The sequence below is a fragment of the Drosophila rhopaloa genome, unplaced genomic scaffold (genome assembly GCF_018152115.1).
Source record: "Drosophila rhopaloa isolate 14029-0021.01 unplaced genomic scaffold, ASM1815211v1 contig_115, whole genome shotgun sequence".
Taxonomy (NCBI): domain Eukaryota; kingdom Metazoa; phylum Arthropoda; class Insecta; order Diptera; family Drosophilidae; genus Drosophila; species Drosophila rhopaloa.
This window is the reverse complement of record NW_025334990.1, coordinates 8,263,439-8,402,311: the sequence shown is the minus strand read 5'-3', so window position 1 is coordinate 8,402,311 and position 138,873 is coordinate 8,263,439. Positions and strand designations below refer to the sequence as shown.

The window sequence follows — 138,873 nt, the reverse complement described above, 5'->3', positions numbered from 1 at the left end:
CTATAGCCAATATCAATTCCGCATTGACGCAAAGATCGCTTTTCCATTTGATTAGTTTTATTCGCGTGCGATATGTCGTGGTTGTTTTAGGGCTCTGCAGTGGGGGTTCTTTTTTTATCCAGAATATTGGAGGCCCGTTTTGATATCACTTATCGGAAAGCAATTTATTGGGGGAGTATTGCTAGGCTAATAAAAGCAATTGATAAAAAAATGTATTCTGAATAGACCAGCAGACTATAGAAATAAGCTTACTGAATTTATGAATTAATAAACTTACTTTATGGGAGAACTGAAATTGGGCTTCTGTTTCCGTTACAAAAAGGGGGTTTTTTGCATACAAAATATATCTTGTAGACATTGCATACTTTTGGGCTATGTTCTCTCTAAAGTTTATACTTTTAGGATTCTTTTTGCATTTGGATTCGGAAATATTTTATTTATTTATGGATTATAGTTTTTAAATTTGTTTAGTTTTTATTTTAACGCCTTGGATTTTTTTTGACAAAAGTACCAAAATTCAACGCAGCTTAACAATGTGTATTTATGTCGCCACCAAAAGCTTTTGAAGCTTTTATACCCTTGTAGAACACAGAGTATAGACATTTTGGACATAAGTTAGGTACTCTGTGTTGGAGAAATTTATTACTTTATGATGAAAAATATATATTTTTGATAGGCAATACCTTGTGAGTCGATAAAGCAATAAACAAGATTGTCTAGTATAATTAGTGTAGTTTATTATATTACTGCATATGTTCAGTTTATTTATATGAGTTCTGCAAAAGGTTTTTATTTTTATCAAAACCGGACGACTATTTTGTACATCTATAATAAGAAAGATGCGGTCAAATATATATATTTTGTTTTAAGGATAATTTTTTATGATTCTAGATATAGTCGATTGAATCCATTAGCTTTCAACTAGGCTAACCGACTAATTCTTTTTATTAATGGTGTAATCTAATCGTATTTCGTAAATGTAATATTTAAGGGACCCCTTCATTCTCGATTTCAAATTTTGACGATTTTCAATGGCCTGGTAAATGTGCATATATTATTTTTTAGGCTTGTAACTTTGCATTCATTTATTTGAAGTCTTAAAGAAGAAGAAACAAATTTTAGATATTTTTTTTTTGTCATTAAACAAAAGCCCTTCTTTCGGCGGCGCATGTGATTTCCGCTCCATGAAACATCTAGGATCTAGGATTATTAATTTCGCACAAAAATTAAGAAAATGGCGGACCGTTGAATTTTTTTTTTTTTAAATCGCCTTTTTTCAGCCACAAATCAAATTAAAAAGTCTCTTTAATTAATTAATCATTTTTAATTTAAGTAAAAGTTTTCAAATCACAACATTGTTTAGCTATGTACCTACATTTCTTTAAAAATGAGATAACCATAAGTGAAAGATACTTTTAACAATGTTACTATTTCTTTTCTTTAAGCAAAATTCAAAACGACACATGTCTGCATTGGTACGAAGAATATCAAGTAATCCCCACTCCTTTTCTATAAATTCCCTGTAGCGCCGTGTGGACTTTAAATTGACGTAGTCGCGAGATCAAAAATACCCGACTCCCAGCGATTAACAGGAATTAACATGTATCGCTAAAGTCGGCCAAATATTGACACCCGTCCGAAGTGAGTGACGAAGATCGGATATATCCGGTCCACGAGGATGGTGGGGAGGGGAAGGGTTAAAGTAAGGGGTGCTGGGGGCCCTGGAACTGGTTAATGTGAGTACGTATACGTATAATCGATTTCACACTACTTTTTAATCACTACAAAACATTTATTGTTTGCCCGCAGCGAGAAAAGTCAAACAAAAAGCGCGACGAGTCGGAATGGGTCGAACGCTGAACAAATTGACTCGGCCACATAATTAGGCACTTGCCCATGTCCATGGCTTGTACTATGGTACCTATAGCATTTACCAAACACATCTTATACCATCCCAACCCATCCAATCCCATGCAGTTGAAAGTATCTCACGCAGTGGGACAAAAGGTTTTTATTGTGCGTACCCGTTGACAGCTTCAATCGACGGGGTTTTGGCCTGGCTGGGTGTTTTGGACCCCGGTCCCATCGTTTGTTATATTTGTTATTTATTTTGCGGTTATAATACTTATGCACTGGGGCTGGACGGAAAAAATATTGGCATTCATTCGGCGGGACAAAACATCACGGCGTTTTTACAGTTTCGAGCCGCGATGATAAATTAGCTTTGTACGTAAATTCAAAATGGAAAATCAGTATGTGAAAATATCCGTATCCCCGTATCCACAGAATGCGAGAGACGTCTCGAGTAATTGTGTAAATATCTTGTCGCTGCATGACAATACCAGACATCCCCTCCCATTCTTCTTTGGCGGACAATGAAAGCCACATTATTATTTTGTAGTTTGTCAACCAAACCGAACCGAACCGAACCCAACCCCGAAAAAGGCGTTTGCGAGACGGGTGAAGAGAGATGAGAGCAATGCGATAATTCAATGTCGCTCGGCCAGCGCACGGATGCAGATACAATATCTTTTTATACACATGATGACCGCGCAGGCCAAAGGAATTGTAATTACGTGGCTGTCGCCTTGAACGGGCATTTGTATCTTCATTTGTATCTGCATCCCGTGTATCTGTATCTCCAACAAAGGCATCAGCATAACAAAGCATCACAATCCATTGCTGTAAGCTCCGGATCTGACTCTCTCGTTCTGTTTCGCTTAATAAGCGCATAAATAGTGTCAATGATTAATTGCTTTTGTGATTAGATGGAAATTTAATAGATTTTTTATTGTGTGGCCCGGCGAAATTGAAATTCTATCAAGGTGCTGAGGCTGGAGGCACGTCTACTCGTTATTGTCTCTGCACAGCATCATTATTACCCTCGACACAACGCTTCAGTTCAGTTATTTGTCAGCTACAGCTACCGCGCCCTCCCGAAAACAATAAAAAAAACAGCCGCATCATTGTTACCAATTTCGAATTCAAATTGAAATTCACACGCGTCACGCTGCCGACAGAAAAAGTGCAAGAAACGCTTGATCTACTTGCTGTTTTGGCCCGCCTTTCAACTTGTTAGCTTGGGTAATACAACCACCACCTCCCCCCCCACCAACCGAATTCCTCTTATATTAAATGTAATGCCACCGCAAAAGTCCACAAAGCCGGTGGAGACCACAGGCAAACGGAAATAGATACGTAGAAGTCCTTCGTCTTCCAATCTGCTCAAATCCCACACAAAGTCGCAAAGAAAGCACACATTGAAAGGGGAAATTCAAGTGGAAATTACTCAATTACAACTGCAAGTCGAGGGTACTCCGGTTATCCTGATGATGATAGTCCCAGTCAGAGAACCTTTTGGGGGCGAAACCCTACAAATCGCCGGCGATATGCGATGTACATATGCGATAATTACACTCCATAAAAGCGGGGGAGACGGAGACAATGCAACGACAATTATGTAACCCGATAAGCGGCGGACAATGTGGAAAACTCAGACAGAACTTGTGAAATTAATAACTCACCTTCGTCCGGCCGAGACTCCCCCATTCTTTGGCCAAGCATATTTATTACAAATAAAGAGACAAACACAAAAGGCAAACAAATAAAAACGGTCGAGGCGAAGAGACCTGGCCCAAAACATTCGAGGACGGTACAACAAAGCGTTTGGGGCATTTAATAGGCTTAACTAAGGCGTTCTTTGGAGGGGCGGGGCAGCGGAAGGGAGATGGCCCGAAGTCTGAAGTGTTGACATGTTGTTGCGGTGCGATTCACACATGAATTTGAGCAGAAAACTCAATTCTGTGTTTGCCCTGGCTCGCAAGATACAATTATTGCATCTCCTTCGATTGCTTTGATCAGTTCCTGGACACGTAATTGATATTTAAGCCGGCTTGGAGTGTGCTCTATAGGCATGTGGATTGATTAACACATTGCGGTTCGCTCCTCCACCTAAAAGTTACACAAATACGATTTGTAGATACAATCTATTTTATTGGATTGCTTTAATAGCTTAGGGGTCACGTAGCTCTACTGGTTTTCTTGACAAAATCGAAATCAAAACGGCTCTTAGACTAAAATATTTTGATATTAGGAATTATATTTCTTTCTAAAATAAAGATATAAGTAAGTACAACTCTAGATGTTATACTTAGATACTTAGATAACTACATATGTATATTATTATATGGTTCGAAAATTCGCAATGACAGAGATATAAAAATCAATAAAAATAGAATTTTGTTATGTGTTTGTGTTTCTTACAATTGAATAAGATCTTTATACCTAAAGGATTTAATAATTTACTTAGATGTCTTACTTTTTAGGTGCATACTTTAAAAGGTACACTTATATCGTTTTCAGATACATTTTCTGAAGTATTTGTATCTAGTATTTTGTGCACCTAAGCCACCTGAATTAAAAACCATCCATGAAATGTATTTGCTTATCTAACGGATACTCGAATCGCAAGCTTCTGATTGGCTCTGCCCAAGCAGAGCATTTTGATTAGATACTTGAGAGCCGAACAAATGGCTGACTCCGTGCGAGATGCAAATGTATCTAATATACTTGCGCATTAATTTCGCCTCCCCCTCGCCACTCCACCCACAATGTATCTGAAGCTTTCCGCCCGTTTCGTTTCGATTCCGACATTTCCATTTCCATTTCGAATTTCAATTCCAATTCCAATCCCAATTCAAATTGTGTGCGCACGCTCTCTCTGTCTGTGTGTGAGTGCCTCAATGGCCCACTCGCTCGCACTCACAGTGGGTGATGGCATCTGCTGGCCCGCTCACTCTTCGATTATTTTATCTGTCCGCAGAGGCAGCCAATCGGATGGCAGTTTCTTGGCAGGTGAGCTATCCGAAATAAAAACGCTTATAACCACACCTTAATCACACAGCGAGGGGCGCTCCGCCAGTTGGCCAATAACATATGTATATACGGAATATGGAATACGGAATACAAAATTATGCAGTATGTGAAGCGAACTCATGGCCCGTTTTATGGCCGCAACACCTGATGTGTGTTCCACCACTGGCCAACCGACCAGACCACATAAATTCGTTTTACGCTCTTTTAATTGAGTTAGCTAATTAAATGTTTCGCCTGCCCAGCCCCCTTTCCACTTTTCTGTTTGGTCAAGACCCCGGGAAGGTCCTCCCCTTTGGAGTCGCACTGTGGGAACTGCCACAGCTTTGGCGGGCATTAAAAATGTGCGCCGTAATTGTCGGTTGCATTTAATTGTGATTGGACCGAAATTGCAAGCCTGGCCTGTATTTTCAGCGCAAAGCACTGAATCTTCAATGAAAAGTCTGGCTCATAACCCACAAAATAAATCAATCTAAATGAAGTAGGGAAATACTCACTAAGATGGGCTAATAGTAAAGGCTCACTAAGTTGAATCAAAATCTATTTAAAATGTATAAAAGCCACTCAAGATTTAATTCTGATAAACCTCAAAAAACAAACGCAAATAAATAAAGCCATTACTTAAAAAGTAATAGTATTTTATTTATTTATTATAAATTATAGACTAATTTTCAAATCTAAAGCTTTAGGGTTAGGATTGTTTATTATTTTATATAGATTTTTTTGTGTTTTAAATTCAAAAACTTTGTATTTATATAAATATAAAATAAGTTAAACAAATTTCTTTGGCCCATTTTATTTTGATTGATTTTTTCTTTTAAGCCTGCTTCTTAGATTTATTAGTCGATATATTTGTATCTTTTCCCCTTTTAAAAGCAGGAACATCTAAAAAAAAAGGGAAACAAGAATATAATTAAAGATTGGTTAACTCATTGATTCAGCAGGATTACTGACAATAATTTACAGGCAAAAAGATTTGATTATAGACCTAATATTTAAAAAACAGTTTAACTTAATTAGATAATTTGATTAAAATACAGCAATAAACAATAATACTTAACTTATGGTTCTACTCATTTTCAGTTTACTTTACAAGAAACTGGTCATTTTGTTTTTAAAAAGAGTCCATATTTAAAACACTCATTATGCCTCCCCGAAATCACTGCAAATTGTGTTCGAATTGTGCAATCGCATTTTCCCAGGCCCCAGTAATTGTTGTGCACACACCTCCACCCCCAAAAACCAGCTCCACCCACCCCCTCCTCCCCTTCCCTTTCTCGGTGTGGGATAATTTCACGCAGTGCTAATTAATTGCCCAACAATCGAAGCGTTTGGAATGCGGCTTAAAGAGCGTGGGAACTGGCCGAAATGTGAATGAAAAGGGGACTCAAATCACGGGCAGAGGAAGTGAAGTTGTCGCCTCAGTTTGGACAAGCCGAAAGAGTTTTCACACCTGTTTGTCGGGCCAATTGATTTCACCTTTTCCTCTCGAATAAACTAGGAAACCCAGAGCTGAGAACCAAGATTCAAAATCCGAGCGGAGGTAGCAAATTCAATTAGTAATAAACAAGACCTTGATATATGTACGAATGGATTCCCGCGGGCCCAAACGATCGATCGATCGATCTATGTATTCCTTTAGAGAGGTGGTGATTCCGAGTTCCCGATTCGCAATCCACACACATGTGTGTGACTATAAAATTTATTAAAGCCCAGGGGCTGGGCAGCAAATCAGTTGCGTGGGCACTTCTCTCGCCCCGCTTTTCGCAGCCTCGCAGTTGCGGTTGCAGTTCAGTCGGAGCCTAATAAAGCAATTCAGGGAAATCATTTGGGAGGCCATTTGAAGTGCGCCTATTAAATGCGGCAAGAAATCACAGCCAGGGCACAACAAGCTGTAAACTTGTTGCAGATCAAAAAAAAACTCTGCAAATATTCGCACACACACAGACGGGGTAGAGGTACGTTAGCGGTCAAAAAAATATGACTACTTTTCAACATGGAAAATGTATACAATTTATTAAACAGCTTTTACAGTTTTAGTCGTTACTTAAATCCATTATCTTTGATATATTTACACAGTCAATCACTTTTTACACAGAAAACGATCACGAGAAATATACGTATTTAAATATATTAATCATTTACCATTTACATCAATGAAGTTAAATTGAAATCATTAATATTTTTAGCAATATTTCCTTTTAATTATGATTTGTTAATATTCATAAAAATATACCTGTCTTTAAAGTGGTTATAACAGAGTGTTTTATGGCGTGCATTTCCTTACATTTTAAGGATATATGCAAAAAAAGACTAGATCCTTATGAGTAACTAAAGTATAAAAAACTTAAAGCTTAAATAAGTGTATACTATATGAGTAACTAAAATTTACGAATACTTTCGTGGTAAATTTAAGGGTAAAGAAATAAATAATTATACATACGATATGACCCGATTTCTTTAAACATATGTAAGTGAAACATTTTTGTTCAATTAATAAATTTCAAAAGTGTATACTTATAATAAATACAATTATTACATTTATTTATTTATCATTCGCTATTATTCTTACCTTCGCTGTGTATAAATATTAAAAAGGGAGCGGCGATGGCAAAGGGCGAGGCACCAACGCAGCGTAAAGAGATCAAAATGAACACATTTGGAGGCCCGGAGAGGTAGAATCAGGGAGCAGAGGGCACCGACCAGGGACCCTGGAGTTTGCAGACCCCTCATCCGCGATCCTCGCACCGCGATCCTTGCCGCCAACTGCCGAGTGCCCTGTGAGTCTGTGTAAATCATTGGGGGGCGTATAACGCAGCTCTTTGCTCTTCATTTGTTGTATTTTATGCGTACATGTTCGCAGAAAACTCGTAAAATTATTAAAAATCGTTTAAGTATTTCGGCATCTTTCATCGCTGCCACAGCGGAAGCAAAATGCTCAAATCTTCCCCGTCCGACCCTCTTTTCCCGATTCTTCTCGGACGGAGAGAGAGCGGAGCCGCGACTACAACATTGTTTTCCACAATCATTTCACTGCTCCACCCAAAAATCCCCAAACCTTCGACTTTCCCCTGCCGCCTCTGCGTCTGCCAAACTGTGCGGGTGTCATGTGATCGATGTGGTGTAGAAATTCTAGACGGGTGATACGAGGGGAGTACGCACTGGAGAAGGGCCATCCTCCTGCCCTCCGGCTTGTTAAATACATGTTATTAATGCTGTTATAAATCGATTTTACCGCTGACCCACTCTGATGTGTTCTAGTTCTGCTTCCCACAGATCCATCCACTTTCCTCTGCATTATCTAATGATTCTATAAATGTGTGTTAATTGATGATATTAGGCCCTCGGCGATGAATATTGTAACAAAACGATGGAGCTTGGGACGATCTACCTAAATTATTTATTATACTTTACTGTTTGATGAAGTTTTGTTATCATCTGACAGAATATAATTAATACTTGTTGATCAGTAGTTTATTTTTGTTTACTTGTATATATTTATTTAAATATACGGTTTTTCCTTTTGAAAGTGCTTGATACAAAGGTAGGTTTTTAAAATTCAACTATTTCCAGGGACTTCAAGATTATATAAAATAACGAGTTTTATGAATTGACATGATTTTGTACTTCTAAATATCTAACAACTCAATCTGTAAACTATTGTTTTCGCCATAAAACTTCTTCATTTCAAAAGAATTTCATAAATATTTCAGTTTAGGACTGCATGCCTAAAAAATGCGAGAGAAATTCGAGCTGTTGGCAACTCTGGGACTATCAAAAGGCGATTTCTAGTCGCAAATTACCATGGAGTGAACTCTGTACCCAGTTGCTCGGTTGGTTACTTGATGGGCGAGCAGTTTTGCGGTTTTTTTGCCAGCATTTTAACCTCAGACACACTCGCACACACTCATCTACAGATGTGCGGTGTGTGGTGTATGCATAAACACGCTCGTACGTTTTAATATTTAGTGTTAATATGTTGACGGATTTCTGGCCATAAAAAATTTTGTGTGGAACGGTCCACGTCGTCATCCTTCTCCTCACTCTCTCCCTTTCCCACTCGCCCTCCGTCTCGCTCGCTTCCACCGTCGCATTACAGCCACTTGGCTATAATTTTCTTTAATGATGAAAGTTGGGCTCGAGTCGAACTCGAAGTTGGAACCGAAGTCAAAGTTACAGAGAGAAGAAAATATACATTAATTAGTTTAAAATGGCCGTTCTTATATTATACATAAAATTTAAATAAACATTGCCTGATCCACATTTATATTAATACTAAATACTTAAAACAATCTTGATTTCGTAAATTTTAGAATCTTGACCACACTTTCCGCAGGATATATGGTCACTCTGAGTCATTTGAAAGGTACAGTTGTACAAAACAATTAAACTGAAATGAGTCGCCAGCATTTGAATATGTTAAAATATCATTACAGCATGTCACACATATTCACTATTCCGATAATAAATCTTGCAATATTAAACAGCCATTTTTAAGTGTTTTTCCTTGTGTAGAACCGAAGTCGAACTCGAAGTCCGAGCCTTGGGAGTTCATTAACATAACAAACATTGTGATGTTTTGGGGCCTGACTTGGGCCGAGCTTGAGTTAAAGTTAAAGTTAAAGCAAAAGCTAAAGCTGTAGCCACAGTTGGGGAGGTGGAGCCTACGCATTATAACAATAGTACGAAACCTATTAACGACAACAATTTTAACTGCAGCTCCGGCGAATGGCGACGGCATCTGCGACTTCGACTGCGAATGAACGAATGAACGAATAACTGCGGCTGGGAGTCCGATTCGCTGCGCATCGCTGCATTTCATATTTCGCAAACGGCACGCACATGAAATGACATAAATTATGTGGCAATCAATTATCGAACTGATGATCGCGGGCAAAAGCGTTTACAGCAGCAGTTTAACTTGTGTATGGAGGGGGGTTTGAGTTTGAGTTTGTGATGGGGCGTTTGGATCTCCGGACCTATTTGCAATCGATCAGCCTCAGCCGCAAGAGCTATGGGCTGCTGTCCAACCCACCGACCAGCTTAAAACTCTCACCAACAGCAGCAGCCTGCCTTTAACTCACATCAAAACAAAAACACAAAAAATCTAAAAAAATAAACTCCGTTTTTGCTGCCTTTGTTTTTGTTACATTGTAACCTGAGCATGTGCTGGCGCATTTTTAAGCATAAAAAGGAACGTACCAACGAAAAAGCTGCAAATACATCATGCATATTCATAGCACAGTATGATTTTCCATTTGACAAAAAGTACAGCAAGCACAATCGACCATCGGAGGAATAGTGGGGCAAGCTGTAGGGAAATCTTACTTAAATAAACAGGAACATGACCCTTGGGATCTTGTATATATAAGGCTGTACTTAAAAAAAAACTGAAAAGTTTTAAACTTGAAAAAACTTGTAGCTAAAATGCTGATCAATTGATTGTTACCTATAATCTTTTAGATTGAGTTCATATACGGGTTTTCTATATATCTTTATATAGCTCGATGCAATATCTGCCACCAAAATAAGTTCGAGTTAAAGAATTGATTAACCCTGTATTAATACTTTCTGTTGCCAATAAAACTAGTTCGTCCTTTAGAGAGTTCGAGGTAGGGAAGCTATGTTACTTAAATAGTAAAAAGTAAATAAGAAACGTATCAGAAATTGGTACAATAAAGGGCTTTAATACTTTAAAACTTGGGTTAAAATAAAGACGTCATCTTGAAAAAAAACAGAAGTCATTACATTTTAAGAACTCCAGTAAACTTGTCAATGTTCTTAACCGTTGTGGCCTAACTTATCCCAGCCTATTCCTTTCGAACTTTCACAGATCATAATTTACTCGAAAAATCCTGAGTGACTGACATCCGTTAATTTGGTTGTGTTTTTTTTTTTTGGGGAAGTCATTTGGGATTTGCATTTTTGAGGATGGTTTTTGTTTTTTCGTTTAGTTGACTACACAGGTGATCCCGGTACCACGGTGCACATAATTTAGTGCATGAGTTTTTCAGCCAACCGTCTGCCTCTCTCTAGCCCCCTCTCGCTCTTAGACTAGCCCCATCTCACTTGCACCTTTGGCAGCTGAATGGATCGTATCAAGGGGTTCGATGGATGGATGTAAAAAGTTATTCGCCGTTTGTTGCTGTCTATTATTTATTGCCGTTGAAACGATGACGTTTAGTATAATTCGCATTTTGAAGTCTTTTGATTTTTGGTCTTTTTGTTGCCTCATTGTGTGTTGTTGTTGTTGTTTTTGTTGTTCTTATTGTTGTTGTTGTTGTTGTTGTTGCTGGGGCCGAAGTTGGACTAAGGCGGCCATTTTCGACTGCAACATTTTAATATGCGGTTGTAAATTTAATACGCCCTGTTGTCCATAAAGACATAAACACATATCAATAAGTGTATAGGGTGGGTTTCCACTTCGCCATTATAGTTTTTGTAATTAATTGCCTTGTACATTAATTAAGCGTCTGACTTACTGACTGAGCCATTTCAGTTGGCGACACGAAAGGTCAAAGGCCGCTAATAAGCGTTAGACAAGTTAATTTGAATATAACTCTGAGCTGATGTGCTGTGAGCAGAACCACAGCAGATGCAACAAACCAAATAAAATGGCGAAAAACAGCATTTCAAATGGATTAGGGGGCATTAAGGCTAATCGCTGCTCATTATGCAAGCTTGACAAACCGTAGATATAAATTCAAATAGCGTAAAAATAATCATGCGACTCTGCGTTGTCTACTTTTCAAATTCAAATAAATACAATAACTAAAATGTCAAGGATAAACACTCTATACTTAAAAAATAAAATACTTGTAATACCAAAATTAAAATAAATCCCTATAATCAAATATAGATATTTAGTTATTTTATTTATCTAGACGTTAAATAAAGTCGACATATTATAATAAATAAATCAAGCTGGGATTAGCAGCGCTCAAATTAATCTTGTTGGACAAAAATTAACAAAACATCGTTGATAAATATACAATAGCATTCTTTACCGCACAACTATAGAGAATCATTTTGATAAATAGAAAATTGCTTTGGCTGTTCGGCTAGAAAATAGGATTGTTGTTGTTCCATTCGGAAAATTCAAACATTATGCGATATGTAGCGATTTATAAAAGTCACCGAAATTAAATGTGGACCGGGGAACGGACAGCAGCAACTGTTGGATTGTTTGATGTTACGCTATATGGGGATTTGATTTCAGCAGTCGGCCAACGGGTCGTATGCTTTTATTCTTTATTCCGGCTGGAGAAAATGCGATGGGCTTCTTTCGGTGTGTTGTTTTGTGGGTGGGTGGAAAGTGGCGGGTGAACTTCCTGTTTCTCACACAGATAGATTGTGGAATGGATTAACGAATGGATGGATATTTGCAAAATATCTAAAGCCTTTTGTGTGGGCGCCGCAAAGTGTCAGCCGGCCATCAGATGAATTAATCAACGTGTGTCGCTGACGCTGTCGTCAATCTTGTGTTTTTGTTCCTCCTTTGCCCGATTCGAATGGATCTGCGCCTAGCTAATTTATTTATTTCGGTTTAGTTTCTATTCGACTGCTGGTCTATTCTGTTTGTTTGCCCTGCGAATGGACGTCAACAGCTGGACTTGTTCGCCGCTCTTCGCTCTGGCATTCGATTCAATTTAAAATCTGATTTCCATTCCCGTCCCCTATCGAAATAGTTTAGTTCCTCACATGACACGAATGTGCGAGGGTGTGCGTCACTCGAATCGATAGCCCAACGTGTCGTATGCGCGATGTTTGCCCACGAATCCAAATACGTGGCCACTGCACAGAAGCCTCGCAAGTGAACGGGCATTATTATTGTTATTATATTTATATTGTCATTTGTCTCCGGCCCGATAAAAGCACAAACATTAAATGTGCTTAGTGAAAGCAATGCTAAATGAACCGGCGACAATTCAATGTCATTATTGATGTCATGTGAGCAATGTGGGTGTGGTTCTATGGTTTTATAATCGCACATTTTTTTTTGGCTTCTGTTTGAATAATGAAATTATTCTTATACGTCTTTTACTATTGGCGAAGGAATAATACCTGTGTTTTTCTTTGAATATAAATTCCCTAAGCTCTTGGCAGAAACAAGTAAGTTTAAAAGTTAAATATGGGCTTCAATTTGAGATATATATATTTCATTTAGACTTAACTGCTTTCAATGAGTTTAACCACAATCATTCGATATACTTCCTAAAATACATTTTCTAATTTCAAAATATTATAATTAATTTTTAAATTAATAATACAATATATCTATATAATTCCTACAATATATTTTGCAATTTAAAAAAATTATAATTTATTTTTAAATAAATTTAAAATGCAATGGATACTTTAATATTTTCTTTTGTGGATACAGAAGAGCGTGCTTCAATGTATTAAACGCATAAAAAATTTTGTAAATATATTAAAAGTAACAAAAATGTTATTATCGCATTCTTTAAAAACCCCTTACCCAAAAATAAGTATTTTTAATGACTTTGCTCCTTAAGATTTCTCACGAATCAAAAGTCATGAATTTTGTGCAAAAATAACCAAAAAGGAACCGAAGAGGGAAAATAAAAAGAAAACAAAATCAATGCCCATAATCCAATTTGGTTTATTGTGTGCTGGTCCAAATTAACCGCGAAACATGCGCATATGTATGCCCAGACATATGTGAGAATATATATCTCTATAATTTATTGCATTTCAGCCCAGATCCGCTTCAATCAAATCTTTTATGTCAGAGATTAACGATTAAAGTCATTAGCAGTTAAGATCGAGATCAGTCAAAAGTTGATGTGTCCTACCAGTCGCTCGTACCCAGATCTGAATGCATATATATATATTTAATATATATCCATGCATATGCGAGCGGATGGTATTTGTATAGCAGACAAAAGGCAATACAGTTCATTCTTTTATCGCTTTTGGCATTTTTAATGCGATGTCTGAGGTTGCGGGCCTGAGGTGAATCTCGATGTTGGACGCCGATGTTGAATGTTGAAAGTTAAATGTTGAGTGTCGGAGGCATCGTCATCGCCTTCAGTTGGGTTTATTGTTTCCCCACTCGGGGCAGGACGAATATTAAAAGGGCAGAGTTATAAAACATTAGCGCATATTAATCATTTTTCTTTGCCCGCTCGTACAGAAATCCATTTATTTATTCCCATTTCCCGCCGCAGATCTTGATGAGTTGCAGTCACTCCAGAGCGAAATTCAATTAAAGTTTTTGATGTAACCATTGGCAGTACCGTTCTGGGAATAAATTGGGAGTTGGGGTGCCATGTCTTCACAGTGGTTCGTGTTAGGCAGCGAGAACTGTCAAAATATTGACAGCGGCATCCGTTATGCTTTTTTGCCCAAATTGATATTCTATTTTTGAACGCTCCCGCTCCCAGGCAGTCTCCTTCGACTTCATTAAAAATATTTTGCCCCCCAAAATAGGGTAAAAATATCGAAATAAATATGATGAGTATGTGGCCGAGTTAATGATGCCGGTGAGCCATAATGGAGACACTCTTCCCCTCTTGACAACGTCCTGACAGTTAGCTGCAGTTTATGAATGAATTTTGTATGTGTTTTTTTTTCCATTTTTCGCCGATTACTTCTAACTGTCTATTTGTGGATCTCCACTTCCACCAGGTCGAAGCTTTGGCCAAATTATTAATGGAACCGGACTTGCTTGCCGGCCCCCAGCCAAAAAATGCTAGACAAGATGTGTGTGAAGCCACGATCCGATCCCATCGGATCCATAATATAACTAAGTATCATCAATTATCGCCGCCGCTCGTCGGTTCATTCATATTCAGACCGCGACGATCGTTGGATGTTGATCTGGTCAATCAATTTGGCTTTACCTCCGACTCTATCTCTGCCTCTATCTCATCCTCTATCTCTGCCTCTAACTCTGTCTCTATCTCTGCCTCTATCTCTATCTCCTTTTCTAGCCCTGAGTCTGGGGTCTTCAGTCTGCGCCCAAGGGCTAGGTGAACCGACAGGTAAAGATTGTTGGTTCAACAGCAGAAAATCGCTTTCTCACACATCGATGGGCTTGTGGATTGACAAATTGCATTCCCTGGATTAATGATCGCCTAAATGGCATTTAATTAATTGATCTGCTGACCCCTCACCCTCTGTTCAAACTGTAAATTGCTGGTAAATTATATATAATTATATTCGCATTTTTTATCTGCTTGGTTAGAGGATGGGTTATGCATCTAAAACTGGATGATCTACATTCACAGCGGGAATTAATTTATGCAATCAATTAATTAGTCATTAATTGTATTTGTGTTTTTAGAAATTTAATGATTTAAATGTAACAAATGTCGAAAGGGGTTAGGAATAGCTAAAGCTAATGTGTTATTAATACATTTAATATGTAATATCAATAAACAAAATTTGTTTATGTCTGACATGTCTTACTTCACTTATTTACTTTGACATCCCAAAGGATTTACGATTCAGTAGACCTAAATTCTTGGAAAAACTAATAAATTATTTGTTTTAAGGTTCTTGGGAATCTTCTCTTTGTAAATCACACCAAATTTAAATTATTAAACACGTTACAGAGTTACAGTTTATTAACCACTATTCTCTTGTCAATATATAGTATAAGCCATTTAAAAAAAATATAATTCTCTATTTTAAATACTTAAATTCAAATATTGGCAATCAAAAAGATCGTAATTCTCAGTACATTTTTTGTGAGGTTGAATTGATTTATTCCCCAACGATTCCGGAGTTCTGTTTGTGAGCAGTCAAGTCAATATTATTATATAGTTACCCATTCCGACTATTGATCCAGCCGCAACACTTAGTCAGCGTATCGAGTTCCTTAAATATCATGGCTGGGTTTTCTGTGAAGTTCACACAAGCGCAAAGATAAAAAAAAAAGTAGGGGAACGGAGAAAATATTTATGTCAAATGTGTAATTCCCAAATCACTTAATACTCATCAACTAATGAGGCCTAAAAGCTTCGAGCGCCGACGGATGTGTTGGACAATAACAACTTCAACTAATATCCATATATCTCTCGGTTTTGTGTGTGTTTCGGCTCGTTGTGGCGGTTTCTCTATCTCATTTATTTATTTTGAAATTGTTGCGAGTACGTATTTCATATTTTGTATTCCCCCATTTCTTCCTTCTCTTCCAGCGAACGTCTTTTTTTCGGCTAAAACACAAAATGCAGGAAATGGACGTGTTGACAAATAAACGATGTTCCCCTGTCCAATATTTGCCAATATGTGTATCCATGAATTAAACACAAATTTCACTTACAGGTACGTTGTTAGAAAATCAAATAGGGCTTAGGTGAAAAATGGAAAGTTAATAATGACAAATTCGTGCAAAATGTGATATTCTCCTGGAATACAAGTAATTTTACGATGGATTCCTACATGGCTGGTAATTAAATATTTCTCTCTGAATATTCGTAATAAATGCATTTGACGTTTTTAGCCCAACTCCCCTTTGGATCGTAACCACCCCACCACTCCCCCCGCCCAACCATTTTGCCCCACGAATTTGACATCGTCTCATTAGTCACATTTAAAATTGTATTTAATTACTTTCTCACTTCATCATCAGTCAAGTCGGTGGGTCGGACGACGCCTCGTCATTGGCGTTTCTCTTCTGGGCGGCTGCCAGGGGGTGTACTTGGTAGGGTAGCCTCCCCTACAGATACCAGATACAGATACAGATACAGATACATACACACATACAGATACATTTGAAGATACATGCCACAGCGTTCGCCGCTTGTTTGTTTCACAGACAAGTCGGGGAAAATTGATATACTCTGATGCACAGAGAAAAACAGTAGAACCTAAATTCGACTTGCCATTTAATTACTTTCCCAAATAAAACGAATAAAAATCACTAATGTGTCCTAAAATGAGTCAATAACTATTTAGCAAGACTTTTTTATCACTTTATGGCTTGTAATAATCTTAAAAATTGCATACATTTTAAGAATAATCACAAAATCGATTTAAATATTGATAAATAAGACCTAAAATGTAAGAGCTATGCTCATTTTTTAGGCCATTGTTACTATAACTTTGAGGTTTTTCTCTAAGTGTAGCTTTTAATAAGAAAAAGACACCAAACTAATCTGACTAAATGTGGGTTATACACGTTGTTTAAAACTTTTTTTAAAAATTTGTTATAACAAATTTAATTTGTAAATACTTATTTATTTGGATATACCTTACTTTAATAATGGGAATTAAATTATTAAAATAACTGAAAACGACTTGAAATATCAAAAAACTTATTAGTTTGACTTAATGCTTTAAAAATTTCTTATTTGAATGATGTTCTTTAGATTTTCTAAATACAGCAATGTATTTATACAATTTTGATAGTAATCCTTGCTATTTTGAGTACTCTGAGAACTCCTCAGTAATTGACAAACATTTTTTACTGTGTTTGGATCGACTTCCGTTGCTTTTTCTTCCACTTCTGCCGATGCCGACGTCGCTGCCTTTCATCAATTTCAAATTAGTGAAAATCGAGAAACGGAAATTATTTACTATCTGGATGGGTGGGTGGATGTCTGTTGGATGGATAGCAGAAACAATCTATCCATCCATCTATCTACCGCCTTGGCCATTACAAGTGCAATTTATCTCGCAAATCATTAATCAACCTACCGTTTGCTTTTCCCTCCCACTCCCCAACCCTCGCCCCCCTCCTCTGCTCACACCCACTATTTGGCAATTGTTTTCCGCCTGCGTTTATGTACATTATTATCAGCGAAAGATTTGGCAAGCCATGAAATAAATTTGGCCCCTCCCATTCGATTGGTGAAGTCAACAGAAATTGCACACGACAATTCGACAAATGAAAAGGGCGTCGCTCTTCAATTGAACCGCGTATAAAACATGATTGAAATATACGCGAATGAGCCAATACAAGCGTACACAACTTAGCACTAAGCTACACAATATTTATTATGTACAGTGTTTACAGGAAATTATATGTTAATCGTACATAAATACAATTTTAACTTTGATCTCACAGTGTACAGTATTATATTGTCATTGATCATCAAAACGTATTTTAAAATTTGCGATTGATTAAACGATGTTACAAAATACATTTTTATTAGTATTTTTAATAAAGTGTTTCAATGAATATTGAATGCATATTGCAAGCGTTTTATAAATATATTTTTACAGAAATTAATTAAGTTTGAATCATATTATTATTATAAGATAACTTTTCCAAATAAAAACTCGTGTAATGCTAAACAGTTTAACTTAGAAATATATGTTTTGAAATGATTTCATCCTGATAAGTGATTTTAATTTGGTATTAACCCATAGTTAACAACCTTGTAAAACAGTGTACCCACGCTCTCCGCGTTTTGCGGATACACGACACACCTTTGGCACACGTGTGTGTGTGTGTATCGAAGCGAGCGAATGGGCAGTCGGCGTATTGTGGACACTCTCACACACACATGAATCGGGCATTGCATAGATTGCGATTACAATTTTAATTTAATTGACCACCTCCCCGCCACCACTATTCCAATTGGGAATCGGTGGAACGGCAATCTGATTGGCTGATGGCAGTGAGATTGAGAGAGAGAGCGAACGAGTTTGGGGAACATGTGGAACATTCGAAACATACCGCATAGCCACCCCATATTTCCATCGTTCCGCGAGAGTTATCGAGTGAGGAAGGAAGAGACCGTGTTCCATTCCCAATTGGACGGCTCTCAGCAGAGGTTGGCAGAGCTGCGGCAGAGCACATGAAGTATATAGTTTCTTGTTCGCGATTCAGATCGATTTTGGACTTCGGAGTGGACGAGACGAGACTCTATGCCCAATTGGAGTTCCGTGAGCGTCGGTCGTGCGGTCGGATAACGGCTTTTCAAATGGACACATCATTTTTAATTAAGTAACATCGACCAGTGGATTAATAACAATCGTATTCTGTGTGTGTGTGTGAACGTGATAAACAAAAACAAAGAACAAAAACGCTTGGTTAAAGATTAAAGTGAGAAGCATAAAAACCATCCGATTAAACAACCGCAAATAATTTGCATATTTGCAGCTAAATAAACAGAGCGTCATAAAATCCCAGTGAACGGTTCTTAATCGCAATCTCCTTTTTTGCTTTGCCTACAAGAATAAAGTGTGGAGATTAACGACGATCATAACGGTTCCCGCATTCGATTTGAGAAACCAAATGCTGGGCACAAAAGTAATGCCGAATAGATGCTAAAAACATAACAAAAGAGTGCTGTGCCAACTAACTAACTCACTGAGGAATAATATCACCGGTGATCATCGATCGCTTATCAACCGGAATATTCTTAATATTCGTGACAGTCTAGAAGACCGAACCACTCCGCTTCAATGCAACTGCGAGTGCACCCTACTATGGACTGTAGCGGTCGTTCAACCAGCAATATTGAACGCGATTCCGATCTGGGAGACGATTTGGTAAGATTAACAGTCGATTTTATATATTAGATCTTTCGATTATAGACAAATGTTAGTTATAGAATTGAATGCACAGCCAAATTTTAAATTATTAAAACCAGCAAATTTGATTTGTGCTAGCCTAAGCGAGTAATATTAATTCCTATAAAATTAATTAACCTTTTAATTGATGATATATTTATGCCTTCTAGCTATCACTATGCATCCCAAGTTTTTCTCTATCAAAGTTCAATTGACTTAAACATGTTTATTAAGAGAATATATGCAAATTGAACATACATTTAAGTCATAAAGTTAATTGGCATAATTGTGTTCAATAAAATTTTAATCATCGACAAGACAAGTTTTCCAGAGATCCTTGGACTACGCAAAGGGAAAACATATGAACAATTTATTATCAATAATTATTTTAACATTTACTTTTAAATTGTAAAATACGAACATGAAAAATATAAATAAACTACTTTCAATTTGTATTTATGATAATTAAAAAGTGCCCCCTAAAAGTGCCACTTAATTGAAATTTTTCCTCTGCATTCCACTGTGTTTACAACAATTCCGTTCCAAGACAAAAACATTCATTTCAAAATAATAAATTTTCCTATCAATATTTTTAAACATATTTTCCAAGGTGTGAATTTCACCAAATGATATTTGTCAAGCGTACAAATTAATAATGTATTCAACCTTTCATCTATCCATTATATATAGAATTTGATTTGTTTTCTACTTGCCATGTGGTAATTTGAGTAACTAATGCATCAATATCCATTTGCCACGCGAAAAATATTATTTAATCTTGAGAATGGAAAACAAGTGACAAATAATAGGGGTGGGGGTGTCTAGCCTAGGAAAAGATCTTCTAACAGGTGCGTCGAATGGATCTATAAGAAATACTGATTTGCCGACGGAACGCGGTAGAAATATTTGCACCCATCAATATCGTTTTATGCCATCATGATCTCTTGTTTGGTTAGCAACTTATACTTGAGTTTTTGTTTTCCTTTTTGTGCCCGAAACCAAAACCAATTCCTGCAATTCGACTCACATTGTTTGCAGATGATTCAAAACGTAATTATAATGTTAAAAAAATACGTTGATTCAATCGAGGATGGGAATACGAAATGGGGGAGGTGATTTTTTGGCGTTTCTGTTTGCCGGAGAGCCGTTAAAAGGTGACATGCTAAATGGTCGCATACAAGACGGTTATTATACAGAAACAGATATAGATACAGATACAGATACAGACACAGGCACACTCACCGGCATACTCACACGTTGATCGAGCTAAGTGCATAACATACTCATAAATACAAATAGATTCATCTGTTTCGGGGACCGAGATCCCATCCCAAAACCAAAGTGGTGGGATCGGATCTCGTTCACAATTTCCATCGATTGAAAGATCTCTTTCAATTCAAGCTCTTTGATGGCGTTCATATGTAAATAAATTGTTCAAATATTTGCATTATTTGTTAGTACCTTAAATGAATATTAAATGGGTTTTATTGCCTTTCAGGCCTTTCGGCCATTCGCTTTCAGGTATGCAGGTTTCAGCTTCATCTTCGGCATAGCATCTTCTTCAATTCAATAAAACTCTTGTTAGTTTTTGTTTTTGTCTGCCTCTCTGTTTTTCTTTCATTTTTATTATTGTTAATAGACATTGCCGGCTTGATCAACAATGAGCCAGACTTTATACACTCACTGCCGGCCGGCTATTTACATAATTTTTAATAGCCTCGCTTTTGGCCGGGCCAAGAAGACGGGGCTGTGCAAACAGACGTCTGAATCTCGGATCCATTCGTCATCTCGGACATTAAACATCGATGTATTCCCTTCTTGACTGGTGGTGTTAATTGAAGGGTTCCTCGCATAGGGCATTTCACAATTGAATGTCCACATGTGGGTGCTGTTTAATAAACCCCAGTGCGAACCACAAAACCATCGCATCGCAGCAACATGCTGGTGTCATTCGCACATCCGATCCGTGTTTCTATTTAAATCAAATCCTGCGGCCACTCGTTCCGATTTTCGACTCGAAAGTCACGATTAAACAATAATGTGGGCTGTCAAAAAGTCATAAATTCTCAAATGAAACCAAGTCCGAGAAACCAAGTCGTGCCCAATGGTTCATGACCGATGCCTAATGCCCAATTCCCAATTTCGAATTCCGAATTCCCAATGCCCAGCATCGTCATCCGAGCAGCGCTTTAATTACATGGGTTAAACGCAGAGTTTAAAATTATTGCCGAATTTCTGTCTGTAATTTTTGAATCGTTTTTAAATTAAATCAAGCCAGCGAACATGACTTTCAGCAATTGAAAATCACTCCGCTGGCTTTTGATTCTTCGGATTCTGGGGATTCTGACCACTGCACGTGCTCCGGGCAGAGTTCCCACATTAAATCACATGAGTGTGGGTTGGGGAAACCCCCCGAAATCTCAGTGGTTGTTAACGGCTTGACTGTGGTGGTGGTGTTTGCACTGATTCACACTTTGGCCTGATTCGGGCAGCGTTTTCCATATTTATTTATGACCATTTGTATGTGGTAGCCTAAATGTTGGGAAAATCTTTAAATCTTTCATTTGGGTCTTTGAAGAAATATAATTTAATGGAGCTCATTGAGTGTGAAAGTCTTGTAAAACATTCACCTAGATAATTTTTTTTATTATTTATAATCTTTAAAATAAATGGGTTTGTATATAAAACGCTTTGTCTGTAATAACTAATACAATTAAAGGAATAACGTTGGTCTTAAAAAGAAAAGAAAGTTTCCATTACACCAGATTTTCTATTACAAAATCATTATTAATATCCAAATATTTGTATTAGTGTTATAATTTAATCTACTGAAATTTTTATATAACACTGATTTAAAAAAAATGAAAAATACTCTTTTTAATAAAACCCATTGATATAATATAATACTAATAGTAATAAATGAATAAACACTAAATATTAGAGAAATCTAAAATATTTAGAACTTATATCATTTTAAAACTTTGTAACTCATAATAATTAGTTCGTACTTAAAATGTTGAGTTCCAAAATCGTTTACCTGGTGCCGAAATCGGTAACCAGTTTCACACTTGGTCGATTGGGAAACGAGGCAGATTGGGCCATTTACACTCCCTTCTGGCCCCTTTCCCTCCATGACTACCAAAGAAATCATTTGGGTCGGACGGGCAGCGGCACCTGTTATAATTTGTTTGGCTTCTTGTACGCTGACAGGCAACGATTTTTATTAAATTCTTTCTGGGGGCTCTTCGGTTTTCCTCTTCTTGTTTTGTTCTTCTTCTTGCATAACCATATAGCAGGGGAAATATTTGATTAAGTATCTAGTGGGGGCCTTTGGGGGATGACATGTCCCTGACTCTTTCCCCTTCCATTTTTTATTTTTCTGGTGGCGCTTTCAACCGCAATGACAAACGAAATTTGTTTTGCTTTTAGTTTCTTCTCGGGGCGCGAACTTGAAACTGCCCCAAAAGGGGGGAGGATATGTCACGTCATTCGGATATATATATTTATAACAAAAAACATATATATGTATATTAATTTTTCAACGAATGCAGTTTACGGCACACAAAACTGCATGGCGACAAATGTCAAAAGCAGAAAAAGAAAAACAAGAAAAACCAAAGGCGCTATAAACAGCAGAAAGAGGTCGTAAAAAATATGATTATTATTGGCACTATTACAGTTTGCGCATTTCGTATTGTTTTTAATGAATTTATGAATTATTTTGCCAACCATAGCTAATAAAACTGTTAATTGGATTTTTCCAGTACAGCTGCCGATTGTGAAAAAAGCGGCAAGAAAAACGAATTGCGAATCGCAAAACAAAACGTGAATATGCGAGGGCACGAACTGCCGAGGGGAGGGGTGTGGGGGGATGTGTGTGGTGGAGTGGATAAAAAGTGTATTTATCATCGAGCTAATAAAAAGTCTGCCTTCTCATTTACTCTATATATCGCTCTCCCTTTTGCCAAATACAAACAGAAATGGGCGTGCCAAATGGCCAAGGAGAAAATCGCGTGAGCATCAACAAATTGAATAATCAAACTGGCAAACAAAAATTTCATTTTCGTGCAAAAAACATCCTTGTTTAATGTTTGGCTGTTTTCCTCACTTCACACCTGAACACCCCTGGAATTTCTGTATAATGAAGCCAAACAAATTCCAACTGAAATCAATACGTAATTATTATCGATTCATAAACGAAGTCGTTTTTGTGAAATACAAATTGGCGATTTTAAAAACCAAAAGAGAAGGCAATTAACATTCTGATCAGTACAAATTTAAACTTATATTTTCTTCTCGAGCCACATAACTAAAAATGTTTATACTACTATATAATATATTATTACATTTGCTGTTGATGGTTCTGAGAAATATTTGTTTTGCATACGAATTTTTGTACAATTAATCAATTTAAAATATTAAAACTAATATAAAGTGAAAATACAGATTTATTTTTGTTAATCATTAAAAAGGGTTAGAATCAACTAGCATTAAAAATTTGTTTACTCCGGAACCCCTTTCACAAATGACAGTGAATATAAAATCTCAAAAAGAAAATCATGCGAAAATTTCTTATTCTTAAAACCAAAAAGTATGCTAGTCAAAGTTTAAAAACTCTTGCAGCTATAACAAAAATATTTTATTCTTTAAAAAAAACTATATATCTCGAGTTAAGTGCTTCAAACCAACAATGTTATATCAAAACGACAAAGTTATATTGATTTTTCTAAAATCGAAAAAAAAAATCAATCTTGGAAATAAGTTACAATTTAAAAAAAAATATTTTCTTTAGTTCGGAAAGACGGACAAACAACCGGACATGTCTAGATCGAACCAACTGGTCATGGTAATAAAAAAAGAAAAAAAAATTTAGTCATCTTTAAGAAAGAGTTTTTAGGAAGTATCAATAAATTGTCTAAATTGTGGGCCCATCATCACGAGCATACAACTGTGTTTAGCAACATTCCCTGATTAACAATGGTGCAAAGTGTGGCCTTAGAAAACTTTCTTTATGTGGCGACACCCAGTCATAAAATAGAGATATATTTCGGGCAGGCGACTGTAACAAGCCTCGGTGCCCCCGCCAAACCCTCCCTTCGCGTTGGGATCCAATAAAGTGAGGTCTTTGGAGTCCATCCAGGCAGTCAGTCAAAAGACAAAAAGACCAAAAGACCAAGACAAAAAAAAAGAAACAAAAGACAGGCGGACTGGCGGGCTGGCCAAGGCAATAAAATAATGCAGTTTTTAATTATTGCCGCCTGCAATCGAAGCTAGACGCAGTGAATCCACCCCGGAGACCCAAGCTCCAGACTTGGGGATAAGTGCGACTTGGTCCTAGTAAAAACCGAAACTCCAGACCCAGACGTAGACGTAGAACCCAGCCCAACTATTGCCGTTTAACCGTTGCGTTTCTCCTTTGCGCCCTATCGTTTTTTTCTCTTTTTTTTTTTTGTTTTATTTTAACCGGTTTTGTTTTTTGTATTTTTTATTGTTTACGCGAAATTTTTCGTCTGCCCGCCGCGCTCAGTTTACATGGGCGTGCGTGCCAAAAGGGTTAAGGGGGGTGTCGTGACCAAGGGGGTGGTGGTGGTGGTGTAGTGCGGGAGGGGGAGGGGGTTGGGACAGCCAGCCAGCGCCATTATGTTTTGCCAGTGTGTGTGTTATTATGTGTGTGTGCTTGTTGGCCCGTTTTTGTTGTTTCCATTTTTATATTTTATTCGCTTTATTTTTTCCGCTTCGACGCTTGGCGAGCGAATGAAATCGCGTTTGTACGCACACACATACAGACACACAACCAAACACATGCCCGAGTATGTGTGTGAGTGCGCGCCGGCATATGTATCTTTCAGATACGTTTTGCATTTTAATTTTATTTCCAAGCTCTCGTTGCGTTGCCCGAAGACCACGTTGCACATGTTTTTGTCCCTTTTTTCAACATTTTTATTTTCTCTCGTTTTCATCATCTCTTCAGTTTTTAGCCGCTGGCTTTGAGTTCTTTTTTCCTTCGAAGTATCTGCATCCAGTTGCATCGCACTGAAATACATAATTCGCCACGGGGTGCATGCGTAAATGGGCAATTTTTATTTATATATTTATTCAGCTTATTTATCCAACCACATGTGCCAGCAAAACTGAAAAAGAATGAAAAAGAGCTTAAGGGGTTGATTGGTATATAAAAAAAATATTTCTTTGATGGCTTGTTAACGGTTTTCGTTTTAAATAAATAATGACTTAGAATATTTAATCTTGGCTGTAGTCCAATTAGTAGTTTTGTCTATTATTAATTCCGTGTAGAAAGGTTTCTGAGATCATATTGAATGTCTCGAAGACTTAAGACCCCAGGGGCAGAAAGAATTCATCTCTTAAGGGGATCGTGTCATCCTAAGATTATGTTTTTGACAGATATGAAGATGTGACATCTGAATGTTTACGAGACTATTTTTATAGATGCGACATTTGTCAGCACACTTATGTAATCTTATATTAATTTTATAGGCTTACAATGTTACTTTAAATATTACATTTATATCAAAGTTTTAATAATTAGTTATAACTCTGTTATGATTAACTAATAACTATAAAAAATCTACATCTTCGTAAAGAACGTAGATACCTAAACTCTTTTTTAAATCCATTTAATGTTGATTTTGATTGGCTAAATACATAAAACACAATTCCTCTCGTTTGCTATCTCTATATTTCGAACAATGTGAGTAATTTCTCAGACCTACGATTTGAATAAGACAAACCTAATAAACTTAAGACGCCAGTACGCCCCGTACTGATCCTCAAATGAGAGCCCAAGCGAACCCACTTGAGTCATAAGGACATTAGGTCTTAGTTTGTCAAGATAGTTCGGGCTAAAAAAAAAGGAAGAAAGAACAACAAAAAAACAAGGAAATTCAGTTGTAAAACCGGCGACTCGAGCCACAAACACAGATGCGGATACACATGCTCGCCGGCTCGTAATCTTAATCCTTCACACAATAAACGCCCCTTGGATGGGCTGCTGTATATATGATTCTCTCCTGGTAGCAATATCCTGATCCTGTTTGCCGGCAGCGCCCTTCACAGCTTCGCTTCAGGATTGTCGCATTATGGGTTTTCGAGCGGTCGCAGCGGTTCGTCCTTTTGTTTTAAATTAGCACGGCATGTTGCACATACGGCCTCCGTCCTGCTGTCCGTATGTCCGTCCGTTTGTCCGCTTGTCCGTTTGTCCGTCTGCGAAACCCTCAAAAACGTCGAGCAATTTCCTACAAATTTGTCATTGGCAAACCATATTCGATTGTCGTACAACGAATGGAAATTAGGTAAATTGCATTTGTGGTCGCCAATGCCAATGCAATGATAATAAATTTAGATAAATTATTTCCAGCTACTTCTATCGAAAAAGTAATGTCAACACTAATTAGCGATAAAACTGGAGGAGAAGGGCGCCGGGGGTGAAAACGGTCTGGGGCAAATAAATTAAATATTTTACCTATACAGGCCACTCAGATACAGATAGTTGCCTCTGTCTGCGGTGCATTGAAAGCTATTAAAGTAAATTGCACAGTTGCCTGCCCCCATCCACCCTCAAACCCCCCGCACCCATATCCATTTGTTTTGTTTGAGTTGAGTTTTGGAGTAGTATCTCTACATTGGACATGTGTACGGCCGCGTTTTCCTCATTGTCTGTGGGTCTAATTGCGATTTAATGTCTTGCCTCGGCAGTCGGAGACTTCGGTTTTAGCCGGCGATAACAGTAGCGTTTTATCAACGCAGAAATTAATGGAACTAGCGTGTCCCCCCACCAGGTGGTTTTTTCAATATAGACCCATCTGTATATGGCCGATACTACCGGGCGGTACACCTCCATTAGTCGACTTTCCTGAGTGTGCGGGTGTTTTTCCCGCCTTCCATTGGATGTGACTTAATGCCTTCCAAGTGGAACACCTTATCGCTTCATGGTGATTTATGCGACGCCTATTACGACTATATATTCCGCGGAAGCTCTCCCGATATTCCAATGAATTCCGTATCTGAAATGGGGATCGTTGCGGTGATTTTGATGAATTTCTTCCTTGGTTTTTTCCTTAATTAAAGTCAATGAGCCTCGAAATGTAGCCATTTTGTGTAGTTTTTTAACATTTTTAATATTTAAGATATTGTTAGTCTTTAATAAGTTTTTTGGCCTCTAATTAGAAAAATTATCTGCAGGAAACTTGTTTAATAATGTTGAAAAAAAAACATTTTAATACATTTTTTTTTACTACAGTTTTTATGAATATTTTTAATTAGGTTGGGCAAATAAATAAAAAAAATTATTGTATACTTTGGTATATGGAAATCGCCTTTAAACATTTTTCCATTAATGCTACCTAATAATTGTTTTTATTATTAAAACCTGCTTAGAGGCTTAAAGTTGTTCAGAAAATAATGGTATCGCTTTATTATTTTTCTCATAATTCGCAAAGCCTACTTTGTTAACTTTTTAATGAATATTTTAAATAAATTACATGTGTGCGCTCTTTGGACAGCCACTTCCATCTGCCGATCCATTGCACTTGCAACAGCAACGGCAACGGCAACATTAAAGCGGCACAAATTCGTTGTGCATTAATTAGACATTTTATAGGTGCAAGTTGGCATGGCCTGCATGCCGTTTTCCGTTGGCTGTTGCCTCTTGGCCGTTGGATGTTGGCCATTGGCGGAGCCCAGACCACAATTTTGTTTGGGCCTGGTCAACAGCAGACCGACCGCAACTAAAAAGACGAGGTCCAGAGGAGCAATATGGCAATATGTGTGCATCTGCATGTATTTCGCATGGCTTCGATAAGTTACATTAATTTGATATACACACACTCGCAAACATGGGCCAAGTAACCGCCAAGATGAGTTGGCTAACCAACCAAGCCGGGTTAAGTTGAGTTCGGTTACCAACAGCGGCATCCAATGCGAGGGGTGCCCAACGATCTTCGAACGAATCGCTCTTGTTTTTCTGGATGGAGGTGGTTGGCAAATCTTTGAGATAGTTGCTATAACTAAGACTTAAATAATGGTAACACATTTTAAAAATAACGCACTTTAGATTAAAATGTAATTTAAATATATTAAAAAAACAGAAGTATTTTTTTGAACAATGTGTATAAGTTAAGCCTTTTCTTTACAAAAAAGGACATATTTAAAGGTGCTGCAGAGCAGACAATAATAATAAAGGAGTTTTCTTATTCCAATCACCAAATAAATGTAGTTAAAACTATTTTTAAGGAGGTACTGATGATAATCAATTTATTAAATAATGTATAAGTTAAAAATAGTTGATTCTTCATAATCAAGTGTACTTTAAAGATTACAAAATTTAATAAAAGTGCTTAAATCCGTATTCAGAACGGCATTTAAAGTTTGAAAAAATATTTTTATACAGACATGACAACATCACCATAATTATTTTGACCGCAACTGTGTGTGGAAATGCATATGCAACATTTTCGCCATAGAAGCGGTATGCATTTGCGCCAACTTCAAAGAATTCCGGGAACTTCGTTTCTCTATGGTCGAGGCATTGTCTATGCCTTGGTTTTGGTTGCATTTATGATTATGCCTAAGCGACACCAGCAGTACCAGTACTATAGTACCACTGCATTACCAACGACCAAGGCGATAAATGTTGAACACACTCACAGAGCCAGCAAACATCCATATGCACATCCACATGCAGATCCACATCCACATGCACTTGCGCATATGAGACCGACTTGAGTTGGCCTGGCTTACTTTGTTGGGTCCCGCTCCCTGCTCCTCCGATGGCTGTGTTTAAATTGAAAATTCCCGATTTGCACACAGTCACAGATGCGCTTAATTTGCACCTCTCCAAATGCATAAAAACCAAGAAGCCGTGATGGAGTTGCAAGGAGCTCTATGCGAATGTGGATGTGGATGTGGATGTGGCTGGAGCTGAGGCTAAAGATGCAGTCGCAGTTGGTGACTTTGGCACTCTCGGCCATGCGTGGCGGACTTCTTGGCAAAGAGTCACGGCTGGCAGTGGTTCTGAGACCAAAAGACCATATCTACCAGGCCAGACCAGGCCAGACCAGACCAAACCAGGAGCGGAGCGGAGCGGAGTGGAGTGGAGCGGTCGACGACAACCGGCCCTGGAGTGCCAACAGCTCTGGGCTGATTGCCGTTTTGTGGGTCTACCACTGCCATTGTTAATTTATTAAGTGGTTACCTTTGTTGTCACCCCGCCGGAGGAAGTTGCTTTCAGTTAAGGCCATAGTTGCTTTCAATTGAAATTGGTCGGCGTGGCTTGGTTAATGTGGCTCTTGGCACATGCCATAAACCAGAATCGAGAATCGAGAGGCCTGACTCGCAATTCACAGCCCCATAGCAAATAGCCATCTGTATCAATGACCACCACTGCCCACGCAGAGTGATCCCAGCCAGATCCGAGTGACTTAATATCGATTCTGATTCTGATTTAGCCGCTTGACAAAGTGTCCGTATTAAGCTAGCCCAGCATGCCGCTTGTTGACATAAGCGCCGCCATTAATTCCCCATCAACTCTAAGGGGTTTCTTTGTCTTCCCATCTGGGTGCACTGAGAACAATGATATAGGATGACCTTTAATCCTTAGATTATTCTTTTCACTTTAAAAGAAAAAATACAAGTAGGCATGCTAATACTCTAACTTTAACTAACTCTAAAGACAGACCGAAACTCAGAATTATTTCCGGAGAAAGAAACTCACTTTGAAGTTGTTGCTCTTTTCTGTGATTAATTTCTGATGGTGACTTACACAGCGAAATTAAATAACAACATTAAAAAAATACTATTTTTAATTTGGCAAAAAAAACAAATCATTAATCGTTGATTGTAATGTTAAATTATTTGTGGTTTTAATAACGTAGCATTTCCCAAATTTTCCTTTCCTAATTTTTTACTATTTTAAAAATATAAGTAATTACAATAAAATTGTATGCTTTTAAAATTATAACTGTATTAAACCTTTTTAAAAGTACCTAATGGTTTATAGCAAAAGGAAATTATTTATTGATAGGTATTCAATTTAGATAACCAAATGTTGTAGTCCTAGTAAAACTTTTAATGTAAAATCTTTAATTCTCTATTGTTCTGTGTTTTTTCCTGTGTAGTCACATGGTGATCGAACGGACGACGAGATGCGCGACTGCGACTCCGTGGACGGGGAGCACCATCAGCTGAGCGCCAAGGCGGCGATTGCGGCCCGCTTGAGTCACACAGTTTCCGGCGGAGGAGGAGGCAACTTCGCCAGTCCCGAGCCACAGACCGAGTTGCCCCTGAGGTGAGTGACTGCTCCTGATTAATGTCCTGGATGCGGAGGTGCAATAATCCCCATTTTCTCACAGCCATCACCATCAACTGCCGCCAAATCACCCGCTCAACGCTCTGGGCAGCTTCATGGGCATCGGTGGTCTACACAGCATTCCAAATCTGCAGCACAGCGACGTGCTCGAGAAGCTCAAGATGCAGGTGCGCGACATGAAGGTGGGCCTGATGGTGAGTGCTAAGACAACCAATAAAATCACAAATTTAATGATTGATTTGAAACTATTAAGTTCTTGCTGCGAGCAAAATTAAAACGCAATTTTCAGGATTGATAGACAATACTTTATTGCACTATAAATTAATTGCCATTTTTATGGATTTGATTTTTCTTGGATTTTAATTGATAAAATGATTTATGTGAAATGAAAGATCAAATGATTATTGGCGGGTTTTCTGTGTTTGACCTCTTTAGAAACCATCAAATATATTTATTGGATCTTATTGTTATAATGATAAACTAGCTCTGTTAATGTAAGACCGCAAACGTATAACATTAAGGAATATATTTACTTTTAGAGCAAGCTTACAATTATATTTTCGTATCATAGTTACTTTTTTTGTCTTTTTAGTGACATTATATTCTTGTTTACATTTTTTTGCATGGTTTTTAGGATCAGCCTTTTTAAAAGTAGTTAACAAAATAATTCTAATAATGTTATTAATTGATACTTGATCAAATTTAATACTTTTAGACTGAAAAGTTAGAGAGAGTATTGAGGGTTTAACTTTAAAAACTTAACAGTTACCTAGTTCTGTAAATGAAAGTTGTGTTTTAAGACTTTCTTAACTTAACTATAACATATGTTTGCTCCGCAGGAACAGGATTACGCGGCCGCAGCTCATGCCGCTGCTTTTGGGGCCAATATGCTGCCCACGACGATCAGCTCGGGATTCCCGCTGCCCCACAATTCGGTGGCTGCGGCGGCGGCAGCTGCCTCCTTTGGCCACGTGACCTCGACACCGAGTGGTGGGAATGGGGGCAGCTACAACGGTGGCACCAACACAACGCCCAGCTCCAACAGCAATGCGGCCACCAATGGGGGTGGTAATAGTGGACCCGGCGGAACCGGAGGATCCGGCGGGGGAGGAGGTGGAGGAGTTGGTAGCCACCAGTTCTCGTTTGCATCCCCCACAGCAGCGCCGAGCGGCAAAGAAGGTTGGTATCTAATCTATCGCGTGGCAGCCGGCGATCCATTTGTTGTTTAACTGTTGCACTCAGCCCGCCACTTTGCAGCCAATTCCGCATCCAACTCGTCGACGTCCAGCGAGGCCTCCAATTCATCCCAGCAGAATAATGGATGGAGCTTTGAAGAGCAGTTCAAACAAGTCAGACAGGTTAGTAGTAGTGGTGGTAGTGGTAGTAGTAGAGGGTCCAGTCCAGTCAATTGAAATCGACAAAACTGTGTGTAAACAAGATGCAGGCAAGCTATCAATTAACGACTAATAGCTAGTCCATTGGGAGAGTATCAGCATGGGCATCATCTTAGCCATCCCACCTGGCCAAAGGGGCTCGAAACCAGTTGCAAGATGCTGCACTCCAGTCCAGTTGAGTCGATTCGAGTCCAGTCCACTTTTGTGATCTCGTTTCGGATCGCCTCGTTTCGCCTCGACTCGGTTAATGTTATAGTGCCGCCTTGAGGCGTTCCAGGGGATACGATAGTTCCGGTTTGCAATTGAGCAATTAATGTGGCCCCTTTTCGGGCGTTAATTTGGTGAGAAAATAGCTGAGTAGCTAAGTAGATGAGTAGCATCCCCCGGCATGTGAGGTCCAGATGCTGACCAAGAGACCAAGAGCAATTAGGACGGGGCGATTGTAGGCCCAACCGAAATCCCCTCGTTTATCTTCACTTCGACGGGCAGTGCACAATATTTTGGTCATTAAATGTGGTTGCCAAAATCGAGTAACAGATACACGGATACACTGTGTGAACCTCGACAGCTTTTAACTCGATTCAGTTCGGTTTGGTTTGGTTTCGTTGCGTTTTTGGCTTGGTTCGGTTTGACTCGTCTCGCTTGGGCCATAAAAACCGAATTTCGATTAACTTTAAATGCACACACTCGAACTCCCTTTCGGCCATTTGCGAGGGCAGAGAGCTATCCATCAAACGGAGCCCGCATTCTCTATGCACTATAAAAACTTTGACCCTCGCAATGCAATGCAAAAGATATTATGTATCTGCAGCTTTTTTTACCCCTCAAATGTATCTGTAACTTCACGCTTAACACCTTCGCTTACACCGTGTGCGGCTCTTGAATGATGATGATGTGCTTGCAGAAACCGGCTGGCCAGATATATATATATATAGATATACTCGTATTATGTCTTCTTTTGGACCCTCTGTAGGTGTTGGATATGCCCCTCGCAGCACATTCAAAATGGCTGTTTCGCTCTTTCATTAATTGTGGAAACGAGACGAAACGTTAATTATGTTAATTGAAGCGATAGCTGCGACTACGAAAGCCATTTTGAAAGAGTATCGCACAGATACGTTCATTCATTCGCTCGCCATTTGCCATTTGCCTTTCCCTAAATTCACAGTGCGCTCTGATTTTAGTTCTCAGTCTTGGCCATCAGTCAGCCAGCCAGTCAGCCATCCATCCATCCATCCATCTATCTATCTATCTATCTATCTATCTTTCTATCCATCCATCCGCAGACGAAGACAACAAGTAAAACAAAAATATTATTTTTGGTACATTTCGCTGCTCATTTCTTGTATTATATAGTTTCTTTGGTGCGGCTACGACTGCTCTGCTCTGTTCTGCTCTCATTAATCAATGTCAATTATCTGTACGTACTGAATAATTATGTTTAATTATAGACCCCAAAGCATTTTCCAATAATATTCTATATTTTATTTTATTTCTTTGTACTTAATTCTGAAACCAAAAACTATATGTGGACTTCTTGAGGAATTCAATTGTGGGGATTGTGCAATTTCCTTTCAATCCAAAGCTTTTGTTGGCGCGTGTTTTGCCTTCTGTAATTAGTTGATCGGGAGTTCACTTAGTCATCGTTGAGTTAACGATCTAAATTTGTTTCAATGGTTAAAGGAAAATATAAATAAAAAAGACTAAGATAATCTACATATTATTATGTTAATATAGTTACATATGTTACTTTACCAAAAACCTGAAAATATAGTTTTTCAAAAGGTGACTATTGAAAGTTGTTTTGTTGTGAATGTTTCACAAACAAACATATTTTTATAAATATAAACCTTCATAAATAAACGATCTTTTATTTTGATGGGTTTTAAAAAATCAAATTCTTAATATTTTAATCACTAAAAGCCATTAAAATTAAAGATTCTTTATTTATGAAGATTTCCACCCTATGTAAAAATGTATTTTGTAAAATATCACGAAAAGAAACGTTGACAATATTTAATTAAGTGAAAGATCTAGAATGATGATATAATTTTAATTGGCTATTACTTTGAGCGCTGTAAACTCGGATTCTTCATATGCAGAAGCATTCCCCAGAAAATATAAAGAGCCAACAAATGAAATAAAATATATAGCCCAACAGTACGGAAAGTCTGTTCAACACATTTCGAATAATGAGTGTGAAATTCTTGAATAAATATGAAGGCAACCTGCAGATGTATCTGTATCTTTAGCTGCTTCTGCATTCGGTTCGAGGCGGTCAAATTATGCCCTGGATACTGCAGGATAGCACTTAGGAACCAAAGCCGTGCAACGGGATCTCTGTCCATATAAATTTTAATGTCCATTGGAAACCTTTTTGCATCCATATGCTATGGCATCTGTATCTGTATCTGATAGTTATAAATTACACCCACGCACAAGCACAGAAAACAGGGGCAGGCAAAAGGAATTGATCTGGCGAAAATGCAGCCGAAGGATTCCCAGAATCAAGGATTCAAATTTCAAGCACCCAGGCAGCGGATTTGTTAGGTACTAAGTCTAGGCGACAAATAAGTGAGATTATTTTTATAACCCGAACCCGAACAACATGTGTGCGCTCGTTCAGGCTGCAGCAGCGGCCACCTCGATAGTTATAAAAACGATTATGATTGGTCTACAAAAATCCCTGTTAGGGGATAAAATTCTTGTTTCCCGATTTTATAGTTTTATTGCCACGGATTTGGTAGAGATATTGGTAGCGCTTAACGGTTTTTGTGGCTGCCGTGATGCAAGTTAGGGATCGAAAATCAGGAGAGAGATATATCGGAAAATGAGGCACAGGCAGGTTTGCAACCCTTGTGTGAAAGCGGGACTTCATTTTATGATTATTAATACAAAATACCCCAGACAGGCAGGCAGTACACCGCACATAGATACAGCATATGTGTGATTGTGTGTGTGTGTGTGTGGATATTCAAATGTGTGTGCATGTGAGTGCAGCAACAGCGACGCCGGCAGCATTTCGATCCAGACTCCTGCCACATATTTAGTTGATAAACGACCTTTGATGGCGTTGCATCGTCGCGTTGATCAATGAAATAAAACCAACGAAATTGGGTTTTTAGCTGTGAAACCAGAAAACAAGTGATAAATAGTTTCAGATATTTAAGATCGAGCTCAACAAGTGTTTAACCAAAATGCTTATCTCCGAAGATCAAATACAGGAGGTACATATATACATATATGATATATAAAATACAGTGTAATCAGTGAAAAAGAAGGAAACCTCCAAGGAACCAATCCAGTTGAATTTCAATTAATTTATTTTGTGTTTGGCTCAACCCAGAGCAGTATAAAGCCATGTGTATAAAAAGGTTTTGTGTTTGCAATGCTCCTATAGCTCTTGTGGGCGTCGAGCATCATAAAAAATATCCCCAGCCAGTTTGGAAAGAAGTTGGCAGGAGGAGTCCAAAGTGCCTGGCCAAAGTCGGGGCTCCGAGTCTGACTTGGTTTTAAATCATTTATGCGAGGAGGTGGAGGGGCGAAAGGAGAAGGAGGCAGTTCATCATTCGCATTGACTTAGAATGTGCACCACGGATGGGTTTGGAATAAGCGACTTGCCTGGGTTACCAACTCAAGCTGCAACTCCGACTCCAACTCCTTTTCGTTTCTTTCTTTTTGCAGTAGGCGGAAAGTATGATGAATTCCGAATTTGATGAGTTCACTCCGATGTTGTCATTAATTCTGAACATACTCGTACTCAAGTTGTGACTAGGGTTTTTCCCTCAAGAGTTGGTTCCTGGTGGCAAAGGTCAAAGCATGAGCCGCAGGAAAACCACAGCAGATAGTGATGATAAATAATAATCTGTGAACGGCAGATACATATGTATCTATCTATGTATCTCCATGCCGTGTATAACTCTAGCCTTATCTTTATCACCTAATTATCCATTGTACGATTCACGCTCATTGAGTGCTTCACACTTTAACAAACGTTAGGGGAATGTTTCTCTATCAACCCCCAGCAAACAATGGAAATCGTTGGAGGGAGGGATCAAGAGCGAGATGGAAAGACCCAACACGCGCCCCTGTCATCATGAGCGTCTATTGTTGGCCCAACAAAAGGCCAGGAGTGGGCCAAAACTCCATTTTGTGCCAAACCATTGGCCAAAGGAGTCAAGTTGTTGGGTCTTTTGTTAGATTGTTTTGTTATTATTGCGGCTTAATAGGCTTATAATGACTCCATTTGTATGTTTTTCCACTCGGAAACCAGATAAGACTATTTGTAAACATATATTTATGTCTGTATACAATCAAGTAATTTTTAAATGACATAGTTATTTTCGTGATTTTTATTAATATCATTAAAAGTTACTTTTTCTTGGCGCCCTCGGGTGGACGCAATGTTTGTTTAAACAGATGCGACTGCTTCCAAAAAAATATATTTGGGGAAATATATTATCTTTATTTTTAAGGAACTCTGTAAAATCTAGAAATATAAAACTAATTATCTCCGCTTCTATTTACAGCTCTATGAAATCAATGACGACCCTAAGCGCAAAGAGTTCCTGGACGATTTGTTCTCGTTTATGCAAAAGCGCGGTAAGTTGCATCTTGCATTGAAGTGTTTTCAAGGGGTGAAATGAGGGGTTATTGGGGGCTATTGCTCGAATCTCACATTTGCATAGCCCTGGCCCAGATGACGGATTGCTGACTCAGCCAGCCAAGTGTTTTTGGGCTCACTCAAATTATGTTAATTGAATAAATTTCTCGGCACTTTGACGTTTGATTTTGAAGAGCGCGAGGGGGAGGTGGGGGCCAAAGGGGGGCCATTAAAATATGCAGAAATTCTGGTGAAAAGGAAACCGAGAGAAGTAGAGAAATCATTTTGGTGGCTGACTTTTTGTCATTTTGTCACTTCAAATTACTGTCACACTCACACAAACGCAATGGGGGTACCATATGCATATTGGTACTTAAATTTTAAAGACGACTTGCAACGGCAATCGGAGCAAATGCCTATTTATACATGCGCGTACGCTTTCCTGCACTTTTGTCATTAATTATGGGCATTACCAAATGCGAGGGAAATCGGTGGCATGCACCCAAAACTATTGCATGCCGTGACTGTACTTTTTCAATAAATTACACTTCCTGTTGGCCCACTGCAATCCTTGAGCGTCCTTTAAATAATGGTCGTTTGAGTGTGTTTGCCGCGATTGCCTGACTGGCAACTTGAGAGCGCATTAAATTTGTTTGTATTTGCATAAGTCATATCCCAGGGAACCAGTATGGGGGTATAGTGTTGCCCCAAGACAAACCTTCATAACGACAGTAATGGAAGGGAAATTAAAAACAAAATTATTGGTTTATCCACATTTTTATAAATATTTGAATACTTCATATCAATGCGAATTTATACAGTAGTCATTCATCGTAGAGTTGTAATTTATTTGATATGACAATTATAAGCAATAATGGAGAAACCATAAATATTCGGTCATGTGGGGTAAAAGGATTAAATTTTGGATTTTAGGTTAATAATACATTATAGACTTAAACAAATAAAATATTTCTTATTAACTAACTACCTTATTTCTCCGAAATTATTATTTAAAGGGCTCTTTAAGGTGTGTCACTTTCAAAAATATATATTTGTTTATGAATTTCGCGCACAAATATGAATAAATTCGGGGTAGGCAGAATAATTTGCTGCACTCAAGACTTATTTGTTTTGTGCATTATTTATTTATTTCATGTAATTTAGTATGCGTTCCATACAAAGTATATAAAAATCTATGCTTTGAATAAACATACTTACACATCTATATGCGTAAAGCATCTCTGCGGCTTGACAACTTAATGGATTTTAATCTGTCACATGCGTTCAAGTTTTGACATATGCATGCCCAACCGACGCGGTCACTGCAAAGGGGGCGTGGCGGGGCAGGGGCGGTGGTGCAGGGAGGGGTAGCAATGGGGGATGAGGGGGTAGACTGTCTAAAGTGTCGTCCGCCATGAGAAGGAAGCGCCGAAAAATGCGACTCGGGCCAAAAGTATTCCGTGTCCATGTGTCTATAACCGAATGATATTGTACAATTGTACAACTAACTAACGGAAATTATGCTGAAGCTCATCAGCAAGCGGCGGGACTATATAAAATGAATGTGGATCGCTTGCCGTGAGATGTTTGTGCAGCGAAGAGCGGCGCAATTCTTAATTAAAAGACGTCAATCACTTATCAACGCGGACGCTATTTTCGTAGATATTTCCCAGTGCTCAACGCCCGGTAGCTGGCACATCCCATCATCCAACATTCAACATCTGAGATTTGAGATTTGAGATCTGAGATCTGGGTGCCCGGACCCCTGACTAAATCAGTTGTCGGGACAGGAGATGCGACTCCCTCCGGTGCTGGTGGCGTTATGATTTCAGACTCGATCAAGTTTCTTTTAATTTCCATTAAAAACGCCTGACATCTAGGAAAACAAATGCAGCCGAATAAGTAAATAAATAGATGTGCCCCGAAAAGAGTTCAAGCTGAAAGCCACAGAAAAAATAAAAATAAAATGTAAAAAGCTGCCAAGAAAAATAATAATAATAAGTCGTTGGTCGTTGGTCGGCACATGTGCGTGTCAGGAGTAGCGCAATCGGGATCGGTCCAGGAATTCAGATCAGGATCGGATCGAACCCCTTGGGCCAGCGATCCTATGCGACGGAGAGTTTAATGATCGAATCGAGTGACTGACGGGCAACCAGAGTTGATCATTAAATTGCCTTTGATTATGTGCGTCCTACCCGAGTTTTTTTTTTTTTTGGTATTTGTGGCTCGTGCAGCGATCGATTGCGATCCAAAACTTTTTGCTCTCGCACATTGTATTAAGACCGGCAGTTGTTGTTCATTTATTTTGTGTTATTCCTTTTTGATACGAACATCACCTCGCCACTCAATTTGTTTATATGCATAAAAAACAAACGTATTTTCATTCAATCAACACGTCCATCAAAGAGTTTGATTGATTCCTTTCGGGCTCATAAAACAGAACGAAAAAGAAACCGAAAGTCGATCGATCGACGATCAATCCATGGGGCAGCAACAGGCGGCCAACAGTGCCCCACGCTGCAAATGCGGCATATGCGGCATTCGGTGATATGGTATTTGGATCGTAAAAAGGAAAGGAGGCCGGGCAGCATTATACAAATTCGAATTACTCACGTTCAGAGCCAGCAATTATGCAGGTTGATTTGTTTTTTATTCCTTTTCTTTGGGCCCTACAAAAAAAGGCGTTGGGTGTTTTAAGTGCTAAATGCTACAGATGCTGGGGCGGAGATTTTGGTCGAAGGAAGACATATCATTAGAGAAAATTGGACTAAAATATATGAAATATAGCCTTTATTAAATGAAAAGTTCTAAAGTCTTTGCACGTTATTTTGAACCAGTAATTTATGATTTATCAATTTAAATGGATGTCTAATTAAATTTTAATTTTTATTACTATGAAAAGTTCTGAAGTCTGAATGTTATTTGGCACCAGTAATTTCATTTTTTTTATATATATTTATCATTCAATTTGCTTTATACCATGAAGTATAAAACTAACCAAATTAAATTTGTAATAATCATGCATTAAATTTTAATCCCAAAACTAGTTTTAAATTTCTTTCGGTGTGCAATAAAAAGAGATCAACCGGAGAGTTGGAAAATCTTTCAGGCGCACGTGAAAATTTGAATAATACAATTTCAATAGCAAATAGAGGCGAATGCCAATGTATATGATGATGATTAGCCGCCATAAACAGATCAACATATGTACAAACATGTGTATATATGTGTGTGTATTTGGAATCGGGCAACAATTAGGATTTATTTCAGTTTTTATCGGCTTCGGTCTGCACTTTTCAGCTGCTACCGGGGCTACAAGTGTTAATTGCTTCGTGATCGATGAGTGGGAGTGCGACTGCTGCGGGGGCATCGCTGCACTCTTTGGGAAAGATAAATCTGTTTTATGGATCTTTAAATCGTGTTTTGCTTGTTGCTGCATTTAACGAGCTGGATGGAAAACATCGCCAAGTGCAAGAACAAGTTTCATTGCGCAAACAACAGAGTTCGAATGTGAATCTGAATACGAATACCGAATATCGAGTGTGTAGTAAAACCCTTACCCATTGTTTTATTCCTTTCTATTGCAGGTACGCCGATCAATCGACTGCCGATTATGGCCAAATCAGTGCTAGATTTGTATGAGCTGTACAATTTGGTGATAGCCCGCGGCGGTTTGGTGGATGTTATCAACAAGAAGCTGTGGCAGGAGATCATCAAGGGGCTGCATCTGCCGTCGAGCATCACCAGTGCCGCCTTCACCCTGCGCACCCAGTAAGTGGATATCCCCCTCCTCCTCAATCCCTTCGATTCCTGCCCGGTTACCTGCCACGTTGAGCCATGTCCAAGACAAATACAAACACCATCAGCATTCCCGAGTTGGAGATGCGATGCGGGGCAAACAGAAACGGACAATCAAACATTGCAGCGATCAAGCAACAATCGATCAGCGATCTTCGCTCTTTCTCTGTGGGATCGTGATTTGTTTGCCTGTCGCTTTCGTATTTACACGATAATTCAACTTAAACAGGACATCGACGTGAAGTTTCCCCCCGGTCCCGGTCCCTGTCCCTTGCCCTGCCCCTTTTAGTTTGCAGCATGTTTGCCGTGCTTATTAATAATTTTATGCATCTTGCAGATACATGAAGTATCTGTACCCGTACGAGTGCGAGAAGAAGAATCTGAGCACGCCGGCGGAGCTGCAGGCGGCCATCGATGGGAATCGCCGGGAAGGACGTCGCTCCAGCTATGGGCAATACGAGGCCATGCACAACCAGATGCCGATGGTGGGTATTTAATAGAGTTCGGGGAATACCTGGTATTCATATTCATTCGTTTGCCCCCAAATAGACGCCCATTTCGCGACCATCTCTGCCTGGTGGCATGCAGCAAATGTCGCCTCTGGCTCTGGTCACCCATGCCGCGGTGGCCAACAATCAGCAGGCTCAGGCTGCGGCCGCTGCTGCTGCAGCTCATCATCGGCTGATGGGAGCTCCTGCCTTTGGCCAGATGCCCAATCTGGTGAAGCAGGAGATCGAGAGCCGGATGATGGAGTATCTGCAGCTGATCCAGGCCAAGAAGGAGCAGGGAATGCCGCCCGTCCTGGGCGCCACTCATCCACACCAGCAGCAGCATTCACAGCAGCAACAGCAGCAGCAGCAACAGTCGCAGCAGCAACATCAACAGCATCAGCAACAGCAGCAACATCACCTGCAGCAGCAACGCCAGCGATCCCAGAGTCCGGATTTGAGCAAGCACGAGGCACTCAGCGCTCAGGTGGCACTGTGGCACATGTACCACAACAACAACAGCCCACCGGGATCGGCACACACCTCGCCGCAGCAACGGTAAGCGCAACAAGTCATTAAAATTTGATTTAAATCGGTGAAGATACCCAAATTACGATTGCCAAATGTTTTAAGTAATAGCAGGCAGTATGATTGAACCGTCTCTAACTGGTTTTTAATTTGGTTTTCGTCTCAGGAGATTAAATATTAGTTATGGATTTTTTTTTATATTTTGGTTTAATTTTAAAGTGTGCAAATTATCTTCACCAAATTTAAGAACCTAAATGAAAATTTAATTAATATAACGGATTATTTCTTGCTAAAGTTAAAATAATAAAAAATATTCAAAGAGGTAGAAACGAATATTTTGTCCATTTATATTGCCTTAAACTATTTTGAAATTTTACTGAGAAACTTACTTAATAGATTTATAAAAATTAATAAAAATTGTTACGTAATAGCTAAGCATAGTTAACCAATTTTTCCAGTTAAGGAGTAGGATTCCCTTAACTAGTTAAACAATTTATAAATAATAGTTTAAAAAAATTTAAATATTATTACTATTATACATAGGAATAATAATAAAATGCTTTTTATTTAAAATAAATTAATACCTATTAAAAATACGATAAACAAAAACGGCAATATAGACAGATAGCGCCATCTAGCTTACAAGCTTGTCATGAAAAATAGCGCCCTCTGTGCTTAAACTACTACGAGCGTTGCCAGATCGTGTTTTTGAGTTCAAAGTAGTCGTTACAACCAATAGCTAACCATTTTCGTTTCCATTTCTCCTTACTTACCACTCCCGACTGCAGCGAAGCACTGAACCTGTCCGACTCGCCGCCAAATCTCACCAATATCAAGCGGGAACGCGAACGGGAACCGACGCCAGAGCCCGTGGATCAGGACGACCAGCCCCACCAGCCGCCTCCAGCGAAACGCGTGGGCAGTGGCCTCCTGCCGCCGGGCTTTCCCGCCAACTTCTACCTGAATCCCCACAACATGGCCGCAGTGGCAGCGGCAGCCGGGTTCCATCATCCATCCATGGGCCATCAGCAGGATGCCGCATCCGAGGGCGAACCGGAGGACGACTACGCCCACAACGAGCACAATACCACGGGCAACTCCTCCTCCATGCACGACGACAGTGAGCCGCAGCAGATGAACGGACACCACCACCACCACCATCACCATCAGAGCCACCAGCTGGACAAGTCCGATGACTCGGCCATCGAGAACTCGCCCACCACCTCGACCACCACCGGTGGTGGTGGTTCAGTGGGTCACCGCCACAGTTCGCCCGTTTCCACCAAGAAGAAGGGCGGTGGCAAGACCCCCAACAGCGGAAAGGATCTGCCGGCCGAGGACAAGGAAGCCTCCACTGGCAAGCTCAATCCCCTCGAGACGCTGAGCCTGCTCTCCGGCATGCAGTTTCAAGTGGCACGGAATGGTGAGTTGAATGACATCACTAGTCTACTCGAATTATACCACAACTCAAACCGAATTTAAGAGAATTGCAAACCACTTAAAGTTTGGAGCACACATGTGCATTTCTTTTAAATATCTACATATATATGGAGTTTCTCATATCAATTTGCCCCAGAAATATGTATGAATAATGTTTAATATATTACCGAAATCATTTATTACTTTTACTAGTATCTCTAATTTGAAAAGGTTTATTTGTTTTACTTTACCAGATTGAAATTTTTGATTTTCATTGTTTTATATTGAAAAAGGGTTTCGGTTTATAATTATACACCTCTTAAAGGGATTAAATTATAATAATACAAAATCGGTATATTAAATCTTAATTTATAAAGTTCAATTGAAAATTGTTTTAAATATAAAATTTAAAAAAGCTCAATAATCGGTGAGATATTTTTACCTTTTGTTTAATACGTTTTATTTTTCAACCACTGTTTTAAAATATGATAGAAAATTATACACAGTTTAAGTTATAGATATTCGATTACAAACGCTAAAACATGTAGAAATGCATCTAAAACAAACCCTATCTTTTACAGGAACTGGCGATAACGGCGAACCGCAGCTGATTGTTAATCTTGAACTTAATGGCATCAAGTACTCGGGTGTGCTGGTGGCCAATGTGCCGCCATCCCAAGGCGAGACAAGGACGAGCTCCCCCTGCCAGGCCAAAGCACCAATAAGCGAGGAGGAGCACGACGAGGAGGAGGAGCCGAAAGCCGCCGAGGAGGAGAACCATCGATCGCCGGTCAAGCAGGAGAGCGAGGAGGCCGACCAGGACATGGAGGCCAGCGAGGTCCTCGTGAACGGAGGCGGTGCGGCGGTGGGCGGCGGTGGTGCTGCAGGCGTGGGTATACCCCTGCTCAAGGATGCCGTGGTCAGCTAGAGAGGATAACGAGGACCGGCAAGGAAGAGGAATACCAAAGTCATATTTTTCAGAAAAATACAAAAGCAGTTAAACTCACACAAGCACACAGATGCCGAACATTAATGTACATACACACGCATGAGGCAGGAGCACAGGAGCACGAAGGACGTGGATGTGGATGTGGATGAGGATGTGGATGAGGATGTCGATGTGGCTATTGTTGAGGCCAGGACAAGAAAAGCGCATTAGACGCATCCCAGCATTCGATGCTTTCATGCAGCACCGTCACCCCGCCTGATACCTACCTAAATGTTAACCGTCGCCAGTAGAGGATCATACAAACATATATATATATATATATTATCGGAAAGTATATAGGATACATGTGTGCTCTATTTCCACATTTGCATAAAAGACAAGCCAGCGAGCGTGTAGTTATCGATAGCCATTACTTACATAAGCGAGTGCATCACTTCGGATACACGCAACCAATACCCGTATATATATGATATATGAATTAGGTTACGATTCCCAGAAATCAATTTGTTTTTAGCTTGAAATCTGTTTTATCCTCTTAAAAACTTCTCCTATTTTTGTGTTAGGCTGCAAAGCTTCTGTACATATCAATCAATACTTAGCTCGTAGACCATATATATGGTATATATACATATACATATATATATATATATATTATCTAAACGTAGTTGTAAGAACACATTCACACATCAGTGCACACACCGCTAACACACATGCATATCCATTATGACCGCATCGTAGACATATTTTAGACATAAAGCCAACACAAGTAATAAGCATAAATGTATCTGTCGTAAAATTAAATTGCGCTTTTGGCACCCCCACACGATTTTCCCGCAATTTCTAACTACTACAAAGCCAAGCGGAAAGTGGCAAGCCACAACAAAATTGATGAGCATATTCTAAGCATAACCGTTCAATTTATTGAATAATAAATCTATTTAATTTTAGTTCAATACGCATTCGAATCTATCATGGCCATAAAACACTGCCCATGGCTAATTAACGAAAGACTAGTGGTTGGGGGGAAATATAATATAAAATTCTGTGGGGTCTGAGAATAAGTGCCTGGGCAAACAACATAAAAAGCACTCAAACCCCCGAAATATAATGTTTGGCTTTCTCTTCCTGTTATAAAACAAAAACATATTCGCCCTCCTTTTGGTTTTTGCCACTGTTTCAAGACCCCGATTTTGACATGGCCAAAAAAGTCATAAACACACAGAAGGGGCCGTAGATTATCATCATCGTTTCATTGAAGGCAGTCCCCGCAAGATGCACACCAAACAAAGTGATGAAAAGCAAATGTTGTTGGAAACAATGCTTGCGTGAAACTGTTCGCACCCAGAGGGCCAGAACAGATCAGCTCACCTTTTTCCACTCTCCCCCCTCCCACTCACCTTTCCCCTCCCCTCCAGTTCGAGTGCTAACTACATTAATGCATAATGTTGTGGCGGGCATTGAAGGTTGGGTCTTCAGCTTCCGAGGGGAAAAGGAGGGAGGGAGGACCATCACCCTAATGACTTGCGTACATCGGACGCAGCCTGGCCAAAGGACCTTGATAAGTGGCAAGTGCGTTTAGGACCTTGGCCATAAACCGTTGGAGCTGCCAGGCATTGCTGAAAGGCTGTGTAAATGTTGACACGGCTTAAAATTATCTTACTACTCCTTAATTCCGACCAAAGCTTTTTCTTTTAAGCGGATATCCTGCAGGCCGTGGGCTTAAATACTACTTACTCAGAAAACAAATCTTAGTTTTAAGTTGTAAAAAATAATTTAATTTAGTATTTACAAAAAGTTCTCTATATCGTTTGTCTTTGCTCTCAGTTTAACTACTTTTAAAGCAAAAAGAATGGAATGGATTTACTTAATAAGATGCTGTTGAAAAGAGAAACAATATTCAAATCTATTATCTTAAACATTTATGTTTTCTATTTCCATTTTTTATTGATTATCTACCCTGTTTACACTGCCTACACTGGCAGTCTGCAAACTTAAAAGTATAATATTAAACACTCAATATACTCTCGTTTAAAGCCTAATCCCTAACTAAATACCTGCACTGGCTAAGATGATTGCTCTGATTCCATTTATAGAGCAACAACGTAAACATCCTTGATACCATTGCAGCAGTATTTCATTTATATTAACATAAATTGAGTCTATTTGATTTGGAATTTCAATAACTTGATTAAGCCTGCATTCAGGTTGCATTCAGAATTGTTATTCCGATTGGGTGGCATATTTGTGGCATACTTTGGACATACCTGGTCAAGCTTAATTGGTTTTGCAGTTGAAAACTAATTAGGGTAAATAAGAAAAACAAGGCATGGTTTTAACCCTTTGCTGACGAGGTACAATAAATTACGAAAAAATCAAAAATGAATTATTCAAAGGAAACCGGTCACGTGTTGAATGTGCCCAAATTAGCCAACTAATCAGGTCCAAGGTCCAGCCTCCTGCTCATAAATCGTTGGTATTCTGGCCCGGGGCATTTTTTATTTGCTGCCTCACAAAGGAAATAATGAAAAACATTACAGAAATTAGCTGAAAAGAATGGAAGGAAGTCGTCGCTGACGCCATGGGAAATATATGTGTTGGCGGACGAGAATATTTGCTGTTCAAGCTCAAATTAAAGGCCAATAATACAGTAATAAAGTCGGCAGCCAATCGACCTATGGACCACCTAAGCCAAGCCAAATCGAATCACCCAGACACACGCACAAACGCACAAACGCACCTTGACAGGCCGCGCTTAAAAGTATTTATAAATTTTATATAATGTGCTCCCAGCGAGCTGTATCTCGTCATCCCCTGCGTGAAGTACAGATGCGGTCAAAATATTAGTCCCGATGACCAAACTCTGATGTAATAAGTGAAGAGCACTTTGGTATTTTACTGGCCCAATCACTATAAAATTTTTTCCTTTACATACTCATATTTATGGCCCAACTTCTTATTTAAAAACTAAATATACCATTATTTTTGAAAAAGGTTTTAAAAAACTTGAGATTCTTAACTAAGAGAAGGCAGTTTGAAAACGACAACTAAATATTTCAGTTCTATAGATCCTTTACGATTGATATATGTAAAATTTGGATTAAACCATATGATAACCCTTATTTTAAAATTATTTTATTATTTATTAATACCATTTAATTCAATAAATTATTTCCCAGGACCTTTTAAAAAAAACTGAAAATTGGGTTGATTTTTTCGAGAATTTGTTCATAAACAAAACTTTTAAAGAGTTGTTTTTTCTAACTTAACCAATAAAGAGACGCACATCAGAAATAATGACTATTTTGTGCTAATGATGACCTAAACTATTTTTTATAAGGTTTTTTTGATGAAGTTATCAAATATAAAACTAGACTTGATCCCTATAACCCTTCTCTACTGACAATAAAATGACGAACACAATGGAAAGCGGTGCTATTATCTTGGCCGCAAATGTAAATATGAGGCATGTACTATACATAAAGTACGACGGCTTGCCCTTTTTGGCGTCGAGCGGGAAGTAACCTCTATTATTTACCAATACAAACTAAGCTTTAAAAGAAATGTAAAATTACCCGAGCGCCAGCTGGTTTGGGGGTGAGATACCATCGCCGAGGGGAGGGGAGGGGGGAAGGGGGTCTCCTTAGCCCCAGACAAACATGTGTATAATGTGTTTAATACAACAATTGTGTGGCTTTTTAGTACGCCGAGCTGTTCGTGTGTGTGTTTCTGTGTGGCACACGCAACAGTTGTTTTTAGCGGGATGTTGCCGAGCATAAAAGCTGCCTCGCAGCAGCGACGCTTGCGCCCTGCCGCGATTTGTTGCCTACTTTTCCGGGCAGGCCAGGTGATGCCCATTCATCCCCCTGGATACTCAGATTCCGATTCATGCCACCCTTATCGGTGAGCTTTTCGCTTTTTGTATCTCAACATTTGGCGGGCATGCAACAAGCGTTCTGGCCTGTGTATCTGTATTCGTATCTGTATCTGCGCCCCTATCCGTGTATCCGTGTATCTGTATCCGCATCTGTATCTGTATCTGTGCGCAACATATTTGCTCAGCCTCAGCTGCGACTCCTGCTCAACATAAGCGCTCGGCTGTTTACGAGGATGCGAGGCGAAGCGAACGCCACTCGACTTATGTACCATTTCGCACACTTGAGAGTTTTTAGTTCGGTTTTGGCAGAATTGATAGATACACGCAGCTCGCACCGCGCACACTGCTGAAGCAATAGCTGAAGCTAAAGCTATAGATACAGATATACACACACACCAGCCAGCCAGCCAGCCCGCCGATTTCTGGCCAAATCAACCAACCGACCGACCGACTGACTGGCCCTCCTGGCTTTCTACGTTGGCTTTGGCCCACATCGTGTCTATCTAGTGCCATCGGCCATCGGTTAAAGCCAGAAGCTGAACCACAATCGCTGGCATCGGCAGCAGCACGCTTCCAGTGGGAAAACATTTCGGCAGTGAATGCACGTTGATTTTTTTTTATCGGTCCGCAATTGTGATTTACACCACGGCACAGAAAATTAACCACCGAACTGGAGTGAACTGAAACGGAAGCGAGAGGCAAATTGCACTGTTTTCCCGGAGATTTGCCGCAACTTAAGGCTTTGGGAGGCAGGTAAACCAATACCCCACATCCTCACAAGTCCTAGAAAATAGCAGTGTTTATTCCCAAGCCTCTTTGTTTGAAATACCCCTACAAAGATATACAAAAAAAAATAGTGCTTCCCATGGAGTTGTATCACTAACCAGGTAATCCCAATGAAAACCGGAGTTAATGCCGACGGTCTGTGATATATTGGCGCCCAACTGGTTCTGGCTTCTGTTTTCTGGTTCCTGGCTAATTGCTAGTGGGGAATGGCAAATGGCAAATGGCGAATGGCGACTGGAACTAGGCGATAGAGGCACTTGGCCATGTCAAACACAAGACGATAGCAAATGCAATTACAATTACCCCGAAGAACAAAAAAGGAAGCAAAAATCCCATTGCTCATATAAGCTCATCAAGAAGTGCTCATGTGTACGTGCGTGTGTAATTGTGTGTGTGTGTGAGTGTGTGTTGTGTTTGCGTTGTGTGTGCCGTGTGTATTTGTGTGTGCCGAGGGCTCAATGAAGCTGGATTGCGTGCAGACTCCATCTGGAGTATAAGCATTTGCCTGGGGCCTGGCGAAAGCCGTTAATGGAATAGCCATTGCCCCACGAAGGATCCCTGCTCCTCCCAATTTGCTTTGGACCCCAAGCATTTTGGCTGGAAAATCCCACCTTCAATATACCATATTTGGGTACTTTTAAAGCGCAGAGTGACTCACGGTCTGGCTATTTATTTAGGTCAGCTTATCTTATGATGCTATAAATGATTCATTGGCTTCCGTTTTTATTTTAGTCCAGCCACTCGTAATCTGCAATGTTCTGTGAACAATTGTTTGGGGACTAATTTGCTTTAATGATGCTGTAATTTCACTCATTAAAAGAAAAGGAATCGCGGAATGTTGCTAACTAGTTTACAGCCATATTAATTGAAATGACAACTTGGCAGGGAAATTTTAATACAAAACAAATAAAATAACAATAACTAAACAAACATTTTTTTCTAAATACTAATTAAAAATTCATTTTATAAGATTTCTTTTATTATTTGCAAGATTTTTCTCTTTTATAGTCAACTCAGTTTTTTCTTTTAGTTTAAAAACATAAAAAATACTTAATTGAAATGAAATAAATTTCTTTTAACTTAAAAACTACAAAAAAAATATAAATAACCAAAAATATTTTATTTTTGTACAAAAGTCTCTGTAATTAAATATCAGGTTACACTATGATAAGAGTTTTGCACGTTACGTTACGTATACTATCGTATACTATGTGCCTCGGTGCGCTCTCCAGAAAGTATCTTTGAAGTAGATCTATCGCTTGTCACGCGATCAGCTCCAGCGGAGAGAGTGCCCCTCTCTCCATTTGACTCTCTCGCCGCTTTGATTTCTTTTCTTGGGGCCCGCTCTTCGCTCTCTGGCGCTCTCGGTGGCTCTCCCCGATTCTGTAGCTGCCTACTTCTGATTCTTTCGGAACGTACTGCTGCCTGTCCGGCTGCCAAGTTCAGATACAGATACTTGCACTCGTACTTCTCCTCGACTGTCGCTTGTCGCTCGTTCGCCTCGCATTCGCACGAATTTGTATCTGAGAGATTGTTTTAGTTTTAGTTTTTCTTCCACTCGATTCTTCTGTGTGTTCGCGTTCTTCTGGCCTGCCATTGCCATTGTTTCGGTTGCGGTTTCTGTTTCTGTTTCTGTTGAATTTCGTATTGTATCGTACCGTATCTTATTGTACCGCTGGGCGCTGAGCGAGAAATCAGTTTGACGTTTTGCTTTGACAGGCAACCGTCGTCGATCGGGGATCGTGGATCGTTGATCGCGGATCGCGGCTGAATCTCGTGAATCTTGGGCGTTCTTTTCTCGCCGGCCGTTGGAAAGAGAATTTTCACTGGCCGTAAGCGATATGGCGATAAAGCCCCATCCCCCCCACACCAGCCACCCAAGTTGCACCACCCGCTGACCAGCGGCGCACCCGAAAATTTAGTTATCTCCGTGGCCGCAATAATCGACAATCATATTCCCCGATTTGTGATCAATATGTGTGTATATCGGGTTGGGTCGGGGGTGCGTGTGTGTATTGTTCAGATTGAGTGTTGGCAGCAGCAGCGGCGGCCGTAAATGTGAGCCAATTGTATCTCTCAGATACGTTGGCGGTGTGTTATCGCCGCTACTGCTCCTACTGTCGTGCCCGCGCTATTGTTATTATATTTAATGCACTAGAATTTGAGTTTTGCTGTTTAAAATTCAGTGTATATAATCGGTTACATTGGGGCGGAGCAGGTCGGATCGGGTCGGATTGGGTCGGACGTACATATTTTGCAATATCTTGTGCGTCAACAACAGCAACAACATCCGTTCTATGAACGTGACCCCCGCGCATTAAAATAAATTCTAATTTGTGAAAGAAAGAGCAGCGAAAATGTTTTGTTATTGTTATTGCTATTGCGAAGAAGTGCTGCTCGCACAGTGTGTGTGCTTGTGTTGTGTGGGGCAATATTTATTATGAGTGCGTGTGTCTACCCATTGTGTTCATGTGTATTTGTTTAATTTATATCTAGAGTCTGATATAAATATTAAAATAAAAAGAAATACGTATACATACCTACGTACATATGTGCATAAAATATCACAAGCAACAGGCAGCAAAAGCAACAACTACCAGCTAAACGACAAAATTTTTGGTACGTCAACAGATAATGTATTGTATATGTACTTAAGTTGGACATTTTTGGGGTACGATTCTGTGTTCGTTATTCGCTTAATTTGCGGCCATTCTCTGCCTATACACGCTTACACAGATACAAATCAGCGGGTGATGGGTGGTGGCTTCAACCATATTCCATTCCATACATATATCCTTACAACATCCAAACCACCACCTCCGCCCTCCCAAAATCCGACATTTCCAAGCATTATATTATACAGACCACCTTGGAAGTGTCAACGTCTGGTCTGTGCCCTCCAAAAAGATCATAAAATTAAATGAAACGAAATAACAAAAAAATCAAATTGAAAATTTTCATGCAACTGGCGTCGCAAAAAACATTTTGCAGTTTTTAATTTAACTGAAACTCACCTGACTTCTTATAGGCGCGACGGAGGCACATAAAAATCGCTTAAAATGTTGTGGGGGGCTGCAGGTGAGCAATGATGCCCATACTGGCCATAAACAATGTGAAAAATATCATTCCGTACTTATAAACAAGCGGCGATAAGTTTGCAAATTGCGTTCGCATTTCGCTTTTCGTATTTCGTGTGTTTCGTGTCTCGCATTTTGCATTTTGCATTTCACTGCTGCCAAACTTACTATTTTTTGTTTTATTTGTCATAGTTTTTATTTCGGCCATATCCCGCGTGGACTGACCCATTTCGTTGATTATCTAATGGCTGTTTACTATATATGCTGTACGCTTACGTATGGGTGCGTAGATTTCTTTTCGTTTTCACTATCTATGCGATAGGCAGTCGCCCAATCAGTTGGCTGGCTTAATTAATTCTCGATTTTAACTGTTTATTAAAATGGATTGTTGGCCGGTGGCGGAGGTGCCTGCTATTGTTAACAGCAAATAAATCCGAGTCGCTCGCGTGCATACTGATTGGGAGTTTCCAGGGCGGTGAAAATGCGAAGGGGGAGGGAGGAAGGGGGTGCTGGAGGTTCACTCGAAATGTTTATTATGACTACAGTACGGTTATGCAACCCAAGCAATAACACCACCCACTCTCCCCGAAACACTCGTAACCCCGGAGTGTCGTAGTGTCTGCAGTTCGTCTAACTTTATGCTCGGTTCGCAATGTGCCATTTGATTGTATAGTCAACTGGGGCAATCAGCTATCCCTCTCTCTCTCTTTCGTTTACCAGCATGCCGTCTTTTTCTAATCTTCCAGGTTGCGACACTTTTTCCCTGCCCTCCCATACCTCCATTTTGTTATATCTCACTTGAGATCGGCATTTGAAATGCAAATTTTCAACTGGCAAACTCTTTGAAACAGCCGGAAAAGTCTCTATAGATATTGTAAGCAGCTTATAGTCGTATATGTATATATATATATATATCCGCTAGTAGAGTATGTACATGTTCGAGTGTTCTTTCATGTTCGTTATTAATTAGACTGGGTTTAACCTTCCGGCTGTAAGCGATTAGTAGCTGTTCCATTGTGAAGCCTCAAGGCCCGCGATCGAAAGCGAATCTCGAGGATGCTATAGCTGACACTATAGTGACGCACATTCTGAACATAAAAATCTTTAAGAGACCTCCGCCAAGGTTGTCCATGGTTGGAGGACACATACGAGATATTAATGGGCCATTAAGTTCTATATGGGGCTACTTCCATAATTGCAACACAATTTCATTATTGCCACAGTCTTATTGTACATTTTTTGGTAGATTTTCAAAATAATTTCTCTTGAAATTAAATTTTTAAATATTTTCCAATGCCATTGTTAATACAAATCTAGAGTAAAATGTTTTATATTATTAACATTGTTTAATGATATTGTTGTCTTCTAAATCTAGAATAATTTATTTTATTAAAAATATTATTTAAGTGATTAAATTTCTAAGCACTTAGTTTTCGCTTTAATCACCAACTACAAAAAAATTTAATTACTTTCTGTCATACATTTTAATTGAATTTTAATTGGAAACAATTTGTAAGAATAACTTTTTTGTTTAATAGATTATTAATTATTAAGTGATTAAAGATCGCAAATTTGTGTATGTTTTTATTAATTTGTTATTATTTAATCAATCTATCACTCAAACAACTAATTAACAAGCCGAAAGTGTATTTTTTAATTAACTTCTAACTGTTTTTCTCGTAGTTAATTTGGGAAAATCTTGAATTATAGCTGGCCGTAAACTTAAATACTTCATTTCAACACCTGACTTCAAGTCAAATTAGGCATTTGTAATGGATCTCCGTAGACTACACACATCAAGTGTTCGTCCGATACATTATTCGGTATATAGACGATCGGATTCCGATCTGTTTGTGCATGTAAAGTAAACAGAAAACCGAAGCCGAGTGATCGGCAGCTGCAAAACATCAGCGGGGCAAAAACTATTAGATACTAAATTGCTCGAATGCGCTCCGCCATGTTCCATGTTCATCTTTTTTTGGTCTCGGCCAGGTTTCCTATATGGCCCGGCTTCGGCTTTCGGCTGCCAGCCAAATACCTTCATTCTCGAGTACATATTGGTAAGGAATTCTATTAGGGGCTCCCGCACAAACACACTGCCACACACCACACACAGGCATCCTGATGATGCTATTATACGAATATCCACAAGCACCTGCATACTAATAGCTTCGGGCCAAGCATCCGTGACTGGCTGCATCTAATGAGTTGACGTTGACGTTGGGGACCGCTAATAGAATTTGGCACACTCCTTGGCACTTTGGAGCCTTTAGTTGCATACCAAGAGGCGCCGCACAGGAACTCGAGGCCCCCGATTATACTTGTATACATCTATGGGTATAGGTACAGCATAGCCTGGCAACAGGGCGGCTGAGCAATTGCAACCGCCTCGTCCCCGGGCAGCGGTAAACAAATTATGTTACGTCCACAACGTTCGTTATTTATTTGAAAACTTAAATAAGGCTGAGTGTACGGCGAAAGGCATTACTTGTTCATTTTAATATGGTCGGGCTAAAAATAATTTGTTTAAATCAACAAACACACCATAGACTGATGTGTACGCGAAGCTGATTCTCGACATCTCTATTGTAGTTTTTTCATTGCTGGGAATGTGGATGAGTTTGCTTGGAGCTGAATCTGATTCTGCACGGAGAAAAAATGTTAATCGTATGAGGAGGCATACTATATTTAAAAAGTGTGATCTTAGCTCAAAAAATAATTTGGACTTTATTTTACCAGCAAGGTCACACTACACTTGATTTAATGCGCGTGAAGCAAATAATTTATAAACTTATAAATTTATAAACATTAGGAAATATTTGGATTGAATCTTCTTGAAGTGGGAATTCAATTTGTATTATTACCTACTTTAATATTAGCAAAGGTCACAAAAAAGGGACTAATAAAAAATTCCTAATGGATGACCAATCCTAATGATATATTTCTCTGTGTACTTATGCTGCCGTTTCTGGCCTTCCTCCTCTCGCCTGTTTGTGTCTTCTGTTGTGACGCCTTTTGTTTTTGGCCCCAACAATGCAAACGGATTCAGACAGTGGGACGACAACAAGTGTCCTTATGGATGTGGATGTGTTTATGTGCGAATGCAGATGAAAGACAGCCCTTCCTTTTAGCAAGTCAATCAACGTCGCCGGGGATAAGGACTATCTTTTCCGCCGCACCCCCTGGAAATGTTATTCCACCCCCAGAGAAAAGACAGAAGACATTTCACTCGCAGACATGATCTACCGAGGCGAAGGAGACGGAGCCGAGCTCCAATTGCCACTTGAAATGGGTACGACTTTCGGTGACTAATCTGAAGAGTTCGTCGGTCTCCACCGTACCCCATTCCGCTCCATATCAGTTGATTTGCTTCTTTCGCTTTCGTTCGAGTTTTATCTAAATATTTAAAATTGGTTAGCAAGACACGAGCCAGCGACAGAGGGTTTTTCTATTTGCCTGCCCCAAGATAAAGCCGACTGACAGCCGGAATGAGAACAACAGGGCGACATCGCATCGACATCGCCGTCACAGATATGCGAGGTACCCAAAGCTGTATTATATATGACACCCCCAAATCCCCACAAGTCAATTGTTTGATACGTGCCACCGAGTGCTCAGACTATCAAGTTTCACCAACTTTCGGGATTCGAACTTAATATGGCAGACAGGAGTCGCTGGCAAACGAAAAACGCAAATTTAACTTCGACTGGGCATTATTCATATGCAGCGAGTTGGTCACGTTCAAGGGCCCTGTTTTATTTTGATTTTTTTGTCGCCTTGGCTCCAATAATCATTGCCAATATTTGGGCTTTTATGAATTTATAACAATCGCCAAGAGTTTTTGACAATTGTGCGGGTGCTCTGTCCATATTCGATGAGAGTTTCAATGGAACGCCGCTTGAATGGGGGACTCCAACTGCCTTTCGTAATCGAGTTAAAATACCAGTAATGCACTTCAACTCGTCATTTATCACTCTGGCTTATCAATGTCAATTAAACTAGTTTAACTAATTAAGCTGGGAAGTACAAAAAAAAAGAACGGGAAGGCACAAAGTTAATGTAGGTCAGTGCCTAAATTATTGAACAAAAACGTTGGGCTTGGCTTAATCAAATTTATTCAAATCAAAAAAGTTTTGTTGAGAATTATATTAAGGACTTAAAGGATATGCAAACTTAAAGGTTAACTTACAGTTCATGAGAGTTAAATAGAATTTTCAAAAAGTCTATGATACTTTTAAATAAAATTTAAAAAATTGTGATAAACAAATTGGGTAAAGGGACTGCCAATAGTTACTTTCCATTTTAAAGTATACTTTTATTACTTTCAGTAAATTAAGCTTCTAATATTTTTACAAACAAAAAACTTCGACTGTGAAAACCAGTTGTTAGTAAAACAATTTGAATTTGTTTACTCTTAAATGAGTTTTTTGACTTTTTAATCAGTTGAAGAGTCTTTGGGGGCTTACAAAAGCAATGCAATTTGAGCTGCCAAACGATGAAAAACCACTTGGAAATTTTTTGTGTCGGACAAACTCATTGCATTTGCCTGGTATTTCAATTAACTGAGAATCCACTTTCCATTTCGATTTTTGCAGTTTTGTGGATCATGTGACCAGTATCTCCACTGGCCATCAGTCAATCAATCAGCAGACCGCAGCCCAAAAATGTTTCAATTATGTTATCGCCAGCAACAACGACATCGTCCAGAATCGAAACCATCGAACCAGAGCAGCAGCAACCGCAAAAACCAAGAGGCAGCAGCACTGCCAAGGCCAAAAGCATTGGTGGAGCGAGCGTAAGCCGTGCAAGAGCCATACCCGGGATCTCAGGAGTAGGATACCGAGGAATCCCAGGAATCCGTAGACCAAAGTCACAACCGGAAACGAAACTAAAACCAAAATCACAAGGCAACCAAGAGCAATTTAGCATAGCAACCGCAACGGAATCAGAAGCAGGACTTCGCCATGGGCTGTTCGCCGAGCACTCTGCCCGCCCCCTCCGCCACCGCCGGCCAGTCGGACGGCCAGGGATCCCTCCCACTGGACGCCACTGAAAAGGATGGCAGCCGGCTGTTCTGCATCAAATTGAGGCGCAGTCGCCTGCGACGCTGCAGCTGCGGGGGCGTGACCTTGCAGCCACCCAGCGACGGCAACGGGAGTTCGGCGGGCGACAACCTGTGCGGCCAGGTGCTCCTCAATCCGCTGCAGACCAAAAGCGAGGCCGACTACGAAAAGGTAACCAAAACCGCAGATGTCTCCCCTCCCCCTTCTCCTTAGAAACTCGTGGTCTTATTTCTTGTCTTCCAAAAGCTGAGCACCGGCAAAAAGGACTCGATTGTGACGGTAGCCGCGTTGGGCAACTTCACACACAGCGTGGTTCGACGGGCCACTGGAAGTAAGTATTAATCTTCCTCAAAACTTTACCTTTAAGCCTATGTACACATAAAAAATAGGGATAACATCCATTGATTCCTCGAAAAATTATATAAAACAATTCACGATACAGTAAACCTCTTTGCCAGAATTTGTTTGGTTTACATTGCAATTCGTTTGCATTACAATTGTATATATAAAGTAAAATAATTTAACAATTGTTATTCTTAAACATTGGCTTTCTCGGAAACTTTTTTTTTTAAACTGAAATCTGATTAGGTTTTAAGAACTAAACTGTATATTCTCACTTGTTTATAAAAACCGTAATCTGATCAAGTTTTAGGCCCTCAACTGTACATTCCAAATTCTTTATAAATGATTCGTATGTCATAGAAATGAACCATAACATATAACATTTTTATAAGTTATTTCTTTCGGTGTTTCATCGAAACATGATCCCTTTGGTAGCATCATTTACCTAATACCCCTTAATATGAGGCAAAGTTTCTGCTTTTGTCACCTTTAACACTCAATATTGGTTAACAATAGTGATAGATAAGGCCTGCTATTGAGGAACTCTGCTTCTGCTTCTTCTAATCTGAAGTGACGCTACTCCACCATCAAGAACTTCCGCAATGCTACCTGATAGTACTCATAATAGCACTTATTAATGGGAATCTCAGAATCGGTTGCACATTTCCTTTTCCTCTGATTTCCTGAAGATTTACAATGCTCCAAATTCGAACCAATCAACTCAAGTGGCTAGATAAAACGGGATTAAGATTGATTAGTGAGTTATAGGGTATATTAGCAGATTATATTTTTGATTCTGAACGACAAAAATGGTTAACATAATCATAACAACATAATTTTATAATAAAAATATTATAACTAAACATTTATGCCTTAAAATGTGCGAACAATTTAAATGGAAATATACCCTAATTTAGATTTCTTGTATCAAAGATAAAGACATAATCTCTAGAAGTCCAATTTATTCATTCATATAAACCTTAAATTCGTGTGGCTTGTGATTAAGACCTTTAGAGTTCAGGACATAATATGGTTCAAAATTAAAATTGGGTTAGAAAACTATGTTCTTCGGATAGTATTAATGTATGTAGGGTATCTGAGGTGCCTTATAATCCAAGCGATTGTCCAGGTAACTTGATCCCAGACTCGGAAGAGTCAGCTGGCGCTTGTCGGGGATCCAAAGCGCAGCTGTTTTGTGTCGCCGTCCAATTAACAGTTCCCCGCTCTCTGCCCCACTCTCTCTCGCTCTCTTTCTCTCGTTTCAATGGAGCTCTGATAGGAGAGTGAGTGAGCATCGGTGAAACTTGATCGCGCTCAGCAAACGGATCGGATTGGGAGAGCTGGCGGGGAGTGGGAGGTGGGGAACTGGGCCGGGAGAGCGGTGGAGCAGTGGAGCGAGCTTCGTCTTCGTTTATCGCCAAAGCTCTCTCTCCCAGCGTTGCGGCAACAGCTGCTCGCCATTTATGGTTGTCAGTTGTTGTAGATTCTTTCGCCGCGTCGGTCGCTCAGTCGCCGCCGCAGTCGACGTCGCTGCAACATATATGAATCCCAGTGTATGTGCCATATTACCATAGAATCGGGATCGAAATCGGATTCGTTAACTCACTGCAAAAGTACCGCGCTCCATGCAAATCCCAAAAAAAAGAAAAGAAATCATTGCCAGCTGCTGCAAACTGGTCGCCACAATTTGCCACCTAATGCAGTGGCTTGAATTTGGCCAAGTCGTGCCTATAACACGCTATATCGCATATAACATATAACCCAGGGCCAACCAGTCGTCGATCCAAAGCGATTGCAATTAAAAAACGCATAGAGCCAACTGGAAATCATGTACGCGCTGAAATTCGATGGCTGCATTCGCTTGAGGTGGAAAAAAACAGCTTAGCGTGCTCTAAAATACAACAAAAGTGTACATACCCGCGCACGAAAAGCAAAAAAAAAAAACCAAAAAAAAAAAAAGTGTTAAAAATCAAAACAAACTTCACAACTAAGTGTGCCAACAACCGCAGCAGAAACAACAAGTGTAACGAGTAGCAATCTCCGGCTAGATTTTGTTTTCGTGTATCTGTTTTCCATATCCGATAGATATGGATACAGATACGCGCAGATACTCAGAGCCCAATTCTGTTGCGTACTGCCCAATAATAGGTATAACTTACGGTGAACCTCTGTGAAAAAATTTCAATTAATATGCAAAAATTCACATGACAATATCTGGTTTTGTGCCAGTCACACACAGCAGCCGTATAAGAACAGAAGGGGAGCGAGATACGAAAATATAATATTACGAGCTCGCACTCTGAATCTTTTCCCCATTTAATTCAGCTCGATCGGAGCCGATCGGCAGTCTCTCACGAGCAGAGTGGAGCCCCGGTAAACAATGGAACGCCCACGGTATGGCGCCAAAACATCAATCAAAGCCAAAGAAAACAAACTGAACGATCACTCGAATCGACTCGACGCTACTCGATTCATTATAGGCGGCTAATCCCACGCGTCAAAGTTCTGCAGTTTATCAGTATTCCCGTAAATTGGGAAATTGAGCGATGACGGCTGTGTAGTCACCACAAACTTTTGCTTGGGCTCGCATTATAGTGCGATTCGCGGCGGTCTTACACAAATTACGTTCAGTTTAGCCACGTGAAGCTCTCTAGAAATATGCGCAGATTAGATTACCGCTGAATGAATACTCCCTGCTGCCTATACATATTGATAGGCCCCCCCTCCCTTCTCCACCTATTGGCCATATGTCCAGCGGTCGGCTATCAACGGCGAGTATCGCTGAGCCAAGAAGATCGGGTTAGATAGAGCTGGCCCAGGGCCACTCACCACCCACTCCAGCCCCACAGATGTAGATTGTGCACGCGTTCGCCCCGCACCCCTCCTCCTCGCACCTGTATCTGTATCTCTACCCCGGCTGTATCTGCATCTGGCCGAGTGTACCTGTATCCCAACCTGTGCCCACAGTCTGTATCTCCCCCACAACGCACACAGCCTAAACATCTGAATACTATGAGCAAACTTGCCTGATATTATCTTATCACAAATTAATTGGTCGCCATGACAACGGCCAAAGGCGCAAAAGGCCCCAAAACCAAAAAAAAAAAAATAAATAAAGATCGGCCAGTGGGACTGGCCAAAAGCCCCTGCTGCTCCCTAATCCGCTCTTTGTCATTAACTTTAAATTCAGTACTGGCAGCGTGCGGTATTTAAGGGAAATGCACCTGCCTTCGCGGTAGCTAAGCGCCTTATATACGCCCCAAAAAGTATCTCACGGATTGCGATTGCCGTTGCGTTTGGCGACAGCCCAGCAGACCGTTAGTTTGTGCCGCAGCGCACACGGACTTCGCAGTCGCAGTCTCGGTCGCAGTCGCTTCCACCGCCGCTGGCAGTTTGAAAATCCGTGCGAGAATTATCATCTGGCAAACAGTTCTTCATACCGGATTAGAACGGACGTTTTCCCCAGTCCGGCTCGCGTTTTATTTCGCATTTTGTGCCAATTTGGTTTTCCGTTTGGCTTTAATCCCCCGTTTATCTTCCGCAATTTGGCCAATAGATCAATTCGCAGGTTTTGAGTGAAAAGTAGACCCGAAATTCATATTTGATGAGACCGCGTTTGCCGCCATCGTGTGTGACTTTGTACTATGAGCAGCAGTGTAAGGCCAGGCAGTAAGTAAAATCATATCCCAAGTTTGGCCATCGAAATAGTTCCACCCAGTTTTAAGGGACCTCGAGTATTACGAAGTACGAAGAGCCTGTTGCTGCGACGTCAGCGGCTGCTGGCCGCTTTTTATCTAAACAATTTATCGATTTTCGTTTAGATTACAACGCGTGTGTACCCCTGCCTCCTTTTCCATACTCCACTTCACTTTACTCCCGGGCAGCTCCGAAAAAAAAAAAAAAAAAAATAATAATAATAATACACAAACGATAAGATACACCCGACCCATTTGAATAAGCGCAAATATACTGTCCCCAGTGGCGGGACCATGTACATGGATCTCGTACCGCCTGCTCAGTACATAGGCCCACTCGACGGGTACTTTCCCTGGCTAGTTTTTGTTTATGCCCCACTCGGGCTATTTATATTAAGTGTGCACACATGCTGCCGTATCTTGTGCGCTATACGTTCCATATTCGTACACTTATATGCATGTGGGGCAGTTTATCATTACGCACTAATTGTGTGAAATCAATGCCGCAGCCAGATAAACAAACTATTGCACATAAATGACAATTAACATAATGCCCCGAAAATAATACAAATTTGTGTGACTTCATTTGCAAAATACCCGTAAAGCATAAGAACAAAAAAAAAAAAAAGAAAAGCAAAAAAAAGCGGGGAATAAATAAAGAAAAGCGAAAAAAAAAACACAAACAATGATAATTTCCAGCCAGCCGAATTTGGTTGGATCGGTGACGACGACGTCGACGACGACGACCACTAGTGCCCACATGAGCGAAGAAAGTGTGCCCAGCACTTGCAATTGTGGGGCAGTGGGCGTGAGCGTTGGCGTGGGCGTGGGCGGGGCTCTGGGGGCCAGACAATCCCCACCAGCCGTGGAGCCAACAACAACAGCCACACCGAAAACACCAACGTCTACGGCACCAGGCAGAGATTCATTAACGCGTCCGGCCTCCGAGTCCGAGCTAAATGTGGGTAAGGTTACTCCTCCTCCTCCTACGTCTTCGCTTTTCCAACCCCCCCCCCCAACTCATATGGGGTTAAAGTTGAGTTTGATGAGGCGGTTAACATGCGTGTCCACAGGGGAGTGGTTGGCCAAAATTATGCGTTGCCAAGTGGGTTCCTGGCAATTAAAAATCATTCCGAAAGTTATCTTCATTCCCTTACTTTTCTAATAAATGTTGGCAGCTAGTTGAATTTCCACCTGCTTAGCTGCCTACATCAATTTACAAGTTGGAGAAAGCCATTTAACATTCTAGTGGCACAAAATGAAAAATTGTAAAAATAACTGAACATAAATGAAACCATCGGAAAATGAGAAAATTATGATACAGATTCCATAGAACAAAATTAAACTAAGTGCATATTAAATATCAGAGTTTCCAGAGAATATAATTCTGTTGGACTAAAACAAAACAATATTAAAATTCCATGAAAACTTCGTCCTTAGAATACAATTAAATTGAATGAATGTTACATAGATGGTGGCTTAAATTAGGAATAATCAAGGCCATTTTCAAAAGATAAAAATTAGTTGAATTAAAAACCACATTGACCAAGCAGAATTTAATTAGTGTTATAAAATAATAATAAGTTGTTTGAAACTAAATGTTTTCTTATAGATTATAATAAAGCTAATCAAATGAAACGGGGTAATATAACAATTGCTTAATTTGAAAAAAATTACGTATACGTATCAAATCAGCTAACAATAAGCTTTTTTATTAGGTAGGAGCCAACAAGCCATATGGATATTCCTTATCAATTTTAAAAAGCCCCAGAACAAAACCTAAAATTACTTGTTGAGAACTTTAATTTGCTTGCAGGGAATCCGCACAAAAGCCTCGAACAAATTTCGTTACACAGAAAGTTTGTTTGGTCAATCATTTGGGGTCTTAAAAATTGTTTGGGCCTGAGCATACATAACTTGCGAGAAGCCACAGAATTTTAATTTCCCCTAAACTTTGCCAAGGAATTTAACTTTGAGAATGCCTGAGAAGGTATGGCCAACTCCCATATGGATTGAAATATTCTACTTAAATATGTGCAATGTAAACATAAGGAAAATAAGTCTGGATTCAGGATACTTCAATGGATGGATGAATATTAAAGGTTCAACTGTTAGAGTTATTTGTTTAGCCTGCAATTTGAAGTACTATTATTTTTTTTCTGTAGAGCTTGTAACCATGGCACTCCGCACAGCTTTTTATGAAGGGATTTTTGTTTTAGTTGGCTTGCCGCAGCATAAAATAAAGTGGGATGTTGTTGTAGTCCCGACCTGTTTCTCATTAAGTGAAATACAATTTGTGCGGCTTAGTTCCTGGGGGTCTCTGCTCAGTGGGTCGGAGTGCCTTCGTTGACAGATAGGAAACCGGGTCCGCCCCCAAGGACCTTTGTACCCTTTCGCAGGCACACGTGTGTATGTGTGTGGGTGTTTGGATGCGAGTGTGCGTGTGTGCGTGTACGGGCTTCCCGTTTATAAAGTGTTTCTGAAATGCCAACGTTTATAATTAAATAAAACGTGCAACAAGAGGAATTAATGTGCGTGCGTGTCCCTGCCCGAGTGTGTGTGTGTGTGTGTGTGTATGGTGACCATTCATTTTGATTGTGGGCGTGCGAGCATTTGGCCCTCGCCCCCAAGTATGCAACGCCTTTCGAGCCGTTGAAACGCCCAGAAATGTAGCATACTTTTCCGAGAATTTTCCTCGTCTCTAAACGATTTTCCCCCTTTTTTTTCGTATTTTTCTTGGCTGCACAGGCACAGGCACATCGGGCACCAGTTCATCCGGCGGCGGGAACAGCCGTCCAGGTCACCGCAAGTCATCGCTCGCCCTCGCCCTCACCCCGGAAGATGAGCCGATGGACGTCTACCAGGTGAGTCTGCCATCACAATACACCACCCCCATCCTCATCCACTATTACTATTCGAGGGGGAACTGAACCACATGGGTGTTACGTCTTTTGATAAGGTATCTTATCACAGACCCGCGTTTTTTATATGGCAGCGGGTTGAGCGGAGAGCGTTGCGCTTTTCGGTTTACATTCCGCTTTAAATAGCCGCTCACCAACACATTGGATGGGGGCCAAGTGTGTGTGTTTTGCCTATAAACAATACGCTACCAGAGAAATCAAATCAATTAACATTGAAGGTGGGAAATCAAAAGGCAAAGAAAGAGATTATACCCCGATCGACGCGACTCAGTTCGTTTCGTTTCAGTTCAATGTTTGAGCGTAGCCGCGTAGTCGCTTAGTTTCGACCACAAAACCTGTGAATTATTTAGAACTGATTGCGAAGATACCGAACGAGATACAGACAGATACAGATCGAGACCGAGATCGAGATTGTCCCATTAGTCGGCGGCGTGGAAAAGTTGGAAATGCCACTAGCGCCGCATTGCTGTTCGTCTGTGTTGGAGCTTATGCAAACAACTTGTTATTGATCTAAGACATTGGACCTCAAGTGCCGAGTGTAATTGCCGCTGTCATTGTTATTGCGATACGGATTGTGTCGCTTCACTCTCTCCCGAGTGGCTGAGTGTTGTTTTATAATTAGCAGAATGCGCAATTGCTTGCCAAAATTCAGTAAAGTCTTTCGCCGCAAGTCCTCCGCGAAGTCATCCGCGTCGGCCGGCCGAGAAAATCCATCAAACGACCCGGACTCCGATACGGAACCGTATGGCATTGCGGCCGCACCAGCGTTTATATCTACATCCCATCAGTGTGGCGATAACCGTAATGAAAGACCGCTCGCAGATGACGATAGCGGCCGCAGTCGCTTGATAAGCGCCGCTCATTTGGATTTGGATTTGGATTCGGATTCGAAGTCACCGACGACCATGACGACCAATGGTGGCATTCGACCGAAGAGCGAGGGTTCCCGTCCGGAAATGAAAGTGGAAACGATTTCGGCAGCAGCAGCAGCTCCGACTCCGGGACCAGTGGCCATTTCCCTGCCATTTGTGGGACGCAATTCGAGTAAAACGCCCGAGGAAATGGAGCTGGAATACGAGGCGAATGTGGAGGCCGAAAGTCGTGACATAATGACCCCCCTGCGCCGCAACACAAGGCCCCTGAGCGTGGCCTTCGCCGGCGGACGGAATGCGCTGCAGCCGGAAATAGTCGAGGCCATACGCAGCCTCGACGTCCCGGCCCTGTTGCTCAACAACCTGAGCCTCGAAGGCGTCAGAGATTTGGGGGGTGACAGTGGGGGCTGTACGGTGGCAGAGATCTCACCCGGACACCAGGACCTTGAAGACTCGGTGGTACTTCGGCGCAAGGCCAACTGCCTGGAGCGAAGGGCACACAGTCTGTACGAGCGACGACTGCCCAAGGTGCCGAAACTCCATCTCCTGGTCGCTGGTGGTGGTGGTGGTGGTGGCAAGAAGCCAACGGAGGAGGAGGAGGAGCTCAGGACTTTCCAGGTAGCTTTTACACGACCAACTTTTACGCTTGGCCCATCAATCTGCCGCCTTAGCTGCGTCTTATGCCGTGTTGTGTGGAAAATGCTGTGATACATTTCCGATTACATTTTCATTCCCCTGATTGACACTGAGCCCCAACCCACCTTCGGCGGATTTAATGTTCTCGTATTATAAATCTGCAGCACACGAGCGTGCCACACATAAGTCAGAATCAGCGGCGAGCAATTTTATTTTAATTTATCATCATTTAAGCGACACGAACGACACACACGCATTGTGTATCCGCGTATCTGGCGGATAGGGGACACCCATATATACACCCAGGGATACACCCACAAACATTCGCAATGCGAAGCCGGGTTAAGCCCTCTTATTTTGATGGCAAAGCCAGAGGAGACGCAGATTTATATTAAATTTTACACGTTGTCTCACCTGCTCTGACATCGCCTCCTTTCTTCCTTTCCATTTCATTTTATTTCCTGATGCAGCGAAATCTCATGGACTTGAAGTATCCAACCGTGCTACCACCGAATCCTCCACTTAAGGTAAGCCCTCTTCCGACCACTTTGAACTGGGGCAATTCAATCAGTGCAATGGCTTTGACCCATCCCATTTTAAATCATCCGTAGGCCCTCTTGGTTTTCCACAAATCGGACAGCATCTGCGAGGCGATCACCGCGGCCTGCCAGCGCCACCAGCTGGACGTCACGCTGGTCAAGTCGAAGGAGGAGGCTCTGGACACCCTGCAGAAGTCGTATGCCACCGCCCAGTGCTACCACCTAATCATAATTGATGCGCGTTCTACGAAGAACCTGGATGCGGAGCACATTGCGAGGTGGGTAGTGGTAATGGGTTTGCCAGTTGTGAAATGGGTTTCGGGTTGAGTTTCAAGTTTCGGGTCGGTCAAACTTCTCAAAACTTTTCCATTTTCATAAACTTTTCACTTTGCAATAAAACTTGCTGTCTCCGCACTTCGTTACCGTCCCCACAGAACCATACGTCACACACACGGCCACCATTTAACGACAATAATTGCAGTCTGCAAGAAGAGGTGAGTAGTTACGGCGGGTTTGCCACTTCTACTTTCCACTAACGACTTACGACCGACGACTTTTGCAGTTTCTTCGAAAAGGATGATGTGCTAATTGCTCTATTGGACGCTGGCGTTAATAGAGTAAGTTTCCGTTAATTGCCCCATCGGAGGAAAAGGGAGCAAGGGAATCAGAAACAGATGCTACATCTTGTGTGTATTCCACAGTGCGTAGCGGAGACGACCAACCTGGCCATGTGCAGTGTGGAACTGAAGCAGATACTGCACTCCATCATCCGGCCGCACAATGTCATGTCCACTCAACAGGTAATCGAGTTAATGTCCCCACAGCCCTCGGCGCCAGCACGCAATGTCACTGTCCCACTCACTTCTTCAAATTAATTCAATTAAACGGAAGCGCTGCACTGCAGGGCAATGAAATTGTAAGCCCGCTCAGTAAACCCCCCATTTTGCCATTGCCCAACCCATTCCCGCAGGCCCTCTACACGGCTCTGCACCGGCTAAAGGAGGTGGTGCTCATCACGGACGACTTGCTGCGGATTCAGTACGCGAATCGTGCCACCGAGAGGCTGCTCAACATGCGGCTGGTAAGTGGATCGGGGGGCGGATTGTTTGCGATTGCGGCATTAATGAGATTTCCACGTTGGACAACAGGACGAGATCATTAGCAAGCAGCTGGAGGACATATTCGTGTCGGACCTGTCCACCATCAGTGAGCAGTGCAAGAACATCAAGGAGTTCGACGGCATCCTCACGGTGCGCCGTAAGAGTCAGGAGGGCATACCGATGCACGTGCGCGTGGTGCCGGTTGCCTGCATCGGCAGGTGAGTGTTAGAGCTCCACCCCCTCCCCCCTACCATCTCGTTTAATTGGCATTTTTTGTACAACAGCGCACCCACGCACCTGATTTTCAACTTTGATGTGCCCGGCGGACAGATGGATTTCATAGCCACACTGCCGCAGCCCAAAGAGGCACCCAGGGGCTCACTGCACTCGGTGCGGCGCTGCAGCTTTGATGTGCGCTCCATCGCCTCGGACGGATTGCGAAGGACCAGTTTGGCCAAGCTGACGTCGCTGCCGCTGGAGGCCCCCATCACTAAAGTATGAATCCGCCTCACATTTGGTTTGTGGCTGCAGCACGTTGCAACATTGGGAGGGCTTTTGGGAATGCCTAATTGCTAAATTGTCGTCCGTGCCTGTGTCCGTGTGCCGTGTGCCCTGTCTGTGTGTGTGTGTGTGTGTCCTGGTGTCCTGTCATGCCCCGTAGCATATGCAGCAATAGCAAAAGCAGCAGCAGCAGCAGCAGCAACTGCAGCAGCGACAGCAATAACATTAGCAACAATATTTGCACAAGCACCTGCACACAGACCATACCCACACACGCACACCACGACACAGGCACCGACACACTGTGAAAGCCGAGAGCAAATGCATTTTCCGGATTGGAGTAGTGCTAACATTGACTATCTGTGGTCGGAGATGTAAAGGCCACGGGATGACAGCAGTCACTCTGCTTTTAATTATCAAATTAATTACTCAAATTTTGGTAATCTGGTTAAAGGGATCTAGGACGTGGCCATGGCATTCGCCCCTGCACAATATGTGTTAACTGGCGCCCTAGCAGGGACCTTTCACTGGTCATCACTATTGCTAATTAAAGATTTGCCCTAAAAAAAATGTAACTACATACCACACTCCACTCTGGCGTTTAATGTATTTGATTAAAACGGCTGACAATGGGTTAATTTGTACCTACATTGCCCCACTGTACACCCATTTGAGCTCCTAATTTGTCATAAATTTAACGCCTACTAATCCCAAAATCAACAGTAACCGCTCATCTAAGCCAACATGTTCTTACATTTATTCTCTTTTTATCTCTTAATTGTTATGTTCTCTTTTTTACTTTTATGTTTTGTGTACTCGAACAATGAACCAACTCATAAAAAAAATATTACAAAATAATGTACCAAACTGTTCGTTCGCACGTTCGCTCGCTCGCTCGATTTTGCTCGCTGTGCGTCGCTAACCAAAAATAAAATAATGTACAAAACTCAAAAACCAACAAACACAATCAAAAATCAAAAAACCAAAAAAAAAAAAAAAACAAAACCAATAATAATAAAACAAACGCAACCACTGCGCACTCGCACATTAGATAATCAATTTACTATCACAAGTACAGGAGAATTGTTCGGCCGATGAGGCGCGTCTCATAGACAAGGTCTTGGAGTTCCTGAAGCGCGAGGGACTCTACAGTCCGCAAATGAAGGAGATACGAACGGACGATCCCATAGCCACCGATCTGATTGGTGCTCTGCTAACGGTAACTGAATAATCCTGACTTAAAACAAATTTTTAAATATAACTGAGATGTATTTCCCATTTTCAGGGACCCAGCGTGTACTCATCGCGCCGCAGCTCGAATGACTCCATCATACGCACTGGCAGCTCCACAAGAACTGCCACGATTGTGCCCGCCAAAATGAAGGTTTGTACTCAGATCAATTACCCAATTACAACATTGTATTTATACTATCAATTGCAGTCCAATCCCATCATCATGGAACTACTTGACGAATCTCTCAGCTGGGACTTTGATATTTTCAAATTGGAGGAGATCACCGACTACCACCCGCTGCTCTATTTGGGCATGGAGATGTTCCGCCGCTTCGACGTCTTTGCCACACTGAACATCGATGAGAACGTTTGCAAGGCCTGGTTGGCCGTGATTGAAGCCCACTACCGCAAGAGCAACACATATCACAACAGCACCCATGCCGCGGATGTCATGCAGGTGGATCTCTTCTTGGACTGTCATTTAATTTCTGGAATAATTTATTAATATAATTATTTTTTCCCTACTTAAAGGCCACTGGCGCTTTCATCACCCAACTGACCAACAAGGACATGCTGGTGATGGATCGCATGGAGGAGGCAACTGCTTTGATCGCGGCCGCCGCCCACGATGTGGATCATCCGGGTCGTTCATCCGCCTTTCTGTGCAACTCAAACGATGCCCTGGCCGTGTTGTACAATGATCTTACAGTGCTGGAGAACCATCATGCGGCCATTACCTTCAAACTAACCCTGGGTAAGTAAGCTTTTTGTTTTATTATGGAATTAATCGTATGTGAACTAGTTGAAACAAATTAAACCTTGATTATGTGCTAAGTGGCGTCCTAGTATGGACCTCTTGGGGTTTGAGATATTACTTGCTTTAACTTAACTCTCCTTTAATTTCAAGAAAATTTATATTATTTACATTCAAGCTCCTATCCCATATTTAGATCTAATCGATTTATTGGTGTTTATATTCGTTTCGTACAATCAGGTGACGATAAGATAAACATATTCAAGAACCTGGACAAGGAGACGTACAAGTCAGCCCGCAGCACCATCATCGACATGATCCTGGCCACCGAGATGACCCGGCACTTTGAGCACCTGGCCAAGTTCGTGAGCGTTTTTGGCGGCGAGGAGCCTCGTGAGGTATTGTCTTATAGATAGCACTATGTTCTTAGTAGAATTATTTTTAATGTTTGCAATTCCGTTAGCACAACTGCCAGACGGATGAGGAGACGTCGATACTCATGCGCCGCATGCTGATCAAGGTGGCCGATGTGAGCAATCCCGCCCGTCCGATGCAGTTCTGCATCGAGTGGGCCCGTCGCATTGCCGAGGAGTACTTCATGCAGACGGACGAGGAGAAGCAGCGTCACCTGCCGATCGTGATGCCGATGTTCGATCGGGCCACCTGCAGCATACCAAAGAGCCAGATCGGCTTCATCGAATACATCATACAGGACATGATGCACGCCTGGGAGAGTGAGTTGAATGGCTGCAGATGACATCCCCCCCCTCGATACTTCTCTAATTGGAATGCATTCTTTGCAGGCTTCATCGACATGCCGCAGCTGATCACCTATATGCAGATCAACTACTCGCAGTGGAAGAAGTACGACGAGCAGGGCGTGAACACCTTGGCGGAGATCATGGCCAAGCAGCCGCCGGTGGGAAAGATGGCCAACTCCAAATAGCATACGGCCTTCCGGAGATTGTTCTCGGGTCTATTGAAGCCACTGCCGGCTCAGGCGCCGGGCACCTCCACGATTGGCGAGAACGAGATGGAGGATGTGCTCTAGTGACGGCGTCGAAGGTCCTGCGACGTCTGACTCCGGACCCGCAGTCTCTCGGCCTGATCCTCTCTCATTGAAGTCGAAGCTCATCCATCCCGGCTTAAGGGCCACCATCACCGCTCCCGCTCCCCGGACTGCCCCCCACACACACACATATCTCTCAACGGACCAACGGCCGGGGGGTGGGGGGTGGGCGGTACGGATAGTGGGGCGGCTCACGAAAAGGTGCCAAGCGGTGTCACAAATGCGGTATCATACAAAGCAAACTAACTAAGGCAAACAAGTAAACAATTATTGGGCTGGACTCAAAATTAAATGTTTAAGATGCATCACAAGAAGCGAACTTTCTATTTCTATATAAATATACCATGTGAGTCTGTGTGTGCGTGAGTGTGTATGTCCCCTCCACCTCCCCCCATATAAATGTGTATGTGTTTAGGCTAACAAAAGCAGACTAGCGGGCTAGCAAACTAGCAAACTAGCAAGCTAGCAAGAAATCCCACAGCATATTGACCAGAATATATGGCGTGCGCTCAACTGTACCTGGCAACGGTATAATGTATAACAGTATAACGGTTTTGGTAACGGTATCGCGGCATTACCAAACCAAGTGTTACAAGCATGAAGTTCTATCCCATCATGAAGACAATCTCTGTTGAATACTGTAAAAGCCAAGAAAAATATAGTTTAATTGCTGTCCAAGTCAGAATCGTTAGTCGTGAATGGAATTGAAATCGGATTCGGATTCGGATTATGAACGAGTACAAGGCCATAGCTGGACGAAGACTATATACATACACATGCATGCGATATCGTGGCAAGCACTTTATAATACATACTATCACTATCGACTAGCTAACAACTACAAGTAAAACTGAAACAAACTAATTCGAATCCACTCTTGAGACATATGAAATCCTATGGGGCCCCTTTTACTACCTAATTAACTAGTTACCTATTTTCCTAACTGAAGAAAAACGAGAAATGATGAGCTATCCTAACTAATACTATTAATGTTGTTTAGCTTTCTAAGCATACGGTATGAGAAATCAAACTAAAGGCAAATGTTTAACAATTAAGTGAAATCCTTTTTGAAATCTTTTTATCTAATTGACTGAACAAATTACATATACATATATAAACCAGATCTATTAATACGAATTGATAATATGTTCTTGTTATAACTAAAAAAAAAAAAAGAAAAAATGAAATTGAAAAGCAAAATAATATATACAATATACATATATACAATTTATACAACTTTTACGAAGCATATTATATATTTATATATGTCATACGATATCGGCATTCATTCACAGAGTTACAGTAATTTGTATGTGTTACCAAGGTGTTAAATCCCGTGCTTCAAAATGTTTTGATAGAAATTATATACACGTATACAAGTCCCTCGATCGACCTCCTGAACTGTGTAGCAAAGTCCCTTGGTCTAGAAAGTCCCCATATCCTATAAGGTCGTTAATCGACCCATTTAACCCGCTCAATCCGACCAAAAACAACCACACAGTACACCCACCAATCCACAAATCCACACTTTCCGTTCCCACACTTCGTATCACTACTGATCCCATTTAAACTGAACACAAAACTAAAACAGACATCATACTGAGCGATAGGAGAATATAAATGTATATGCATATTCAATGTTGTTAATATGTGTGTGTTTCAATTGTATGTATTGGATTAAATCGCGTAAATTACAAACAAGCAGAAATGGAATAATGAAAAAAACAAAAATCGCAAATAATGCGGGAAATAGTCGCATAGACATGATTAAGTAAAATGCAAAAACAATTTACATGTTATGATGAATATATGTATACATAAAATATATATAGATACGGTACTACTATATGTTTCTGAACACAAAAATGATAAATCTTTACATACGACTATGTATATTTGTTACTACATCTGTTTGCTCCTTGCAGGTTAAGGATTATAAATGTTAAGATTTAGTCAAATTTATTGTAAAAAAAAAACCAAACACAACAAAAACAAAAAAACAACACAAACAAGAAACAAAACAAAATGCAAATAATACAAATAAAAATCCAACAAAATGGAAATTATCTACAAAAACCAAAGCAGAAAGAAAGTGAAATGTGGGGGATTCGGGTCAAGGTTAAAATAAGTTGGCCAATCCTATCCCAACGAAATGGTTGGCTAACTGAATTTCAGAATCGATCTTTGATCGTAAGCCATATTAATATTTCACTCACCCACTTTGATCGATTAAATTAAATATTCTATTAGCTTGTCCCCAACCCTGTATGAATTTTAACAACCTGTTTGTTCAACTAAAGGCTGGCATTCTTCCAACTTAACGACTGCCCAAATCTGTGGGCTTAATTTCACCTGGCCGCCTCAATCAAAAGGTAAACAAAACGTTTCCAGCCCAAAAACTTTCTTTCGCCCGTTCCAACAAAGAAAGTCAGTCTTTCAGTCTTACAGCACGATCGATTCATGCAGTCAAAATCGTGTCGCATATGGACAAAAACGAGTCCGGTTACGCGTTAATTGCATAATGTTGGGCTGCTTGGTGATTTGGAGATGGCTCCGTGATTGTTTGTTCAAAACTCTCATTTAGTGCATTAAAGCAAAGCATATTATGTTCCAATTATCATATATTACTGAAAGATCTTTAGCTCTCTGGACGATCGTGTCACGATTCCATCTCCAAGTTGAGGAAAGAGCCGAGATTCTGCTGCCGATTGCTGGGTGTTGTTCAAGCTGCGTTTAATGCGGTTTCAACTGCCGAACCGATCAGTTCAATCGATCGTTTCCACACTCGAGTTGAAGTCACCCGAAGATCATCCCACAAAGATGCCCCAGTCAAGCTTCTTTGCCAAGAGCGTGCCCTTCGAGCAGATCGACAAGTTGGCCATCAGTGGCGGCTACTCCTCGATCTTTGCCAGCAGTGAGCCTGGAGTTCCGGTGGTCGGAAATTGGGAGCAGCGATTCTGTCGCCTGGCGGACACCTTCCAACCGGTCCTGGATCGGGTGTACGACTTCGAGGTTCGTGAGGATGATGTGTGGATTGTCACCCTGCCGAAATGCGGCACCACCTGGATGCAGGAACTGGCCTGGTTGGTGGTTAATGAGTGCGACTTTGAGACGGCAAAGAACGTGGATCTTACGCTGAGATCACCTTTCCTGGAGTACGTTTTAAATAAGTGACTAACTGCTGGTCAGTGGGAAAATAATCTCTAATCTTCTCCAGATTCAATGGAGTGGTGCCCAATGTTCCACATGACACCATCGAAGCTGCCAATGCTCTGCCCTCGCCACGTCTCATCAAGTCCCATCTGCCCGCCTGGATGTTGCCCAAACAGATCTGGAGCAAGAGGCCCAAGATCATCTATGTGTACCGCAATCCCAAGGATGCAGCCATCTCGTACTTCCACCACTGGCGTGGAATGGTGGGCTACCAGGGCACCAAGTCCGACTTCATGCACTCCTTCATCGATGGCTATGTGAACTTCACGCCCTGCTGGCCGCATGTCCTGGATTTCTGGCAGCTGCGCCATGAGCCGAACATATTCTTCACCAGCTATGAGAGGATGAAGGGGCAGTTGGGTGAGGTCATCGCAGAGGTGGCTCAGTTCCTGAATAAGAAGGTTAGCCTGGAGCAGATCGAGCAAATGAAACGACATTTATCCTTTGAGAGCATGCGCGACAATCCATCCTGCAATCATGTCAAGGAGTTCGAGAGCATGAAGGCAGCTGCTGGAAGGGAAGTGGAGGAGTTCAGGTAAGTCCTAAGATCAATTGAGGAGACACAAGACTCTCCAGGAGCTGGCTAATCAGCACATCGCCACACAGGTTCGTTCGCCGCGGAGTTGTGGGAAGTCACAAGGATGAGCTCACCGCCGACATCATCCGAGAATTTGATCTCTGGTCTGACATTAATCTGAGGGATTACAAATTGAACATGGATGACTTTGCCAATTACAAAAAGTTTGCTTCCGCGTAATTCACAACACTCCAAGTTGTTTTGGTATAATATATCTTGTGTAATCTTTGTTAATAGTCTGTAAGCTGTGGTGATATACGTTTAATAAATAATTGCTTCCCCCTATACTACATGTAATTTAATCGTTTTCATTGTTTACTTTCTTTTGGTTGTCACTCAGTTATCAGCGTATTCAGTGGTTTATATTTTCGCTATCAGCTGCTACTCCAATTAATGTGTAACATTAAAAATAGCTATATCAACAATTGTCTCTTTCTTCAGACATAGGATAGGCTTTTTCTTCTACGAAAATTTAATTTCATTCATAAAGATTGCAAATACTTTGGGCCAAAACAAAAAAATTCCCTCCAAGCCAACAAAACATGTTGATGTTTAAACAAAAACAATAAAAGTAAGAAATCCCGGTCAAGTTTTCAAATGTTTTGATTTACTGGGTAAGATACTGACACCTATATCTTTCGCTCAGCTTGTTTACATTTCCATTATCAACAGATAGAGTGTGCCATTAAAAACAAATCATAAGAAACCGCACAGCTACTACAATGGAATCTTATCAACAAAATGCAAAAGAGAGAATTAAGAGAAGAGGCATATCTCTTAAATACTCAATTAAACCAACTGCAGTGGCTATAATTAAACTACATTCCATTCTATGAAGTCAGTAAGCTATCGCCATGGAACGAGTTCAGGTCACGCCACGGAGTTATCCCACAAACCTCATCGACAAAGACTGGTCGAACCGAAAACTTTTCTTTAGAAAAAATTCCGATGATTTTCTTAATTTGGTGCATGATATGAAACTCAGAGATGATGATGTATGGATAGTAACTTTGCCAAAATGTGGAACCACTTGGATGCAGGAGTTATTGTGGTTGCTTCTTAATAATCTCGATTTTGACGAAGCGTTGGCCAAAGATCAGGAGATTCGTAGTCCATTTTTGGAGTAGGTATAATGTGATGAAAATATATTTAAAGATAATGGATATTCCATTTAAGGTTCGACATTCTTGTTAATGAGGATTTGGAACGGTCATTAAGGCCTGTTGAGGAATTAAAATCTCCTCGTCTGATAAAATCGCACCTTTCACTTGCTCTATTGCCCTCACAACTTTGGCAGCGAAAGAACAAAGTGATTTATGTCTTCCGGAATCCTTTGGATTCCATTGTCTCTCGATATTATCACGGGGTGTCATTTGGTATTCACTATGGCAAATCGCTACATCAGTATTTCGATGAAATCCTGGCCAATGAGGATTTTGCTGCCGAGATCATTGAACACGCTTATGAATTCTACCAACTGAGAAACGAACCCTGGGTCTACTATACTAGTTTTGAAAGAATGAAGAAAGATCTGAGGGGAGTAATCAATGATGTCTCCATCTTTCTCGACAAACCCATCAACGAAGAGCCAATAATGGAGCGTCTACTAAAGCATTTGTCTTTCGAAGAAATGAAAAGTAAGCTAAATACAATAAAAAAGGCATGTAATAAAGTTCTGATTACAGAAAATCCAACAACGAATCATCTGTGGGAACGAGCTCAAATAAAACACAAAAATGCTGGAAAGGAAATACACCCGTAAGAGAAATCTTGTCGTTTTGTAAAAGACCAGTTAAATTTAATTGGAGTATCTTTCAGATTCGTGCGACGTGGTGAGGTCAATGGATACAAAGACGAACTTAAACCCGAGCAAATTGAGAAGGCCAACGCTTGTATAAAAAAGATTCTGGACAACAACTCTGTGACTATGGAAGAACTACTGCTCCTAAATAATCCCTAGATTATAAGCTACAGTTGTAATGATATTACAAATACGGTTACACAAACCAATCTTTCTGATTAAATTCTCAAAATAAGATAATAAAAGTGTTTGCTTATACTGATAATTATTATTAGTTGACATAGTCTATAAAGGTGCAATTGCTTAGACAGATTATAAAAAACGAGTAAAATAGCAGTATAAAAGAAAGCAAAATTAATGAAAGGGGAACCGAAGCAAATTAAAATAAATATTTATTTTTGATCAGCATCAGAAGCTAAGGTAAGGATTGAATAAAAGAGTTCTTGAAACTATAAAAGCTAAATTAAGTTTTATTTGTATTCTACATTTTTCTTCCGATTGGAAAATATTATAAAATCTCTAAACAAATTAAAGTGTTGTATATGGAATTTGGTTTATAAACCAACTAAGTCACAGAGATCTTAAAAGCTTTTAAAATATTACTAGTTTGCAAAATGAAATCGACAATATAGTCCTGAAATGAAGTTTTAGTTTTCCGGTGAAGTTGGAATCTCTGATTCAGAAAACTAAATGCCATTTACTAAATCAGCAAGTTAAGCTTTCCACCAAACTTTCATCTCTGCTTGAATTTCACCATTCATTTCCCCTTACCTACATACATTTCAGTTATCAACAGAAGTAAGAGCAATAAAAAAAGAATGCAAAAATAAAGAGATTTCTTATCACCGAGAAACCGCGTTTTTGCAATACTCAACTGCAGTCAGTGAGCTACAGCAATGGAACGCGTACCGGTCACGCCACGGAGTTATCCCACCAGTCTAATTGACAAAGACTGGTCGAGTCGAAAACATTTCCATAGGAAAGACATGAATGGTTTTTTTAATTTAGTGCATGACATGGAAGTTCGAGACGATGATGTGTGGGTAGTAACCCCACCAAAATGTGGAACTACTTGGATGCAGGAATTGGTGTAGCTACTGCTCAACAATTGCGATTTCGAGGCGGCGTTGGCCAAAGATCAAGAGCTACGTAGCCCGTTTTTGGAGTGGGTATTGCAAATTCATAATAAAAGGAATCTAAAACATCAAATCATATTCCTTTCTAGGTACGATTTTATTCAACACAGAAATTTGGAAAAATCATTAAGAGCTGTAGAGGAATGCAAATCACCACGACTTATAAAAACACATCTTCCCCTTGCCTTATTGCCCAAAAAACTTTGGGAGCGAAAAATCAAAGTGATCTTTGTGTTCCGAAATTGCTTAGATGCCTGGATATCTAGATATCATCACGGCCTTACCTATGGTGCTTTCACTGGAAAAACACTGCAGCAATATTTCGATGACCTCTTGTCGAACGACAACTACACCCATGAAACCATAGAACATGCCTGTGAATTCTACCAGCTGCGAAATGAACCCTGGATTTATTACACTAGTTTTGAAAGAATGAAAAAAAATCTAGGTGGAGTGATTAACGATGTCTCCAGTTTCCTGAATAAGTCAGTCACCGAACTGCAAATGGAGAGACTTCTTAAGCATTTGTCTTTCGAAGAAATGAAAAGTTAGTTTAATAGTATTGAAATTGAACACAATTATTCCTTTCTTTATCACAGAAAATCCAACGACAAATCATCAGTGGGAGAGAGCCCAAGCAGGCCTCGATAATACCGGCAAACTGGGCTTCAAGTAAGGGCATAAGTTAAGGTTTCTTAGAAATAATTACACACCCAATCTTTCAGATTCATGCGAAGTGGAAAAGTTAATGGCTACAAGCACGAACTTTCACCTGAGCAAATTAAGAAAGCCAACATCTTAATACAACAAAATTTAGATAGGAACTCTGTTACTATGGAAGAACTTTTACTAATAAATAATCCTTAGAAGATAAAAAAATGGATAAACATTAAATGGCAAAACAATGGCTGGAACTATAAAAAGCGCTTCAAGATAATGTGAAATGAATTTCTGGTTAAAAAACTATAATTTAGATAATTAAAAAGTTTGCTTTTACTGATAATGATGATTGTAGCTTGGTACTTAGGCTACTTTTTTGTTCATAAACGAGCAATGAAAAAAAATGAATAAAGATTGCAAAACTTTTTTAAAAGTTTGTTTAATTTTCTATGCTTATATAAAATTAAAATGATTTTCCTAACTTAATCACTTGATCCATAAAAGTTTTGATTCCATTCTGATCGTATCAATAAACCAACATTTGTAAATATTTATCTTTAGTTTCGTTTTAATTGATATAAAATATGTAAAAATCCAATATATAAGGCACACGTAGACATAAACTAACTAACACTGAAAGCAGCACACATTAAATAAAAAAATCAGCCTTAGCCCGTGGAGGTCTCCACCTTCTTGGCATTGTCCTCCTTGGAAGATGGTCCAGTCTGTGTGATCTGGATGAGGCGTTCAGTCGATGGAGGTGGCAGTGCCTTCATGGGCGCTTTGATGGTCAACAGGCCGTCGGAGGAAAGGGAAGATGTTACCGAATCGGGATTGACATCATCTGTAAGAAGAGTTTTTGATTAAAATCAAACATTTTCAATAATAATTTTCCATATTTAAAATATCCAAATATCTCAAATAATTTGATATCTTAATTAAACTTACTTGGCAGCTGGTAGCGTCTGGAAAACTGCCGAGAGACATATCCATGCTCGTCCTGCTTCTCCTCGTGCTTTCCCTCCACGATGACGAACCTGTCCGCAATCTTGACGGTGATCTCGGATGGTGAGAACTGCTGGACATCCAGGATCACCTCGAATTTCTCGCTATCGATGTTGAGGGTGGAGCCGGACTCCTGCTTCTGCAGGCTGTTCTTCTGCCAGGGGCGCAGATATCCCGATCGCAGCACAGTGGGGCGGGAGTTCCACACCGAGGACATGAGGTCATCCCTCCTCAGCCCTTGGCCAAAATGCTGATCCAAGAGGCGCGAGGTGCGCATTGGAAAGTCGAGCTCATCCCACCAGTCACGGAACATCAGGGGCACTACGGACATCTAATTTGGTCAAGAAACGAGACGATAGTGAGCCAATCACTTCACTAATTATTGCACTTATTGTCCTTTTTTTATAAGTATTTTGTTCTATAGCTGGATATTTCCTTTTTCGTACCTTTCTAGATTTAATTCACTTTGACTCGCGTGTCTTTTCCGTTTCGCGGTTGTTGCGATTTTGATGAAGCTCTGCCAGCATTCACACGGTTTTATACCCTCGACCAAGTGTTTACATCTTCCACCATGGGCTAAAAATATGAAAATTTATTTGCCATCTAAATTTAAACGAGCGTCATACATTCATTCTCTATAGAGAACATACAGAATTTATATACATGTATGCCAAAACACATATATTTGGTGCGAATCTGCGAAAGATTTCAGCTTGTTTTGTTTGGCTTCCGTGGGAGTCGATGATTTGGAGACTCAGACGCCGGCTATCATGCTGACCCAAAAGAAAATTCTATATATGCAATCTTAGTCACTACAGACAAGCCTTTTTCGGAGCTGAATTAGTAGTGTTTCTGTTTGTTTGCTTCCAGAACAAACTTGTGCAATGTATACGCCAGATACTAAACATCTACCCCACACAAATACCAGTAATTTGCATTTAAAAGGTATTTTGTATACATTTTAAAATGCCTGCAAATACTTTCCAGAAAATTCAAAGCGCAAAATAAATTTTTGAAAAATACCAGAACGAATTTGAAATTTGTACGCCCCCAAACTTGGCAAGATATGAAGGAATTTTCATAATTTTCTACCTGTTGAAACTGTTAATTTGACGTGGCCAATATGAAAATACTTTGCCCACCAAATGACTTTATAAACTATTTTAAGCATCTGCCACTTTTGCTTATTCTTTGTTTTTCCTCTGCTGAGTCATGTCGCGTGCGTTTTCAATCAGACGAATGAGATGACGTCGCCAAAATTACTGACAGACTAAACAAAAGAATTTTCTAATTTCATTTGTGAATTTATAGCAACAATTTTGTTGAGTAAGTATCGCATAAATCATTAATTATGATAAAACCAAGTATAATAAAGATTGTCTTAGTCAATTTCTTACAAAACTATTTTTGGAAATTGTTAAGTATTTCATTGTGCTTTTTAAATATTATTATTATAATTTTTTTTTAATTTTAATTTTGTTTGTAGGCGACCTTTGATGTATGTTTGAATTTTTTGAGTTTTTCCGGCTCGAGGTCAACGATTGAAAAATGTTATAAATAAAAGTTTTTAATTTTTATTTTTTATTATTTCCAATATATTTCGGTTGCACTTCGGCAACCGTCTTCAGGGCAACTATAATCAACATAAAAACATAAAATAACATAAATTTAGACAATAAAAAACACAGCTTTAAAAATTATTACACCTACATAATTTTACACGTCTGCACCGTCGGACGTGGAGATTAATACTAGTTGTTATTAAGTAAGTGTCTGTAAATGTGAGCGCAATTTTCAACGTCTGTTTTGTAGTTCAGTCTTATGCTTGTGGGTGTGTTTGTTATTTTTGTAATGTTGTTCTTGTTCCAAAATAGTCGTTGCTTCAAAATTTGGTGAGTGACAGCTGGTTTTACAGTGGGCCATAAGTGCTGTTTTTTGTATATTAGCTTGGTGTCTTAATTTGAAGTCTGATCTGTGTTGTGATATTCGAGTTTTTAGTTTGGATTTAGTTGTTCCTACATATATATTGTATGTATTTTATATACCACATTGTTTTTGTCAAACATTTGTATTTTGGACTTGGTCTTGTTGAATATTGGTCGTAGGGTATTGTTGGGCTTGTGTGCTATTGTTATTTTTTGTTTATTGCAAAATTCTGACTTTTTAAGGCGTTCTGATAGTCTTGGTATATATGTTACGGACATGTATTGTGTAGGTTCTCTACATTTTGTTTTTTGTTCCATGTTTTGGTGTCTTTTAATTAAAGTTCTAATTAGATGGTTTGGGAAGTCGTTGTCCTTTAAAATTTGTCTTATTTCATTTTTGGTTTCTTCATGAAAAATGTTGTCCGAAATGGCTAGCATCCGTTGTATATAACCTACCGCTGTACTGATTATCATTGTTTTAGGGTGTTTTGAGTTAAAGTTTATGATTCGTCCTGATGCTGTTGGTTTTTTATACCACTTTAGTTTTAGAATGTTCCCCTGTCTGTGAACCATTGAGTCCAAATATGCTAGTCCTCCATCTTCTTCCTGTTCCAGTGTGAATTTTATATTTTTATTGAAAGAGTTTAAAGCGTCAAGTGTGTTTTGTATTTCGTCTTCTTTTACTATTGCGAATAAATCATCCACATACTTCGTCAAAAGTCTTGGTTTGTGTCCTAGTTTTTTCAAAGTGTTGTCTAATAGCTCTTCCATTACTATGTCTGCAATTATTGGTGAAGCAGGGGATCCCATCGGCATTCCTTTTAGTTGTGTGTATATATCGTCATTAAATTTAAAATATCTGTTGTCTTGTATGCAAAATTGTACTATGTCCATAAACATTTTTTTCGGCATATTTGTGTGTTCTTTTATTTTTGTCCATTTTTCTCTAATTGTGTCTAGTGCAAGGTCTATAGGTATGCTGGGAAATAGTGAGACTACATCAAATGATATTAATTTTTCATCATCACAGATGTAAGTGTTGTTGATTCTTTCTTTGAATTCTACTGAGTTTTTGATGTTGTAGTTGGAGTCTATGGTGATGTTCTTTAGTATGTTTGAAATATATTTACAAAGTCCGTGTGATGGTGATCCTATAGATGAACATATGGGTCTTAATGGAGTCCCTTCCTAGTGGATTTTTGGTAGTCCGTATATGCGTGGTGGTAATGCCGTTGTTGTGACTAACTTATTCCTTTCGCTCCGTGAAATAAGTCCTTTTGTTAATAGATTTTCCGCTAATTCATTGTTTCTTTTTTGAAGTTTCGATGTTATATCCTTTCGTAAAATCCGATATGTGTTCCTTTCCTCCAATATGTTATTCATTTTTTGATTGTAAGTATCTTTGTCCATAGCAACTGTCTTGTTTCCTTTGTCAGAAGTTAAAATTAGTATTTCGTCATTTTCCATTAAAAATTTTCGTGTCTGCCCCACTGTGTCTAGTATTGCGCGATCTATTGCACTTTCCCGAACCGAAGTCATATAATCTTTAATAAGTAAAGAGAATTTAGTGCGTGACTCTTCTTGTTGCTCTTTACCTATTATTATTATATAAATAATAAATAAATATTAGTATAAAAGCAATTAAAATTGTATTTTTCTTTTATTCTTTAGGTAAGTTAAAAGTATTAAAACTTCGGCTTGCCTTTGTAAATTTTAGGAAAATATTTGTTTCTTGTATTTCTTGTTCACAATGATTATTGCTGTACGATAATACATATAAAAGACTTGTGTATAACAGGTTTTTATTCAATTTTTTAAAATAAATTATTTTATTTATGAATGGGTGTCTACATTATAAAAAGTAACACAGGAAAGCGGTTTGATGATCAAGACGATTGTCTAGAAAGATGTTATGGATAATTGGGACGGGCTTAAGAGTGGCTTTTAAGGTTATCCAGAATTGACCAATCGTCGACTCTTTGTCTTCCACCTAATCAATGAATATTCGATTATTAACTACACTAAGGTTAAATAAATAAATCAAATTACCCTATAATTTTAGTAAAGTTCATTTTCATGATTTTTTGGAAAATTTGAACTAGAAATTTTATAAAAAATTAAACGAGGTTTTTCTCAGAGTTTTGATTTAAAAACAGAAACTCAAAAAAGCTTATAATGTTGATATCACCATGTGCATTACTGATTAAGTGCAATTTGTATCCATCTTGTTGTGCATTTCTGGAATTTATGTTGTGTGTGCCCCCTGTATTTTCTTATGTACCCAATGCAGCCAAACAGTGTGGCAATTACCCACCGAAAATGGGCCAAAAGCTTACCAACACCAGTCCAAAAACAGATGTGCAACTGCAGGCGGTGGCTGTGTGCGAGTGTGAAAGTAGTGAAAGCTGAAAGCCGACGGCGAACGGGGCCAATACCCATGCTTATGCAAGGCAGCCGAGATGCCGACGCCACCGCCCCAGCAGGAGGCCAAAAAACAGGCGACATTCAACGCAGGACATGCGGCACGTGAAGTGTTCACTGTACTTTAAAAGCAGAGGAATAAATAAAAACACCAAAAAAATAATCCAAGAAGATGGTGAGTGAGGGAAATCCTTTCTACCATAATTCGATTCATGAATTGTTTCTTGTTTTGCCTTACTACAGTCCGCCCCCATTTTGTTGCCCGTGACGTCACGACTGTTGCTTCTGATTGTGACGTTGCTACTTTGCCATGTGCAGGCGCATCTCTCGAAGCGAAGCTACTCGGATCAGAGTGTCCATGGCTACATGACCGAGGTCTCTATTTTATGGTTTATTGGAGGTGCATGGTGGGGATGAACTAACCCATATGAATCCTTTACAGCGCACCTGCTGGTGGAACGAGGTGTGCAAGGAGGAGTTCCAGAGCCTCTTCCGGTGCAAGTGTCCCCAGTTCTCGTACTGCCGGTGAGTTACTGGGAATCGGGATGGGAATCTAATTAGCTTTTCCGGAGATTCGGCTGGTGTAATTGCTTTCGCATTTTCCCAGGTCGCCGGGGCGCTACTATAATGCCTACTGCTCGATGACCGACACCGGATATATTTGGACCCAGCCGAACTGGGATTGGGGGACGTAGGATGAAGCCACCCCGGATAGCGCCCCCCAATCCTCGCCCCCTCACCGTCAGCACAGCTCGCTGTGACGTCAAAGACACTGACTGCCGACTGTACGCTACCGGAGCCCAAAAAATAAAGGGATGGCCGGAAAGCCAAAATCGAGACGACTGTTTGGGCCCTAAAATAAAATGGTGTTGAGTTAGTCTCCCCAGTTGTTATCGGTATTTGTGCTGAAAATAAAATAGTATCGAATGTCGTAATACTTTTCGACTTCACTGTTTCCGCACTGCTGTTGGAAAATCAATAAAGGCTTTCCAAATTCACGATGTCTTGTGGCAGGGCCACTGTGGTAATGAAACACTTTTAACTTGCACTTTCAATCAATAAATTTATGGAAAGGTCTTCAAAATTTAATTATTTAAATATTTTTTTTCAAGGAGGTGGCCGGAATAGTTAGTAAATTAAATAGTTTTGAACTCTTTTAAAAAGTCAAATAATAATACTTTTACTAAGAAGACGTTTATTTTCATAACATTCATTTATACACCCCTCTTTCTGAATGATGTTTTTCTCTCCAACTTTTTAATTTTGTCCCACTGTGCAGGACTAAAGCGCAGGCGTCGCATTGAAAGCGAAAATCGAACAGCGTGGGAGTGCGTGTGCAAGTGTGTGTTTGGGCAAAAGTCAGTTAATCTATTGCCAGCTCAACATATAGACACCGCCAACAGATGTTGGCAGTGTGGAAAATCGAGTGAGCGCAGTTAGAAGCCAAATCCCAGTTGTTTTGGTGAAGAAAATCGCAGGACTTCCAGAAAATGTCGCGCCTCCTGTTCGTGGCACTGCTGGCCATTAGCCTCGGTTGTGTGGCGCCCAGCAGCAGCAACCACCTGCCATCGGGATTGGCCGTGGATCTGGGGCCAGGTGTGAATCTCAACGAGCGCTTCTTCGACCAAGTGCGTGCGCTCATCAAGCGGAGGCTCCAGGAGAAGGGTCTCGCGAAGCCGGAGCAGCCGGATCTGACATTACCCTTGGCGGACGATGATGCGGTGGCCCTGCAGAACCAACGCAGCTACGACAATGTGCCCCTTCCGGCGGCCAGTGTACCGACCCCTGTCCTCGTCGAGAACTGGCCCACCGAGCAGCACAGCTTTGGCCAGGTCACCGCCGTTGCCGTGGATCCACAGGGAAATCCGGTGGTTTTCCACCGTGCCGAGCGCTACTGGGATGTAAAGTAGGTCAACAGCTGTCGCTGCCTAGTAACAAGTGTCTATCCCATATGTACATAGAAACTTATTAGTTTATCAATCTGATCTTATTTTCGGAAATTATTGAAAAAGAAAAAATATACATCATAAGTCATTATTTTGCAATTCAATTATTGATGTATCCCTATATATTTTTGCACTTTAAGATTTACCTTTTTTTATCAGATATAAGATACACATATTCAAATTAATGATAAATGTATTATACAAAAATTATTTAATCCCTATATCACCGTTGCTCTTTCAGTACTTTTAACGAGAGCAATATATACTACCTTATCGAATACGGGCCAATTAAGGAGAAGACCATCTACGTGCTGGACGCGAAGACGGGAGCTATTAAATCGGGATGGGGATCGAACATGTTCTACATGCCACATGGCATGACCATCGATGGACATGGCAATTACTGGATCACAGATGTGGCCATGCATCAGGCCTTTAAGGTTAATATATAAGAAATATTATATAAATAAGAAATTCTTAAATGTAATCCATATTATCCCCTATTAGTTTAAGCCATTTAGCAACAAGCCACTGCTCACAATTGGCAAGCGATTTAGGCCCGGATCATCAGTCAAACACCTGTGCAAACCCACATCCATTGCAGTGGCCACAACCGGAGAGGTATCCGTAACCTGTTGAGTTATTTTTGTACTCGATTTCACTGTAATCACAATCCACAGTTCTTTATCGCCGATGGCTACTGCAATAGTCGCATACTCAAGTTCAATGCCGCTGGCAAGCTGTTACGTACGATTCCCCAGCCACCCGGTGCGTATACTTAATTTTCCTACTGCGTGGGAAGATCGAATTCCTTATATAATTTGTGTAAACACAATTTGATTTATTTGAAAACGTACTTTTGCCATTCTTGCTGTTTGCATTATTTACAAATAAAACCTCTTGCAATAATATTATTTATTAACAAATGTACATACAATTTCATATCATTTATAAAAATGTATTTAAGTTACTTTAAACTTAACATATTTGACAAGTTAGTTCCTTTGACTATCAATTATATTCCAAAACCATATTTTTTATAATATTCATATATTGTCATACACTTTTTAAAAGGCACCTGTGAAGGGTTTTACATTTTTTAACCATCCATTCTGCAGAATTCCTCTCATTGCAGGTTCCACATGCGATTACATTGCTTGAACACCTGGATCTTCTGTGTATTGCTGATAGGGAAAACATGCGCGTAGTCTGCCCCAAGTAAGCAAAGTTAATTTTTGTAAATAATAAATATTTGAACGGCATTTTTTTGACAGAGCTGGATTGATATCCTCACATGGCGAGGGTGAACCGGCAGCAACCATCCAGGAACCGGACTTGGGACGCGTCTTTGGGGTCGCCAGCTATGGTGATATAGTGTTCGCAGTGAATGGACCCACCTCCATGCTGCCCGTGCGGGGATTCACCATTGATCCGCGCTCAGAGACGATCATCGGGCACTGGGGAGACTTCAAGAACCCGCACTCCATGGCGGTCAGTGTCAACGGATCGGCGCTGTATGTGACCGAGATCGGAACCAACCACCAGACGAATCGAGTGTGGAAGTATGTGCTGGCCTGAGCCTAATCCGAATCCCTCTACTAGGTCCGACTTGCACTGCGCTCCTGCATATCCTTAGATCCATAGATTCCACTCAATTAGTTATCAGCGAAAACAGATTGAAAAACGCACACAGAATCAGACGCCTAATCAGATACAGATAATACAGAACCTAAGCATAAGCAGAGCCCAAACCAAGTACAGTTTAACGTGACTCATCGTCAGATCAATAGAGAATAGTAAGTGCTTAAGTCATGTACAAGTTAAGTATGTAAATTGCTTGGAAAACAATACCACAACAAACATAACCTCAGACTCTTATGTTTTGCACTGTAATGAGCAAACGAAAACGAAATTACAAAGCAGCTTAAATAGTACATATACTTAAATGTAATAGTTATGCGTAGGCACTAACTAGGCACGAATGTGAGGATGTGGGGATGTGTGAGCATGGATAACCGATTCCGCAGATAACCGGGGGCAACCAGCGCATATAAACATACTTGTGTATCATATTGTAACCTATATCAAATATATAATCGTATCTGTATCTTATCAACTTATAGTAGCCCATGTAAAATATGTATGTAATAAACTGTTGTTGTTGTGACGTGAACGGCAAGCCCACTGAACACGGGGGTTAGATGGTTCAGATCCAATGACTATTTCCCCTAAAGGCCAAGGAATGTTCTCATAGATATGTTCTTAAACCTAAGCAAAAAAAACTTGTATTCTAGCCCTATGTTAGATATTCGAGCGGCAAGTTTGCATGGCAAACAATCTAATTTACAATTAACGGAAATGTTTGGGCATAACTTAAATATTAGCAAATATAAATAGAAAACTTCAACACATATAAAAATAAAAATCTCTAGGGAATGCAACTGCTGTCAGGTGGAATTTAGCCAGTGCCTGGCGAATTCCAGAGCCTCATTTAAGTGCGCTAGCCATTCCAAAAGTTCCGATTGAGTATCGGCGGCAAAGAACACTCCCGCTTCGTAATCAGATTCCTTTCCTTGCAGCAAAAAGCTTCTGGCCCGGGCACAAAGTTCGCGAGGTGCTGCTGCTATCGAAGACTGCCCGCATCCTGGCAGTTCCAGCGAAAAAAGGGGTAATTCATCTCCTAGATTATGCTCATGTGGCCAAACGGACAAGTGCACGCCATCTAGGCTGCACCATCTTCGGTTCCAGTTGTGTCTGCTCTTCGGGTCCTGAACATTCAGATAGCCAGAGAAACGGGCCTTGGGTAGCCGTAAATCCACTCTTCCAGTAATAGATATCGCCGGGCCCAGATTCGTGGATTTGGTGTGAGCAGTTAAGGGCAATCGCCAGGATCGCGAGCTGCGCAGGCATATCTTATCGCTGGATCTCGTTTCACTGGCCACCAGCTGAAAGGGTGCCAAGTCCATGGCTTGTAGTTTGAAAGAAGCATGTAGGCGAAAGCGGGAGATGATCTGCTCGCCACCAGAACCTGCTGAAGAACTGGAGTTGGCGGAACCTAAGATTCCGCTACCACGTCTCTGCAAGGTAACTCATTATGCTACAGCTTCCTTTGAGAAATAAAGCTACTTACCAGTGACTTGGCTGGCTCCAAAGCTAGCGTGGAAACCTTGCGCAGGCGCAGCATGAAGATCTGGCAGCGCAGCTCCAAGGACTCCGCCTTTTCACCACTATAGAACTCCAAGCCACAGTCCCGAAAGAAGGCGGACCCATTCTGGCACTCCACCGATTGAGTGGAGCGAATGCGTCCTCCGCACTCGAAGGTGCAGATGTAATGATAATTGAAGAACATATCCTGACTGACGTCCGCCCTCACCGGCAGTTCCATTGCATCGATCAGAAGACACTGCGATTGCCTCCGTGCAGCCAGAGCTTCCTCATTTAATTGCGAACCAAGTGGAGCCGACTTTCGCAGGCTGGAGAAGAGCAGCAGTCGCTCGGCCTCCACCATCTCCGCAGAAATCTCGAGCTCAGGCATCTGGCGGCATATACTCACAGCCTGAGCCAACTGGTCATTGGGGTTTAAAGACTCATTCAGCAGGGAATCTAAATTGAAGCTAGCATAGTAGGTGCTGCTTTCCAGCTCCCCTTCCGTTTGATTGGACTGATCCCTTGAGAGATTTAAGCTCTGAGTTAGTCGCTGCTTCTCCGCCAGAAAGAAGTCCTTTCCCTTGCGATACGAGCGACGCAGGGCATTCTTTAGCAGGCGGTAGCGGGCCAGAGTGCTGACCGACATCAGCTGGCTGTCACTGGGAATGGGCACCGTCTGCATTAGCTCACCCAAACTGCTGCTGTTGTGGAGGCCAGAGGGATCCACCACTTGCACCGCCTCTGCCTGCTGAGGAGTTGTGGGGCAACTGAAGCTGAGATTCTGGCCAAACTGACGCAGCGACGTGGCTGGGCCATCGTTTATATCTATGGTCAGATTGCGCGAGGGCTGAAAGATTAATTATTACTCAATTTCATACAACCAAAACAAAAACAATCTTATATTTCATATGCGTTTCGAAAAGATTTGGATGAGTACAGAGGATAGTGGCTATTTACAAGTGTTAACAGTGTCGAATGCAAGCAGAAGCCTTAATGAGAGTCAACAAAAATCTCTACCTTGGTTGTGAACCGCTGGCTCTGCTTCTTTTTCGGCGTGCTCTGGTTTGCCAGCTCCGGCTCAATTTGTCCAGAGCCATAATCATTGGTCACAAAGGAGCTACCGGCACTGCCCGCCTCACCCAAGCTGTAATCTGCATACAACTCGTCGACGCCTTCGTTGGGCATATCATACGAAACGGAATCCAAATTGGAACTGGTCTGTAAAGGGGGATTAGATAAGACATAGGATACAAGTTACGATCGCTAAGAGCCACTTACATTGTGCACTTTTTCCGGTCGATCCAGCACCAGTTCACTGCGACACAGATTGTCCAGAAAGATCTCGCTACGCTGCAGGGAAAGTTCCGAACGGGAGAGATTTCGATTCTTCTTTGGTGGTGAATGCTTCTCACTGATGTTGTTCAGGGAATGATGGGTAAGTGGAGATGGCGACTTCAGCTTGGGCTGGCAAACCACAGAGGACTCAGTGGTCTGACTGGCTGAGCAGGAGGAGTCATTACCGCTGGGTTCCTCGGGCAGTGGCATGAACTGAAAGAAGTTGCCGTTCTTCATGGATTCTTGTAGAAAGTGTCCCAAGGCCACAGGCTGATTGGGAGCCATTAATTGAGGTTGAGTCGCCTGGGTGGTTAACTGCGGTTGCATAGGCTGAATGATATTCTTGGGTTGTACAGCCTGATTAATTATCTGGGGCTGGATAACAGTTGGAATTAAATGGGGCTTAGCAATTATCTGTGGCTGAGCAGCCTGCACAATTATCTCTGACTGGACAGCAGTTGACTTTATCTGAGGTGAGTTCTTCGGTGTCTTCTGCACCCTGGCGTACATAGCACTGATATCAGCGGGCGAAGGCGATGGATCCGGCATAGACTCACTCACATACGTTGTGGAATTTTCCGTTGGAGTCGGAGTCGGATTTATTATCCTCGCTGCGGTCCTAACTTCGTGGTGTGGACTTCCCCTAATCCGCAAGCAATCCTCTTCGATCTCCGAGTAAATGGGTTCGCTGTCGAGATCACATTGTAGACGTGTAGTAGCCACAGATGTGGTAACTAGGCTGCTGGGTCCGTCCGTGCAGTCGAAGCTCTCAGTTTGAAGATGACTTCGCTCATGAGGATTGAAGCGGGAGCAGTCCTGGAAAAATATAAAATTAACAGATACGTTATTAATAATATTTTCAAATACTTTATATAACTGGCATTCATAGAAGTGAAATAATAAAGGTGAAAGTGTGTATTGTATCAGATTGATTGTATCTATGTAGCAGTCAAGGGACTATACTATTTTGAGAACAGTTTACTAAAATAGGTGAATATCAAATTATGACTAGAATTTTTAATATTAATAAAAGTTTAATCTCGTTACGAAAAACTAATTCAAGCCAGATTGTTTATTTACAAAAACTTCATACACATTTTTTTTAAACAATTACTATTGTTATTATTAATGTTCCTTAAAACCTTGTTTATTTATTTTTTTAAAATACTATGATTATTTAATAAAGTGTTAAGCCTATTTAATGTGCAGTAAATTTTAATTGCCTGGAATTTGATATTTCGAATTTCGATAGTCTGATTCCGACCAAGTTATCGATATCAGCTCCAGTGCATCCAGGCGAAGAAGAGCGCAAAACGAACAAGGCAACAAGCAGAAACAGCTGACAGCAGCATATATTTCCCATTCCCCTGGCAAATTCGAACGCCATCCAAAAAAACTCCATAACAGAGGCATTTAAAGGGGACCAGGAGCACAGGCACATGGCGAGGCGCACCTGAGGAGATGTATAAATCCCTACTCCGCACCGTTTCACTCCAAGCCAGGAAGCAGATCAGTAGAAGCAGCCACACAAGAAAAGCAAACGGCAAGCGCAAACAAAAACCAAAGGAGATGAATATCGAAATTAGCTACGACTTCAACAGGCGGTGGAAACCCGTGGAAGATCAGCCTCAGGTGCGGGACCCCCACAAGTCGTCCACCTTCAAGCTGGTCTCGTACAACATCCTGGCCCAAGACCTTCTGCTAGAGCATCTCTTCCTCTACGTGGGAATTCCTCAAGAGTTTCTCACCTGGCGTCGCCGCCAGCAGAACCTTCAGAGGGAGCTGATCAAACTAAATCCAGACATCCTGTGCCTGCAGGAGATGCAGTTCGATCACCTGGGGCTGCTAGTCCAAGGACTGCGCATGGGCAACGGCAAAAGGTTGGCCTATGTCTACAAAAAGAAGACTGGACATCGCACAGACGGATGCGCCATTGTCTATGACTCATCGAAGTTCCAGTTGCTCGACCAGCGAGCCGTGGAGCTACATGACCAAGAGGTGGCTCTGCTCAATCGCGAGAATGTAGCCTTGTTTGCAAAGTTTCGATTCAAAAAAGAGCCAGACCAGCAGAAGGAGTTCGTGGTGGCCACCACGCATTTGCTGTACAACCCAAAACGAAATGATGTGCGCTGCGCTCAGGTGGGAAGAATGCTGGAGGAGCTTCACTCCTTCTCCACAGACACACCTGTCGTCCTAACTGGTGACTTCAACAGTCTGGAGACCTCATCACCTATTGAACTACTCATCGGAAAGGGGGACGATGGGGAATCAGAAGCTAACCCAGCGCCTCTGCGCTTTGAGCTGATCGATCCAGGCGAGGGCACCGCCTCCACATACCAAAACGAATGGATTACCGTGGACTACATCCTGCGCTCGCTAGGATCACGGAGCAGGCACAAGCTTCTGCCCATTAGCGTCTACTCACTGCCCTCGATCAACAGCTGCTGCAGGGTGGGACAAATTCCCAACCATTTTCTGGGTTCCGATCACTACGCCATGGGCGCCATTTTCACAGTTGTCTAGCATTTAAATTTTTCACTCCCTGACTCATCATAAGGATACGAAATATAGTATGGAACAAATAGATAGTTAGCGAAATTGACTATTTTCCAAGTTTAATTTACAGTCTTTTAAATTATTTGGAAAGTAAACCGATTTGTTTTACAAGATTAAAGATTTGAACGAACGATTCTTCGATTACTAAGTATTTTAATAGACACTGCTTAATGTAAACTAATAGCAAAAAAACAAAACCCTAATCAATGCAGACTTGTATGCAAAATATTTGCAATAGTTAAACAAAAAAAAACTCACCCGGAAAGTTCGCAATGCCCGCTCATCACTGGCCTCCAGCTTGGCTCGAATGCTGCTCAGCAGATAGCCCATCTTGGTGATGGTCACGTCCTGATCGAGGTCCTTGTGAAACGAGCGATACGTGGTGGGTGTCGCCTCCGTTTGAAAGTCCAGCTTTCGAGCTCTATTGGCACGGGGCAGCTTCTTTGGAGGCGTCGGAGCATCCACCTTGCGCTCGAAATCAAAGTAGGGCTGCTCCCTATCCAACTGCTGACGAGTAGATGTGGTCGTTGCCGAGGGCGTGGTTTGGATGGGCGAGTGGTAGCTGCCCGGCGGAGATTGGGAGTGCAGATCCAATCGGGAAGTGGAGGTCTGCACACCAACAGTGCACTGTTTGGGAGTGATTTTGATTTGATCCTCCCTCGGATTCTCCTGTTGATTCGATTTCTTGGGCGATACGAAGCGCAGGATCTTCTTTTTGGAGGTATTTAGGAAGTTTTTGGACTTGGTTCCTATGTTTTTCGACTTATTACCCTTCCAAGGTGAAAGATTTCGCCACTGCTCGCCCCAGATGAATTTCTGGCTGGCCTGACCGCCTGCTATCCCATCTCGACTGGGATATTTGATGGGTGTGTCTTTCTGCAGCATATTTGATGCTAAGTTCTCGCTCATACTGCCATCCACGGTGTCCAAGGAAACCTTTGGAACAACAGGCTGTGGTTGTGCTTTAGGCAGTTGCCATCCAAGGGCCACTTGCGGTTCCGCTGAGGGAGCTTGCGTCCTAAATTCGCTGGCTGACTTTCCCTCGTAGTTCAGCATATCGGTGATTTTGGGCTCCGTCCAGCCAATAATTATCTCCTTAGCTGGCCCACTTTTCCGGCTGCTCTCCTGCCGTATATTCCGGGCATAATTCGAGCCCCGCTTGGACTCCACAACGCGCTCAAGGTCGCTGAGTGAGGGGCATGTGGGCAGATGTTTGTGACTCCTTGGTTTCTCCACCTCAGCTAGATATAGACACAAAACTCATGAAATCTTAGAATCCAAAGGTTCAGGAAATGAAACCGTAACCCAAATGTTTAGGAACACAAGTCTTTATTTGGTAAATATATTTGATTTTTGGTAAAATTATTTTTTTTGGAAATTTGTATATCTAATTCGATTTGGTTACGGTCTCATTAACTTGGGCCTGGGTGGATTACTTACCCATGGGATAAGATCTGCGCTGGCCGTCCTTTCTGCGCGAAGAGTCTACCTTACTACCAGGAACTTGAACACCACGTTTGCGTAGAAATTCGTCAAGGACTCGCTCCGCTTCTCGTACCGAAGGATTCGTGGATGTGAGCGAGGATTGCGAGAGCTTGCCATCTAAACTTTGGGAGCTGCGCCGCGGTGGCTTCGGCGGCGGCTGCTGAGAATCGCGTGTCTTGAAGTTGACTTGGCCCAGAGAGAGACGTTTTTGCAGAAGTCGTCCTCCTCCACCGGAACTTCGACGGGAACGGGAGCTCCTACGACTTTCGGGCTCTGTTGGCGCTACTTCATTTTCATGTTCCTCCTCCACAGCTGATTCCTGCTCGCTGATGTTGGACAAAACAGGAGCCGAGGGTTTGTAGGCTATGGGCTCGTAAGACAGCATCTTGGTAGTGCCTTTCACGGTTTGAGAATTCCTGTGCCGGCAGTTGGAGCCCGAAACTGGCAGCTTTTGGCGATTTACGCGCACTTCGGAAACCACACAGTTGTCGTGCAGCTCCTGGATGATGTGGATGAGGGGTTCATCGTCGCCGCCAACGGCTCTCAAGCGACTGACAGCGGTTAGAGGAGATTTGAAGCTGGATTTTATGTTGGCCGGCTCGCTCTGACGGCGTTTGTCCGCCTGCTGTCGCTGGCTGCCTAGATTGTTCTGCTTGGCGGGCTGGAAAACGGGGATAAAATACGGGTTTAATTTGGGATTTAATCGGGATAAGGGTAAACACACCTTAGAGGTCTCGGAACGCCTGCTGCGCCGAGGTAATCGCACGTGCTGGTCACGTGGCGGCGCCGTGGAGCCACAATCCCCGCTGTCGCTAGTGAAGCAGTAGCAGAAACCATTCTGGCAGGGCTTGCCCTTGCGCTCCTGCTCCTTGTTACACCGATTCTGGTTGATTAAGTCTGCATCCGTGGTCCTTCGAGTTCGGGGCGGCTGCCTAGGCATGTTGTTGTTATTGTTGTTGGTCTCGCAGTCGCGACTTTGGGTGGACACCCTGCGAATGCGTCGAGCCCTGAACTCATCGATGCACTCCTGCAAACTGAACGACGACGTGGAACCGGACTCGGCGGAATCCTCCTCCTCCTCTTCCTCTTGCTCCTCCCCCTCTTCTTCCACTAGAACATGACTCGAGAACTTTGAGCCTGCAAAGGTCTAAATGCCAAGACACTGGTTACACGCAATTGCAATAATATAGTGTTTTTATGCTTACTGTGGCCATTTTTCTATATACTTGCTGCTGATAAGCCCAGCTGCATGTGCTCCACTTTTACACGTTGCACGCTTTCTACTCCGGCTTCGAGGTTTTCCAATCAAAAGAAAAACGACGCTCCGCCTGCATTTTTGTATTCCGTTTTGTGCCGCTTCTTCTTTATCAAAAGTGGGAGAGTGTATAACAGCCCTGTCTGTTGTCAGGGATGAGCACTAGGTTGGAAAAATGTTTGCAACCAAAAATAGCTAAAACCAGCTAAGCACATAAACATGAAAAAATGTATCACTCGGGTTTCTATCTATGCAAAAAACAAAACGTTTTTAAAAATAATAATTTCTTATAATCAGGGTTGTAATGGAAATCTTTTTTAAAAATCTATTTAAACCATAGCTAAATCATACTTTATTTACTAGATAAATTGGCATCCCTAAAAAAGGAGAAACAGCTGTCAGCTGTTTGCGGCGTGAGGTTACGTCTTCTCTGATTACGAAAAGTCTTAAAAATTAATTTAAAGTGCTTTTGAATTAAAAATAAATATAAAATGTCAAACAGCCACTTGTTCTTGAAGTCTGGCTTTCCACGGGCTCCCCTGCAAAACGGAGTTGGACGCTATGTCTGCCAGCTGCAGAGGATTACATTGAAGTTCTGCAAGAATAATGGATCCAGCAGAGGCATGCGGTATGAAAAAATCATTAAATTTAACTTAAAAATTAGTAATAATTAATTTTAAAATTCCACAGCGACTTTATTGAGAATCACTTGGTGGACTTTGCCAAGGAGAATCCCGGCATTGTGGTATATGTGAAGCCCAGACGCCATCGCACCCCAGTTTTGGTGGGGGAGTATTGTGAGTACTCAACTTTTGAAGGGGCTCAACATTCTAATCTAAAAGTTCTTAGTTTATTTTACTATATTTACAAACCAACTTGTTTTCACATCTATAAAAATTCTAGACCATTCTTCTCAAGAATACTATTGTTTCAAACCAAATTCAATTAATTTAGCAAATTGAAATTCAAATTTCAAGAGTTTTAAATATCACTAAACAATAGTTTTAGTTTCTTTAATAAAGTTTTACAACATGGTTTTAAGATGGGAAATACTGTATTTTATAAAGAAACTATAAAAATATAATTTATTTCTAGTGAACGGCGAGCGCGAGTGGATGAGCTGCAGGAACAACACTCAAGAGGAGATCTCCAAGTGGGTTGACCTGCTAAAGACCCAAAACGGCAGCTCCAGTTCCCTGCGTCTGCGCAAAATGTGGCACACGGACGTGCCGTCCATCCAGGGACCGTGGACACCATTCCTGCTGCGTTCCCCAGAATCCCAAGGCCAGGTATATCCCAGTGAAGAGGCATCCAAGCCGCTGGAGACACCGCAAACCGCCACTGAGAAGCTTATCGAACTGTTCCGGCAGCAACAACTCGAAGCTGGCGAGGAAGCCCACGAAGTTTTAAACAAAAAGCGGGCTGAGTAAAGGGATGTTTAGAAATTAAGACTTTTTGGTAATTGTTGCTTTTATTTTTATAGTCAACATTGTTTTGTTGGTAAACAAATAAATATTTAAAATCTAAACGACTAAAATTGTGCTTCCTCCGTTTGAAACATCGATTCAGAAGTCACTGAAAAATTCGAACAACTTATTGTCCCCTTAGCATTGTTTGCTTTCAGATAGTTTCGATATGTTTCGGGTAGTTGGAATATCATTGTGGGAGTATCATAAATAATGCTTAAGGTTACTGACCCCTTTGAGGCTTGGAATACATAAAGAAATACAAATAGATGTGCGGAACTGGCTCTCAGACAAAAGGAGTCGAGTGGTAAACAGGTTCTGGTGACAACTTAGCATAACCAACTTAGCATGGACTAACGTTTACAGGTGATTTATGTGATTCCGATCAGCAACGATCAGTTAAGTACGTAGGAGTCTTACTAAGACGGTGTTTTGTGGGTTACATATACAGATAATTGCGATTGGATACAGCGAGTTTTAGAGTATCAAAAAGTAGACCACGAATAATTGCTTATGTGCTGAAGTATTTCCCATTTAACAATTAGACTTACACATATAAAGTTACACGCACGCATACGATCAACGACTTACACACCGATAAAAGCATTTTGCTCGAGTTTACAATTTCCGTTTGGTGAATTCCTTTGGCGAAATGCATTTGGTTTTTCCTAATTATTACTATATAGACCTTGAGTACACAAATGTTAACGTTGTCATCAAAATAATCAATACGGACGTCTTTACACTTTTGATATTGTTGTCAATGGTATATCACTAGTTAAACTAAATTAAACTCTTGTTTAAACCCATGTCTTTTTCATTTCTTTTCCAGCCGTTTCCTCACTGTCGCTGCTCTTCCATATCTATATCTAGACTTTGTATTTTGGTGTTGGTGGGTGAGCTTTTAAGCAAGCGTTTTCCATTCGCAACTAGCTACTGGTTGCTTTTTGGTTTCGATAGATAGCCTTTCTTTCATAGCACGCATGACAGCTCAGTTCGGTTTCCGGATCTCCTCAGATGTCCCCCGATTCCATCGCGGCATTAATGTCGGCCACGATCTTTCCCATCACCTCGCGATAGGGGGAGTCCGATCGGAAAGCCGTTTCCAGCAGCGTCTCTTCCCCGAAGAAATCGAACACCTCGTCGATGCGGCCCAGCGATTTCTCTGTGAGATGCGGCTGTACAATCGACTTCAGCGCCACTTGCGATTCGGCTATTGACTTTTGCAGGTAGGCCAGGTCGAAGGTGAAGTCCACCTCGTAGAATGATATAATGGACAGCTGGGTGTTCTGAAATATAATATAGTTTGGTTAATACAACTGCACAAACAGTTATGAAAATAAAAGGCTTGCGTTCTTTTGAGCATAACTTTAATTAGAGTGTTTAATAAATGGAGTCTCACCTGAAACTTTCTCTTAAAGTTCTCCGCCTTTTGCAGCTCCTCCTCGCTGAACTGATTGTTCCGGTGGAGAACCCCGATCTTGATCACGATCTTGATGATGTTCTTGATCAGCTTCTCCGCCTTGGCCTTGTTCCCGGTATGCATCTTGCACAACTTGTACAGGTTGTCCAGCAGCGAGGCCGTTGTCCCGTCAATAAAGGTCTTCGCAATGTTTTTGGTGGCCATGCGTGAGAAGATTTTCTTCTGCGCCCGCAGCCCGATATCGTGCGACTTGAAGACATTTTCTGCCATGACTAAAGCGGAAGGGAGGGGTGCGATTCAGATATTATTATCGCTGCATATTCATTGAATAAAGCATTGTGGTGCAGCGATTCGAGCAACTTGAGCCAACCAAACAAAACGGAGAAACAACTGAGCAACCAAAGAAAACTGAATGCTGGCAACTTAAAAGCAAAGCAGATCCGCACTTTTCAGCGGTTTACCTTCCAAGTTCCAATAGTCGACGCTCCAGAGCAGCAGACATTGTCGAAGCCCGGCCACCGACATCGTTTGCTGTATATCACACATATATTACACCGATTCCAGTTGCAAGCATTGATAAGGAAATTACAGATATACTAAGTAACATAAATGATTGGCTAACGTTCATCAGCACCGTATCTCTAGATAAAGAAAACCTCCTTCTTTCTTCGCTACGGTTATACTTTGTTTTTCTTTGTGTTTTAACTGAGGTGGGCAATAAAACAGTCTATATGGCCTAACTTCGACTAGGATGAGTCATGTACAATTAAAAGGGTTACTTGTTACTTGTTACTTGTTTTGTTTTAAATAATATAAATATAGCTTACAGTTATTTTTATTTTATTCAGCTTTTGGAGATAATAAAGTAAAGTTTAAATTTGTTATCTTTAAATGTATTTATATAAAAGCATGAATCTAATTCCGAGTTCAAGTCAAAATATGACAAACAAGTACACACAGCTTTGAACTTGAATAAATTCAAATTAGTTATCAAGCATTCGTCACAACGGTTTTGATTGCATATAATCATAGTGATGATAAATTCTTAGAAATAATAATTGGAGTTATGTATACAAACACAAATTATCAACTGTTTATTCTGTTTGTTATATTGAGGTTAGACCGTATTAATAATAATAAATAATGGATGACCAACTGTGCCCCTTTTGGGTGGCTTCACTAACCGTATGTGTATATAAGGTCGTTCTAACGGCGACGAGGCGCGTGTCGTACGTGTTGGAGCCTTAAATGGAAATGCGGCAGCTTTTCCAACTGTCCAAACAAGGAGTCTAGACCAGGGCTAGCAAGCCATGGGATTGGGGGAAGGAATCCCCTTGCGGGTCAGCGGAGTTCAAGCTATCAGATACATATATTAACTAGAACCCACCCAAGTCGTAACTAAGCCTAATCCAGGGCATCCCTGGCTGCTAATTTGACTAAGTGAATTCAAGTTCCAGTTAGATAACGTCTGGCATACATACTATAACCGTGTCATGACACGGACCGCTCCAAATGGTTAAGGTCACGCAAAGTGCAATAAAATGGTCATTCCGAAAGGAGGCCTATCCCTAAACAAAAAGGGGGTGTGGCAGTGGGTGGGTGGTGGTCGTCCAAGGACATTAAGTGGAATGCGGAAATGCGCTACGGCCAAAATATTTGGGCACTCGAGTTTGGCTAAGCCAACTTTATATAGCAAACCTCTAACTATCGAAACTCTTGGATATAGTTCCTGCATTTGCGTGTTTTGTTTTCTCAAGGGGGGTTTCTTTGCCTCCTGGGTGTTATTGATTGCAACTGGCGTACCCAACCCCCTAAAAACAAGAATAGAATTCCAACTTTGGCGCTCTGCCTGCTCACCTGTGTTTTTGTTGCTGCAGTCCTTGAATTGTATCCTTGAGTCCTTCCTTTCGTTCTGTGAGTGTATATGTGTGTATATGACTATCCAATATCCCGACTCCTAGCACAAGCAACCAAAAAGGGGCAGCTGCATTTAAATGCGTAAATTGAAAACAATTTGCAGAAAAATTTATGCGCAACTTTGATTAAACATAAAACAAGTCAGCGAACAGCAACAAAAAAACAAAATATGAGCCGGTGTGACCAAGTGCTGCCATTCGTCAAATCACATAAGTAAAGGGAATCCAAGAACTTGTCAAAGCTAGTATATTTTGGTACTTTTAATGTTTTGATTTTGATCAAATTTAATTATATTAATTTTATTTCACATTTCCTAAACGAAAAAATCGCTAAAATTTAAAAATAATTTTTTAGCACTTGATGGAACGACAAGAAATGGTTCCTGTTGAATTGTCTAGCACCTAACCATCGTAACATAATTATTTTCAAATTCTTGGGACCTAACAACATGATTAATTAAAATTAATGATGTTAATCAATGTTTAAATCTGACACTATTTAGTATTAACATTTTTTTTATCAATATTAAAGAAATCAAAGCTTGCTGCGATACTATTACTGAGTTGCCATGTCTTTTTGATAACAATGAATGTAAAATTCAATCCAACTTAAAAGCCTCCGGTTTATTTAAGGAATGACATTTTTTAAATCAATTTCAACTTTAAAAAATATCATGCATTAAAAAACAGGAGGCAAACAGCTGGCTATCAGCTGATCAAATGCAATTTAGTCCTTTTAGGGATTTTCGAAATTATTTTTGTCTTCTTAAATTTCAATAACTCTTCGCATGAATTTTAATTTTAGTTACAATAAAAGTGATAATCAAAATCTTAGTCCGAGTTTATGAGACTGTAAATAAATATCAAAAATAAAATGAAGTGGAGTCAAGCAATTACTTAGCAATAATTTTGTGTAAACAATAATATGAAAATAAAATACTGCTTTCGTTTTGGCGGTTAAAGTCAGTTTTTCGCTCCAAATAATATCTTACTCCTATCCGAAGACGGTTACACTGCTCAAGAGTCCAGCTGCGTCGTTGAAAAATATTTTCGATGCATCGTAGGTTGTTTTATTTCAAAGGAAATAGCAATTAATATAGTGAAAAACGAGGACTTAAAGGAGCAGTCGCCAAGCGGATTGCAGGATGAACATATACAACAAGTTGCGGGCCAGGGAGCACGGATATGGTGAGTTTATCACTTGGCGGGAGAATCTCACTTTTGGCGCTCGAATTTCCTGCGAGCAAAGGTGTTGATTTGAAAGAGGGTTCAAAGGGGTTTGCAAGGTTAAAGGCCACTGAATATGCAATATAGCTAACTAATCGCTGAGGATTGATAATGGGGGTAAAGAAACCCGATTAGTTGCCTCATTAGAAACTGCTGATCTTGCAGAAAATCCGTGTTAAACTATAGCAGAGCCACGGCACTAGTTTCATAATTTCCCTTTCGTTTTTTTCCGCAGCCAACGAAAGGACCTACGACTTCGCGCTGCGTCGCCTTTCCGTCGCCAAGGAGGACAGCTGGCGGGGCATTGCACCGGCCAACTACTGCCCGGACTTCAATCCGGAGCCACCGATCTTCTCCGCCAAGTTTGCCAACTGCGATGGCTACCGGCACATCCTGGCGATTGCCAACGAGGACGGCAAGATCACGCTGCAGGACACCACGCAGCGGAATCACCAGCCGGAGGAGCAGTCCCTGGTGGGTCCCCAGTGCCATTACAACGCGGTCTTCGATCTGGAGTGGGCCCCCGGCCAGATGCGCTTCGTCTCCGCCTCGGGAGATCACACGGCCAGGTTGTGGGAAGTAGCCGGCTCTGGCATCCGTGGCCTGAACTCCTATGTGGGCCACACCAGATCCGTCAAGTCGGCTGCCTTTAAGCGCACCGATCCCGCTGTCTTTGCCACCGGTGGCCGCGATGGCGCCATTCTCATCTGGGACATCAGGGCCAACCTGAACATGGACCTCACGTCGCGCGTGGACAACTGCATCTATAGCGGCCACACGGGTGGACCGGGTACACCTGTTTCCCAGCGAAAGCAACGCACACGCACACCCAAAATGGCTGGGGGCACCACCTCGAGCAGCATCACAGGCTTGGCCTTCCAAGATAACGACACGCTGATCTCCTGTGGCGCCGGCGATGGAGTCATCAAAGTCTGGGACCTGCGGCGGAACTATACGGCCTACAAAAAGGAGCCACTGCCCAGACACAAGTTACCTTATGCCGGTCACTCCACCTTCCGCGGATTCACCAACCTCATTGTGGACGCTTCCGGCACGAAACTGTATGCCAATTGTATGGACAACACCATTTATTGCTATAACTTGGCTTCATACTCGCCCCGCCCGTTGGCCTGCTACAAGGGTCTGCTGAACTCCACGTTCTACATCAAATCCTGCCTCAGCCCGGATGGAAAGTATCTACTGAGCGGAAGCAGCGACGAGCGGGCCTACATCTGGAATCTGGATCATGCGGAGGAGCCGCTGGTGGCCCTATCAGGCCACACAGTGGAAGTTACCTGCGTGGCCTGGGGCTCCAGTCACGATTGCCCCATTGTCACCTGCAGCGATGATGCGCGACACAAGATATGGCGCATTGGTCCCGATCTAGATGGCCTCAGTGAGGCGGAGCGGGTGGAAAAGTACAGAGGAACTGCCTCCTATGTAAGGGAATTCGGAAGGAAAACAGCTGGACCTGCTAGTGGTAATCACAAGTACAATTTGCGAGATCTGGAGTCCACGCCGAGGTCACTGAAGCGTCTGATGGATCAAAACGAACGTACTCCAGGCTCTGTGGAAAAGACGACCACCAAACGCTCCTTTCTGGAAATGCTGGGCGTGGCCGGTGGAGAGACGGAAGCCACCGAGCAGCCCCAAAAGCGAGCCAAGCCGCTGGAGTCCCGTGGCCGGCGGCTCTTCGGACCTTCTAACCAGGAATCCACTTGCCGACACATACAACTTCAGCCCATAAACGAAGAAGAGGCCTCCCCAAGCAAACGCCAAAAGGAGAACTCTGCGGCGGAGGATGTATCGCCTCTGCCCAAGATCCTGAGCACGCCAAGTCATTCTCCATTGAGTGAGAATGTGAACCACATGTACACCTCCCCGCCAACCACTTCAGCGGCAGCAGCAGCGGCGGCAGAAGCAACCAATCCACCGCCCATCTCCGCCTTAATCTACTCGCCCACCTCCAACCTGCCCAACTTCGTGGTGGATGGCGAGGCACCGCACCTGGGCATCATGTCGCCCAAGCGAAAGGCCAAGGAGAAGGTGGACTGGCTGACGAACATCCGGAAACAGAAGCTGATGAGTGGGCGGGCACATGTGACGCTCAGCGATAAGATCAGCGAGGAGCAGCAGGCGGATGTATTGGCATCGCCGCGACTCCAAAGTCTACGGCAATCCGAGTGCAGTCCGCGGTTACAGGCCACGCCCCGCAGGCGAATTTCCCATACGGATGCAGGCGGTGGCACACCCGCTGGCAACTCCTCCCATTCCCACACACAAACTCAGCCAAGAACACCAACTTCGAGTAGGAGAAACAGCGAGACGACACTCCTACGATTCTTTAGCATCCAGCGGAGCAGCAGTGTGCCGGCGGAAGAAGCCACGACGGCGACAGCGGCTCCAACCTCCCCAAATCCTCCTCCTGTGACTGCTCCCGCTGCCACGCCCCTAAGCCTGCGTACGCCCACAACGGCGGTGGGCAGCGATTGACGCGGGGCCTCACGCTTCTTTTTCCATTCAAAAAGGAGGTCACAGCACCATTATTGCACTTGTAGTTTTAAGCGGACATTGTTTAAGTTATTTTATGTAGATACTAGGTTGCAAATATCGCGGGACGAGTTGGTGACCAACTCCCCGCCATTTGTACAGCACCCATACAAAAGACTAACGTACCCAAATAAAATTAAATCAATTTCAACTTGTCTGTTTGATTTAATGCTAAGCTATTGAAATGATTATGGTTTATGGATGTAGAATCTAAAGATACATTAAATATCCTATAATGTCCTATATTTCCACAACAATAATTAGACTGTAAGGGTTTTTAATACACTTTTTTTTTATTTGGCATAATCAAAACATTTTTAAGTGGCACTCGTGGCTAGTAAGTTCCTCCTCCTACTGAACCTTCTTCTGCTGCTCCTGTTGGTCCTTTTTGACCGCACTATTCAGTCGCATCGTCTGGATGAGTTGCTTGGCCACACCCGCAAGTAACAGGATGTGGGTGAAGTGAAGGGCGGCACTGGATAGATTTGTGCTTGGATAGGTGTTCCAGCAGTACTCGATGAGTCCCAAGATGAGGCATCGCACTCCCAATGAGTAAGGCGTGGACCAGGCCAAATAGGGTAGCGAATGGAAGTACCACACATAGAACTGGTAGTGCAAGGATCGGGAGCAGGCCACGCCCACCAGGTTGCACACGAAGAATGGGAGCAGGGCCAACTGGGTGCAGCGATCGAAGTGGATGCCATAGCGCTCCGGTTCCGACTGGGCAGAACCTGGTGTTCCCTTCCCTCCGGATGCCTTCTGCAGGCTCTTTTCGAAGGCTTTCAGGAAGGATTGTTGTTCGGCCGTAAACTTCTTCTGATCCTTGTCCTTTTCCGCCTTTTTCAACTTTTTCTGCGCCTTCATCTCACGATTCTGCTGCGCTATTTGCGGCTGCAACTGATCCTCAACGCGGCGCAGGCGCACATAGCTCTGGAAAAAGGTCCAGGTGGGTTTGGCAAAGGCCAAAAGGAGCAGTAAATGCAGTCCCAATAGCGACAGGTGGAAGGAGCGATCCTCGAAGATCTCCCTGGTCAGAAACCGATAGTTAACCGTCCACTTGTGCTCGAAGATGCGGCCCAAATCGAAGCTTCCTCGGAGATATTCCACAGGATAGGTGAGCAGGAAAGGAGCTCCCAGCAGCACTTGTATCACTCCACAGATGGCCAACTGGAGGATCGTTTTCAGGAGACCCAAATTAGCCAGATAGAATAGGAAAAGAGCAGGAGCAAAGAGGAGGATGTTCATCTTAACGCCCACCGCCAAGCTGAAGAAGGTGCTGCCCAGGGTCCATCGACGATCCAGGAAGAGATTGAGGGAGGCGTAGAGCAGGAGCACCGCCACGGGATCGTTGAAGAGTCGCAGCACATAGATCGAGTGGATGCGGTACGAGGTGAAGGCACTGAGCACCAGCACGTACGGTGGAACCTTGCGGCTCTTCGAGTACAGCCGCAGCACCAGGGCCAGCTGGAGCAGGTAGATCCCGGCGAAGATGTACTGCGCCAGGCGCACATTCGTTCCGTGGGAAGTCACATAGTAAAGAGCCGAGTAGATGTAGACGAAGGCAGCCGGATACACAAGGGGACCGGTGTCACCTACGGAATTTAATAAATAGTATTGATAAATTTATATGTTTATTTTTATTAATGATTAATATTAAATTTAAATTGTTGTCTATTATTTAAACAATTTTCTGTGAGGTTGAAGACTTAGAAAATTTAAAAGTACTAAATTTATAATTTTTACAAGACTTATCCACCGATCCGTAATTTCAGTACATTGTGGTTTGAATTGCTGTGATAATATAATTTGGGAAACTAATTTGATGGAAATAATAATTTATGGTTTTATTACAATCTAATTTGTATTCGGGACATTTAATTCTACAAAAGTGAAATCGTGTTTCATCCTCACTCTTTTGAGAAAAGTAAAGTCGTTTTAAATTTGTTCACAAGCCGCCAATCGTGGCCGTTACACATTAGATTCAAATGCAAAATCAGCTGTGCGAATGCGCTGCGAATGGCAAGCGGTGGGAACGGAACGGCTGACGTAACGGGCAACGCGTCGGGGCGACTGTCAAAACGTCAACGGGAAAGGAACACCGAGCAAAGGTGCGAGCGAGAGAGAGCACATTCGTAGGGCAGCAGCATGGAGGTTACGGCATGTTAGCTGAAAAACTGATACTTTTATGGAAAAATGTTGATTTCGTGTAAAAATTTATTCGTATTCCGGCAACTGCCGGCGGTGCGCAGCTGTCTAGCGGCCGCCGCATGCTCCACGCCCAGTGCCACCGCCTACCGAAGCCTCTCCAGCGTTTGGCAACAGCCGCCGAGGAACGGAAATCCGGCAAATCCGGAGCACCAAGCCCGCCGCTTGCACACCACTCGCAATCTCCTGGCCAAGGACTACTACAAAACGCTCGGCGTGGCCAAGAACTCCAACGGCAAGGACATCAAGAAGGCCTACTACCAACTGGCCAAGAAGTACCATCCGGACACCAACAAGGAGGATCCGGATGCGGGCCGCAAGTTCCAGGAGGTCTCGGAGGCCTACGAGGTCCTCAGCGACGAGCAGAAGCGCCGTGAGTACGACACCTACGGCCAAACGGCGGAGAACATGGGTCGCCAGGGCGGAGGATTCCCCGGCGGCGGAGCCGGTGGCTTCGGACCCGAGGGCTTCTCGCAGAGTTGGCAATTCCGATCCAGCATCGATCCGGAGGAGCTGTTCCGCAAGATCTTCGGCGAGGGAAACTTCCGATCGAACAGCTTCGACGACTTCGCCGACTCCAAGTTCGGTTTCGGACAGGCCCAGGAGATGGTGATGGACCTGACCTTCGCCCAGGCGGCCCGCGGTGTCAACAAAGATGTCAACGTCAATGTGGTGGACCAGTGCCCCAAGTGCGCCGGCTCCAAGTGCGAGCCGGGCACGAAACCGGGTCGCTGTCAATACTGCAACGGCACCGGATTCGAGACGGTCTCCACGGGCCCCTTCGTGATGCGCTCCACCTGCCGCTACTGCCAGGGCACGCGGCAGCACATCAAGTATCCGTGCAGCGAGTGCGAGGGCAAGGGCCGCACGGTCCAGCGCAGGAAGGTCACCGTTCCGGTGCCCGCCGGCATTGAGAACGGGCAGACGGTGCGCATGCAGGTGGGCAGCAAGGAGCTGTTCGTCACCTTCCGCGTGGAGCGGAGCGACTACTTCCGCCGCGAAGGCGCCGATGTGCACACGGACACGGCCATTTCCCTAGCCCAGTCGGTGCTCGGTGGCACTGTTCGCGTTCAGGGCGTCTACGAGGACCAGTGGATCAACGTGGAGCCGGGCACCTCGTCGCATCACAAAATACTGCTGCGCGGGAAGGGACTGAAGCGGGTGAATGCCCATGGACACGGCGATCACTATGTGCACATCAAGATCGCGGTGCCGGATAGCCGGAAACTGAGCAAGGAGCGACGGGATCTGATTGAGGCGTACGCCGAGCTGGAGGAGGATACTCCGGGCCAGATCAACGGAATCACGCATCGCAAAGATGGCAGTAAGAAAGCAACGTAAATAATCTCCTGACCTACCAATGCAATCTCTAAATGTACCTTGGAGTTTGAATTCGTAGTTAAAATATACGTGCGTTTTATGTGCGAACTATGTTAAATTATGGTTTCTTTCTCTTTGTCCCCCAATCTCTCGTTGTAGCGCAGGAGCGAGTGAGGGATCAGGAGCCGGAAAAGCTGGCGGATCAGCCAGCTCGGCTGGAGAATCAGGATCCTCCAAGTCAGGAGAAGGAACAGCAGACACAAAAGGCAAAGGCCAGCGGGCGGACCAAGAAGAAACCAAAGCGAAAGAAGGCGGCGGATTCGGATCCGGACAAGGCGACGGCGGAGGCTTCATAAACAAAATCAAGTCCATGTTCAACTGACAGTCGTTGGCAAATTGATGGCCGATTCTGTTTGCTAGTGTCTAAGTTAACGCACGTTATTGTTGCTTAATCTAAGTTCGGGGCGGGAACCGATGGAGTGTGTATTCCAAATACAAGTCGGTTCGAGATGAATAAACCAAATTGACCGTCAATCGAACATCACAAGATAGTTTATTATGAATTCCTATTTTTTTTATGAAATGAAAAGGCTAGTTTTTCCTAAATTCCCATTTCGTTAACAGTTGACTTTAAATTCTACAATTCAGTTTACTTTATAACAAGTATAGAAGAAAAAAAATGTTTTTTTAAATGTTTTATTTCCATATAAAACGTCTATTTACCGTTTATGCAATTTTAAATTGAATTTTAAACTGGTAATCATCAAAAAAATAAATTGCATCTCTAAGCAAAGTTATGCAGAACGTACTTATTTTGAATTAAAGATTATTCAAAACTAAAACTATCGAAATGTAACCATAATCGCAAAAGTTACCTAAGCCTTTATAGTGGTAAAAATTTAACAATGTCCCATCAGTTTTAAAAAAGATATTACTAAGAAGTTTTACGAATTAGATTTAAATGTTAAAAAAAAGTTCCTCAATTTGCAAGAAAATAAATGTATTTGCGATAAATCAGTCGCATAAACGCGCGCAAGCGATAACAGGTGCAGGAAAAGGGACCACGAAATGGGGTCACCTGTCGCCAAAAATAAACCCGGAACGGAAACTCACCGCGGAGCAGGGCGTAGTTGGTGGTGCCGTTGAGGAAGCCCTCGCACTCCTGCATGTAAGCCACCCAGTCGATCTCCGTGTAGGGAACCCTTTGGATGACCACCACGTTGATGACGGCCTCCGCAAGAAGCACAAAAAGTCCAACTATGGGCAAAGCGGCCGGCTCCAAGATGAGGTACTTGAAGAACCGCACATTGAGGTACTTGTCCAGGATGGAGTCCACGAAATTGCCGGACTTCTTGCGCCGCACCGCCGGACGGTGGCTGGCGGCCTTTGGCGGGGCCATTTCAGTGATAACCGGCGAAAATTAATTAAAATTCAACTCAAATCGAAACATCCACGCAACCAGGGCGGCACTATCAAAATCAGCTGTTGCGCTTCTTATCGATAAATATCCCATAGGAAATTTGAATTTTATCGATTGATCGGAAAATTTAAATTTATAGTTCTAAAAACGAACACACATGTATCTCGGCTTGGCGCCACTATTTCCGGTTACTTTATTTCCGCTCCACAATAGAACAAATTCAAGTTTATGTATTTGTGATTATCTTGGGTTTTCTAACTTTGGAGCGCCAGAAATTGAGAGATACAATAAAATAAGCAACTTAATAATTTTCAACTTAGTTTACAGACGGCTAGAAAATTATCTGTTATAAAAAAAAAACAAAATACAAGAAATAATTTACTTTATTAAAACATATTTAAGTTTTTATAATATTTAAATACCAAGTCAATACTTAAAGTCTAATACCTGAAGGATTTTAAATATATATAAAATTACAAAACATGGTTCTAAAACGTTGTCACTCCGAAAGTCAAAAAATATAAATTTTAGCTGGTCATGTAAATATAGGATGGATTATTGAATAAGTGGGGAAAATACTTACACACACATCCACATTTAAATATTTCTATGACTGTTTAAACGCATTTTTGCTAGTTGAATTTCACTACCTTAAAAATTTCAACATTCGATGCAAAAAAAACGTTGCTAACGACCATTTTATTAGTGAAATGCAATGCCACATATTTGATGATTAGCTGCAGCCTTACATCCCTGCTGTCATTTATTATTTAAGCTTATTTTGAATTAATGTTACAGACTTCGATGGACGTTGTTAGGCCCGTGGGCGGAATAAAACATAACATACAAACATGAAGTAATTAGCTGCACTCCAATGCATTGAATGCTTTGATTCGATTGAAATCCCCGGGGCTGGGTTACCTGATTTGCAGGTGGGAGTGCGCAACAGGTAAAAAACCAATCAGCTCGTGGACAATTTGCGAGGCAGATTAACGTCATCGTCATCGGAATAACAAATAGTGGGATGTGGTGCACAAAGTGGGTGGGCTTGGTGGCTCCAGCGGTTTAACGCATCGCTGAGATGTATTTGCTAAGGGCAAACGATGTAACCCAATCCAGGTGAAACGGTCGCCTGTGTGTTCATGCGAACGCAGCTCGATTATCGGGTTACAACTGATATGGTCGCAGTCGCAACCACACTTAACCCACCACCGACTTCACATCCTTCCAGGACCCACTGGCCAATTAAATGTTAGCCCACGGATGCGAATTTTTTCCCTATTTTCCGGCCGTGTCATACGGTTTTTTTTCCCCATGTTTTGTTAATTGTGTCCGCTGCACCGTGTTTGCTCGGAAAAGGAAAAAAGAAAAGTCGCCATGAATGCGATGCCGTCGCTTCTTCCTCGCAATTTACCTCTCCAATCAGCCAGGTGAAACACAGATTTTCCAGCAATTATCCGAACAGGGAAAAACTTAAAAGAAGAAAAACAATTTACAGGAATTTAGTCCCGTGTCCTGTGCGAATCGGAATTCAATAACGCATTTTTGCCAGCGACATTGTTTTTCAAAATACGAATACAAATAATTGCATTTCAATAAAACCGTAAGCTCTGCTGCGAAATATCGGAATACAAATAATTATCATGTTTTCAGCCAGTGATATACTTCCCTAATTGCAGAAATCAATATGCTAGTATAAAATAAACATGTTTTACATATCAACGACGTATTGATGACTATCAATTATGCCAAAATTGATTGGACATACAAGCACATCTTTATTAACGAATTTGAAATAGTTCTTTATCTCGAAATAAACTAAAGCTTATTCAAATGTTTTCAGTGCAAATTTAAATACTTTAAAGGAAGGGTTTAAGAAAGAATTGTGATAGATTTTGTTGTTTCATTATTATAAAGTTTATTGAAAGTATTTTAGATATAGAAAGATAATATTTTCATGACCGTTTAATGATTTCAGCAAACAATAATAAATAGTATTATAGGAAATTAAATGCTAATAATGTAAATAATAGTTATATAATTTTTTGCGCCACACTTTAGGTATATTTAAATTTGTGATAGATTTGAATTTAAAACGGGCCCTAAGTCACTAAATTATTTTGCAAGTCATCCCCCACTTTGCTCTATTAGAATCATCTGTGTTCTTTTTTTTTGGACCCCGGTACAAACACTAATTATAAGTGTGAACATATGCCTTTCATGTTTGTCGCATCATCTTTGTGGGTCAATCGAGTCTGATGTTAGCTATCGCTTTATGAACTATAGAACTAAATCGGTCATTCCTTATCGGTCGCGTCGCCTTTTGCGGACACTCAACCATACATAAATACAGCCTCTAGCTTTTAGTTATTTTCTGTGTGAGTGAGAAAATTGTTTATTAATCAATAATAATAATAATCTATAGGCACGCACACGGCCACAACGAATGTATTTTGGTATCAGCCCTGTTATCAGGCCGCTGCTGCTGTTGCTCCCATTACTGATAAGCGTTTTTCCCTGCCCTAATGCAAATCCCCAGCATTCGGCCTATAATAGTGGCGAACAGTACTTTGCACTCGAGTGATTATTAATTTCACTTCCCATCGCATTCATTGCTTTTGCATTTTATTGTCTCACGATTTAGCTATTAAATAAAAATGGGGACGGGCACTTTATTTATCGCCGCCACTTACTGAATTCGCATGATACTTTAAGAGAAATAATGGTGGATGGAGGAGGGCAAGGCAGATACGGCGATTCGAGCCGGAAAATGTCTCTATAGAGTAAACAAAGCCAGGGCCATGTCTCTATGACATCTTTTGCCGAGGTTGATATACAGTAGATATTCTGCACATTCAAATTTCAAGTTCCCCAAATCTATAATTTGTTTTAGCCCATTAAAATCAACCTATTTTGCAGCAAGCTTGCGATTTTTTTTTTTAATTTTTTGTAAATCTTTTATTATTTTGGGCTATACCGAAAATGGAAGAGGTTTAAATAGCATACTTTCAAACACCTTAACAAGAGAATTCAATCTTTTGGTGAGTTCGAGATACAGAATTAAGACTGTGGACTCTTTGCTTTTATTTGCTTTGTATTGAATCGCTAGAAAAAGTGAGGGGGGTGGAATAGTGAAAGGGGGCCAGATAGGAGGGCGGGCGACTAAAAAGTGTTGATAACTGAGCATACATTTGCATCCACCAACACTGCCTCGTTCACACTCACACCCAGTTTTTATAGGCCTCAGCCATTTAAGAGTTCAATCATTTGAAGCGTCGTTGTTGTCGCTTCGTTGTCAATGGTTGTTATTGTTGCCTTTCCATGTGCTCTTTTCATATGTTGGACAAAAAATATATATGAAAAGAAGAGACGGCAAACACAGAAAAACAACTGTACATTTTGATTAGGTCTATAACTTTTGGGGAGTACTCTACAAAGAGGAAACAGAGAAAACATATTAAATACTCTTTATAGGTACGTATACCATAAACAAAAAAATTACATTTTACATCAAAAAAATGTGTGCTCCATAAGGACTTAATGATAATCCAAAGGAGTCTTACAGTAGGCTATGAGACATGATGTTGATATTTGGCATTTACACAACGACCTTAAGGGCTTAAAATGTAATGCAGCTTATTGTAGACGCCTTTGTAAGTGATTTTAAATCTCTTCTCCATTTTATTTTCATTCAGTTTTGGAATTCTAATCCTTAAAAAACCAATTATTCAATCGACCGAAACCAACCACTTTACCTCCGCGGATCATGATTGATCATACTTTTTTGTAGGGTACATTGCATGCAGGGTAACCCTTGACAACAGCAACAAAGTAGATGCAACAAAAGCTACGGCAAAAACAACAAAGCCTCAAAACAGAAGCAACAAAAAGTCAGGCAAATATCTCTCATGCGCCTAGTGAGCCACTCCCCCGCCCCCGCCGGGCAATTTAACTGGTGCTTGCCTGTTGCTGCTAAGTGTGTTCTCTCTGTCCCTCACATTTGCTCTCCCGCACTCTCTCCCTCTCGCTCGTTTGTTTGTAATAAGCTTATATAGAGAAAAACAATATTAAAAATAAGGCTATTGCTTTTTGTACAAAAATCAAACAACATATTTTTTGCATTTTAAGATATTTTTGACTTACTTAAAATATTTCTTTGCATACTATTTTACAAATTGTTAAGTTATTTCAAAAGTCTAGATTTTTTGTGGCATCCCATCCCATAAGTTTGAATCAAAAGAATTAGTTTCTTGTGTTTATCCCTATTTTTTCACAGTGTGTCGTGCCGAGTGCTCTTTGGCTCTCTGTCGACGTCAGATGTTGTTGTTGCACTGGGGGCTGCGATACCAGCTGTATCGGCAGTGGATTTCGGTTGTTTCGTTTGGTTTCGTTTCAGTTGAAGTTTGTCGCTGGCCGCGTTCGGTTGTCCGGCTAGCTAGATTAGCTACCAAAAATAAACGATAATAAACAGCCGATATCCCCCTTCCACACCACACGCAGCGGAAGATCGCGGGAAATCAGAAAACTCCGAAAAACATCGGATAACCGTTTTTATTTTGTTTACCCTTTCGGTTCGTTCTTATTATTTAGTTAGTTCTGGTAATTTTCAACGTTACGTGTGTAAACACAAAGAAGAAATAAACAAGAAGCAAATGCAGGCGGCAAAGATAGCGCCAAAAATAAAAACTGACAAAAAAGCGAAAATCATTGTTATTGCATGGAAAATTACTACACAAATTTCTTGCAAAAGCAACTGCCAATAAAGCAAAAAAAAGCAACTGAATCCGAAAAAACAAACTAAAAAATCAAAACCAAAACTGAAACAACAACAAGGCAGAGCATAAATTAGATTGGCCTCATAGACGAATAACAACGAACTCGAGCCGCGTAAACAAATTAAACGATGCTGGCCATTGTTGTTGCTGCTGCTGCGGTTCAAATTTAAATATAAACTATTATTGTTATCTGTGTTTGCTGTTGTCTATTTTTTCGCGCCAAATGCAATCGGTTTTTCTGTTTTGGGAGGGAAATTTCGTTCAACTTACATAATTAATGAGTGGGCCAGAGCGTAAATCAAAAAATCGGACAAGAATTATTTATGAAAACGAGCGAAATCCCATGTCGCTTCACACCCGCGCAACTATTTCTTTCATTAGCTCTTCGTTTCGAAAGCGTTTTTTTGATCAAAACAATATTTCATCCACAGTTTTTCGTGTTTTATGTTTGGAACCCATCCCCTTCGCCGATTTCCAGGGGAAAACAGACTGCAATTAGTTACTATATGTTATGTGATGTGTTATCAAAAAACAAGGGAGAACGGAGAGTAAAAGAACTCGCTATATCGGCGTTTTAAAGGACAAACTCAAAAAGAAAAGTAACGGTGTGCGCACTCCCTATAAGTCTCTTAATTAAATGAACCGAAATTTCAAGAGATTACAATTATCCCGTTTAAGTAAATGAAGAGAGTTTTAATACAGAGAGCAAAGGGTAAGTCATTTTTTCAAAATATCTCATAATTTTTTAGTTGACATTTCTTTTTATTAGTTTAAAACTTTTTGATAAGCCCTCTTCTATTTTTAAAATTATTCCCATTTCTAAACATTTTTTTTTTCGAAATTTCATCATTGGCATATCCTTGCATTTCTCACAACCTTTTATAGGCTCTCCCTTTTCAAATTGTACATATAAATGTACTTTGAGGATTGGGATGCCAGTAAGAGGCTTTCAGGCCAAACGGGATGGTTCCATTAGAGCTGGAACAGGACCAACAATTTTAGCAAAAAAAGGAGACACAGAGAAAAATTCGATAGTTGGTCCAGCTTGTTGTTTTCATATGAAAATAATGTTTAAAGTATACAAAATTTACCTTTTTTGAGAATTTATATATTTTAATCTTAAAGCTAAATTCAATATGGTGAGCAACATAACTTCTACCACGGAAAAAACACTTGACAGAGGAGAATAATTTATCATGAGTTTTCGCTTCTTACTTAGCGATGAGCCTTGCCAACCTAGAAATTATTGCTAAATTTGTATGCTACATAAATTAATGTTTATATTAAAATGTAACTAGCGTTCTTATTTTTTGCTGTGCAGAAATCCGGGACTGACTCGCAGCTTACTTTTCGATTCTGTTTCAATTTGCTGGCATTAGTTCGGAGTGCCGCATCTGAAAGTCCCCCAAAAGCATTGGCAGATGCCATATGTGATGTCTGCGGTTAGTTGGCCAGTATTTCTTCTCGTTTTTCAGCGAGGGGCAGAGACTTTTCTGATTGACTGGCTGTTAAGGCTTCAACAGGTTACTGGGCAAAAAAGAACACGATTTGGCGAGTTGAAAATTTAAGGAAAGGGAAGCAAATGGAATGACTGTCAATTGGGGTCGGGTGTTTCTCATTCAATTTTTACAGGCTTTGATTTGCTTTGGCCACACAATTCGAGTTGAGGAAATTGGCACTTGACCTACCGCACGAGAATCTAAATTAAGCAGCATGTTCGGTGAGCGTTTCTCCCTCTCTTTTTGCTTCAGTCTTCTGCTTCATACAGCAGTTTTTGGTAAATTGCTAAAGGCATTTATTCACTTTGTTGCTTTCGATTGTTTACCGTCTACATTATTCGTTTGTCTGGGCTATTTCATCAATCTTCTGTTGCTGCTCTAGCATCTTCCCCTTATCAGGCTTTAAAACTTAAGTAATCACACGAATAATTTAGCATCTTGTTAAACATTCGCTGATAAATATGTTATTTTGTTTGGTCAATGAATGCTTATTAGTAAGATATTAATTTACAGAATTTCATTTGACACCGTACATTGTGGTCATACATTCGCGATTGTCGATTGTTATTATTACACAACTCCATCTGATGAAATATTTAATTACACCGACATTAACGTAATATGCAAAAAAAAACAGACATAAAAATAAATGAAATGCTGAGCTTATAAATTAAAATCCATGTTCGGAAGTGAATTCTTTTTGATACCATCGCGGCGTATACGTAATGCATCGAGCCGAAAAGAATTGAGGAATGGTTGGCAGTTAATGCCAATTATGATAAACGGTTGCTATGTCGACGCGCTGAAACACAGATACTACACACACGGCCACGGTGCACACAGATACTCACGCACACAGTGCACTCGAGCAACTGTTGCTCGCGGGTCCGGTGATGTTGCTGTTGTTTCGCTGTTGCCAGGCGCATTAAGATTGCTGTTTGCCTGTGCTTGTTGGCCATTGTTGTGTGTGTGATGGGAAATCACTTGAACCGCCGGCAGAGAGGCCAATTGATACGTGTTCCCCCCCTCAATGTTGCTATTAATTTTAAGCGGCTTTCGAGCAGTACAATCAACTGAAACGTTCTGCGAATTCGCCCACAATCGTCATTTTAGATTAAATACAGGACCAAAGACCCTTTCAATGACCAGGGTCCATTTTGTTAAATATGCTTTTCAATTCAGTTAAAAAAAAAACATCCCCACGGAAAGAAAATTGGTCATTGTTTGAAAATGATTCAAAAGTGTAAGAAATGTCAATTTACGTAAAAGCTTATATTTATATATATTAAATATGAAATTTTTTTAAATATACTTTGTTACATTGACGTTTGTAAAATATCAAAAGTTTTAAATTATCTTAAAATTTCTTAAACTTTGACCCGATATTTTTTTTAAATATTCCCGATTTGAAAGGTCTTAAGTTAAGTACGTAATAATTAACCATCCGAAAATAAACGTTTAAGTGTTAATATTTATACAATCACTGAATTGATATTAAATAGTGATCTAGTTCAAAAATAGTAATACTTGTTTTCTGTGCACTACTTACACTACGACTGCTGCTTAAATTATAGTCACTTCTATGGGCGCAAAACGAGGTTACTGAACTTTCAACAGCGGCAACAACAGCAAATGCAACAGCAACACCAACAAGTGCAACAGCAGCAGCAACAATACCAACTGCAACGCAGTCCGTCTTAGTTAGTTTGCCGTTTATTTTGTGCAATTTTCTACTTTTCCTTATTACAAGTAGTCACACACACGCTGAGTAATTTCCATGTCGTTTTCCTACGATTCAAACCCAGGGGGATATTCGTTTGTTCTACAGCCAAAGGTTATGTAATCCAAGCGGTAAACTTCCTCTGCTCTTAATGATTTTTATCAACAGTTGTTGATTGTTGGTTTCATATTTTTTGCCGATTCTTGTATCTTTTCTTAACCATGTAATTGACATATTTTCAATTATATTTATGCAATGAAAAGGATTTAAATTTCAATCACTTAATTTGCTGACAATTCTTGGGTTTCCCGAAAGGCACAAAAAACACCTAGTTTATTAGTATATCAGCAGACTTAATCAAAATTGATTGGATTGATTTAGAGAATGTAAATGTATGAAAAAATCTAATCTTAAATTGTTTATAGTGGCAGATGATTAGAACCGACGGTCGGAAGAAACCTAGCAACAGTTAAAAATTGTGCAATAAGCCTGATTTTCCGTGCATTGTCGCTGGTTTGCAAGCTTTTATCAACAGAATAATATTACAATGAAAATGTAATTTTGCGTGTGAAAATTGAATTTTCCATGCTGCTGATTAATCAATGTTTGATTTATTTTGCAATGACATAATGGACTCAAATAAGGTTTAAATGAAACTGTGGCATGATGGAAATGCTTTTGAAAAATAAAGTTTCATTTAATTGAACAGAAATGGAATTAATGTAAATATAAAATGACAAGCTAACTGAATGGTCATATTAGGTGGATTTTCAAAAACTAGGTGCTATATCGTGCCATTATAATTAGCATTTGTTTGCTGTGTCAGTTGATTGAGCATTGGACGCATTTCTCGCAGAATGGTCGGCATCTGCTTGCCATTTAAATTGCGTCAGCCGCAGATCAGAGCCCTGTTGACGACTAAATTGCCAAAACAACGGGCAGATGTTGCACCCAGCGGCAATTGAAATGCCAAAACTATGTATTTGCGTATCTTTGTATCTATGCAGATATGCATCTGTGAATCAGCTGGCACCGCAATTGTTGGCACGCTGATATTCACGCACAAATGCCCCGAATGCTTTTGATATTTAAAATTAAATCGTAATGTCAGTGCACTGAACTGGCCCACAGAGAGTCAGTCGATGGGAATAAAACGCGTTCTGAACTGGTGGCAAATTGCATACAGTTTTCCAACGCGTTTTCAATAACCACACATCGCATCGGGTTTGGGTCAATGAACTGGCCGCGAATAACTCATTAGCGTAATGCCACAGGCCAAAAACATTGAGCGAGCCGCACTAATCTCAATCGGGGGAAATCGGTGCAAACCGGGGAAAATCTCGCTTTCTAGCCTGTGATCGCACAGCTAAAAGCTGAAAAAAATAACAAAACGAGCAAACGTAAAATACAAATTGCGAGGCAAACAGCTCGTGGCTATCGCTGCCCCCCTATATATGCACTTATATCTGAGCAATCAGCGTCAATAAGCGAGCACAAACGTTGTTCGTCATCGCATTGCACCGCACCGCATCGCATCGCATCGCGTTGCCCGTTTGCTACTGCACCGCCACAATGGCAAATAATAAAATTAGCAACAATGACGAACAAAGAAGAAGTCGCAGCGCAAGTTTGTGATTGTCGTTACAAAATAAGGCTAAACTGCGGCAACTTGGCTGAAAGGAATATACAGGTGTGCAATTTCCATTGTGCTCGTAACTTCCTAGCTTGTTGACAAATTTACCAGATACCTTTTCACTATACTTTTACATCATTTTGTATGCATTTAGATTCCTTTGTTCTTAATATAACTAAATGAATAAACTAAACTAATATGTGGGTGTTTTCGCTTTCATGTTAAAGTAAAAGCAGCTTTAGAATTGAGTAAACTCATGAAATTTTGAAATAAAAATATTTTTTAAGCGCACCAAAAGCACGATAAATTTGGTTCTTGATGTTGAAAACGATTTTTAGAGCTGGAACAGTTAGTTTTTAATATGTGTTTTTTTAATTTTTTAAATAGTTCACATTGTTGAGTGAATAAATTAGGGTTTGCAATGTGAAAAGTCTTGTTTTATGCACATCTTTAAAAATCCATACTATTCAACGAATAAAATATAACATACATACCTTAGACTCTACTTGTAAGTTATACAAAATTTGAGTATTCCATTTTACCTCGAAAAAGTAGGCGTCAGTCAATCCAATCAGACAGTTTTTTGTTATTCTGCTCAGTTTGTTCAGCGGATAACTAGAAGCTACTCGTTTTACAAATCTCCTCAAAAGAACCCAAACAATCTACAGTAAAATGTGTGACGAAGAGGTTGCAGCTTTGGTGATCGACAACGGATCGGGGATGTGCAAAGCTGGTTTTGCCGGGGATGATGCACCGCGTGCCGTGTTCCCATCGATTGTGGGTCGTCCACGTCACCAGGGCGTGATGGTCGGAATGGGCCAGAAGGACTCCTATGTGGGTGATGAGGCACAGAGCAAGCGCGGCATCCTCACATTGAAGTACCCCATCGAGCACGGGATCGTGACCAATTGGGACGACATGGAGAAGATCTGGCATCATACTTTTTACAATGAGCTGCGCGTCGCCCCCGAGGAGCACCCCGTGCTGCTGACCGAGGCTCCGCTAAATCCCAAGGCCAATCGCGAGAAGATGACCCAGATCATGTTCGAGACGTTCAACACACCGGCCATGTATGTGGCCATCCAGGCTGTCCTTTCACTGTACGCCTCCGGACGTACCACAGGCATTGTTTTGGACTCCGGTGACGGGGTCACCCACACAGTTCCCATCTACGAGGGCTATGCCCTGCCACACGCCATCTTGCGTTTGGATCTGGCCGGTCGCGACTTGACCGACTATCTGATGAAGATCTTGACGGAGCGCGGCTACTCCTTCACCACCACCGCAGAGCGAGAAATTGTGCGCGACATTAAGGAGAAGCTATGCTACGTTGGACTGGACTTTGAGCAGGAGATGGCCACGGCCGCATCCAGCTCGTCATTGGAGAAGTCATACGAGCTGCCCGATGGACAGGTCATTACCATTGGCAACGAACGCTTCCGCTGCCCCGAGTCGCTCTTCCAGCCCTCTTTCCTGGGCATGGAGGCCTGCGGCATCCATGAGACTACTTACAATTCGATCATGAAGTGTGACGTCGACATCCGCAAGGATCTCTACTCCAACACCGTGCTGTCCGGCGGCACCACCATGTATCCGGGGATTGCTGATCGAATGCAGAAGGAGATTACCGCACTGGCTCCGTCCACCATGAAGATTAAGATTGTGGCTCCGCCGGAGCGCAAGTATTCCGTCTGGATCGGGGGCTCCATCCTGGCCTCGTTGTCCACTTTCCAGCAGATGTGGATTTCGAAGCAGGAGTACGATGAGTCCGGCCCGTCCATTGTCCACCGCAAGTGCTTCTAGACATTAACGTATTACACATTTACACCGGGAGCAAGCGCAGAACCCTACCGCATTTCCGGAAGAATACATTCCATCTACTTTTTTACACTATTGTACCCGTAAACCACAATGTGTTCTAATCAAAATTCCAGTTCATATGTACAATGGCCTCTATAAAATTGAATCACATCCGGCATTACCATTACTCCAATGCATTCCTACACATGAAATAACTGCTACTGAAGAATAAAGCGAAACAAAAATGAAAAAAGCTATTTTAAAAAAGGAAAGGTAAAAAAAACCATGCCTAGTTTTGGGTAATATTTTGTAAAATTAAATGTGTTGCCCGCAAGGCAACAAAGTAGTTCGGGTTTCATTCCTTGCTAATTGCCATAAAATGTATTTTACAGATGGCTAAAATTGTAAATTTCTGCTGCGATCCAAGCACTTTGCGCTTTTTATTGCTGGCCATTTGGGGCGTCCATTAGACAGCTTGACACCGGGCGCACTCGCACCTCACATTTCCCATCTCACATCTCGCACCACCCCTCCCCTCCACCACCGTAGTCACAACTCTTTCCTCTGATATTTGCGGCAACAGCTGCACCTGTCGCTATTTCCGCGTTGGCAACACACTTGCTGCAACAAATAATACAAAAAAAAAAAAATAAGGCGTGGGCTTCAAGAAATCTATTTTTGGGACGGGACGAATCGATCGTCAGTGCTCTTGGTGCATATGGTACAAAAGACGACCGATCAAATCGGAACATGCCTGCACCCTAAGCGGTGGAACCTCCAAGGACACCTCCTCAATTTTGGACGTTCTGGAATCCGTTTCCTTATCAGGTTCCTCGACGGGCTTTTCGTTTGCCATCATACTGATAATTACAAAGGAGAATATCTTTAGACCACCATGATGGGCGGCCAGAACTTCGGGCACCAAGGACATGCCCACGGCATCCACGTCCATTGATCGCAGGGCTCGCTCTTCGGCCAGAGTTTCGTAGACAGGACCTCCCAAGCAGGCGAAAACGCCACGATGCAGGAATTTGTTAATGCCAATCTCCTTGCCAATCCCGAGACCCAATGCCAACAAATCCTTATCGTAGGCATTGACCATTGAAAAGAATCGGCTGCCAAATCGGGGATCACTTGGTCCCTCCATCGAAGTCTGATGCATCATGCCCACAATGTTGATGTGGTCTTCGATCAGCATTATATCGCCCAGGCCGTATCTTGGATTGACAGCGGCTGCCGCGGAGGTCAGCATGATGGTCTTGACCCCGCACAACTGCATCACGCGGACGGGCAGCGCACAGGTGGCCTGATTGAAGCCATCGCAGGATTGGAATCGATCGACCAGCGCGATTATGGGAGCACCCATAACATTGCCCATAACTAGGCTACCATTTGGTTCAATGCCGGCGGGAAAGTTGGGGATATCCTCGAAGGGAATGACCACCGGCTGCTCCACCAGTGAGATCATGGAGCCCAAGAAGCTGCCACAAATTAAACCGTACTTCGGACGGATGTGACTGATTTCAATGACATATTGGGCCATGGCCTCCACCTCTTCGAATGGATAGAAGAGGCTCTGGGGCGTCGGGATCACCAGCTTGGGCTTCCTGCGCTCCTCTTCCTCCAGTTGCAAAAGCCGGCGGGCCGCCATTCGCTTGCCAATTGGCGACCTGGATGCGCAGCAATCTGTGTTACACATTATGGCAAGGTTGGGGTCACCAAATGGGCGAGAAAACCTAGAGAAAATTTTCAAATTTGATAGCAACCACCAAAGAATTTTTAAAAGTAAATAAACAAGATGACTTTAAACGCTCAGTTAAATTATATTTATGGCTTAATAAAATATTTACTACCTAAATATGTTAAGTTTACGGAAAATGCAATTACACTAAATGATGTCTTTAACAAACGAAATTCAGCAAAACGCATTTAAATCAGATGATTTCTTCTTCTGGTTATGAACATATTTTTGCACAATGCTTTTTTTAAAACATACCACAATTAAACCTGCGAACAAGTGGGGGTGTAACTTGAATGATGCAAAAAGCAAAAAAGGTCTGAAATACAAAAGGCACAAAGACACGCCATGACGTCTGAATAAAGCCTCGTGGATGCATTTCGAATTCCAGCTGTGCATTGTTGGATGAAGTAGGGTTGGCAAGGCTACTGCCAAAAGTTCGTTTCGTTTGATGAAATTAAGGATGAATGGGTTATAAATCGGGTTATCCCCATTTGCATTAGTTGAAGTGACTAGCGGTTTATTCTGTCACATACAAGTATCTGAGAGTTTCACTTTGCTTAGTGACAAGTATTCTTGAAAGTTAAGTAACTTTGCAAAAACATATATAAAAAAGATTTATTTTTTTAAATTCATAGTTTTTTCTCATTTAAATAATCCTTAATTAACTTTCTAAAGCATAACCAGACTTTAATTGGCTTCCGTTGTACCCAACAATAATAAATGTTTTATTATTTTGCATTTCCCAAAATTAAATCAGATTCTGTAATCCCTTACAGACCAGTGTAAGGTAGAATTTAATTATCAACGCACATGCAAAGAGTGTTTTATGGTCAGGCACGCCCATATAGCGCCCCAAAAAGGGCGGTAAAGATGTTGTTTACCGTGTTTACCATGCGTATACGTGATAATAACGCTCATACGCATGGCGACACATCGTCAACGCCCCGACTGTTGTGTATTGTGGCCGCCGCTCAATGTCACACCGCGCCAGAGTTCGTTTACAGCATCCATAGTATAATTCACGATGCGAGTGGTGTGAGTGGATAAATTAAATACGTCCATACAGAGCCGACGATAAACAAGACACTCAAGACTAGACTGAGATGAAGCGGAGAAACATACAGAGAAAATCATTGAAATTCCAGTTACATAGACCTTTCTTGTTTTGGTATATTTATTGATTTATATTTTACCTACATTTTTATTTTTTCCACATATATTACAGAAAGAAAATGATACAACACTTATTCCATTGTTGTATTATGCAATCTTAGAACTAGTTTAAAATAAGATATTTTCGATATATTGTTCAAGAAAAGTTCATTTCAAATATAATTATACAAAAACACCTATTTATAATTCTGTATATCGAATATATTAGAAAGTTGCCAATGAAAAGAAAAACTTATGTTTTGAATTTTGACAATTTTAATTCGCTAAAGAAACACCTAATTACAATTACATTTACATGGCATTTTTTTTTACTGTGCATCGACTGTCTGGAGTGTGCTGGAATAGACTGGAGTAGGCCGAACTTATTTTCGATATTTTTGCTAATTAGTTGGGCAAATCAGTGAAAACGCGACACTTCGTCTCATACGTGTGTATATAGCCGCATCTGTCAACAAATCCAGTGACCAGCTGTTGGTAGCCGATTTGTGTGCCTTTGATGGATTAGGAATCGGTGGAGCGTTTAGTATGCTCATGACGTTGTCGATAATAAAAATTATTAATAGGAAACTTTGTAACGTTGTTTATGTTATTTGAGTGCGCGCCAACTTGCTTGGGTTACAAAAGCGGCTTGTGTTAATTTCTTTTTTTTTTGTATTATTTGTTTGTTATTCCAGTGCAGCCACCTACAATGTCAGAGTCACGTTTATATAATTCGCTTTGATGACGATGTCTCGATTGCCTCGATGCGGGGCCAAAAACCGCAAAAGATTATCCAGGCTTGTAACTCTATCATCTGTTTTCCCAGCCCAATCCCCTATTTGTTTATAGTATTTCGCTGAATGCCTTGTTTCGGCTTGTTGTACCCCATTGTTAAGCTTATTTCTTTGTTGTTTTTCGTATTTCATTTTCATTTTCTTTTTGTATATCTTTTTTTTTTGTTTGGTTTGCCGCTGCTGTTGCCGTGGCTATTTGTTTGTCACTTTGAATCTGCCTGCCAAAAATGCGCTGTTTGCAGTTGATATTAATTTCGGTTTCGCATTTACCTCGCCGCTCCATTATTGTTATTATTCTGTTTTTTGTTCGGACTCTCACCTTGCCCCAGGAAGAGGAGCAAACTCGTTTTGGCCATTCCCAGTTCCATTTCCTGCAGCCCTCCGCTGTTTGTTTACCAATTTTTTGCTGCGTTTTGCTTGATGCTCGATGTTTGCTTTTTATTTTTGGCATTGCGCGATTTTAACGCTGTCTGTGTAGGCTTGGTAAATACACAGAAAATCAAAAAGAAAAAAACAAAAATGAAAGCAACCAAAAACTGAATATTTTGACTGGCATTTGAATGCTAATTGAAGTCGGCAAAGAAGATTTGAGCTTTAAAACGAGTTGTTGCTGTAGGAAGCTATGATATGGTAATTAATAGACATCATTGGCTAACGACCTTTTCTCTCTCTCTTTTTATCTTTCGCAGTTATCAAAATAACCAACTGAGATTCCAGAGGGAAAATTGCCAAGTGCAAAGTGAAAAGGTCATCAAGCCCAAAACCGACAAATGAAAACCAAAAATAAGATCAACATTAACAGCACCAACTGCCAATGCTTTTGTCACTCGAGTCAAGGAATCGCAATTGTTGATGAGAAGAACGTACTGAGGATACACAGCCATACGTACAAGTGCTTGAATCACAATCCTCGACCTCGGATACTTGGCTGATATTGGGAAGTGAAAGAAAGCGACTAGCAGCCCACCGAAGATAGCTGATTTTCGCCCAAAAACCCACTTTAATTGCCCTGACAAAATCAAAAGCTGGAGACCCTGAACAGCCGCCAATAAGCCGTGAAGAGAAAATCTGGTTTGGCTTTAAATCTGTCCGATCCGCGGACGAGCCTCCTCCTTTGGTGCATTTCCAGTTTGCTGGCGCTGCGTTTCGTTGCTGCTGCTCCACTTTTGTGGCTCCATAAACAAAGAGCCAGCCGAAAACTGGTTATTTCTTTACCTCGATCGGAGCTGCAACGACTGACTGCGACCTCCGATTCCGATTCCACATCCATAACCAACTTGGGGACCCGTACTCCCTGCCGAACTCATGTACTACGCTGTCGATTACTACGCGGATATGGGCCAAATCTCTCAAGATGTAAGTAAAATCCATGTCACTGATAAGCTATTTCTTTTAGGCTCTCAAAAGATCCGGAAACGAGTTCTAGATGGTGTAATTCCTATGCAGTTACAAATTTTAATTATGTTCTGATTTCGGTACCTTTTTTATTGGTTAACGATATAAAATTCGTACTTTTCGTTATAAATTTAATGGTCTAAGTTTGCATAGAATGTGGGAAAAATATTTGTATTTTAAAGTTAAAAACTTTCTGAATTATGAAATATTAATTATTAATATTATTATCTCAAAAACTTTAGTTTCCACGTTTAATTGAAAAAATAATAATTGACAATCTTTTCTTGTACCTTAGAGAGATATTTATTCAAAATGCTTTTTTTCTGCTGATTAGGCAGATTGCATGACACTGCCTTGGTTTTAATAACCCATAACTTTTATAAAGCACTCCGTTTTATTTGCTTGTTTACGCATTTGACACAAAGTAGGAAAACAAATGTGGTCTCAACATGTTGCTGCACATTAATTAAGTTTCTGAAAGCATTTATTTAGAGATTTAATAAGCAGGTCCATGGGTAATTATATTACATATTATATTACACATTTCCCCAAATAATATAGTAGTTAAATTTTTGGTAAGGGAAATGTTAACCTTTTTTTCGTTCTATCATTTTGTTGTATAGCACTGCAATATTTACTAAAGCCGAAATGCAGATGAAATGCAAACAATTGTTTTCTCTTCTGTTTCCCAACGTTGAAATGTGATATACACATGAGCCTTACCAATTATTTTCCAGAGCAACATAATTAACTTTGCTAGAACAAATAAACTTAAAACCGCACTGTAAATATGAATTGGTTTTGCGCCAGAAAATTTCTCGACAATGGAATGTTATACATTACAAAAAAATGTAAAGTTTTAGCCTTTTAATAACAACTTTTGTTAGAAGAATGTGGATGTAAATGAAAAAGGTTGATGCGGAAAAAAACCAATTAATAGCGCTGTTGAGTTTGTAAAAAATTATTAGTAGCATGGCAACCGAACCAACTGCCAACTTTTGAATAACTAATTTCTCGCAGTGAGTGTGAGGGAAAGGATTGTGGAATTTTTTTTAAACCTTTGATAAGACCAGCCAGCATGGAATGTTTGCTGTTCTCTTTTTCTGATATTGCTCTTATGGCTAGATGTAGACCCAGCCAGTGTTATAAAATAGATAACACAAAAGCTGGCGACTCTGGTATTTTATTTTCATTGCGAAAATGATTGCTAAACTGGGTCAGCTAATCAGCGAAATTGATGCAAATGTCGAGTAATTGCGACTTGAAATTAATTAAATTAGAGTACGAGTATAGTGAAAAAAGAATATAAAGTGAAGGATTAATTGATTAGGCGAAAAACAATGAGCGACAGATGTTGTTTTCCAATAGAATCAGCGACCATTGTTAAGTGGTTTCCAGATGTTCGAACTAATCTAATATATTAATTAACGTTTCTGTATATGATATTCAACAATGTGAACAGAAATCAATACTAACTTTATTGTTCTTTAAAATTTAAAGTCGCAGTTATTATCACTTGCATAGAAGAATTATTGATTAAGCTTACAATAAGTTAATACAAATTATAAATAATGACTATTCATTAAATAGCCTTTTTCACAAAGGACTGTCCACAAGGTGGTGTATTATTATTCAATTAATTAAATATTTGTTTTCATAATGAAATGGTTTTTGTGTGGCCATAAAACTATCCACTGGAATTTTTAAGAAATCCATTTATTTACAATCAACAGACATATCTATTATAATTTTATATTTAACAACAATGAAAGAAATACTTTTTTAAATTAGCTTGTAGAACTTATTGTAACAGGATATTAATAAATAGAACATCTCTTTCTGCAACTGCACTTTAATTTGTTTCTGCAGTTGAATCAAAGTGAAAAGTAATTTTAATTATCATTCCCCGATACTCAATGACAAAGAACATAAACAGCCAGCGGCCATCAGCTATCTGTGGCAGGCAAAGAATTTTATTTACGCAATGAAAATATAAATTGTATAAAAATACACAAGGGGGGGAGGGGGATTGTGGTTGTGTGGCATAGTGGGTGTTTTTTTGGGCGGTGGGGGTGGTATGTGGATTGTGCTTGTGCCAGTCACCCAGTCAGTCACCGTGGCATGGGGGCAATATCAAAATAAACAGATGTGCGCCAGTCCCACTCTGGCAGGAGTCCAAAAAGGCTTTCGCCTTTGGCTGAGTGGTAAAAGTGAGTGATTGAGTGATTGAGGGACTGAGTAAATGGCGCGGTTTGATTTAAATCAAAAGCACAAATGCAGAAATGCACTTTGATGACACCCAGCTCAGCAAGTGTCCATGATTTGTCTCAATTTTAATAGCGGAAGTCAGAGACGTGCAACTTTTATTGAAATTGCTTTAATTAATATCACAACAATTGTAAAGAAGAATACAAAATCTGCAGCGAAAATTATCATTCAAAAGCAACCTTAAATAAATTTAAAAATTATTTCGGTATAAAACTAATGACTATATGTAAATTATGTGCATTAATTAGTTGTTTTTTATTCAAAATATTTTTCTTTCTTTCTGCTTTTAAATATATTGCCATTTGTGCAGACTACATTGTATTTCGTCTTATAAATGCGTAAAACACGCAGCTAGAAAGGCTTCAACAGTATAAAGTCAATTTTATAGTTTGCCACACAATACTTTGTATGTACATAAATCTTTTGGCACAAGTTTATAAATGTCAACCAAATATTCGCTATAATAAAATATTTAAATTTAGGCCTATGTGATTTCAAAGAATAGTGTTCGTCGTGAGTTCATTAACCCATTTCTTGTGTATTAACTGCAGCATTTGTTATATTCTCAGGCCAACACTCTTACTTACAACACTCTGCGATTTGCATTGTTCGAAGAGGTCTCTTATCAGAGAGTGTTATCTTTCGAAGACAGTGTTCACTATATATAGAAGCTATATACACAAAGACACAATTAGCAGACACTTAATGCGTACACACGCGTACATGTGGATATATATATATATATATATTACAGACGTTGGTGTAGACCCAATAATTTGCCACACTTTGTCATGATTGTTTGCCATTTGCCAGTTGCCAGTTGTGTTGTTGCACTTTATCAGCAGACAAAGTGTCGCTTCGAGTGCCAGACAGCTTTTATTTAGGTATCCGAGGTTGGAAAAACACGTACCGCCACCCACACAGACCAAGAAAAACACGCACACTCACACGGTGATTTAAATACATATTAACGATTGTTGGAAAAACAAAAGAGATTTCGTAAAGGCAGAACGGTCTTCGAGTTTATTCTTTAGTATCTATTCACAAGGTAAAGTGGCTCTATTAATGTAAGCTAATTATCTAGGTTAATTAATGTAATATTTAAATCTTTTAATAGTTCTCAGCCGAAGTCGTTCAATATTTAAAAATTGTTTATAAGAAAATAAACGCATTTACAACAAACTGTCCCATTTTAATTAAAATAATCAATCTAAAAACCAATATATAAAAAATAGATGCTTTTGTTGATAGTTCTCCATCCATTTGTCGGATGAACTATAATTAAAAATTGAAAAACAATATTACACTTACGGCACGTTTAAATAGATTCAATTATACATATGCACATACGAAAGTATTCATACATTTTACGAACTATAGAAATAAATAGTTTATCGCGTCTAGACAAGTCTCTTTATCTACGCACACAGCCAAGCACTTTGTTTTTTACTCTTATTTTAATTTTTTTGTCGGCTGACTATATGAGTAAGTAGCCCTCGAGTCACACAGCACATGAATAAAGTGCTCAGGTGTACGGCAGTGATAAGCTATAGTCAGGCTATAGTCCGATCTTGTCGCCAAGGGGTATAGTATCATACATATGACCCATTTTGTGGAAAGTATCGTAAGGCATCCTATCTGGATTATTTGATTACAAATTGGTTTATTAAAGCACAAGCTAATCATAGCTAATCAAATTAGAAACGAGTTTACTTTATTTATATTTTACTTCACAAGAATACTTTGAATTCATTTTTATGGATAGCTTAAACTTTCTTTATAAAAAAATTTACGAGTTATGCTAATTGAACATGGGTAACCTTTTTATATTATAGCTATACTAAAATAATTATTAGTAAAGTTATATAGTTTGTAATTTGTACGCTATCATAAAACGTGTTATTTTTATTATGCCATTAATTTGAATACATTTTTTTATGCTTGCATTTTACAATAATTTCCCATATTAAATAATTATATATTTGTTTGTATGAATTTGATTAAAATGTTCTTTTTTTAAGATTTGGAAAATTTCTCATTACGTAATTAAAGCAGATATTTTTATTAAACAAACATATGTTTATACATAACATTTGTAATCAAATATTAAAAATTTAATAAATCTGATTTGCAATAGTTTTATTTTGAATTTATCGCACTTACTTGCATGCCTTATAGTTTTATTTCACGTTTCGCATTTTCATAGATTTTTTTGCTGTAGTTGTTTTTAGTTTGCATTTCTATAACACCTGACGTTTTTTCCACTTTACTTGTTTACTTGCTTATTGTTTTGATCTCTATGGCTCTCTCGCTCTCTCCCCCTTTCTCTGCAATGTAGCTATCTCGCTCGCAAGCATTCTACCATTTATGCTAATTTATTTGCCTGTTTACCAGCTTTTGTTTTAATCTGTTTGGGGGCCGTGTTGACACTCACCGCGTTTGTGAGCCACAGAAAGACAATGAATTTCCAGAGTCATTTGGGGCGGAGTTGAAATTACAGTTAATTTATTATTATTCCCGCCACTAATTATGCTAATTTATTAATTTGGCTTACTTTGAGCTGGCGAAAAAAAAGCAGAGGAAATCAAAATTAGCTTACAGCAATTAATTGCCAGCAATTAACATAAGCCGAAGAGCGTAAAGAGTTGCGTCGTTCGTGCATCCGGCAGATACAAATTGCCAGTCCCACCGTACGGTGAACACTTCGCACACCTCCGCCTCCTCCGCCGCCTCCCACTTCTCACGCCCCACTGCAAACATTAGCATTCAGCGGTTCTACATTATCTTTGATTTTAATCGCCACGCTCCATGATCTCGCACGTTAACAGTTGGCGCGGAAAGTCTTCGGTCGGCAGCAGATTGATTGCGGCCACTGGCCTCATCTTTGCGTTTCAATGGGTTAAATGAACGCCTTTATCACTCACAGGAAATTCGAAAGCTAACAAATTCTTTTATTTTTTGTTTAACAATCAATTTGGCCTCTTTGCATTTCCGTCGAAATTTCTGTTTTTGTGTTTTTCAAGTGATTTATTAGGTTGGCTATAAATATAGAAATATAAAATATAAATTCTAAATCTGAAAAAAAAAATTCTTTATAAATAAATATGACACAGTAAACCGATAAAAAAAGGAAGAACAAATTTGTTATAAACAACTTTATATTTTTTTTTGAAGGGGGCTTAGATACTTAAAACTTGTTATTCATCTATAAAGGATTTAGGGAACAAATTTTTCTAAGTAATATTTAACAATATTTATATAAATACCAAACAAAAATTTAAGACATCAGACTGAAGCTAGCAAAAATATAAAATCAATAAAATGTGTTTAAAAATCATATTTTGTCTCGTTATACACAAAATTGCGAAATGCAATCCAATGCAATTTTTTATACATCCAAATGTTGTTTTTAACAAGCTTTTCGTTTAATTGAACATTCAGGTTTTCATATTCTGATGATAGGGATTCAACTGAAATACGATATGTGCCCTGTAAAAGAATTTATGGAATTATTTTCAGTTTCTAGAATTAAATCAAGAGCATGTCCAAGTCTTAAGGTCAGAGTGCTACGATTAATACACCTAAAAGCTTACAAAGTGGGTGGTTTTTGGAAATGCACCCACCAGCATGGGGAGCACGATTCAATTATCACGTATACGCCATGGCAGACGAACAGGTTTGGCAAGCGAATGTGGCGTGGAGATAGAAAGGGGGGAATGGAAAGCCAGAAAACAGTGAAAAGCTTCGTGCCAATGTTACTTTGCCGGCACACACTAAAGCACAGAGAAACACACACCTATGTGTACCCATATGGAGGCTCAGAAATGGATATGCACTATAAGTGTACATGCCCATTAAACTTGGCCTAAGCACCGTTCAAAGCTGCTGCCCGGACTGGATTGGGTCGTCGTCGTGTGCTGTATGTCACAGAAACTAGTTTTTATTTTCCAAACGGGTTTCCCCATCTCTTTCTGCGCCCCCTGCGTGGGTGTGAGTGTGCCAATTTGTAAATTTATGGATTCCCAAAGAGAACCCATAATGATGAAAATGTCAACAGGCCGCCATTTGCATATCACTGCGACTCAACCCTTTTAATTAGCAAGTGTAACGGGCCAGTTTTAATGTCGCCAGTAGGTTTTTCGATGGACTATGTTTTAGTTTCTCGATCTGCATACGCATAAATCACATTGATTAATAGCGCTACTCTTGTTTATGCGTTGTTCGACATTTGTTATGTCCCAAAGTGGCAGCTACCAAAAGACACATCCCCCGGCATTAGAATTAATTAATTATGTGAAAGTGATGGCATTTAGTGGGGGAATTTCGTGATTTACGTTGACCAGAGTAAATCGTTCAGTTATCTGATTAAATATGAAATTAGCAAGCATATTTGGCGGCGTGGGTGCCTATATGTAACCCACTTGAAATTCAAGAGCTCATCGCTGCCCATAATTGGTGTTTTGTGAGTGGGTGGAGTCTAAGGTTAAAGCTTAAACTGATATTCATGATTAGCATTGAATATCGGGGCTGGGACTGGGGCTGTTTATTGCGACTAGCCAACAACCTAACAGCCAATTATGCATATATATTAGGTTACCTTTTCAGTCCGTTTTTCTTGGCTCTCCATCGCACTTTGTTGCCTTATCAAGCACAACGAGTATACATACGAACTCATTCTGTCCAGGAAAATCTACTGTTATCAGCAAATTAAAATCGCATACATATAGCTGGAAACTGAAACTATAAATACCAGTTATTATTAAATTCAGTTTTGCAGTCTCACAGCTGGCTTTTTATGAGTTCTTTCATACCTTTGTGGATCAAGTGCAATAATCAAAAGCCCTGCAATTAGTGAAAGGCCAAGAAAATCTACTTTGGCAAGCTTATGGGTTTAGACGGTGCTCTGCAAATTGTCTTGTGTACCTGGAGCTGCAGCTGGAGCATTTTCTGATTGCAAGTCAAATGGCTATTGAAAAGGGGTTGGCTGCTATGGTAACCGGCTATTGATGCACAACAATGAGTGTCGGAAATCCAGTGAAGCATCAACATCACGCAATTTACCTTCGCCCGTTTGTTAAAGTTTATTAAATTCCTCATTTCATTATGCGTACAATTGCCTCTCTGCCTGTCTCTCTTTGGTTTCGCATTTCAGGCGTAATTAGAGGGAAAAATATGCAGAATCTATGTTCATGTCATCTGGACGTATACGTGCTGCCTGACAAAAACGGCTCCTCAAAATTTGTAATTTTCGGAAAATGAGAGCTCTGCAAGGGGCATAGAAGCCAAGTCATGCATACCGCTCTGATTCTCGTTCTCATAAACTCTGCCTCGAACAGTGAATTAGTTTTCAAAGTTTTGCGCACGGAATTTCATTAACACATGCCTCGCTTCATTCAGTTTTAGCAAATGGCATGGACCACATCTCGTATACGCAATGCGTTTGTGGGATTTCAAGTAGCAAAAGTATTCATTACAAAGGAGGTGAAAAAGTTCAAAACAAATATAAATTTATTTTTCCAGCTATTTGGTATAGTGTAGTCTTTTTTCAGTTATGAAAGGATTGAAATTTATTTAAATATCAAACATTTTTATGAATAAGTTTAAAGTTTAAACCAATTATCAGGTTTTTGGATTTTTTAAAAATTAAAAAAGAATTGTATGAACCACAAGAGCGAATTAAAAGCAGAAAAATATAAATATTCATTATTTTGGAAAAAAATTAGTTTTTATCTGAAATCATTTAACATTATTGTTTGTAAAAATCATTTGAATATTTGTTCTAAGCTTAAGGCATTAAAAAATAATTTGAATATGTAGAACAAAGTGAACATAAATAGTTAAGTATTATTTTAAGAAACTTGATCAAATATTATTATTAATTTATGAAACATTTAATATTTTTAACACTTATCGAGTACAGTAGTATACAAGTGGAGTAAGAAAGAATCTTGTTTTATTTTTCAGTGTTTCGCTGCAACGAAAACGGGAACATTCGAGCTAGACATGGATGAACTGGATGATTTGGATCAGGTCACCCAAGTGATTGGCTACCATCCCCAGTTCCACGATCACTTTCTGCGCACCCAGAATTTTATAATGAAAGGAGACGGACCGCTGCCTAATGACTACAGATACTATTTGGCCATAATTGTGAGTAAAGTAATCAGTTCGAAATTCAATGAAAACTGAAATAGAAACTATACTCTTCAGTCAGATGAAATATTTTTGTTTTTCCCTTGTTTCTAAATTCACAATTCTGCCAAGCTGGCATAGAACAATGGCCATTGATTGATCCAATAGAAAGCAATACCTGCTGTGAATAGAAAATCCAGTGGTGGTTGGGTGAATTTTGCATTGTTTAGGCTAAACTTTTGTTAGGAAATCTATGCACAACACGTATCATGAATCCTCTATGCAGCTTCATAGAACTGAATGATGCATTTGGGCTGAAATGAAATCCCCCTTAACATGAATTCACCATCCATGTTTGGGTATATACTAGGCTTAGGCCAGCCACTGGAATAAGGCGCATTGTGCAGCAACCCAATAATCGTTTGCTACGGCTTATCAATTTCATGGCATGCATTTGGTACCACTCCATCGTTGTTGGTGCATCTACATCATTAACTGAAAAGGAAATCCAGAGTTATAAGCTCCCAACTGCAACAGAAACTGCACTACTATATGATTGACAACCAGTGAACAGGTGGAGTCGCTCTCCATTGCATAAAATTACTTTGGCTACCTCAGTTAAACTCACTCACAGCGGCATCTAAATTTGCTTGACCTTTCATCTTTGCTTTACGTTCTCATCCCCAAAATGTTGCTCCAAAGGACAAAATGCTTGGGTTCAGTATGCATATTTAAATCTCCCTTTTAGATCAAAGTCCCCCTAGCTTTAATGCCTGAATTGTCAATATACGTTGTGTTATGATTACACAGTTGAATGGATATTCATAACAAAGATTTAATACTCGAAAAATGAATCCATTTAAAATATAACAAAAGGAAAATCAATATAGGTAAATAACAAATTAACATTGTAACAATGTAACAATGTATAATTACACTACACCCTACATTCTGAAATGAATAAATAATTGAATTCATTTAGTGCCAAAGGTTGCTCTTACTTTATTTATTTAAAAAGAATTCAATACGAAATTTGTTAGAATCGTAGATAGATGTAGAAATATACAAATATCAAATTTTCCGTTCCCAAATTTGGAACTCATACATAATAATGAAGAATACTGGTTCCTACGGAAAGATTAAGAAAGATTGTTTATTGTTTGAGAGTAAACTCGATTGGCTTAAAAAGCAAGCATCTTAGTTAAACAAATCCACAAAGCTGATGTCTATTTAATATTCACTTTCCCAAGATGCAATTGTAAACCAAAGCACTTGAATACAAATTCGCATTAATCAATTATTTCACAAGTTTTCTGTTTGTTGTTCTGCATTATTTGGCTCAGATTTTAGTTTACTTCTTGGCCCCCTAAACATAATTTATGGCCTTTGTTGTGCGTGTGCAATAATCGTAAACATGTCGGTCGAGGGTCTTGGCATTCCGCATTCGATGCGGTACATAATAAACATTGACTCATGCCAGCAAATTGAGATGCTTTTTGGGAAGGGTAGTGCGACCAAGTGTCGTCTTCAGAACAGCGCAGATTCTCTCAACGCCTTTGTCTAGATTCGGGCCTAGGCGAATGTAAAATTATTTAAGATTTACGATGGCATGTCAGGGCATGCCACGATGCCATGATTCTGACTGCCTGCCCAAGTCTCATTAATGACAAACAACAAAATAATAAAAAAAAAAAAAAACCATAGGCAAAACGCCAAACAAACAATGGGCCTTTTGCTCTGAATGCCCGAATATTTGTTGTTTTGGGTCACAAACATACACACACACGCACCGCAATCGAAATAAGTTTCCACATATTTTTAGCACACATTCAGGTGGTGGCATAGTGGAAGTCAATCTCTCCCAGGTCCCGCTCCCTGGGAGATTTTCGATTGTGGGTCACCCGGTCTCAGACCGAAAAGTGCGGGGGCTGGGGGCCAAGGTTGGGCGAGAAGATCAAAACAAGTTACGTAATGCCTAGAAAAATGTTACCTGAACCCCGATCATCTTTCCTCACGGCACAAAAAATAGTTAAGCGAAATTGGTCATTGATTGGGAACATGTGTTATTAAATATATTTGAGAATTTCCATTTCCACATCAAACCTCTTTCCACAAAATGATAATATAAAAATTCACAAACATCTCTGATCCTTTTAATATTTTTGAATATATTATTATTTTGTTTTATTAAAGACTTTTCAAATATTCATGTTACTATTAATCAGGCAGACTTTGAGTAGTGTGCAAAAAATGTTTGCAATAAGCTCTATTAGAACAGCTTTCCAAGTTTTTTAAAACAAGTTGATTTAGCGAAGAATTTACAAAGCTTTAAGAGAATTTTAAGAATTTAAACTTTCAATTACAAACTTTTAATTACAAACGAAAATGGTTTCTGCTAAGTCTGCTAAAAGGGGAAACCTATCTGGGCAGCAAAGCATTGAGTAAGGCACTATTTTATCTGCCCGTTCTCATTCCGTCCTCTTTATTCCAATACCCTAGGCCGCTGCCCGGCATCAGTGTCCGTATCTGGTGAAGCGGTACGAGAAGGAGTTCATCAACCAGGGAGGAGATAGCGCCTGGCTGGACGGCCTGGACTTTATACCCGCCAAACTACGTGCCATATACGATATCAATAAAATATTAGCCCATCGTCCCTGGCTGCTGCGCAAGGAGCACATCGAGGTGGTTACATATTTCATTTTGGTAAACTGAATGGGGGAGCACTGAAAATTTGATGATTTTTCAGCGGCTCACAAAGGGGAAGAACAGCTGGTCGCTGTCGGAGGTGGTGCACGCCATGGTCCTGCTCTCGCATTTCCACTCGTTATCCTCCTTTGTGTTCTCCTGCGGCCTCACCCAAAAACTGGACGGGTTGTCTAGTCCCAAATTGAAGAGTCCGCCGGCAGTGGTGGCATCCCCCACCACCACCAACACACCGTTGGACCCGCAGAAAACAGTGCTGTCGGAGATCTCGCTCAACAATGCAAAGCCGGATTACAATAGCCAAACCGCAGCGAACAACAATGGAGGAGCAGAACCCGGTTCTGGAAATGCGACCAGAGGTGCATCCGATGCAGCGGCCCTCAACGGATATTTGGGTAAGGTAGTTGCTACCGCACACTGAAATAAGGAACAAATTGTTTTATTTTTATAATTGGAATTCCCCTTTTTGATTTTTCGGGTGGGAGTTTGATGTTTTCCAAAACACTAAATGCAATATTAGTCCAAAAGATATTTTGGTATTAAAAAAGATACCCTAGAAACAATATTTTTCCCTTTTTTATATTTCACTATAGATGACATTACCAAAGAAAGATTATTCTCATCAAAAGAAAATGACCTAAGTACTTTAGGAATGAACAAATTTAATTTTAAGCTAGTTTACAAATCCTCAAAACTTAAAAATATAAACTTTAAATGATGGCGTCCTATAGTGAACTGATTTTACGCTTCTTTTCAATTTAATTTAAAAATAAATTTTGAAGTTCCGACCAGATGCGAAAACAATCATTTCTTTTGTTGCTAAGGTTTAAATAGTCGTTGTTGTCTAATTTGATTAACAGCCACGGCCCAGCAACCGCCGCAGCAGCACGGAATCAGCGTGGAGGCGCTGATGGAACGCATGAAGGTCCTGTCCCAGAAACAGGACGAGTGCAGCGAGGCCGAGCTGAGTAGCCGCTTCCAGAAGGTGGAGCAGCAGACTGCCGAGTTGGCCGCCGTGACTCCGGAGGCGGCAGTTGCCGTGCCAACAAACCTATCGCACTACGTGGACGATGCCAATTTCATTTACCAGGACTTTGCCCGCCGCGGCACTGAAAACATCAACACGTTTCGCATACAGGATTACTCCTGGGAAGATCATGGCTACTCTCTGGTCGATAGGTAAGTACAAGCTTTTCCTGATAGTAATTTCCTCTCAAGAAAGGATTCTCATTTTACACCAGGCTGTACAACGATGTGGGCACTTTTTTGGATGCCAAGTTTCGGGCCGCCTACAATCTAACCTATTGCACCATGGGTGGCATTAAAAATGTGGACACTTCCAAGTTTCGTCGGGCCATTTGGAATTATATCCAGTGCATCTATGGCATACGTCACGATGACTACGATTATGGTGAAGTGAATCAGGTAGGGTTACTACTTTAATCATGATAATAAACTGAGTTAACTGAGTACTTCTACAACTACTTCTCGTAGATATTACCAGCTTGATTTTATCTTTTCTTATTTAAAAATGTTATGGGATTTTTATAAAACTAACCAACATTCTTATTCAGCTCCTCGTGCGCCCATTGAAAATGTTTATTAAGACAGCCTGTTGCTTTCCCGAGCGTATTACAACCAAGGATTATGATAGTGTGCTGGTCGAGCTGCAGGACAGTGAAAAGGTAAGTGGAATTTTTCCAACCATATATCCCGGTTGTTTGTACATAAATATCTATTAATCGTTATTATCTGATATCTGGCCAACAGGTTCATGTGAATCTAATGATAATGGAAGCCCGTAATCAGGCCGAGTTACTCTATGCTCTGCGCGAGATAATGCGCTATATGACTTGATCTCATTAAGTGAATAAACATACCTATATATTACACACCCACATAAAAAACCCAACAAAAACCACTCACCCACACCCACACACACACATTACACATAAATGCATAAAACATTTTGTTATTTTGAGAGCGCATCAAAAATTCAGCGAAAGGAACGGAAACGGAAACAGGAGGATTTGAAAAGGCAGGAAGGACACACAAAAACCCCGAGATTAATAGAATTTGTGCAATGAGAGAAATAAATATTTGCTTTTCGATGTCAATACATGTGCTAAGCTGCAATTAATAGCCATTCAATTTTAGTGTCCATTAAATTAATGTGAAACATTTACTACTCAATTAACAATAGTCTGTGTCTATGGTTAGCCAACACGCAATTTAATCACTTAAATGAACACAATGCAAAAATGAAAAACATAATTGTTAAATTAAGCTGAACTCAAAAACAAAACTTTCTGTCTGTTTCCTTTTCGTGAATGTGCAAGCAATAATCACTGTACATATGTATTATGTTTTGTTTAATTATTTTAGCGAAATAAATAAAATTTTTATTTTAATTAATCGACTTTGTTTTTCTTTTGCTTTAAGTTTCTGCATAAGTATGATTGACTTTTCTTTACGTTTAGTTTGTTTTTGAAAGACAGAAAACGATGACTTAAATTTTGAAGCTTATAATGGGGAGATAATAAACATAAATGTCTATTTTTATAGTATTTAAAATAAACTTATCAGTGACTGTAATGTGTGTTTCGCATCTAAAAAATGTACGACATTCAATGTCTTTGAAACGAAAATCGATACCAATCTTGGGTGACAACACCTAGAAATCATACATATTTAAGATAAGTATACACAAAACTGAGCTTAGAATTTAATCATAAATATTCGAATTTGAAAATATATTTACTCAGAGTAATATTATTTTTAAACTAAATGACAGCTATTCAAGTTAGCCAAAGTCTATAATGAAGCTTTACTACTCTATATCTTAATGCTTTCAGGATCTTTCTTTGCTCATTTTTCACTTCAAAGATTTGTTGAGCAAAGGTACATATTTAATTTATGTAAACCAATGAAATGGCTTTCTAAAGT

The 138,873-nt window shown here is 40.6% G+C and overlaps 17 protein-coding genes and 1 pseudogene across 36 annotated transcripts; 13 read left to right on the top strand and 5 right to left on the bottom strand.

Annotated features, from left to right (window-relative positions):
* Positions 1-18,614: 18,614 nt before the first annotated feature.
* Positions 18,615-44,811, top strand: LOC108041142 (protein dead ringer). 4 transcript variants are annotated; one of them, XM_044460239.1, is made up of 11 exons: positions 18,615-19,341; positions 30,495-30,664; positions 30,729-30,867; positions 31,525-31,864; positions 31,928-32,043; positions 36,609-36,681; positions 40,270-40,453; positions 40,818-40,965; positions 41,030-41,526; positions 42,285-42,919; positions 43,497-44,811. In XM_044460239.1, the coding sequence occupies exons 1-11, from the start codon at positions 19,255-19,257 to the stop codon at positions 43,841-43,843; spliced, it is 2,736 nt and encodes a 911-aa protein (XP_044316174.1). In that variant the 5' UTR covers positions 18,615-19,254; the 3' UTR covers positions 43,844-44,811. The 4 variants fall into 4 exon arrangements, with proteins under 4 accessions (XP_044316174.1, XP_044316176.1, XP_044316172.1 ...); XM_044460241.1 differs by having other exon boundaries at positions 18,616-19,341; positions 30,729-30,879; positions 31,943-32,043; XM_044460237.1 differs by having other exon boundaries at positions 18,616-19,341; positions 30,729-30,879.
* Positions 44,812-48,224: 3,413 nt separating this feature from the next.
* On the top strand, positions 48,225-70,821 carry LOC108043032 (high affinity cAMP-specific and IBMX-insensitive 3',5'-cyclic phosphodiesterase 8). Of its 9 annotated transcripts, none has more exons than XM_044462053.1 (20): positions 49,980-50,356; positions 51,021-51,143; positions 56,197-56,835; positions 56,911-56,995; positions 63,450-63,565; positions 65,601-65,657; positions 65,742-65,947; positions 66,104-66,163; positions 66,232-66,286; positions 66,371-66,469; positions 66,640-66,750; positions 66,818-66,987; positions 67,054-67,264; positions 68,349-68,489; positions 68,556-68,654; positions 68,712-68,960; positions 69,035-69,257; positions 69,498-69,655; positions 69,721-69,991; positions 70,061-70,821. In XM_044462053.1, the coding sequence occupies exons 3-20, from the start codon at positions 56,566-56,568 to the stop codon at positions 70,201-70,203; spliced, it is 2,724 nt and encodes a 907-aa protein (XP_044317988.1). In that variant the 5' UTR covers positions 49,980-50,356; positions 51,021-51,143; positions 56,197-56,565; the 3' UTR covers positions 70,204-70,821. The 9 variants fall into 9 exon arrangements, with proteins under 9 accessions (XP_044317987.1, XP_044317988.1, XP_044317986.1 ...); XM_044462051.1 differs by having other exon boundaries at positions 68,322-68,489; XM_044462052.1 differs by lacking the exons at positions 49,980-50,356; positions 51,021-51,143 and adding an exon at positions 48,225-48,491 and having other exon boundaries at positions 68,322-68,489.
* Positions 70,822-73,048: 2,227 nt separating this feature from the next.
* On the top strand, positions 73,049-74,413 carry LOC108043033 (sulfotransferase 1 family member D1). 2 transcript variants are annotated; one of them, XM_017121566.2, is made up of 3 exons: positions 73,049-73,481; positions 73,544-74,074; positions 74,146-74,413. In XM_017121566.2, the coding sequence occupies exons 1-3, from the start codon at positions 73,063-73,065 to the stop codon at positions 74,294-74,296; spliced, it is 1,101 nt and encodes a 366-aa protein (XP_016977055.2). In that variant the 5' UTR covers positions 73,049-73,062; the 3' UTR covers positions 74,297-74,413. The 2 variants fall into 2 exon arrangements, with proteins under 2 accessions (XP_016977055.2, XP_016977053.2); XM_017121564.2 differs by having other exon boundaries at positions 74,131-74,413.
* Positions 74,414-74,940: 527 nt separating this feature from the next.
* Positions 74,941-76,182, top strand: LOC108043027 (luciferin sulfotransferase-like). Its single transcript, XM_017121554.2, has 4 exons — positions 74,941-75,239; positions 75,293-75,753; positions 75,802-75,874; positions 75,935-76,182. The coding sequence occupies exons 1-4, from the start codon at positions 74,971-74,973 to the stop codon at positions 76,074-76,076; spliced, it is 945 nt and encodes a 314-aa protein (XP_016977043.2). The 5' UTR covers positions 74,941-74,970; the 3' UTR covers positions 76,077-76,182.
* Positions 76,183-76,813: 631 nt separating this feature from the next.
* LOC108043045 lies at positions 76,814-84,015 on the top strand (annotated as a pseudogene).
* LOC108043044 (protein lethal(2)essential for life) lies at positions 78,262-79,269 on the bottom strand. The gene is made up of 3 exons (XM_017121583.2): positions 79,165-79,269; positions 78,662-79,049; positions 78,262-78,557 (listed from the first exon to the last, which is right to left on the bottom strand). Exons 2-3 carry the CDS (start codon positions 79,047-79,049, stop codon positions 78,382-78,384), a joined length of 564 nt encoding a protein of 187 aa, XP_016977072.1. The 5' UTR covers positions 79,165-79,269; the 3' UTR covers positions 78,262-78,381.
* A 404-nt stretch (positions 84,016-84,419) lies between the features above and the next one.
* On the top strand, positions 84,420-87,183 carry LOC108043035 (peptidyl-alpha-hydroxyglycine alpha-amidating lyase 2). Its single transcript, XM_017121568.2, has 6 exons — positions 84,420-84,970; positions 85,252-85,450; positions 85,518-85,631; positions 85,691-85,778; positions 86,129-86,228; positions 86,285-87,183. The coding sequence occupies exons 1-6, from the start codon at positions 84,555-84,557 to the stop codon at positions 86,586-86,588; spliced, it is 1,221 nt and encodes a 406-aa protein (XP_016977057.1). The 5' UTR covers positions 84,420-84,554; the 3' UTR covers positions 86,589-87,183.
* LOC108043034 lies at positions 86,884-94,884 on the bottom strand. Its single transcript, XM_017121567.2, has 8 exons — positions 94,739-94,884; positions 94,258-94,680; positions 93,489-94,194; positions 92,307-93,289; positions 89,436-90,308; positions 89,175-89,375; positions 88,141-89,004; positions 86,884-88,087 (listed from the first exon to the last, which is right to left on the bottom strand). The coding sequence occupies exons 1-8, from the start codon at positions 94,745-94,747 to the stop codon at positions 87,458-87,460; spliced, it is 4,689 nt and encodes a 1,562-aa protein (XP_016977056.2). The 5' UTR covers positions 94,748-94,884; the 3' UTR covers positions 86,884-87,457.
* Positions 90,800-92,111, top strand: LOC108043036 (protein angel). The gene has a single exon (XM_017121569.2). It carries the CDS (start codon positions 90,954-90,956, stop codon positions 92,013-92,015), a length of 1,062 nt encoding a protein of 353 aa, XP_016977058.2. The 5' UTR covers positions 90,800-90,953; the 3' UTR covers positions 92,016-92,111.
* A 295-nt stretch (positions 94,885-95,179) lies between the features above and the next one.
* Positions 95,180-96,316, top strand: LOC108043043 (39S ribosomal protein L43, mitochondrial). The gene is made up of 3 exons (XM_017121581.2): positions 95,180-95,416; positions 95,479-95,585; positions 95,884-96,316. Exons 1-3 carry the CDS (start codon positions 95,280-95,282, stop codon positions 96,216-96,218), a joined length of 579 nt encoding a protein of 192 aa, XP_016977070.2. The 5' UTR covers positions 95,180-95,279; the 3' UTR covers positions 96,219-96,316.
* LOC108043042 (tumor necrosis factor alpha-induced protein 8-like protein) lies at positions 96,241-99,777 on the bottom strand. Of its 2 annotated transcripts, XM_017121579.2 has the most exons (4): positions 99,535-99,777; positions 98,139-98,208; positions 97,657-97,949; positions 96,241-97,543 (listed from the first exon to the last, which is right to left on the bottom strand). In XM_017121579.2, exons 2-4 carry the CDS (start codon positions 98,200-98,202, stop codon positions 97,268-97,270), a joined length of 633 nt encoding a protein of 210 aa, XP_016977068.1. In that variant the 5' UTR covers positions 98,203-98,208; positions 99,535-99,777; the 3' UTR covers positions 96,241-97,267. The 2 variants fall into 2 exon arrangements, with proteins under 2 accessions (XP_016977068.1, XP_016977069.1); XM_017121580.2 differs by lacking the exon at positions 98,139-98,208 and having other exon boundaries at positions 99,535-99,776.
* An 820-nt stretch (positions 99,778-100,597) lies between these two features.
* Positions 100,598-103,521, top strand: LOC108043037 (protein lethal(2)denticleless). The gene is made up of 2 exons (XM_017121571.2): positions 100,598-100,781; positions 101,056-103,521. Exons 1-2 carry the CDS (start codon positions 100,739-100,741, stop codon positions 103,311-103,313), a joined length of 2,301 nt encoding a protein of 766 aa, XP_016977060.2. The 5' UTR covers positions 100,598-100,738; the 3' UTR covers positions 103,314-103,521.
* A 123-nt stretch (positions 103,522-103,644) lies between these two features.
* On the bottom strand, positions 103,645-108,367 carry LOC108043039 (lethal(2)neighbour of tid protein). Its single transcript, XM_017121576.2, has 2 exons — positions 108,009-108,367; positions 103,645-104,962 (listed from the first exon to the last, which is right to left on the bottom strand). Exons 1-2 carry the CDS (start codon positions 108,292-108,294, stop codon positions 103,722-103,724), a joined length of 1,527 nt encoding a protein of 508 aa, XP_016977065.2. The 5' UTR covers positions 108,295-108,367; the 3' UTR covers positions 103,645-103,721.
* LOC108043038 (protein tumorous imaginal discs, mitochondrial) lies at positions 105,459-107,430 on the top strand. 4 transcript variants are annotated; one of them, XM_017121573.2, is made up of 2 exons: positions 105,459-106,899; positions 107,060-107,430. In XM_017121573.2, exons 1-2 carry the CDS (start codon positions 105,564-105,566, stop codon positions 107,275-107,277), a joined length of 1,554 nt encoding a protein of 517 aa, XP_016977062.2. In that variant the 5' UTR covers positions 105,459-105,563; the 3' UTR covers positions 107,278-107,430. The 4 variants fall into 4 exon arrangements, with proteins under 4 accessions (XP_016977062.2, XP_016977063.2, XP_016977061.2 ...); XM_017121574.2 differs by having other exon boundaries at positions 107,055-107,430; XM_017121572.2 differs by having other exon boundaries at positions 105,459-106,912; positions 107,055-107,430.
* Positions 108,368-112,711: 4,344 nt separating the features above from the next.
* LOC123037229 lies at positions 112,712-124,369 on the top strand. Of its 4 annotated transcripts, none has more exons than XM_044457052.1 (3): positions 112,712-112,886; positions 113,522-113,802; positions 124,119-124,369. In XM_044457052.1, the coding sequence occupies exon 3, from the start codon at positions 124,200-124,202 to the stop codon at positions 124,359-124,361; it is 162 nt and encodes a 53-aa protein (XP_044312987.1). In that variant the 5' UTR covers positions 112,712-112,886; positions 113,522-113,802; positions 124,119-124,199; the 3' UTR covers positions 124,362-124,369. The 4 variants fall into 4 exon arrangements, with proteins under 4 accessions (XP_044312987.1, XP_044312984.1, XP_044312990.1 ...); XM_044457049.1 differs by having other exon boundaries at positions 112,712-112,914; XM_044457055.1 differs by adding an exon at positions 123,331-123,432 and having other exon boundaries at positions 112,712-113,802.
* LOC108043030 (actin-42A-like) lies at positions 118,488-119,995 on the top strand. Its single transcript, XM_017121557.2, has one exon. The coding sequence runs from the start codon at positions 118,615-118,617 to the stop codon at positions 119,743-119,745; it is 1,131 nt and encodes a 376-aa protein (XP_016977046.1). The 5' UTR covers positions 118,488-118,614; the 3' UTR covers positions 119,746-119,995.
* LOC108043031 (purine nucleoside phosphorylase 1) lies at positions 120,397-121,534 on the bottom strand. Its single transcript, XM_017121558.2, has one exon. The coding sequence runs from the start codon at positions 121,439-121,441 to the stop codon at positions 120,443-120,445; it is 999 nt and encodes a 332-aa protein (XP_016977047.2). The 5' UTR covers positions 121,442-121,534; the 3' UTR covers positions 120,397-120,442.
* A 303-nt stretch (positions 124,370-124,672) lies between the features above and the next one.
* Positions 124,673-138,342, top strand: LOC108043028 (sestrin homolog). Its single transcript, XM_017121556.2, has 8 exons — positions 124,673-124,785; positions 133,057-133,242; positions 135,724-135,906; positions 135,971-136,322; positions 136,788-137,106; positions 137,169-137,352; positions 137,502-137,612; positions 137,698-138,342. The coding sequence occupies exons 1-8, from the start codon at positions 124,735-124,737 to the stop codon at positions 137,782-137,784; spliced, it is 1,473 nt and encodes a 490-aa protein (XP_016977045.2). The 5' UTR covers positions 124,673-124,734; the 3' UTR covers positions 137,785-138,342.
* The last annotated feature ends 531 nt before the right edge of the window (positions 138,343-138,873 follow it).

What these genes read in the sequence shown, in the direction of transcription:
- LOC108043039 (XM_017121576.2), bottom strand. Translation starts at nt 108,294, where the DNA reads ATGGCCCCGCCAAAGGCCGCCAGCCACCGTCCGGCGGTGCGGCGCAAG. An exon ending in CAACTACGCCCTGCTCCGCG is followed by an intron (nt 104,963 to 108,008) that starts GTGAGTTTCCGT and finishes TAAATTCCGTAG; the next exon opens with GTGACACCGGTCCCCTTGTG.
- LOC108041142 (XM_044460237.1), top strand. Translation starts at nt 19,255, where the DNA reads ATGCAACTGCGAGTGCACCCTACTATGGACTGTAGCGGTCGTTCAACC. An exon ending in CACACCTCGCCGCAGCAACG is followed by an intron (nt 41,527 to 42,284) that starts GTAAGCGCAACA and finishes TCCCGACTGCAG; the next exon opens with CGAAGCACTGAACCTGTCCG. An exon ending in GTTTCAAGTGGCACGGAATG is followed by an intron (nt 42,920 to 43,496) that starts GTGAGTTGAATG and finishes TATCTTTTACAG; the next exon opens with GAACTGGCGATAACGGCGAA.
- LOC108043034 (XM_017121567.2), bottom strand. An exon ending in GGCGTTCCGAGACCTCTAAG is followed by an intron (nt 94,195 to 94,257) that starts GTGTGTTTACCC and finishes CCCGTTTTCCAG; the next exon opens with CCCGCCAAGCAGAACAATCT. An exon ending in GCCAGCGGTTCACAACCAAG is followed by an intron (nt 89,005 to 89,174) that starts GTAGAGATTTTT and finishes TTAATCTTTCAG; the next exon opens with CCCTCGCGCAATCTGACCAT.
- LOC108043038 (XM_017121572.2), top strand. Translation starts at nt 105,564, where the DNA reads ATGTTGATTTCGTGTAAAAATTTATTCGTATTCCGGCAACTGCCGGCG. An exon ending in GATGGCAGTAAGAAAGCAAC is followed by an intron (nt 106,913 to 107,054) that starts GTAAATAATCTC and finishes CTCTCGTTGTAG; the next exon opens with CGCAGGAGCGAGTGAGGGAT.
- LOC108043036 (XM_017121569.2), top strand. Translation starts at nt 90,954, where the DNA reads ATGTATAAATCCCTACTCCGCACCGTTTCACTCCAAGCCAGGAAGCAG.
- LOC108043033 (XM_017121564.2), top strand. Translation starts at nt 73,063, where the DNA reads ATGCGGTTTCAACTGCCGAACCGATCAGTTCAATCGATCGTTTCCACA. An exon ending in CTGAGATCACCTTTCCTGGA is followed by an intron (nt 73,482 to 73,543) that starts GTACGTTTTAAA and finishes AATCTTCTCCAG; the next exon opens with ATTCAATGGAGTGGTGCCCA. An exon ending in AGGGAAGTGGAGGAGTTCAG is followed by an intron (nt 74,075 to 74,130) that starts GTAAGTCCTAAG and finishes CTGGCTAATCAG; the next exon opens with CACATCGCCACACAGGTTCG.
- LOC108043035 (XM_017121568.2), top strand. Translation starts at nt 84,555, where the DNA reads ATGTCGCGCCTCCTGTTCGTGGCACTGCTGGCCATTAGCCTCGGTTGT. An exon ending in GAGCGCTACTGGGATGTAAA is followed by an intron (nt 84,971 to 85,251) that starts GTAGGTCAACAG and finishes TTGCTCTTTCAG; the next exon opens with TACTTTTAACGAGAGCAATA. An exon ending in CAGTGGCCACAACCGGAGAG is followed by an intron (nt 85,632 to 85,690) that starts GTATCCGTAACC and finishes CACAATCCACAG; the next exon opens with TTCTTTATCGCCGATGGCTA.
- LOC123037229 (XM_044457052.1), top strand. Translation starts at nt 124,200, where the DNA reads ATGAAAACCAAAAATAAGATCAACATTAACAGCACCAACTGCCAATGC.
- LOC108043031 (XM_017121558.2), bottom strand. Translation starts at nt 121,441, where the DNA reads ATGTGTAACACAGATTGCTGCGCATCCAGGTCGCCAATTGGCAAGCGA.
- LOC108043043 (XM_017121581.2), top strand. Translation starts at nt 95,280, where the DNA reads ATGTCAAACAGCCACTTGTTCTTGAAGTCTGGCTTTCCACGGGCTCCC. An exon ending in GGATCCAGCAGAGGCATGCG is followed by an intron (nt 95,417 to 95,478) that starts GTATGAAAAAAT and finishes AAAATTCCACAG; the next exon opens with CGACTTTATTGAGAATCACT. An exon ending in AGTTTTGGTGGGGGAGTATT is followed by an intron (nt 95,586 to 95,883) that starts GTGAGTACTCAA and finishes ATTTATTTCTAG; the next exon opens with TGAACGGCGAGCGCGAGTGG.
- LOC108043042 (XM_017121579.2), bottom strand. Translation starts at nt 98,202, where the DNA reads ATGTCGGTGGCCGGGCTTCGACAATGTCTGCTGCTCTGGAGCGTCGAC. An exon ending in CGACTATTGGAACTTGGAAG is followed by an intron (nt 97,950 to 98,138) that starts GTAAACCGCTGA and finishes CTTCCGCTTTAG; the next exon opens with TCATGGCAGAAAATGTCTTC. An exon ending in ACTTTAAGAGAAAGTTTCAG is followed by an intron (nt 97,544 to 97,656) that starts GTGAGACTCCAT and finishes ATTATATTTCAG; the next exon opens with AACACCCAGCTGTCCATTAT.
- LOC108043032 (XM_017121559.2), top strand. Translation starts at nt 64,249, where the DNA reads ATGCGCAATTGCTTGCCAAAATTCAGTAAAGTCTTTCGCCGCAAGTCC. An exon ending in GATGCGGAGCACATTGCGAG is followed by an intron (nt 65,948 to 66,103) that starts GTGGGTAGTGGT and finishes CCGTCCCCACAG; the next exon opens with AACCATACGTCACACACACG. An exon ending in TGGAGGCCCCCATCACTAAA is followed by an intron (nt 67,265 to 68,321) that starts GTATGAATCCGC and finishes CTCGCACATTAG; the next exon opens with ATAATCAATTTACTATCACA.
- LOC108043044 (XM_017121583.2), bottom strand. Translation starts at nt 79,049, where the DNA reads ATGTCCGTAGTGCCCCTGATGTTCCGTGACTGGTGGGATGAGCTCGAC. An exon ending in CAGACGCTACCAGCTGCCAA is followed by an intron (nt 78,558 to 78,661) that starts GTAAGTTTAATT and finishes CTCTTCTTACAG; the next exon opens with ATGATGTCAATCCCGATTCG.
- LOC108043037 (XM_017121571.2), top strand. Translation starts at nt 100,739, where the DNA reads ATGAACATATACAACAAGTTGCGGGCCAGGGAGCACGGATATG. An exon ending in GGCCAGGGAGCACGGATATG is followed by an intron (nt 100,782 to 101,055) that starts GTGAGTTTATCA and finishes TTTTTTCCGCAG; the next exon opens with CCAACGAAAGGACCTACGAC.
- LOC108043027 (XM_017121554.2), top strand. Translation starts at nt 74,971, where the DNA reads ATGGAACGAGTTCAGGTCACGCCACGGAGTTATCCCACAAACCTCATC. An exon ending in ATTCGTAGTCCATTTTTGGA is followed by an intron (nt 75,240 to 75,292) that starts GTAGGTATAATG and finishes ATTCCATTTAAG; the next exon opens with GTTCGACATTCTTGTTAATG. An exon ending in GCTGGAAAGGAAATACACCC is followed by an intron (nt 75,875 to 75,934) that starts GTAAGAGAAATC and finishes AGTATCTTTCAG; the next exon opens with ATTCGTGCGACGTGGTGAGG.
- LOC108043028 (XM_017121556.2), top strand. Translation starts at nt 124,735, where the DNA reads ATGTACTACGCTGTCGATTACTACGCGGATATGGGCCAAATCTCTCAA. An exon ending in ATTATGGTGAAGTGAATCAG is followed by an intron (nt 137,353 to 137,501) that starts GTAGGGTTACTA and finishes ATTCTTATTCAG; the next exon opens with CTCCTCGTGCGCCCATTGAA. An exon ending in AGCTGCAGGACAGTGAAAAG is followed by an intron (nt 137,613 to 137,697) that starts GTAAGTGGAATT and finishes TCTGGCCAACAG; the next exon opens with GTTCATGTGAATCTAATGAT.
- LOC108043030 (XM_017121557.2), top strand. Translation starts at nt 118,615, where the DNA reads ATGTGTGACGAAGAGGTTGCAGCTTTGGTGATCGACAACGGATCGGGG.